The following is a 144,179-nucleotide window of genomic DNA, read 5'->3' on the forward strand; positions in this document are numbered from 1 at the left end:
GAAACTGTGAACTGGAGTTACACCTGCTTTGTAAAGCACTAATCCAACAAATGCATCTTCATTCGGAAATGGTATAATGTGGCGCGCTACTTTAATTAACTTTTCAAGAACGTCGCGGCTGATTATATATCCTGTGCCACTAGCATAAGGAGGGTAAGTATCATTGGGAAAGGTTTTCTTTGACACAAACCAACTGCTTCTAGGTTCGCGGATGACTTCTGAATCTCGGCGAATATTTCCTACGTAGAGTCCTTCAAGTATCTTGTTTTTAAAGGCGAGAAATGGAAGCATCACGACGAGATTGACAAAGCAATCGTCATCAGTCTTTAACAGGAAAGATGGCTGGCAAAATCGATTAGCCCAAAGAAATCCGTGTAAAACTTTAATTGTGAGGTTTCGATAAGTGTCGATGTAGTCACCAATTAAAATATCACCAGCAGAAAAATATTCATTTTCAATCAACACATCGAGAGCTCGATTAAGAGATTTGCCAACTAGAAAAATAATTTTGGTCGAAAATTGTTCATTAGATTGACGAGACGCAGTCTTTCCCAGAGTTCTTCTTATGGCTGATCTTCTGGCAAAATTTTCAGGAGACGAAATTATGAGTACTAACAAGAAGGGACGAAATGCACACTCAACATGAGCAGGAAATATCTCATTTGTTGCAAGTAACCTCCATTGGGGGGAATTCAGCGCCTTGTTTGATGGCATCATGCGTTGCATATTGACGAGCACACTTTTCTCTTCCAGAAAAGCATATGAGAAGGTAGGAAGTACCACTGATGCTGCATCATTAACTTCTAGTTTCTGATTATGTGTCGAAATGGGTAAGGATTTTTTCTTGTTGTTACGAAGCTGACCAATTTCTAGAACAATTAGTGATGTCATCAAAAATGCGGATACAAAAACACTCCATAAAATAATCCTTTTTGGCAATGCGCAAAATATAGGAGGCATATTAAAAAACAACTATGCAGAGAAAGATGAAACGTTGAAGAAAAATTTGTTGCTTTGTTTAGTCCTAAACAATTTAGTTCAGTCCATAAAATTTACAGTTTTCCACATATCATCTAATCAGAATTGTTATTTTCCTTAATCGTTCATATAGAAGCAATACGAATAGAGTGCATAAGATAAGGCACGAATATAAAACTTTTGCTGATTCTTAGTCCTTTCGTATGATATTTTAAGAAGACCTATCTAAAATTATTTCCATTTTCACTGATAAGTGATATTCATCTAATTTACATTCAGTCAAATATTGTCCAAACAAAAGTAGGTTAAACATAAATCATTCCCAGGTATCCACAAGTAATTCCAGCGAGTCTTGCATGAAATTAATGGTGTAAACATTCAAATATTCTTTCTATTTGTTTCTATCAACTTCCCTGATTTTTCTTCCTTCTATTAGCGACATATACTTAAAACTTGATAACCTAAACCTATTTTAAGAAGCTAACAAAATAAATATTTTAATCTTACGCATAGCAGGTTCTAAAGAAACAAACACTGGAAAGTTTGGCAGCAGGTATATCTAACAGTATCGTCCTTGTGTCACGGCTACTGAAAAGAAACCTTTCAAAGCCTGGTCTCCACTATCACCTAAGTATTGACTATCGTGGGGGCTCTCTCCTTAATGCTTTCCTTTGATTAAGCCTCCTTTACTGTTGCCACAGCGACGTCTCAGATAAAGATGTCAGACATGACGAAATAGTCATTGAAACGAAATACCATTAAGTAACCAAGGAAACAAAACTCTATTTGGTTCGGAACCACATTTCTTACCTGGATACTTTCTGTAAAACGAAAGAAAAAAAGAGGGGGTAGCCTACTGCAAAGGTCGTGGTTAATCCTTCCTTTTTTTTTATTACTTTTCATCACACTGAAAAGTAATAAAAAAAAAGATGAAAAGTTCTTCTTCATCTTTTAAAAAGTTGAAGAAGAACATTCTTTTTAAAGGGTCCTAATCTAAAATATAAAAGGACCCGTTCTAGACAAAGTTTGATGTTTTATATTAACGGTATTTAAATTGCTTTGGTTTATTTCCAAATATATTTCCATGATACCAAATAAATATTTCCATGATATTGGTATCATGGAAATATATGGTATATGGTATACAGGATAAAATCACTATTGTACGGTTTTCCTTTACTTCTATGATTAATCTGCTTTTAAGGACGGTATTCACAGTTCATTAGGTCTCTATACATAATGGCAGCGTAGCGAATCTCGTGACCCTGGGGAAGGATTAGTCAGACCTCCTCTGGGAGTTGCGTTGCAGGTATCCTCCTAAGAAAAACGAGACAGCTATCGGTTTTACTGGTAACTCCAGTTTCGCTTATCTGCAACTTCAGTTATTTCAATAGGCTTGTTGGATGGTTTCCATAAAAATACCGAATACACAAGGAAAGTTTAACATAATAAAATTATAATTGGAAGGGGATAGATAGAAAGAAAGCATAATCTAAAACATAATGGAATTAAACTGAAACATTTTACAACCATTAGGCAGAACTGCATTATTTAAATCTTTATTATTCTCACGTAACCAGAATAATAAACATTGGAGTGATTCAATAAAATTTCAGTTTATATGGACAGATAAACGTAACAATTTGTGCTCAGCTGTTTTATTTTTTTTTAAAGAAAATATCTTTCACATCCAAACAATTGAGAGGTATATATACAAAGAAGTCACTTCGCGAAACGTCAGTGCACAGATTGTTACATTCATCTGTCCATCGAAACTGATTTTAGTTTTTCAGATGTGTCGTCACTCACTAATGCAACAACTCATATTCAGAATATCTCATGTTGTGAATACCTTCACAACGAGTTGTCTTGGTATTGCGCTACCTGGGCGGTGATATCCGCTGAGAATAAGTAATATTAGTCTTCTCCATAGGTGAAGCGTTACTTATTAGAGGTAGTGCAATACCATGCAACTCGTTGTGAGGGTATTCACAATATGAGATATAATTAAAACGATGCATTAAAACTACCTTGGTAGTAGAAATGATGTGTGTGCATTACCCATGCATAATTAATTTCCTTCATACTCTTAGGCATTTAACCAAGAAATATCTTTTAGGATTTAAACTGTAGATATGCAATGGTCTTAATTCTCACAAAGGACCAAACTTGCCATTGCAACAAATTTCTCTGGCATTCGATCTGGTATTGATCCGGCATTCTACTACTGTACTTTCAACAGATGGCATTATCAAAACGTTACTTGGCCATTTGTTTAAAAGATGAATCTGCCAGCATAGCCTATTTCAGGATTGACAGTTGATTATTGATAAAAGGGTGAAGATAGGAACTAAGATATTTATAAAGTACACTGGTGTGCAAAATTTAAGGACCAGGCAAGTTCTCATAGGAGTGGCCTGGATATGGAAAAAGCATAACAAAGGAACCTCGTGAAGTATAGAAATGATGAAGGAAACAACACCGACACAACAACGGAAACAAAACGGTACAGAGGGACTTAATTCAAAAATGGCAACAAAGCACTGGCTGCCATGATACTGATACATCACCGCCAAAGATGGAACAAAGGGAAGAGGTGGTCCTCAGTAGGAGATATGGCCACCCCTAATGTCGATGCAGGCTTTGCACCGCCTGTCCATACTTAGACAACGTTGTTGATAAATTCTTGCGGGTAACATTGTCCATTCCTTTGTCAGCGCCATCTTTAGCTGGTGAACGTTTTCTGGTGGGTGTGAACGTGCAGCTAGGCGTCTTCCCAGAACATCCCATATGTGTTCGATAGGATTTAGATCGGAAGGAACGGGCAGGCCAGTTCATACGAACAATGTCCTCACTTTCCAAAAACATATAAACAGCTGCAGTGCGATGGGGTGTGGCGTTATCATCCATAACCAAGAACTCGGGTCCAATGTCACCTCGGAACAGACGCACCTGTTACAGTACCGTCCACTTCCACCGGTTACAGTACCGTTTTTCCAGTATCTGGAGTTGTGTACGTCCATCCAAGATAACGCCTCCCCGGACGAGACCACCTCGACCGCCATATCGATTTCTTCCAGTGATGTTTGCGAGGTGATACCGTGTGCCAACCTCTCTCCAGATTAGCTGATGTCCAGAATCGCTGCTGAGACTGAATCTACTATCATCAGCAATACCAAGAGGACAGTTGATAGAGATATTTGAATTAGCATAGGAATTCTAGAAGTTCTCGATAGTCGTTTGAGATAGGACCACAATGGTCTCGAATTGAAATTCCCAGTAAGATCGGCTTCAAATGAGTGAAGATAATGAGAATATTGAGATTTAGTGATTCTCTTAACATGGCGTCTAAGGGAAGAAAAGGAAAAGTAGCTAAGTTAGTTTTGAGTTTTAAATACCTTTTGTGGAGGTAATTTTTGCGACGAATTAAATGCACAAGCTTGTTCGATATCCAGTGACGGAAATTACTAGGATTAGCGGAAGAGAATTTGATGGGAACAAACTCAGAAATTACAGAATGGAGGATTAAGTACAGATAATCAACGTAATGATCGATCGATTCAAAATTATGGATTGGAATCCAGTCAAGATTGCCCAGAAATTGATTTAACGAAGTCCAGTCTGTGTGCCTAAAGCTAAAAAAGTATCTATCAAAGGAAGGTTCAGAAATAAAAGAAGGGAAATCTACGACAATAGGGAAGTGATCTGATCGGATGAAATTATCACCCTTAGAAATTGAGAAGAGAATTGATTCATGAGTAAAAACTAAATCAAGGTTAGAGGAGTTCCAGGTGGGAAAGTTACAGATTTGAGTTAGGGCATTACTAAGCCAAATGCTGTAAAATTGCTTAGCCAGTGAATTTGGTGAACGATTGGGGTCAAAAGCAGTTCTAATAATAATAATAATAATAATAATAATAATAATAATAAAATTCCGTTTATTGGCTTTCGGTCACTCGTTTCTACAATGCATGGAGGCAACAACAGCTCCAGACAAGCCAGTGGTTGCAGGTTTGTCGAAGAGGCATCCTGGACAAAGTGCCAGACCAGCGTGGCCATGTGGAGATGTGCCATCAATACAGTATAATAAACATGCTGATAATGTTGAGCTTGCCTGGGACAACTAATGCAACAACTATAGGGGCTTACAGTAAAGCATAAAGACATACAATTAAAATCACCCAGAATAAGTGGTATTGCTTTCGGAGGTTTCAAAAAGATCGCTGCATCTATAATATCCTCTAATTGTTGAATGTTAGCTAAAGAAACTGGGGGAGCAAGATAAAAAAAGCATAAGCAGGAGAAGCTTTGTTGCATGATTAACTAATAAAGAGATACCTTCAATGGAAGAATGTTTAGTGAACTGCAGCGCTTTGACCAAGTGATGGGTAAAGATAGCAACGCCACCACCCTTCGAGTCTCGATCCAAACGATAGACAGAATAGGAGAGAGAGATGAAATTTCACTGTCAAGTACATGTGGGTGTAACACGGTTTCAGTAAAGGTAAGTAAGGACTATGGCAAAAGTTTGTCGCAAAAGGAAGAGTTGAAAGCAGTGATATTTTTTTCAACACTTCTACAATTTACATAAAATAGTAACGATAATGATGACAACCTTGATAAACATCAGGAAGATAACTGCTAGTTAGTATGACTAGGTCTGACAAGATGGGCAGCATGCCAGAAGACGATCTGTACGGCTTAATAACAGCATCGACTGACCAAATATCAGCATCTGATATACGTGCTTGCTCAGATGGATTACTCAAGATTAGAAACGACGTATAGTCTGGATAACGGGTGGAAAGCTGCCTCACAGAGGTGTGAATACCTAATTCAATGTTGAGAAAATCCTCAATATCTGAAGGATCTGTAGAAGGAGCACGCCGACTGACGAAAGACCGAGCCTGGCGAGGAACAGCTTGAAATCTTGAGCTCTTTAGGTCTGAAGGCAAATAGGGGCCCTCTACTTCCGTTAGATGATACGTCAGCCGACACTGTGGACTATTTATTAGATAGACGCTGATTATAATTGTGGCGGGGCGAAGACTGTTCGCAAGTTCTGAGGACAAGAACTGACCTGTCAAAGTGACGGGATGAGGTGCTTTTATAGGGCCATTCACATTATTCGGCATGAGTACTCCAGAAGAGCAAGTAAAATCGAGAAATATATTTGAAGGCGTAATGGAGAACTTGATATTGTCAGACATAGGACTAGGTAACTGTCAGCATCCAAAGACAGGTTAGCAACTTGATTGGAAGTAGCTTTACCATCCAAATGTAATGGTAATGACGTGACAGGACTTGTAGATTCAACTGATTGATGAGAATCACTGAAGGAAACCCGCTTTTTTTTAATGAAAATCCCAAACATGAGAGGTATTAGAACCTATAGTACTAAGCACCATTTGGAGGTTGAGAAGACGAAAGAAGATATTTGTTGACATTAGACTGCAATTTTCAGGAAATACGTATGAAGGAAGGTTGTTCCAGAAAACGGCAATTGAATGAATAAACGAGGAAGATGAAAAGTTGGTTCTGTGAGTTTGAAGTTGGACAGTAAATGGATGTTGGCTGGTGGCGGCATGTGTTCGGACTGCTCTAAAGAGAGAGAGAGAGAGAGCAGGAATTATAGAAGCCAATTCAGAAGAACAGTGCCCATGGATATATCTGTAGAAAAGGCATCCAGCAGAAACAGTATATCTATGAGACAACGAGTGGAGAGTCTCTGTCAGACAGGAGTCGTTAATTAACCTAACTGCCCTCTTCTGAATGGAATTTAGAAGACTGAGAGAGGTTTTTTGGGGGGGGGGGCACCGCCCCAGTTGTGGGAACAATATTCAATGATAGGGCGGATTTGCGATTTGTACAGAGTGAACAGCTGTTTGGAAGAAAAGTAAACCTGGAATAACCCACGGAGGGACTACACCCTATGCCTAAGATTGGATAACTACAGCCTCGAAGGAAGAGGACCTTAGAAATTCCTCCAATCATCAATGAAAATCGAAGGCACACCTCTCCAAACGAGTGGTAGTTGGCGACATGCTGATTAGGTTGCCACGAAGGACTATTTACAAATAAAATTTGTCATATTAGGATTACCCCAGAGCGAACTCATTCATCTATGTGTGCTCTGGCTGGCTTGTCTGTTTTACTGGATGAAAAATCAGAGTGTCTGGGAGAAAGAAACCTTGTACCGTATCCTTGTTTGCCTGAGCTTGATTAACTTAGCCACGAAGTAAATTCCTCGCGTTATTCACGGGATTCGAACCTAGGCTTTTTCCACCCGCTTAATTGATATGCAAAACAGCAAATGCAGTTCTTGCAAGATGTAGTTCTTCATTATCATCGTTTCTTTTCAAAAATTTCAGAAGGTAAGACTAAATCATCCATCTATAGGAGGTAGTGGAAAACCTATTGACCCCTGAATCGAATAGAATTCTTGTAAACCTTCAATACCTAAAAGTATATTACATTCCTTTTATGCAGCTGTCCAAGATAATACACCAAAACAATACACCAAATCCAATTGGCAATATTTCCAAGCAATTAATTTTGAGAAGCTTAATGGCATTTCCTCAGATCAACATATGAAACTAACTGATGACACGGATTTTAAATTCACAATTTATTTTCAAGGTGGAAAGGATTTCCCTTTTGTTAGTTTTATATTAAATTCATGTAAAACTAACAAAAATTTGAATATGAATTAACAGAAGTAGACCCTAGTGGGTCCGGGTGGAAAAGACCTGATTGTATTATTATTTATTATTATTAGCCATATAGTGCAAGGAAGACTGAGGCTTATGCTGCACCAACCAAAAAAAAATTTCCGGGTTACCCTGAGAGAGAGAGAGGAATCACCAAGAAAGAGAAGAATGATGATATCCAGCTCAGAACCCTGGGTGTGCCATGCCCATACTCACCAGATGTTAGTCCCTGTGGTTAAATTTCGAATCCCTTCGAATGTGCCTGAGTTAGATGGTCTCAGGCAAGGGTAGCATGGTTTTCTCGTCCAGCAAACAAAAAATCCACCACAGAACACACACAAATGAATTCAAATGATTATATTAGGGACACCCGTAATTTCTTACATATCCCCTTTTATATATTATGTCTGTAAATTGAGTGTGTTCTCTGGTCGATTTGCCTGTTTTTCTGGACGAAAAAACCCCTTGCTGTCTACCAGGGCCGTTTTTACCACTAGGCAAACATAGGCAGCTGTTTTGGGCTCCATCTTTTTTGAGGCCCGGCACTCCCCGGAATGAAATAATTTTTATGAAAAAAACGTATTTTGTTTTATATATCTGTTTGATAGTAAAAACGAATTGTATCTGTTACATATTTTTATATTATTTTCTAACAATAATTTCCATTTTATCCAATTTATTACAATTTATTACGTTAAGAATATATTTAACTTTGCCTTTAAGTTAAGCATCTGGCGAAAGATCTTTTTAAGTTTTTAAACGCGTTAAAAATTATCTGCGTAATTCAATTAGGCAAGAAAAAATGTCTGAATTAGCAATGTTACAGATAGAAGCAGAAGTTATGGAATCGATTGATTATGGCGAAATAATTGATAAATTTGCTCCTGTAAAAGCTAGAAAAAGGGAAATTTAAGTTGAAATACTAAGTTGATTTATGGCAATTTGCAGTACAATACTGTGTAACAATTTATAACTTATAATTACATTGCAATACACTGGTACGGAAAACTTAAGGACCAAAACTATTTCTAAAGGTTACAACCACAAAATCTTTACTTAAGGTATTCTTTACTGATGAGATTTGATTCAGTCCCAGCAGCGATTCTGGACTTCAGCTAATCTGGAGAGAGGTTGGTACACGGTATACCCCGCAAACATCACTGAAAGGGATCGATATGGCGGTCGAGGTGATCTCGTCTGGGGAGGCGTTATCTTGGATGGACGTACACAATTCCAAATACTGGAAGGCGGTACTGTGCACGCTACTGTACTTAGATAATCCTTCCCCATGTGCGTCTGTTCCGAGGTGCCATTGGTCCCGAGGTCGTATTTATGGATAATAAAGACACACCCCATCGCACTGCAGCTGTTGATATGTTTTTGGAAAGTGAGGACATTGTTCGTATGGATTGGCCTGCCCATTTCCATCGATCTAAATCCCATCGAACACTTATGGGAGGCTCTGGAGAGATGCCTAGCGGTACGTCCACACACCCACCATAAAATGTTCACCAGCTGAAGATGGCGCTGACAGAGGAATCGACGATGTTACCACAAGAAATTATCAACAACATTGTTCTAAGTATGGACTGGCGATGCAAATCTGCATCGACATTAGGGGTGGCCATATCTACTACTGAGGACCACCTTTTCCCTTTGTTCCATCTTTGGCAGTGATGCATCTGTATCATGGCAGCCAGTGCTATGTTGCCATTTTTGAATAGAGCCCCCTCTGTACCGTTTTGTTTCCGTTGTTGTGTCGGTGTTGTTTCCTTAATTTCTGTATCTCACGAGGTTCCTTTGGTATGCTTTTCCCATATCCAAGCCACTCCTATGAGAAGCTACAGGTGAAAACGTGACTGGTCCTTAAATTTTTCACACCAGTGTAGTTTATTTTATTTCTATACTTGTACTACATTTTTGTACTGTAATTTTAAATTGTGACTGAAAACAGTTATTTATTTAGAATTATTTTTATTAATTTATTATATAACATTATTACTAATACTACTTAATATTTGTTATTGGAAACATTTCTTTTAATTACAATTTTTTGTTTAGTTCGTATACTAGATTATTAAAACTGATTTTAATTTGAGATTTACGTTTATTAGTTGAATAAATTTATTTTGTATTGAAAAGTTTTTCCATTACCTTGCTCGTTGTTCTAATAAAAAAAAAATCGATTCTAGATTATCCGTGTAACCTTTAATTAAATATCAACTTTTAAGAATAGGGCTTGAGTTCACCAATTTGCCCAGGGGCCGTGTATAAAATCGGCACTGCTGTCAACACCTGAGATCGACTAACTCAGCCACAGAGTGAAAAAAAAAAAATTTAAAGTTCTTCGCCTCATCGACCGGATTCGAAGCCAGAGCTTTTCCACTCCGTTTGAGGAGGACGGTGATGTCATTGATGCGCCTAAAACACTGACGCCTCATTCACTGATGCACCTAAAACTTGACAGCAATAACAATTTATTTAATACGCCTATTTGGACTAAATTGATTAAGTTTTAAAATGCTATGTACTGAAATATCTGTGTCAACAGATAATTAGTTTTCTAAAATGTAGTAAATAAAATATAAAGAAAATTCTGATAAATACATAATTTTTGATAAATACAAATTTTAACTAATTCGTGTAAATTTATATTTTATAAGCCACCATTCTCTATTGCAAACTTACCCTCAGGCATATTACTGGAATAGCTGTCCAGCTCTTTCTAAAAGGAATCATGTCAAACTAGTTCTTCTATTTTCTTGGAATTTGGGAAAATCCATCTATTTTTCCTTCTAGAGAATTAAAAGCAGTTTTATAGGACTTAATAGAACTAACTTTTAGTTTTAACAAGAACATTTGTGTAATCGAATTTTATTGAATTCACTTTTCTGAATATATTGTAACATTTATATAATTTTTGTACTATTTGTTTTCAATAGCTTAAAATATTGATTTAAATGTAGTTCTAGAAATGTCTTACTAGGGTAGGGCAAGTCTTAAAAGTAACTCATCATTGCGCTATTGAATATATTTTGATATTTTTATGATTTTTAACTACGAAAGGTAAATACACTCAGGGGAGAAATATTATGACACCCCTGTCTCCACCAGTGAATGCGTCCAACAGCACCTAAGACGTCACCAACAGACGCAGCATATATAGTGACGGCATGGGTAGTGCCTGCCATTTTTTTCAGTTTGTTATTGGTTTTAGGAGAAAAGGCGACTAAAGCCATATTGCTCTGTATTTGGCTGCAAATTGCGTGTGTTCTGAGGTGGATTTTCTGTTTGCTGAACAAAAAACCCGAGTTGCCTAAGGAAAAAAACATGCTACCCTTTCCTGTATATATATATATATATATACGTCCTTAATCCGTTCCAGATCCTTGGACTTATACCAAACAGGACGTATACCAAACGAATTTTTCCCATAAGAAATAAAGGGAAAATGATTAATCCGTTCCCATGAAAAAAAAATCCTATTGTTATTGGCATATTATACATTGATGGGGTTGTATAAAATAATTTAAACACTACTTAATACTAAAATACGTAAATACAAAAGCAAATACTCGGAAAATCACCCTGCGTCTTATAGGGTCAATGTCAGATTAGGCCTAAAGACTACCGGCAATGCATTTTCGATGACGCAGTGCCGGTAAACTGAGTTCTGAAAACTTTTCTTTGAACTTCACACCAATTTTACTTAAGATTTATCTGTTGAAATATATTTTTAACAATTATCAGTGGTTACAATCTATGGGAACAATACATACCAGTAATCTTTTTTTTTCGTGGAAAATTTGTTGAAATCTGAGTGATATGAATCTCACAATCAGACGTAAGAAAAAACTTGTTTCATTTTCCCATGTGTATGCTTTCTCTATAATCTGATCTCGGCTTTTATGGTATGGCCGGCTAATTAGACTGGATCGGGATTTTTCAATTCCAACCGTCTTTTACAAAGAGAAAGTGACGTCCGTATTTGTTTTAGGGTGAGTAAGAATTTCTGTTACGTTACTTCTGTCAGCTTTTCTCAGAAACAAACATTTCATTATTGGTTGAACATTTACCCAAGCGTATACCATTATTTTGAGAAAAATATATTACCGTATTTAATTTTATTATTATTATTTTCTCCAAAATATTATTTTTATTATTTTTTCCCCCCCAAAATATGTGGCCAAAACTAGGATGCGTCTTGCATGCCAGTGCGTCTTATAAGCCGGAAAATACGGTAGATGAAATAAATGAAAATTTAACAAACTTTAATTTTCTCTTTTCTGTCTCTTTTCCCTACTTGGACCTGGTTGAGGATCACAAGGTTTGACGTTTACTAAAAATCTCTCCAAAGAACTTTGCTTCTGCCTTCTCCTCACTATGTTTCGGAAATGTGACATTGTCTGATCATTCCAGACAATGCTATTACGGCTTGTTTTGGCTTTGTTGGGGTGGTACTTCTCTGCAAAGTTTTTGACATCCATCCATTTGGCAAAGATTTCCTTGATTAATGAAGTAGTGGCTTCCTCTATCTCCTTCTCCTCCGAGCCTGAAGAGAGTGTATCCATCTTAGTCTTGTGTTCCTCATTCTCAAGTTCCTGCAGCTCCTCAGTGGTCAGTTCTTCCCTGTGCCCCTCCACTAACTCCTCCGCATCACCATCACTCACATCCAGACCCATGGACCTGCCCAGAGAGACAATATCCTCCACTATAGGCACAGCCTCAAAGTCCCTTTCAGTCACTACTTCTGGCCACAGATTCCTCCAAGCAGAGTTCATTGTTCTATAGGAAACTTCCTGCCAGGCTTTGTCAATGAGAGATATGCAATGGACGATAGTAAAGTGATCTTTCCAAAACTCTCTTAGAGTTAATTCTGTGTCAGAGGTCACTTCAAAGCATCTCTGGAATAGTGCTTTAGTGTAGAGTTTCTTGAAATTACTGAAGACCTGCTGGTCCATGGGCTGAATGAGAGGAGTCGTGTTAGGGGGGGAGGAACTTTACAGTAATGAAGTCAAACTCCGGCAGCACATAGTCCTGCAAGCTTGGAGGGCTGGCGAGCTGGAGCATTGTCCATCATGAGGAGGGTCTTCAGAGGCAGGTTTTTCTCCTCTAAATAACTTTTTACACTTGGCCCAAACATAACATTAAACCAATCGCTGAAATATTCTCTGGTTACTCAAGCCTTGCTGTTTGACCTCCACATCACAGGTAACTGAGTTTTCTGCACGTTATATTTCTTAAAGGCCCTCGGGTTTTCAGAGTGGTAGATCAGTAGAGGCTTCAGTTTGCAATCCCCACTTGCATTGCCACAGAACAAGAGAGTTAGCCTGTGACGAAACGGGCCTGTTTTCTTCCAAAACAGGCCTGTTTCGTCACAATTAAAAACTTGTTGGGGAACAAAACCCTCAGCCTCCACAAATTCCCCAAACTCTGTAACAAAATCATTGGCGGCATCTTTATCAGCACTGGCTCCCTCTCCATGCCTCACAACACGGTGAATGCCAGTCCTCTTCTTAAAATTATCAAACCAGCCATGGCTGGCTTTAAACACTTCACTTTCTTGGTTCGTTCCTGCCTTGTTTTTCAAAAGATCGGCATGCATCAGTTTTGCCTTTTCGCAAATAATTGTCTCCGATACGCTATCGCCAGCACACTGTTTTTCTGTTATCCAGATCAACAGCAATTTCTCAATATGCTCTAATGTCCCTGATCTTTGTTTGGTAATTGATTTCACTCCCTTAGCAGATTTAACAACGTCTTTGTTTTTCACAATCGTAGATACCGTCGTTCTCGGCAGCATCCAAGTCCCGGATACGCATGCCACCTTCATACTTTTCAACAATCTCTTTTTTCACCTCCATGGTGATCCTAACCATTTTCTTCGTTGCTTGGCTCTTCCCATTAACTTTCTTAGAACTGATGGTTAATGAATCTACAAAAAATCTACACGAAAAAACACAAAATCACATGAAAATTCACAGAGAGTTATAGCGCGGGTTGTTCACTGAATGGTAGAAACTGTCGTACTGACGCTCGTGGGTAGTCATGGCAGAGATGCCAGATCTTACCCCCTCTCCAAAAACCGAATTCAGTCGATCGAGGACGTAAGCGCGCACCGTACACCATACGTCCTCGGTCGATTTTATTCGGAAAGCCGAGTGAGGACTGGCGCGCGTACTTTGCAAGCGTCTGTCCTTGGTCGGCTTTTATTCGGTTTTTGGAGAGGGGGTAAGATCTGGCATCTCTGAGTCGTGGCTTTGTCTCGAGAGAGGTAAACAAGGGTAGCGCGCGGTGTCGTGACTCATTTTGACGCACGCAAGTCGTATTCCAAACAAAATTTTTCGTGTCCAAACAGGACGTATATCAAGTTGGACTTATTCCAAAGCTGACGTATACCGAGGTACCACTGTATATAGCAAGTTCATATTTTGAATCAGAGTTTAAAATGTATGTATGAAAATCCAAAAGAGCATCCTCGCACGATTTATCCGATGTAAAACCATACTGATTAGGTGTAACCTTGTCATGGCGTTCTAACAATTCTTGTAAACGTATTGCCATTAACCTCTCTAACACTTTCCCCAGATTAGCCAACAAAGCAATTGGACGGTACGACTTAGGCTCAATTAAAGGTTTCCCAGGCTTCCTGATTAGCCTCAATAAAGCAATCTTCCATTTCAATGGAAACAGTTCTTCCTCTAAGCACTTATCATATAACAAAAGTAACATGTTAGGTAACAACTTAAAAAACCTCACTATAAATGCATTCTCAATCAAATCTATTCCTGGACATTTTGCAAAATTAAGTTTGTTTAACACCCCTGCCAGTTCATCTATTGTAAACGCCATGGTATTGCCTCTAGCTACATAAAACTGATTTTTTCTTCGTAGTTAGGATTGGCACTGTGTATCTAAGATGGGATCGTCAACCCGGAACAGCCTGGTTAATATTGCATCTACTGAATCCTCACAGCCAATAGTCTCAGTAGAATCCTCTTGAGTTGTATTGAATACCTCCAAACTTCTCAGTTTATCTCTTGACAATTTATATAGCAAACCCCAGGGATCATTTCTCCCCGATTCTTTTACAAACAATCGCCAGGTTTCTGGCGATTGTTTGGCGATCTTTCTGGCGATCTCTCTTCCGAGTTGACATGGTTCTCTTGTAATTATTTTTAAGAGATACGTAATTGTCATGCAAGAAATCCCAGGAAATTAAGCGGCAGGACCTGCCAGAGTGAATCTACAGCTACTGGGTGCCTGGTCTGCCTCCACGGGGCGTAAGTGGGACAACGTTGGGCCTCAATAGGGGTCCAACGGCTAAATGACCAGATGAACAACGGTACAGAACACAACACATGAAAAATTCCCACACACTTTTAAATCTCTGGCATTTCCCAGTGAACTGGTTCACCACAATGAAAGCAACGCGGAGATGGGGGAAACCCCTGGTGCCGTAAGACAACAACACACACTTACACTTACCTCAGAATAACCCCAATTCCGATACCGCTGGTACTGTCTCCTAGCTTGATATACAGCCCGTCGTAAGACAATCAGTTCTCTAATCTTGCTGGACAACTTGAAGAGGATCGTGACACATCAAAGTTTCAGGGTCCCATTGGTATAGAGCAGGGGTGGCCAACGAGTTGATCGCGGATTTAATTTCGGTCGATCACGACAAATTTTAAATATACGGTCATCCCTCGATTTGTGCTCCTAGTGCAATGAAATTTTTGAGATGGTAGATCGCCGCACATTTTGAAGGAAAAAATTAAATCGCATCACAAATTAAGTTGGCCACTCCTAGTATAGAGTGACTCTGCTGCATTCTATGGCCTTCTTGATTGTTTGTAAGAGAAAATCAGTTACCGCGAGTAAAACGTACAAAGCCCTCAAATCATTGAGATAGACTAACTGGGCTGCAATGATAAAGGGCCTATATCATGGCCAAAAAATTAGAAACTTTTAATCAATATCTAACATGGCCACTTTTTTTTTTCACGATCTGCAGCCCATAACCTAATGACATGGATTCGACTGAGGGAATCAAATTCCAGATTTGACCATTTTCCATCAGGATATTTGTCAGCTGCTGCATTGTGGTCGATAGAAAACTGCCAAGCCAAACTACTTTTCTCAACATGTTCCAAACGTTCTCATTGTATTCAGATCTGAAGAATTATGCAGCCAGGGTAGCTGTTGGAAATAACGGAAATGTAGATGTTGGGAATGTTCTTCAAACCATTTCGGTACAATTTTGTCTCTGGTGGATAGTTGCATTGTTGTCGTCTTGAAAGAATCCATCGCTATCGGTGTTAAAATGAAGCAATTCAGGATGAGGTTTCTGATACAACAGAAAGATGTCAATGACGTACTGTTGTTGGTGTTGGGTTTTAGGAGCATCGGAAACTAAGGCCATGTTTCTCCGTATATACTGTCGTAAATTGCGTGTGTTCTAAGGTTGATTTTCTGTTTGCTGGACAAAAACTCGAGTTTTCGGGAGCAAAAAACCATACTACACTCGCCTAAGATCAACTAACTCAGCCACGTTGTGATAAAGACTCATAAAAATTCCCCCATCATCGACGGGATTCGAACTCAGGTCTTTTTCATCCGATGTGAGGAGGATGGCGATCTTACCAACTGTGCTACCCATCAGGGCAGTTGTTGTAGTAGTAAAGTTTTAGGGGCATCGGAGACTAAGGCTCAATTGCTCCGTGTATATTGTCTATAAATTGCGTGTATTGTTCTGTTGTCATTTTCTGTTTGCTGGATGAAAAATCCGAGTTCGTAGGAGGAAAAACCATGCTACCTTCGCCTAAGACCGACTAATTCAGCCACGTAGTGAAAAAGTCCCATAAAAATCCCCCCCGTCATCGACAGGATTTGAACTCAGGTCTTTTTCACCTGGTTTGAGGAGGACGGGTATTCTACTAACTGTGCTACCCACGAGGGCCACTGTACGTGACACGATCTTCTAAGAGTATGACCGGACCCAATCTGTTGTTGTAAGATTTTAGGTGCATCAACCACTTAGGCCGTATTGCGCGGTGTATATATTATAATGTAAATTGCGTGTGTTCTGTTGTCGATTTTCCTGTTTGCTGGATGAAAAACTGGTTTCCGGGGGGAGGACCATACTACCCTCGCTTGAGACAAATTAACTCAGCTATGCTGTGAAAAATGTCCACAAAAAGACCTCACTTTATGAACCGATTAAAACTTCGGTCTTTTCTTGAACTCTGGCCTTTTCCAACTGGTGTGAGGAGGACTGCGATTCTACCAACTGTGCTACCGCGAGGTCGACTCAGTCCATCCCTATCATCAGAACATATCTCATGCCAGGATACCACTTCGAGCCATTTGAGTGGTAGACACAAAACGGGTCAGCATGGCTTGACGAGTCTCTAGCCACACTTTCAACTAGCTATTGGTGCAAACACGTGTAAAGCGAGTCTAGTCAGACCGCATGATCTTTTTCAACTGTTCAAATTACAGTTTTTTTATATTTCAGTTTTTTACAGAAAGAATTGTTATCCTCTCCACACCAGGCGGAAAAAGACTTGAGTTCGAATTCCGTCGATGACGTGAGGAAATTTTATAGAATTTTTCACAATGTGGCTGAGTTAGTCGGTCTCAGGGGAAAAACAGTACGGTTTTTTCTCCCGGAAACTCGGATATTTCGTCCGGAAAATAGAAAATCGACCACAGAGCACACGCAATTTATAGACAGTATAAATGGCATATGGCCTTAGTCGTTGATGCTCCTAAAACTTTACTACTGCTATTAAAAATTGCATTGCATTGCATAGTTTGGTTAGAAATTGGTCTTTCTTTGCTTTTATTGAAATTTTCAGTTATTTGGTGTGTACTGGACCTTCTGCTTTGTCGCAACATTCCCTTTGAATTCCTGAGGTCTCCTTCCTGGATAACCGATTTCTGCTGCATTTCTTACTTTTAGAGTTGCATTCTCCTTTTGTCTTCCACTCATTATACAGGGTGTCCAAAAATATTGGTACAAACGTTTAGGGGAGGCAGGTAACATAGGCAGATAGGGGAGGCAGGTTGTGCCGAATGTGTGCCCCCATTTGGCACAACAACGCTTCGCAATAAATGTGTGGGTAGGTATTGTCGGTGACTGCTTAGTCAGCCCATATCTGTTACCATCCCACATGAACTCCGCTAAATATCGAATCTTTCTTGAACAAGTTCTACCAGGATTACTTGAGGATGTTCCAGCAAATGTGAGACGCAAAATTTGGTTTTAACATGACGGGGTGCCTGCCCATTATTGAAAGTGTGTTCGTGACCATTTGAACAGGCGTTTTGGGCGTCGATGGATTGGCCGTGGTGAACCCGTTGCCTGGCCCCTGGCCCCCACGCTCAACTGATTTATCGAGGCTTGATTTCTTTCTGTGGGGGCCCTCAATGAATCGCCTGTGGAGATGGAAATGGATTTCGTGGCGAGACTCGTCTGCGCTGCTGCTACTGTCAAAGAAACTCCAGGTGTGTTCGACCGTGTCCGCCAATCCATGCTGCGTCGGTGTCACGCATGCATCACGTCTCATGGTGGAACCTTCGAGCAATTGTTGTAACATCATGAAATTCATCCGTCTCGTACTCCATTGTTAATATTATGTCAAATAAATGTTTGCCACTAATTACTGTCTTGTGTCATTTCTGCTTCTTGTACCTCTACTACTACTTTCCCGTGACGTTTCCGGTTATGGGTTCCTATGCCATTCACATTCCTTTAGATGTTACCTACCTCCCCTAAACGTTTGTACCAATATTTTTGAGACACCCTGTATAGTTGAATGAGATTTTGTTTTCGATACATACCTCACCTTTCAATTGTGTTTTCGTTTGTGTTTTGATTGCCCGCTAAACGTGCTCTGCCGCAACAATAACAGTTTTTTGAAAATCGGAAAGATTACCTGTCTTCTCCATGACCGGATAGATTAAGAAGACCCAAGTAAATATACAGTATTTATCTTACACCCAGAAACTTGTGATCATAACATGTGAGAACTTATATTTATATACCACACGTTTAAATATTGATGCCAATTGCAAAAAGTTTTCTAATTTTTTTTGTCAGTGAGTTTAGTTCTTCAGCCAGCCAACAAGAGTATTTCAGAAATACTTCGGAGATTGGTGAAATCGAACTGAAGCTTCATCCGCATGATATATTATTATTATTAGTAGTAGTGGCACGTGATACAAGAAAGCAAGTGTATGAGCTTATGCAGCATCAGCCAAAAAAAAAAAAAAAAATCACACCATTCCCTCCAAATGCCTGTCCAGTTCCTCCTTAAATTTATTCAATCCATCAACTTCCACAACGACAGATGGAAGTTTGTTCCAGCAATTAACCACCCGCTGGCTAAAGGCAAATTTCCGCACATCTATTCAACATCTGTCCTTTCTTAATTTGAATTTATTCCCCTTAGGTTCGTAATCTGAACAAGTGGAAGGATCCCATTAGAATTCAGCGTGCTCAACCCATTCAAGGCCTTATACACCTCAATCAGATCACCGCGCAGGTGCCTAGTCTCCAGCCACTGCAATTTGCATAACTTTAGCCTCTCTTGGTAAGAGGATCCCTTCATTCCCCTCACCAATCTTGTTGCCCTTCTCTGTACACGCTCAAGTAAATCTACATCCTTCCTAAAATGAGGCCTCCAGACCTGTACGCAGTACTCAAGGCATGGTTTGACCATTGCTTTATACAGAGGGACAATCACCTCCTTCTCCCTGCTAACAAAATTCGTATATAACATTGACAAAACCCCATGACCTACCCTGGCAGCCTGACTGCATTGCTCAGAAAACTTCATATCTGACTACACAATTACTCCCAGGGCTTTTTCATTTTCTACCAACTTAAGTGTAGTACCACACAATTAGTACGTTTCTCTGGGGTTACTTCTACCTATATGCAGTACTTTGCATTTGTCAAGGTTAAACTTCAGTAGCCACTACTTAGCCCATCTGTCCAAATTATCTCGATCCTGTTGCAGTAGCACACTGACATTACTGTCATTAACAACCCTGCCAACCTTTGTATCATCTGCAAACTTCGACATTAAGCCTGATATACCTTCATCAATATCGTTGATAAATATATAAAACAACAGTGGACCCAACACCGAACCCTGTGGGACTCCACTAATAACATTAGTCCACGAAGAGCAGCACCCATTGATTTCCACCCTCTGTCATCTCCCACTTAACCATCCTTTTATCCATTTAGCAACTTACCCTTAATACCATTCTGCTCCAATTTGTACAATAGTCTATGTACAATAGTCGACTATGATGGTCTGAGACAGTATTTAAATTCTGTACAGTGGGACCAACTGATGATGTTACCAACAGCAAACTCAAAATGGGAAGCATTCAAGGAACTAATCTTGGAGGCTACCAGGCTTTACATACCAACTAAGAAATATTGTTCAAGGTTTAGGCCTAAATGGTTGTCAGATGAACTAATGAGACATGTGGCAGAGAAGAAAAATGCATGGGATACATATAAATTAATGGGTGACATGGAAGCCTATGATAGATATAAGTTGGTCTGTAACCAAGTCACAAAGGAGATTAGGCAGGCAAAGGCAGACTACGAAAAATCCTTGGCAAAGGATGCAAAGAAAAACAGAAAAGAGTTCTTTACATACTTGAACTCGAGAAGGAAAGGGATGAATCAGATTGGTCCACTGGATATTGATGGTTCAACAGTTGAGGATCCTGCTCAGGTGGCTAACAATCTAAACGAGTATTTTGCATCTACATTCACGCATGAGGAGTTATTCAGGAAGGAGAATGATGTAGGTAAAGTAAACATTGGCAGTGAGCTGGATGATTTTGTAATAACTGAGAGGAAAGTGGAGGAGAGATTGTTGAGGATAAACATAAAAAAGGCACCTGGGGTGGATGGGATCTATCCAGTTATATTAAAGGAGGCAGCAAAGGAAGTATGCAAACCCCTAGCCATAATTATGAGAGCTTCTTTGGACTCAGGGGAGGTACCCATAGACTGGAGATGTGCAAATGTAACCCCAATTCACAAAGATGGATCAAAGGCTGACACAAGTAATTATAGACCTGTTAGTTTAACTTCTGTTCCAGGTAAATTAATGGAGGCACTGGTTAAAGAAGCACTGCAGGATCATCTAGACAAGAATTCAGTTATAGCTCAGACGCAGCATGGTTTTGTTAAGGGCAGGTCTTGCCTGACCAATTTGATTGGATACTATGATGTAGTCACAAAAGAACTGGATGCAGGGAATAACTTTGATATTATATATTTGGATCTTAGAAAGGCTTTTGATACTGTTGCACATGGAAGACTGCTGCACAAATTGGAGCAGTGTGGCATTGGAGGCAAATTGCTACTATGGATAAGGGGATGGTTGAGTGGCAGAAGACAGAGAGTGGTAATCAATGGACACTGCTCAACGTGGACTAATGTTATTAGTGGAGTTCCTCAAGGTTCCGTGTTGGGTCCGTTGTTGTTTTCGGTGTTTATGAATGATATTGATGATGGGATATCAAGTTTAATGTCCAAGTTTGCAGATGATACAAAGGTTGGCAGGGTCGTTAAGGACACTACTGACGCTATGCTGCTGCAACAGGATCTGGAAAGGTTGAACAGATGGGCTGAGAGGTGGCAAATGAAGTTTAACATTGACAAATGTAAAGTACTACATATGGGAAACAGTAACCCCAGAGCAACGTATCAACTCTGCGGTACTGCACTGACAGTGGTGGAGAATGAAAAGGACCTGGGGGTAATTGTGCAGGGAGATATGAAGTTCTCTGAGCAGTGCAGACGAGCTGCAAGAGTAGCTCATGGTGTCTTGTCAATGATATACAGGAATTTTTCTAGCAGGGATAAGGAGGTGATTATTCCCTTGTATAAGGCAATGGTTAGGCCACATCTTGAGTACTGTATACAGGTCTGGAGGCCTCATTTCAAGAAGGATGTAGAGCTGCTGGAACGGGTACAGAGAAGGGCAACAAGATTAGTAAATGGAACAAAGGGTTGCTCTTACGAAGAAAGGCTTAAGTTTTGCAAATTACAGAGTCTGGAGACTAGGCACCGGCGAGGTGATCTGATAGAGGTGTATAAGGCCTTGAATGGTTTGAGCATGCTCAATGCCAATGGGATTCTTCATCTTTCTCAGAATAATCACCTCAGAGGGCATAAATTCAAATTGAGGAAGGACGGATGTCGGATAGATGTGCGGAAATTTGCCTTTGGCCAGCGGGTGGTTGGTTGGTGGAACCGACTTCCATCACTTGTTGTTGAAGTTGATAGCCTAAACAAATTTAAAGCTCAACTGGACAGGTATTTCGAACGAACGGAGGGGTGAAATGGGAGTGGGTTTTTTTTTTTTTTTTGGCTGATGCTGAATAAGCTTGCTTTCTTGCATCGTATGCCTCTACTAATGCTAATGCTAATGCTAGTCCTCCATGCTCAACAGTGTCAAAAGCTTTCCTGAAATCCAAATATATGATATCAAAAGTATTTTTTGCATCCAGTTCCTTTGTAACCACATCATAATAACCAATCAAATTTGTCAGACAAGACTTTTCCTTAACAAACCCATGCTGTGTCTGAATTATTGCTGCAGTCTTGTCTAGATGATGCTGCAATGCATCTTTAACCAGTGACTCCATTATTTTACCCGGAACAGAAGTTAAACTAACTGGTCTGTAATTACTCGTGTCACCCTTTGATCCCCCTTTGTGAATTGGGGATACATTTGTACATCTCCAGTCCGTGGGAACCTCCCCTGAGTCAAAGCATGCTCTCATAATTATGGCTAAGGGTTTGCTTAGTTGCTTTGCCGTCTCCTTTAATATAACTGGATAGATCCCATCCACCCCAGGTGCTTTTCTTATGTTTAACTTCAACAATTTCTCCTCCACTTTGCTCTCAGTTATTACAAAATCATTAAGTATCCTGCTACAATATGAAAACCTTCTGCCATTTTCAAACGTTAATAATTCCTCATGTGTGAATGTAGATGCAAATACTCATTCAGTTTGTTTGCTATCTGAGCAGGATCATCAACAGTCGAACCATCGATGTCAAGTGGACAAATCAGATTCATCCTCTTCCTTTTAGAGTTTATATAGGTAAAGAAATCCTTGCTGTTTTTCTTAGCATCTTTTGCAAAGGATTTCTCGTAATCTGCCTTCGCCTGCCTAACCTCTTTTGTGACCTGATTACAAACTAGCTAATGTCTGCCCTAGGCCTCTGAGTCGCTTGATAATTTATATGCATCCCATGCATTTTTCTTCTCTGTTACGAGTCTCATCAGTTCATTAGATAACCATTTTGGCCTAAACCTTGAACAATATTTCTTAATAGGTATGAAACTTTTAGTAGCTTCCACGATTAATTCCTCGAATGCTTCCCACTTAGAATTTACTGTTGGTGACATCGTCAGTTGATCCCACTGTACAGAATTTAAAAACTGTCTGAGACCACTGTACTCACCCTTACGGAAGCAAAAATTCTTTCCTTTACCCCTGATGGTAATTAAATCTTTAAGTAAATCCCACGTCAGTATACTGTGATCACTGCCACCTAGTGGTTCCTTTATCTGCAAATTCTTAATACACGAATGATCACTGCTGATAACCAGATCAAGAGTATTACTTTCTCTGGTTGCCTCTCGAACAAGCTGTTGCAGAAAACAATCATCCAATAAATCCACAAACTTCTGACTAGTGTGTGAGTGACCAACCCACAAGTTCCAGTCAATATCTGGGAAGTTAAAATCCCCCATTATAAGACATTCCGATTTACTAGCCCACTCTATTTCTCTGTACAATTGTTCATTGTATTCATTCAAGTCATTAGGCCTATAACACACTCCTACTCTTATTTTTGCTTTTGCATTGCTTATGTCACACCAAACTGACTCAACAGTGCACTGTTCATCTATATCAACTGGATGCACTTCTTTTGATTTTATGTTTTTCTTAATTAACAGTATACCACCTCCTCCCTTTCTATCCTGTCCATCCTTTCTGTACACATTGTACTCCCCAAATTCCAGTTCAGCATTCCTTATATCTGGGTGACACCACGTCTCAGCTGTCCCAACAATATCCGCCTTTGATGTCTTGACCAACACTTCAAATTCATCAGAATTATTTACTATACTTCTATAATTGGTATACATGCATGCATACATGCTCCTATTTCTATTCCTATTTACCCTAACACATCCCATATGCCCAACTATTATATGAGAGAGTAGCAACGCTATCCATGAGCTATCTGCAAGGATAGTGTAATTGTCGCAAGAACTCTATCGGAAAGCAGTTGCTTTGTTCATTGTCCCTCCATTTCTTATGAAAATACTTGGGTTTGAACTCATCAAGGCGGCCAGGAGTTAATATGGACTATTTCGTACTGTGAGCAAATTAGTCAGTCTTTTTAAATCACCGATACCAGAATTTTCATCCAACAAAATAGCCAAATTCACCAGAGACACAATTTACTGACACTTGACCGTGTGTCAGTAAATTGTATTATTATTATTTTTTTTTTAACGAAAAGGCTTTTTATTTTTTTTTTTCATGGACTATTTCCTTTATTTAGTGACATCCCAATAACTGGAAAAAAGTTTGTAAGAGATAAATTTTAATTCTTATTTCTTTAAAACATATTTCCCTTCCTTTCTATAATATACTCTTGTTGTTCTTGCTTGGAATTCATAAAAATGATAACACATGTGATTGGTAGTAGCTGACCGTTTTTTTTTTTTTTTTTGAAATGTATGGATTATCACCGCCAGGTGCTGGCTTAGTCATTGAAGGGTGGAGAATGTCAGTAACGCCTTCCACTGGTTGATTGGTGAGTGCTCATCCGTCGAAAAGCGATTATGTAGAAGTAAGGTACAAAGGCTGAAAATTTTAAAAATGATTTCGTGTTAGGTAGTAATAAATTGGCATATTGTTAAATAATTAAGCACTTTATACTTAAAATTTGTAGTTTGTATTGCTATTTATAGCCGACATTTAAAATTGGATTTCGAAGGCTTGCGAGGGTTTTTGGAAACTTAATGGTTACTCATCTGTAAGTATAGAAACTGTTGTAATGTTGAATTAAGAGTAAATATTTTTTAGTGACACGTGTTATTGTTTACGTAACTAGAAAGAGTATCTGTACTGTTACTGCTTGTTATATCCTTTCCTGCTTTGTACACGTTAAACTACATGAATTAGATTATTATCTCTCTTTGGTAAGTTGGAATTGTTCGTTTTCGTTTTTGCTACACTGAGCGGTTTTGTGTTTTATTGTGTTATGAAATACAAAAAAGCGAAATTAGCAGTTTTTAGAACTATTAATATTGATTTGGAATTGCCTATGATTTTTTTTCTAATTGTTTAACGGATTTTTATTCAAAAACCAGAGCAGATAAAGAGGGAGAAAATAATTTGGTACTAGAAGTGTTTTTCCACTTGCAAGAAGCATCATCGTTTATGTGACATCGGTCTTAAAAAAAATAATAATAATAATAATGACCATTTCTATAATATATATGTTCTTTAGTTTATTTAATTATCTGGTAGAAAAGTATGTTTAATATTGTTTTATTGATGTATTCAAAAGTAGACAATATTATACATTTCCAAAAAAAAGAAAAAAAGAGTTTTTCAGTTATAGGTCTATGATAGTATCATCATTTTAAATAATACTAGTTTATCTTTGCTGTAAATTGCATTGATATTTCTCTACAGTGATTGAAATAAACACTGCAAATGAATTTTATACTCTGTTTTCTGATAAAATATTTATCCGTAAGAAAAAAGAAAGTATTGAATATTATTGTAGTTAACCCAATGTGTAATTTAGCAGTTATCCTTTTTGTTACCTCCTATGTGTGATCTGAAATGCACTAAAAGAAGATAGCTTTTTCGAAGGGCCACCTGGATGTCTTCACTGTACTTTCTCTACCCACTGCTAGAAATAAAAACCTCATTGTGTGCACCTAGTTTATCTTTCGACATAAGACATGGGAATTTCAAGCAACATTTTTCTAAAAATAAAGTGCATGTTATTGTGTGTAAAATATGATAATTTTGACTTATCCCTAATCTGCAAATTTTGAATGGAAGACCAGAAGATTGAAGGAAGGTGTTGGAAGGGAATGGATTAAACATCGGTAGGGCTAAAACAAAATACCTGGAATGCAATTTTGGAGATGGAAATAGAGAGGAAGATAGTAGTAAGGATAGGGAAGCAGGAAGTAAAGATGGGGAATTTGTTCAAATATATGGGTTCAGTAATGCAACAGATGGGTATATTAATGAGGATGTGACCCACAGAATTTGCGGTGGAAGATTATATGGAGACAGGCAAATGAGCTGTCTGACTGACAAGTTACAATCAGGCTGAAAAGTAGGTTTTACAAATCATCGAGACCAGCTAATTATATGGCTCAGAGTGCTGGACATTAAAAAAGAGACAAGAACAAAGGTTGCATGTGGCAGAAAAAGTGAATGTTAAGATGGATGAGTGGAGTTACCAGAAGTGATAAGATGAGAAATGAATATGTTAGAGGAATCCTAAGAGTTGTGCCAACTGGGGATAAAATAAAGAGAGGAGACAAATGGTTTGGACATGTAAAGAGGGAAAAAAAGTAAATTTGGATGAAAAAGTAAATAGGACCCTGGATTTGTGGGTCCAGGATAACCTAAGAGGATATGGATTGAAGTTTTGGAAAGGGACATGGAGGAGTGCAGTTAGAAGGAACTTGATACAAAGGAATGGAATAGAAGGGCCAAAAAAGCTGACCAAAATAAATAGGATTAAGCAATTAAAGAAAAAGCCCAATTTAAAAACTGATAAGGATAGATATGAAGTTTTGCATTTCTGCAGGACAAGCATAAAATAACTTTCCATGATTAATTAAAATTTTGTTTGATATAGTTAATCGTTATACAAAAATTCACAAAATGCAAATTTTTTATTGTTTATAAATAAAGAAATCTAAGTAATAGAATAGATGAACATTGAAAATTTATAATAAGAAATGTCCTTGTCATTTCTTATTATAAAAATTGGACAGACAACTTGAGTAGTCGAGACCCGCTAATTTTTGTAAAGTTGGACAAATGCTAATAACTTATTGTAATTTTTCCCTGTAATGGATCTGTGATCTCATTATGGATTTAAGATAAACTGTGTGGATTTTTTCCAAAAAAAAGATAGTATAAGCTATTTTTGGAATATTAAATTTTTGAAATATTATATATTTTAAGGCAGAAGAATTCTCTTACCTGGGGTTTTCTTCAGGAACAGCTGCATCTGGGTGAGGTGGATGGGGGGATGAAGGAAAAAGTAAGCTTTTGTCCTAAATCCTTGCATGAGGAGTAATTATAGGTATAAAGGGAGATGACGTCCTGAAGCCAGATGGGGGCTTTTTGTTAATACCACCTTCAAAAGGAGGGTGAATACGTGTCACAGGCCATCTTGTCCAGGGCACATTCCATTGCTGTATTTCAAAAGCGTAGTGGGAGGGGTGTTGAGTAGTTGAAAGGAGAAGTAGAGCAGAAGGAAAATTTTCTCGCCCCACCTTATTACACTTAGTTTGGGAATTCGGAAATTGTAGATTTAGAACAGACCTGCACTAATGGGGACAGGTAGTCATGCACCTGCATTTCCGAGTGAAACCTTTCTTTATCATTCCTTCCCCCCCCCCCCCTTTTTTTTTTCAAAAGAACCTGTAACCTGTTCTAAATCTACAATTTCCAAATTCCCAAACTATAAGTGTAATACGGTGGAGCGGGAAAATTTTCCTTCTACCCTACTTCTCCTCCTTTCGACTACTCAACACCCCCCACCACGCTTTTGAAATACGGCAACGGAATGTGCCCATGCTATAAAAGACAGCCTATGACACGTATTTACCCTCCTTTGAAGATGGTATTAACGAAAAGCCCCATCAGGCTTCAGGACATCATCTACCTTTATACCTATAATTACTCCTCATACAAGGATTTAGGACAATAGCTTGCTTTTTTTTTCTTCCCCCTTCCAAATATATGCTATTTCAACACCTTTCGAATTACGCCTCACCCGGATGCAGCTGTTCCTGAAGAAAATCCCAAGTAAGCGAATTCTTCTGCCTCAAATATATAATATTTCAAAATTTTAATATTCCAAAAATAGCCTATACTATCCCTTTGGGAAAAAATCCACAAAGTTTATCTTAAATCCATAATAAGATTGCAGATCCACTACAAGGAAAAATTACAATAAATTATTAGCATTTGTCCAACTTTACGAAAATTAGCAGGTCTCGACTACTCAAGTTGTCTGTCCAGTTGTCTAATAAAGTTTCAAGACTTTAGGACCTCCATATTTTTTTACACTATGTTCTTATTATAAAAGTGATTGCTCTCCTCTGCCCTGGAATGCCTTAAAAACTATAGACAACAAAGAGCTAAAAAGAGTTCTGGTGTATTCTCGACCAGTGCACTTATTACAGTAATCTCTTCTTGGAAAGATGTTAACTAGGAAAGATTATTTTTAATGTGTCACTTTTCTTTAGAAGTTGCAAATTTTTTTTTATCTCACATCATCAGCCATTTTCAATCCACTGCAGGATTAAGGCCTCTCCAGCAACTTTCCAGTTTCTTCTGTTTTGAGCACTGGCCATCCATTTACTACCCACAAACCCATGAATTTCATCAATCCATCTCCACCTTTGTCTTCCAGGATTTCTTCTAGCTCCTTTTGGGTACCATTCTGTTATTTTTTTAGTCCATCTGTCATCATGTCTTCGAGCTATGTGTCCTGCCCAAGACCATTTTAGTTCTTTAGTTTTGATAAGAATGTCCTTTACTTGAGTTTGCTGCCTAATCCATGTGTTTCTCTTCTTATCTAACAGTCTAAAAAAAAAAGTAAAGTGCAGCCATTATCAACCCACTGCAGGATGGAAGCATCCTCAACAATTCATGCTGAGGGAAATGGACCATAATCTGCCACGCTGGTCCAGTGCGGGTTGGCAGATCGACCGTATTCAGCAGTCAGGGGCTTGAACCCCGGTCTACTCAAAGAGCGTGTGCTACTGCACTCCCACTCCTGCCCACTCGGCTAAGGAGGCTATCTTATCTCACATATGAGATAAGATCTTATTCTCTTATCTCTTCTTATCTTACTCACAAACGAGACTAAAGAAGCGATGGCAGACTAATGGAACATGTTCGTCTTGTGTCTTTACTTTTTTATAATATACTTTTCATTATAAAAAAGTAATTTTTTTATATACTTTTTTATTTGAAGACATTTGTTTTGTAGCCTATCAGCTATATCTAGTGGTGAAACCTACAAAGTTTAATTATGTAGCAACAGAGTTCTCATTAGAAACTTTCAAGTATTGATACTTAACTAATTTTAGTAAAAAAAAATTTTCCCTATGGCATGTGAATATTGTTATATTTTTGCTTTGTATTATTTTGGCATGCAAGCAAGAAAAGGTTTTCTCCTTAATGGGTCGGAGTATTCCAAGAAAATAATATATATTTAAAGATCAACAGAATTACAGGCCCTCACTCAGGAGTGTAATTCAAAATGTAGGCATTGGGAAAGAGCAAACCTTACTTAGTACACTCTGTGCAAACTTTATTTTAGTGTTCACTGAAAATGAACTTACAACATTTAATTTTGCTTGGGACAGCACATTATCCCAAGTAGGCTTTAAGAATTAAATTGATTTTTTTAAAAAATTTTTTTTATGTGAATCCCAAACACGAGAGGTATTAGAACCTATAGTACTTAGTACCGTGCTTGGGTTGGAGGTTGAGAAGACGAAAGAAGATATTTGTTGACATTGGACTTGAACTTCTGTAGATTGTAATTTTCAGGAAATACGTATGAAGGAAGGTTGTTCCAGAAAACGGCAGTTGAATGAATAAATGAGGAAGATGAAAAGTTGGTTCTGTGGGTTTGAAGTTGAACAGTAAATGGATGTTGGCTGGTGTCGGCACGTGTTCGGACTGTTTTGAAAGAGAGAGCGGGAATTATAGAAGCCAATTCAAAAGAACAGTGCCCATGGAAGTATCTGTAGAAGAGGCATGCAGCAGAAACAGTACGTCTATGAGAAAGCGAGTGGAGAGACTCTGTTAGAGATGAATCATTAATTAACCTAACTGCCCTCTTCTGAATGGAATCAAGAAGCCTGAGAGAGGTTTTGGGGGCACCATCCCAGATGTGGGAACAATATTCCATGGCAGGGCAGATTTTTGATTTATACAGAGTGAGCAGCTGTTTGGAAGAAAAGTAATGCCAAGAACAAAAGAGAAAACCAAGTTTTTAGATGCAGAGGAAACAATATTTGTAATGTGCTTGTGGCAAGACAGATTAGAAGCCAGGGTAATCCCCAAAAGAGATATATCGTTTTGCCTAGAAATCGGAGTGTCACCAAAGATAAGCATAGGAGCAGAAGAATCTTTTTGCAAGATATAAGACAAGACTGAGTTTTAGAAGGATTGAAATCAACTAAGTTGTCTTTGCCCTACTGGAGAATTACCTGAAGATTGGCATTTAAGGAATTGGTAGCAGATTTTCGAGAAGTTGAAGCTGATTGAGCAGGACAAGGTTTCTCAAAATGGAAAGTGGAATGCAATGTGCTATCATCGGCAAAACTATGGTTAGAATTTCCAGTCAATGGAAGAAGGTCTTTAATATACAAGAGGAAAAGAGTGGAGGAAAGAATTGAACCTTGTGGCACACCGGCATTAGTGGAGAAGTTAGAAGACAGAGCCATCTACCATCACCCTCAGTGAGCGATCAGAGAGAGAGAAAACTGGTTAACCATTTACTAAAAACAGTTGGCAAACCATAAGATGGAAGCTTGTTTAGAAGACCTTTATGCCAAACACGATCAAAAGCCTTTGAGATGTCAAGAGCAACTACTTGTGTTTCACCGAACCTTTCCATTGAATTAATCCATAAGTGGGTAACATAAGCCAGAATATCACCAGTGGATCGACACTGACGGAATCCATACTGGCGATCGTTGATCAGACGGAAGGTTTCTATGTAGTTTAAGAGTTGGCTGTTAATTGATTTCTCCATTACTTTAGAAAGAGTAGAAGTAATTGCAATCGGACGATAATTGGATGGGAGGGATTTGTCACCCTTTTTAGGAACTGGCTGGATATGAGCAAATTTCCAAGCAGAAGGAAAAACACCTTTGGAATAAGAAAGTGAAAAAAGGCGGCAAAGAATAGGAGTCAGTTCAGGAGCACAGGTTTTGAAAACAAGTGGAGAAATACCATCAGGACCTGAAGCTTTCTTAGCATCAAGATTCAACAAAATCCTTCTGATATCCTTTTGACGGAAGACCACAGGAGGCATTGAATGGAGCGTGTTGGGAATGGTGGGAGGTGCTTTACCAAGATCATTAATACATGAGTTGGAAGAAAAATGGGATGCTAGCAGGTCAGCTTTATCCTTGGCTGAAGTGACAACAGAACCATCTGTTTTGGATAGAAGTGGGAGCTGAGATGGGCAAAAGTTGCGGCCAATAGCTTTGGCAAATGCTCGGCTACCATTAGGGCAAGAAGCAAGTTTTCTACTCTTAGCTTGTTCAAACTCTAGTTTGGACTGATTAATAACTGCTTTACAATTGTTGCGAGCTTTGGTGTAGGCAGAAAATGAAACTGAAGAATTAGAAACAAGCAAATTACGATATGCAACATTCTTCTCTTGAACAGCCTTAGCACATTTATTGGAAAACCAAGGTTTAGATAAAGGACGAGATTTTAAAGTGGAGTGTGGGATAAAGGATTCCATTCCTGCAAGAATAATTTCACTGAAACGATCTGAGCAAACGTTGACATCAGAAGTTTTGAAACAGTAATCCGACCAAGGAAAAGTAGTCTCGCAGGTCATCCCATTTTGCATTCTTGTAATGCCAAACAACACAAGGTTGGGAATAGCCATGATGATTATTTTCAACTTATGTTAATTACTGGCAAAATAATTATTTTATGGCAATAGCCTTAAGTGTAATGAATACTAATTATAAAAAAAAAAATTACCAAATGCTTATGAACTCTAAAACTCGACTCTTAATCCTTGTGGTTTAATGTCGGTGGAAAAAGCAAAAATTAAACCATGATGAAACTAAGATTTGAATTAAAAGCCGTTAATTAATGGTCAATGACAAAAGTGTTTATAGTTTTGCTAGGCAGGCCAGGCTACATTGAGGGCAATTGTTTACCACTGAATATTGTTAGCATTCCATCTTGCATTCAGGTATAACTTGGTTTCAGAGAGAACTTTACAAGTTATATATTAGAATTAAATATCCTGTTATTTTTTTATTATTATTTTTTTTTTTATGAAAACCCCAAACACAACAGGTATCAAAACCTATAGTACTTAGTACCATGCATGGGTTGAAGGAGAAGTATGGGGGGAGAGGGATACCGGAAACTTTGCTCTAGAGACTAAACATGGGTTTCACCACTTCAAGCCTCCAATAAGCAAAGTGGTGGTATTTCACCGGTTGATGAAAGTCATCTACCACCTCCAATGTTTCATCCTCATCTAAAGATAAAGTTGACTTATTAGCACCCTACTGTTTTTCTTGTGTATCAGTGAGCTTTGTAAATCACTGCCTACCATACTAAACACACTCCACTCATTGCCTTCTGTTGTCTTCAAGCAGAAAGATTTTAGAAGAATTCTGAACAATCTTTATACCAAGAAAGCTCCAGGTGCTGATGGCATTTCTCCACTTTGCTTGTGTTTTGTGCCACCTCTTTAAACCTTATTCCGCTGGAGTTTTTTGTTCTGCATGGAAATCTGCTTGCATCTAGCTGGTCCCTAAAAAGGGTAAAAGACCCCTCCATTACAATTGTTTCACTTACCATTACTCCTTCCAAAATAATGTAGAAATCCATCAACTGTGCTAACTCTTGCACCATTTCAAAACCTTCTATTGATCATCAGTATGGAATATGTTAGTGTTGACTTACTGGTGATGTATTGAATTGTGTTACTTGTCTTTGGACAAATTGATGGAAAAGTTTGGTAAAACTCGCAGTTTTCTCAACATTTCTAAAATTTTTGATCATGTTTGACTTAAAGGTCTTTTTTGCTTTGTGTTTTTTACTATGATAGCCAATTTTCTTTGATTGCTCACTGCAGGCAATGGTAGATGGCTGTCTTCTAACTTCTCAATTAATGCTGGTGTTTTCCAAGCTTCAATACTTTCTTCTACTGTTTTTCCTTTGTATATTAATGATCTTCCACTTACTAGAAATTATATCCATTGTTTATTGATGATAGCACTCTACATTTCTCCTAGTTTGAGAAATCATGCCTAGCAGAAACAGCTTCAACTTCTCAAATATCCACCACCAGTTCCTTAAATGCTGATTTCTAAGTTATTCTCCTGCAGTGAAGAAAACTTAACTTCAATCCTAAAACTTGATCTTGTCTTATTTCTTGCAAAAAAGAGTGTACTGTCCCCATGCTTATCTTTGATGACACAAAACTTCTAGACAAGATCACTTAATCTCTGTTAGGATTATGTTGACTTCTAATCTCTTTTGGCATAAGCAATCACATATAAGGTGTGATCAGAAAGTTTGGGGATGGGAGTAACATTTTGGAAATTATGACACTTAATAGGTGTTTAGGTAAATCTTCGAAGTAGTCTCCTTGATACTGTATAATACAGATTTCAATGCTTCTGGAAGCATTTAGGTAAATCTTCCAAATGTTCCTGTGTAAAATTCTGAAATTTCCTCAGTTGTTGAAAATCTGTGACTTTTCAAGGGGACTTTAAGCTTAGGGGAAAATAATCTCAGAGTGCTAATTTAGTGAGTATAGCAGATGGGAGACCACAATGATGGAGTTGCAAGAAATTATCGTAGAACTGTTTTGTAGTATTCCTGGTTCACTGCTCGACCATGCAGGACAAACTCTAATGAATCCTGTGAGTCAAAAACATAAGCGTGATCTTCACAATTTGATCAAAATTATCTTGGTTTTTTTTTGGGGCATATTTTCAAGGCATATTTTTCCATTGAAAGGACCGGGCCTTTGTTTCTAGGTCATGGCCTGAAACGTGAGAACTTGCCACTCTGTAATCATCAGTTAGAAATGTGAGGCACAAACTTTACTGAAATGCATATCATTGCTAAATTTTGTTTGACAAGTCCCATAAAGAAATACTAATTTCATCATCATCTTGGCAGTTGAATGGCTGTCATTCATGAATGATTGGATCATTGCTTTTTGAAAACCGCTGCAATAGTGGAATAGTAAAAAAAAAAAAAAAAAGGAATATGGAAGACTAAAAACAGGCATTGTTAGTGAAATTGCACAGAGAGGAAAAGAGGTAGTTGATGGCTTTGAAAAAATGTGCAATTTTTATTTGCTGCAGATATTAATCAAAATGATTCCAAGTGATATTCCATTATGGTGACCTTTCCTAATAAATGAAAATAACTATCAAATTGTAAACAATTTTCTCAGTACTACTGTTGAAAAGTGATTCTGTAGGTCTTCTTTTTTGAATAACCTGAAAACTTGTGTGATTCCTTTAGAAAACTGTGGCATAGTGTTGATAAAGTTCCTGTTATTGTAGGTCTAAAAAACTGGAGTAGCAAGAGTATTTAAAATAAGCGATTGAGCACTTTTGGTAATAGGCTGTCCATGTAATCTGATTAATTTGTGTTTTGACAAGGGCATGCTGTGAAAGGGAATAAATATTTGGGAGACATTTATTGTATATAAAATGAAGTGCTAAAAGGAAAAACAGATTTAAACAGTTTTAGTTAATGTGTGCCACTTAATACCTATAGGATTTAGAGCTAAAAAAGGGCCAAATAGCCTTGAAATTACCATCTGGGTGGGGGGATGCATTACTTATTCAAGGTATAATGAGATGAACAGCTCATTGTGAAGGAATTCACAATATGAGATGTTACTGTCTATAGGAATGATGCTATTGCACTAATTTTTATGACAGTATGTGTGCCACTTAAGTAAAAATAGATTTGTGTGTGTACACATTGGCTGTTTTTGTATAAATGTTCAGCTAGATTGGTAGAACAGCAGCAAGTCTATTTAAATAAAAGGTAAGAAGTGGTGAGGAAAGACATAAGCACCCTTCAAAGTTATAAAATTGATAGTATAAATAGTCCTTAGGGAGTACCATTGACTTGTGTCCAAATCCAGTCCATAATATAAATGAAGTTTTGAAATAAGACAAATTAATGAATACCTCAAGGAAAAGAATTTGTATTTTAACAATTTCTCATAGCAGTATTGCTTAGCGGAAGAGGTACCAGGTAAGGGGGGAAAAAAAAAAAAAAAAACCTTCAGACCGACCATCTCTTCTGGTTTAGCTGTGGAAATGCTTTTGATAGCCAAATCTACAACAGGGCCATTGTTATAAATAATTTTGACTCTGCATTTGTAGTTCATTGATGCTTTTTGACTCGGCATTCATTCCTTGAATCAGTCATAATCAGTTGGTGTCTAACTGACAATCCACACAGATCCACAAACAAAAAAAGTAATAGGTAAGCTAATGTTTGAAAGCATACTAAACTTGGTGCTACTACTATTTTATCTAAATATAAAATGCATATGTGGTCAGTGATATTTAATTTTAAGTCCAAAGTATGTATTTTAAAAAATCTCTTGCTTTTCTTCTCCTTACAACTACCAGAGCTTTTCAAAAGTCAGAATGTTGAAATTCTGCAGTATTATTTTTTAATGCTTTCTTACTAGAAATCAAAATTATTATTATTATTATTTTTTTTTTTTTGTAAAAACAAATCTAAATATAGTGTGTATAAATTTATGGGTATATTTTTTAAGGGTTTAAGGGTTTTTTTTTTTTTTTTGCCAAAATAAAACATGCATAATTATGTTAATCTAAGAATTATTTGTTCTTAGATTAGCATAATTAACCTATTTCCCCTGAGAAACTGAAGAAATTCATGGATATTGTAGATTTAATCAATATGTTTATATCATAACTTTGAGAATCATTCATAGATAAAGAAGTAAAAAAGTTTGTATTTGTAATATAATGCTATAATTTACATAATTGAAATAAATTTTATATATATAATTGTTTATTTTAAACAAGCAGTTCTAAAAAGATTTCTGAGCTTGATGTTTATTAATTGATATACTAGTTTACAAATATTGGGTTCTATAATAGCTGGTATTGGTGTGACAAACCAACCATCCTCATAGATATCTAAAACATCCCTAGTAAATGGTAGCAGCCCCATGAGAACTGCCGATGTGCAGATTTGGAATCCCATATCAAGAAAGATGTGGATTTGCTATAAAAGGTATAGCAAAGAGTGACAGAGTTATTTATTGATGTAACAGAGCATTCCTATAGAAAGTGAATTCAATTGGGTTGTGAAGACCCAAGACCTGAGTTTTGTGTGTGTGCAGATGATTGTGATATTAAGACTTTGAAAGGCTTGAATAAATTAAATAATGGGGATATTTTTTTCTTTTGATGGTTATACAAACTATAAGACACACTTAAATTAAGGAATGATAATTGTAGACTGTATATAGGAAAATTCTTCAACAAAAGAGTATTAATTGTTGGAATAAGCAGAACTAGATGCCTTAAGTAAATTTTAGGATTAAAGTAGGATAAGTCAAAATACCTGGTAGAGCCAGGTAACTTTTTTTTATTTTAAACTGATGCTGAATAAGTTTAGCTTCCTTACATCAAGTTGCATTTATTATTAGTAACATTGCCAGTAACATTAATTATAAATCTGTTTGTACATACCTTATTCTTTTGGGACCTCTGTACAATGTCTAGACTCTGTCTGTGTATTGTAACTTTATTGGGTAATAAACTGTCTGAAATAAACTTAATTTTTTTTTTTTTTTGTTTTACCAACAATGCATATTTCATGGATGATTTATTTGCACATACATTGTAATTATGTTGCCTTGCCATGTATGTTAATAATAAAACTATTGCTGGAGACTAGTAGTACTTGTAGTAACTATTAAAATTAAGAAAGTAAACTGACATTTCTGTATTTATTCCTCTTATATATAAGAAAGTTCCACAGTGTTTGTTTGGCCAAGTTTGGTATTCTGTGACTGCCTACAATTAGCAACTGCTTAGTTGTTGAGAATAAATTTATAGAATTTTGTTAGGTAATTATGATGCTGTTTTCTGTAATGAGAATGTATCTTGTATGAGAAGATAAAAAAAAAAAAAAAAAAAAAAGCAAGAAGAATTGAAGCACAAATTTTTTTTTTTTTTTTTTTTTTTTTTTAAATAAAAGAGCTTAAAAAAAAGTTATTTATTCAGGAAAATAGTGTTGATTTATTCTGATGGCAAAAATAAGCAATTTTACAAAAGTTACTCAACTGTCTAGAGAATTTAGATGTAAACAGAGGCAAGTAATATACAGGAAAGTGCAAATACAAATTGACACAGTTTTTTTTGTCAGTTTTGGGTCACTGCCTTTCTAGCTTAAACTTATTTACTGACTTCCTTAAATTGTTTGGTATCTTAGAAGAAATGTATTTTATGACTGTCTGTATATGTCTATATTACTTACTGTTTTACTACTTTAAATAACCACGTATTTACATTTTTCTTGGATTTTGAAGACAAGTGATATAATTCTCATTTACGTATATTGTTTTAAGGAGAACTTTGACTATTAAGGATAGGTTTACCCAATTTACTTTTAAGAAAGTTAAATATGATGAAGCATTTTTATGTAAATTCTTAAATTGAAACATATCTTCATTTCTAGGAAAAAATCTCAGTTAATAATGTTTTGGAAACAAGAATGCAGGAACTTCATTTTAAAACTTCACCCTTGATATATGGCAAGTGAAGCAGAAATTTCAAGTGCAAGACCATGTGACTAGCAGAAACTGTGTAGTGATGGCAACCCCTCCAATTCCACCCCGTAACTCTGGCAAGCATTGGATGTCTGGATACAGGGTTAGTGACCCTAATAGTGCACCTAGCTATCAAGCCCATTCACAGCAACTGCAACAGGCCAACCATGCATATCCAATTGTTAGAAGTCCTTCACTAATGACCAGTTCTATAGAGAATGGTGAGTAGTGAAATGTCCAGTTTAATTGTTCACATTAATGGGTTTTGTTTTAGGTAATACAAAAGTTCCTGGATATGTATTCTGTAAATTTTAATATCATAGAAACACTAGGTGCTTTATTAAAGTACAGATTTAAGATTGAATTAATTGTTATAAATGAAGGACTTAAATATTTAAGTTTTAATCACAAAATGATTTAAATATTTTAGATAGTAGTTTCATACTCATTTATATTTCTTGGTGTGTGAGAGAGGGAAAGCTGAACCTTGATTTTAGGTAATTTAGAATTTTATGATTTTGTAAAACTTTATAATTGATATGACAAGTGAAGCAAAACTTTCAAGTGAAAGACCATGTGACTAATAGAAACAGTGTGGTAATAGCATCCTCTCCAGTTACACCATGTACACTACAAAACTCACCTCTACTCCATTTGATTTAAAGCAATAAATATGAGAAATTAAAAACTAAGAACCAAAAACTGCATCCCCCCAATGAAGGTGTACCCTTTCATGATTGATTGTCATTCTCCTAAAAATCATAGAAACATTAAAATAAAAATGCCTTACTGAAGAACTTTTGGATTCCTGTTCCATTCTTTTAGCCATAGTCAGCAGGACTGTGGCTAAAAGAATGGTGAAATTAATTTAAATGACAAAGAATAATTTTGTCTGTATCAAGCAGTAACCACTGATTCATTAAAATCCTTAACTTTAAATCTCAATTTGCAATCAAAACTGTCTGCTCTGCTCTGTTAATTTGTGGGTTTGTGTTTGTGTTTTGTATTTTTGCAGTGAATGAGTTCACAGCTTGTTCAGCAATGTGTTTTTTTTATGGTAACAAGCTCACATACTCGAGGTGGTTTCTGTTTCAAACCTTATATATTTTTTCTCCCTTTTAACTGGAAAATGACAATTTTAATTATTAACTGCATTGCAGTTTTATCGAAAAGATATTCTATAAATAGTATCACTCATATTTGATATCTAAATCTTATATGCAGGCATTATTTTGTAAAATATAGACTGCATATAAGATTTAGATATCAAATATATGAGTGATACTATTTGGTGATAAAATATTCTTCCCCAGAAAATTTTTAGAAAATCATGGTATCAAATACACCAAATTTTTGAATTTGAAGGGCTTTTAAAAAGTTTTAAACAGTTTTTGAATTTTTTCTCTCTCTGAGATCTCAAGAAAAAAATTATTTTATCATTTTGGCCACTTTTAGTTTTGCTGCTCACCCTGCACTCTCACTTCTCTGTTTTAGTGTGTTTAATAAAGTCACCTTTTTCCTTTAATCAATACTTCAATAATATTGCACTTACATAATAAACAGTGCATATTTTAATTTCCCAGTGATGATTTTAAATAAGGGCATCATAAGTGCTAATTTGACATTTCAAATTACAAAACTATATTAAATTAGACAAAACTAATAGGTATTATTTATTATTTCAAAACATTTTTATGAAGATTTCAACAGTAAAAGCATTTTATCATATTTCTTATTGTGATTTATTTTTGTGCTGTTTATGTCTATGGTTGCATGATAGCCCTGAATAAGCCATGGTTTTATTAAGCTGTTTAATTATTAATTTTTTTTTTTATGAAAACCCCAAACACGAAAGGTATCAAAACCTATAGTACTTAGTACCGTGCATGGGTTGAAGGAGAAATATGGGGGGAGGGGGATACCGGAAACTTTGCTCTAGAGACTAAACATGGGTTTCACCACTTCAAGCCTCCAATAAGCAAAGTGGTGGTATTTCACCGGTCGATGAAAGTCATCTACCACCTATGTATTTAAGCATTATGATTGGCAAAAGCTTCAATAGATGAGTCACAAAGTCAAGTCGTGCATATAACTTAACTCCCTTCTGAAGTTGTACACTAGTAATGAGTTGGTTGGTTGACCAACCAACTCATGATTCTGCATGCTTCCATTGTTTTGATTTTTTGTTTACTTTCGGGATCGTAGTGATGGGTCCAAGTTTCATCCATGGTGACTAGTCGTGAAAAAAACTTCTCTTGCTTTTCCTCGCACATTGACATTTTGTGTGCACATTGTTCCCTTTACATCATCTGGTAAGGGCTCAGAAGTCTGGGAGCCCATTTGCAGACACTTTACTCATGTGCAACCATCGATGGATGATGTTTTCCACAGATCCTATGCTAATATTGAGCTCTGCAGCTAGTTATTTGATGCTAATACAGCAATCTTCCAGGACTAATGCCTCAATTTTTGTGACACTCTTCTGTTACAGCAGTTGCTGGGTATCCTGAGATTTCATAATGCACTGAGGTTCTTCCACATTTGAATTGTTTATACCAACGTGCAACAACACTTAACCTGGGCAGTTTTCTCCATAGACAGTGACCATTTCTTTGTGGATTGTTTTGGTTGTTTTCCCTTGCAGAAAGAGGAATTGGATCACTGATCCATATTCCACTTTATCCATTGTGACACTTCACTTCGTTCAGCACTTCAGAAAAAAAAAAAGAATTGCCAGGTCGAAACCAAAATTTGTGTAGTTGCTATAGAGATTTCAAGGTATCAAACAAAAAAATTTTCATCTTTCTATCACAACTACTCTGGGTGAATACAAATCATTTATCATTTTTGAACCCCCCCCCCCCACACACACAACCTTGTATGCCTCTGTGGTAGCAAGTATGTGCTCTAATAGTTTATCTCTTGTGGTATCAAAAGCATTAAGTCTTTTGTATTTTGATACTTTTAAATTTGCTGTTTGTTTAATTTTTTAAGATGGGTAACTTAAATGAAATAACACTACTTGTATACTGATTGTCTCATTCAGTTGTTGTTGCTTAATTTATTTATAATCTTTATGGGTTTCTACAATACATTCTTTTACAGGGAACTTTGTATCTCTAACTGCATAATTGAGCATATAGGCTAATGCAGAAAGTGTTTCACAAAAAAGTTTCAAAATTGTTAAATTTGGAAAATTTTTTCCAATATCAACTAATTTGTGGGTTGGTCTCTTTTTCAGTGTTAATTTCTGGAAACAGTTGCTCTAATAACAACATAGTGGAGCAGTGGTTTCAGTGTGCTACAAAAGTATTTTATGGTATACTGATGTTCCTTAGGGGTAATGAAGTGTTCTGTGGGAATACATATTTTTGTTTTATTTTATAATGAACAGGGTGTTTCAATATTACACTGACAAAATTATTGCAGTACTGTATTGAAACAAGTAAAAAAGTTTGTACAAACGTGTTCAATCTTGTTGGAGGCGTGGAAGATGAAAAAAAAAAAACAAAACCCAATAAACATAAAAATAAACAATTATTGTTTGTTGTTTGTTAAACAAAATAAACAAATATTTTGACCATTGAAAATCCATGGCTATTTTTTAAAATTCAAAACAGTCATAGCTCTGTAACTGTCGAAAATCATACACATATTTACATTAATTTTTTTTTTTTTTTTTTTTTGCCTGCATGTAGAGTTGTTGTTTTGGTTTTTAGGAGCATTAGCAACTAAGGCCATATTGCTTCAGGGATATGCAGTGGTCATATCCCCGGAGCAATGCCTTGACCTTTCCGCATCCTCCGTATTTGGCGGTCATGGGCTGAACCCCAGTCTAATCAAGAAGCATGTGCTATGCACTGCTACTCCTGCCCACTTGGCTAAGGAGGAGCCCTGTATGTAGAACTACCCCTATAATTCTGTTGGTGTAATTTAGAAACAGCACACACACACACACACACACACACACACACACACACACACACACACACACACACACACACACACACACACACACACACACGCACACACTGTATTTTCTGGATTATGAGATGCACCAGACCATACCCAGGTTTTAGAAGGCAAATTTTGGTAAAAATAAAATATTTTTGTTTGTTTATTTATTTCGTATATGCAATAAAATATTTTTTTATTAAATAAAAAACATTTTATTGCATATATGAAAAACACAAAATATCAGTGTAATGAATTTACTCATCATAGATTCACAAAAATTTGCTAATGTCACACAAAAATCAAAAACAAAATTCCAAGTACAGCAATACCCAGCTTAGCACGGGTTTCATTATAACACGGTTTTCAAGTAAGTTTAAGTCAAATTTACTGTATATTAAAACTCATTCAATAGCCTAGACAGGTACTTTACATATATGCTGCATTGTCGTACCCTAGGTACAGTACGTATATGCACATATGACAATAGCTCCTTTCGGGCAGTCAGCTGCAACAGTGTTCAGTATTCTTAATTCCATCCTGAACTGGAGAAAGTTTTTTGGGTGGTTGACATGGCCTACGAGGCGATTACGAATGGAGATCCGAATGTTGAATGTAGCATCAAGATACGGCAAATTTTACAAGATGGGATTCAATGCCACAAAGGCTTGTATGCCGAGAAAAAGAGATGGCTTCACCAGACTTCATTATTGAAATACCTAAATAAACAACTGCTTTTTTTCTCATGATGTTACCTTTTCATTAATAAAATTTTTACAAATTTTTTTTTAAATTTCAAATCCTTTTAATTAGCTATCAAGTGCAAATTGTTTATAGATTTATTATAATTTGTTTATAGACTTTTTCTCTGGTACGCATCCAATTAAAACCCATTATAATTATACCTCAATCATCACGGTTTCACATAACATGGAATAGTTTCGGTACCAGTTATCAGTGCTATGCGAGGTATTGCTGTACCTTGGTATGGTCTGAACTTTTACTTTTTTTTAAAGAAGGCATCACCTTTGGTACCATCAAGAGCATTGCTAATTCTACATTTCTCAAAACACTTCAGGTTTTTAGAAGGAAGTAGGGTTTTATTGATCTTTTCTTGGGAATATACGATAAAGTTTCTGTGAGGCATGCATAAATTCTCAATTGTATTTGTTGGAGCTGGAAAAAAAAAATATTTCAATGCATACACCTAATATGCCATAAGACATGGAATTTTAGGCAACATTTTCGAGAAAGAAAAAGCACACCTTTTTGTATGTGTATAATCCTCTCAAAGATTTAATATTTCCTTAATAAATAAAATTGTAGTCTCTAGACACTAGTAAATCATCCTTCAAAATCAGTGTGATATTGCACCATTATTCATCATCATGTAATAGCAGAATGGTATATTGTATTATCTTGTTTATGAAAGCATTCATCTGCTGCTATCTGTCTTCACTTCCTTTTCAACAGTGGTATGGCATGTACTCTGTTTCCTTCAAGGAAGAAAAGTAATTATTGCTCTTGATAGGGAGGGCTATTCTAGTCAACATATAGTTGCAAAAGTTGGCTGTAACCAGTCTATTATATCAAGGTTACTTAAACAGAAATGTGAGACTGGAAATGTCAAAAGAAAATCTGGATCTGGACTGAAATGGAAAAGTACTGCAGCACAGGATAGAATTTTGAAGTGTCTATGCTTCCATGATCATCATGCAAGTTCCACAGGCATAAAATCCATGTGGAAGGAATGTACTGAGGTATATTCAAACAATAGAATTGTACAACAAAGACTTGTGATGAGTGGTCTGAAAGCATGTCAACCTCATAAGAAGTGCTTATTGACAAAATCCATGAGTCAATAATAACTAACTTGGACTTAAAGAACATGCTAATTGGACAATTGAGCAATGGAATCAGTAATATTCTCCAATGAATCAAAATTTAGTCTCCATGGATTGGATGGTAAATGCTACTTTCAACGTAAATTTAACAAAGTCTCTTATCACTCTGCTTGTATTCAGTCAACAGTAAAGTTTCCTTGGGCTATGTGGTTTGGAGATGCACAACAAGCAAAGGAGTGAGTAGAGTACCATTTTGTAAATGATGACTACTACATAAAAATTTTAAAAGAAACTTTTGTCCATTATCCAGAGACCTTGTTTAAGGAACAGACAATTGTGTTTTCCAGCATGACTCTGCACCTTGCCACACTGCATGTAAGGTTACTAAAACATTATATAATTTAATAAGGAGATTCTAGTATGTTAATTTTGTTTGAAACACTGACTATTTTATCAATTTTTTTTATCTTTAAGTGAAGAACTTCATGAAAGACTGCAATATCTAATCCTTATCTTGGCCAGGAAATAGAATCTGGTTCAAATCAGGTCCTGATTTGAAACTGCTGGAGTGCTATGGGACAGAAAAAAGCCACCAAGAAAGATAACTTTGCAAAAAAACATTATTCACATCTGGTACCACAAACCAAACAGTGATTATATCAAGTATCTTATACACTCCATACCAGACAGGTGCAAGGCAGTAAGTAAAGCTTTTGGTGGGCCAACAAAATACTGATATCTGTTATTGAAGACCTAATGATGTCACAGCTATATTTCTTAATTTAAAACATTTTTCCTAATGAAAAGGCATTTATATGGCCTGCAGTGTGTTTCTGTGATTGTTTATGAATAAATATGTGTAAATAGTCTTTTCTTTAATTTATTTTCTTATCAATAAAATGCATAATCATTTTACATCAGTGTATAACAAATTTGAGGCTATAGGAGAAATTGTTTCAATTGTAACGCTTGTTTTTGGAGAAAATTTACAGGTATGCAATTTGTGACCACCACTGTACATATGTATATGTGTGTGTTTTCACACTGTATTTTATTTTAAGCTTTTGATTCTAAATTGTTCTCTGTTATTTCCTGTTCTTTTGATTTTCTAAATTTAATTAATTTTCATGGTGTCTATAACGAAATTGATCGTTCCCTTGAAAAAATTCGTTATACAGAAATTTTGTTATAAAGAAATTTGACATTTTCAACAATGAAAATGCTGTAAATTCAGAAATATAGTAAAAGATGGAAAAGAAGTGGGAATGAATAAATTTCTAACATTTTAAAACAATTTATTAATGCATACATATTAAGAAATGACTACTTACATGAAGCCCACAATTTATTAGTACACTTTTAAGAATTATGTTGTAAAATATTTGGTTATTTTTTTTGTTGTACACTGTATTTTACTGTACACCTTTCATAAAAATGTTTGCATTTGTTTAAACTTTAAACACTCAGATATATTTTCTGTTACATTTTCTTCCCACTGAAGGCCTTGATGCAAAGTTTCAAATACTGCCAACATTTGTTTGGAAGGTTTAATATCATCATTTTTCTCTTTCTTGGCGATTCCTCTCTCTCTCTCTCTCTCTCTCTCTCTCTCTCTCTCTCTCTCTCTCTCTCTCTCTCTCTCTCTCTCAGGGTAGCTTGAGAATTTTTTTTGGCTGGTGCAGCATAAGCCTCAGGCTTCCTTGTGCTATATAATAATATTGCCCTCATTTTCATCCAACTCCTTATCGATATTGTCATTAATTCCTTAAATATGCTCCAAAATGTTGGAGTCACTCGGATATTCAGCTACTATGACATCATTATCAATTCCTAAAAATTCTTCAACAATTTCTCCACTGATCAAACCTTGCTTGAAACTCTTCCCAAGATTGCTCAATGTCTTCTAGTAGTTCATCCCTCTCATCTCTGTTAATTATCATTTTAGCAAAACCTGTTTTTGCGAAACAATTCTTAATCGTTATTTCTGCCACGTCTTGACTCCACACTTTTGCCAACTGTGATATGCACATCCACAAATCTATAACAGAATCGATATAGGCTGGTTGGTTTCTATTCTCAGTATAATTTTTTTCAGTATGTGCCTTCTGTAGTGCATTTTCAAATTCTTGATAATGTCTTGGTCCATTGGCTGCAGTTAAGACGAATTATTCAGAAGGAAGAAAACAAGCTTCACACTTGAAAGTTTCGAAATTACCAAGTGAAGGTGGGCAGGGCAGTTGTCAACAATCATCGTGATTTTTGTTTTCTTTCATCATCTTTCTATCAAAGTTTAAAATCCACTGCTCAAAAATTTCACTTGTCATTCAAGGTTTTTTGTTGTAGTCCAACTCTAACGACTTTACTCCTTTGAAACATCGGGGTTATTTACTTTTGCCTAATACCAAAAGTTTCAGTTTTTCATTACCAGCCATATTTGCACCAACCAAGAGTTTAATTCTCTCCTTACTATTTTTACCACCTAAACATTTATCACCTTTAATAGTCAGTGTCTTGTTCGGCAAACATTTAAAAAATAGACATTTCATCAACATTAAATATATCTTTAGACTTGTAGTCCTCCAGGATGTCTTTGTGTGCCAGGTGCAGGGAGTGTCTAGAAATTAGGTGTCAGCTCAGCATTCTGATGCATGTCTATGAGAGCTTGAGATGTAGGGTAGATGACCTTGAAGAAATTTATGAGGGGCCCATCAAGCTCTCAATGCTCATTATTGTGCATCAGGCAACACAGCGGCAATCTCCAAGCCAGAATGCGCTGGTCCCACAGGAGTTAGTTATTGTTGGTGACTCAATTGTCAGGGAGACGGGTAATATATTGTAAAAAGGATAGTGGAATAGGACCAGGGTATGTCTACCAGGGGCAAAAGTTCATGTTGTGAAGCAGATATCATCTTTTAAGGGCACAAAGAGTGATATTGTTGTACATATTGGCACAAATGACATTAAGAGTAGGAGATCTGCAGATTTGCTTAACAAGTACAGGTCAATGTTGAAAAAAAAGTTGCGAGTTAAGGTTAAATTCGAAAGTGTCTGCGATTCTGCCCAGACACGATAGGAGGGACTACATGATGTGAGAGCCTTGTCAGTCAATTTTGTCCTGGAGGGATTGTGCAAGGCTCGTGGGGTAGAATTTTTTTCATCCTGGTCTGTGCTTGTTAACAGAATAGACTGCTTCTACAGGGATGGGATACCCTTAAATAGAAAGGGTGCAAGAATATTTGCTGATGCTATAATGCAGTGTTAGGTGAGTCAGAAAACTGCAAGCTTGGGGGATTTGCAGACTAAAAGGTCAAAAGTAGCTGCAGGCAGAGGTGAAGGTGATTCTTACACTACTTCTATTAGAATAAGCAGTGGCCTGGAGCAAGGGGTACTGGGGGTTTCAGGGACTGATGGCAGTCATCAGATAGGATAGGAGGATATTAGGAATGCGGAATTGGAATTTTGGGAGTACAGAGGGGATAGATAGGATAGGAAGGCAAGAGGGGTTATGCTGTTAATTAAGAAAAACATAAAATCAAAGGAAGTGCATCCAGTTGACATGGATGGACAGTGCAATGTTGAGTCAGTGTGTTGTGACATAAGCACTGGCAAAGCAAAAATAAGAGTAGGATTGGGTTATAGGCCCTAATGACTCGAATGAGTACAACAAACAATTGTACAGAGAAATAGTGGGCTGGTAAATCAGAATGTCTTATAATGGGAGATTTTAACTTCCCAGATATTGACTGGAACTTGTGAGTTGGCCACTCACACACTAGCAAGACTTTTGTGGATTTATTGGATGATTGTTTTCTGCAGCATGTTCAAGAGGCAACCAAAGAGGGTAATACTCTTGATCTGGTTATCAGCAGTGATCATTTGTGTATTAAGAATTTGCAGATAAAGGAACCACTAGGTGGCAGTGATCACAGTGTACTAATGTGGGATTTACTTAATCAGGGGTAAAGGAAAGGGTTTTTGCTTCCATAAAGGTGACTACATTTGGTCTCAGACAGTTTTTAAATTCTGTACAGTGGGACCAACTGATGTTACCAACAGCAAATTCAAAGTGGGAAGCATTCAAGGAATTAATCGTGGAAGCCACTAGATGTTTCATACCTATTCAGAAATATTGTTCAAGGTTTAAGCCTAAATGGTTGTCAAATGAACTAATGAGACTTGTGGTAGAGAAGAAAAATATATGGGATGCATATAAATTATCAGGCGATACAGAAGCCTATGGTAGATATAAGTTGTCTAATCAAGTCACAAATGAGGTTAGGCAGGTGAAGGCAGATTACGAGAAATCTTTGGCAAACAATGCTAAGAAAAACAGCGAGGATTTCTTTACTTATATAAACTCTAAAAGAAAGGGGATGAATCAGATTGGTCCACTTGATATTGATGGTTCAACTATTGATGATCCTGCTCGGATAGCAAACAAACTGAATGCTGGCAGAATTCCTGTGCATGATTTGACAAAAACCCCATGAGCTGTTCTAGCAACCCAACTGCACTGCTCAGAGAACTTGTTTGACCATATAATTACATCCAGGTCTTTTTCATTCTCTACTACCATGAGTGTGGTAATACAGAGTTGGTATGTTATTCTGTGGTTACTGCTACCGATATGCAGTACCTAACATTTGCAAATATTAAAATGCACTCTCCACTTCTCAGCCCATCTGCCTAATTTTCCAGATTTTCTTGCAGTAACATACTCTGATTACTGTCATTAACCATCTTGTCAACCTTGTATCATCTACAAACTTAAGACATTAAATTGTGATATTCCTTCATCAGTATCATTGACATATTCACTGCCTTAACACACACACATATGTGTAAAACAGCACTAGGAGTGATGTGCTGTAATGCACAACTGCATTCAAAATGCAGTTGTGCATTACAGCAGTGTGACATATTGCATATGAGCGGTCAGCCAACAAGTGCCGTAAGATATAAAGGCATATGAAATTAGCATACTGATTGAATGTTTTTGTTTTTTTGCTTGTGTTGATGTTAGTTTATGTACACAAACTTTTTATAAAATTTTAAGATTTGCTCTCATTTAGCTCAACACAGAAGTAAATATTCACTTAGCAATGAATCCCAAACTTTTAATTTTCAACCATTACTATGAATTTTCAGAATGTTGATTTTTTTCCAACATTCCAAAAATTAGGCACATTGAAGTGTTCTTTCACATTTAGGTGGCAGCACACATGTTAATAAATATTTAAAATAACACTGCATAGCACTGAGCCCTGGAAAACTAATAATATTAATAACCACTCTTTGCTTATATCCAAATCAACCATCCCTTTATACACAACAGTAACTTGTTACTAATGCCACACTGTTTCAATCTGAACAGTAGTCTTTTATGTGCAACAGTATCAAAAGCTTTTCCAAAATCTTATGTATATAATGTCAAAATTCTTTTTTACATTACTGTGTCATAATTTCCAGTCAAATTGGTCAGACAAGATTACTCCATAACAAATCCATGTTGTGACTGCATTCCTATCTAGATGGTTCTGCATTACTTCTTTAACCATAGACTCCATTATTTTCCCCAGAACAGAAGTCAAACTAACAAGGTCTGTAATTACTCATGTCTCCCTTTGTGAATTTCACACATGCAGTCCATAGGGACTATTCTCCACTTTCCTCTCAGTATCACAATATCATTTATCCCCCTGTTAGAATTTGTTACACTTCTGGCATCCCCATCCCTAATATTCCTTATGTGAATATAAATGCAAAATACCAATGAGTTTGTCAGCAACATGAGCAGGATTATAAGTAGTTAAGTTATTCATATCTGGTAGAACAATCCACCAGATACTATTCAATGTTTTTTATATTAATGGAAAACTGGGAAATGACTTACACAGAAATTAACCATCCAGTAACTTAAGAGAGTCATGTTCTGACAGAGTACAGATTCCTTTTAATAAATACTGTTTTGTTTATATTTATTGAACCATTGTTCTTCTGATACTAATGTTCATATAAGTGGAAAATATTTAGTTTACTTTTTTGACAGCATGTACTACATAACTTTTGCATAATTCTCCCTTTTAATACTAATAATAACCATGTAATATTTCAGTCAGTATTCACATATTTTATTTGTTATTTTTTATTTATTTTTAACTCATTAATTGTCTCTTCTTTGATATAAAAAGCTGGAAATGTTGCTACAACTGAGTTTTTATTCTGAATTTCCTGTATACTTTTACCTATGATTATCACATCTTATTAATAAAAGCTAGTTTATCTTATCTGTTTGGTACTTTGAACCATCTAAGTATTGTTCAATATGCCTTCTCTAAGATTATGGAATAGGGTTTATCTCTAGTTAATAACTAGATATTTTGTGTTTCATGTGTATGTTGCTGTTGTTTTCACTTAAGAGTTTTAAAATACAGTTATAAAAATGTACATGGATACAGTATTGGCATTTAAAATGTTAAGGTAAGAGATTACTCTGCATTTATTGAGCATATTTGCTCAGTTTAATAAAATCTGTAAGACTGCTGCATATAGAAACACTTATTTTCCATAATATTTTTACAGCATCTACTGATTTAGAAAACATCACATCTTATATGTATATATACATATATAAATGATATGATATTATAGATACGTTTAAGGTTTATTAAGTTAGCTTGGAAGTCTAATGCTCATATAATTTAGAAATGTTCGTGGGGCACTGACAAGAATTACATTTTTGGATTAGAGATGTGAAAAATATAAAACATTAGAACTATTCATCATAAACTTTTGTGAAGTTATTTCGAACAAGTGTGTAAAATGATAGTGACATTATTTTAATTGAGAATTTCACATTAAGATCCCAGGATATTACTACTGAAAAGTTTCATTTTAATTAAAAATCACAAGATTGCAACTATTAAGATTCCGCATGAAGTACGTAATAGTAGCATGTAAGTTTGTTAAATGGGATGGTACACAGTGCAAAGGATTATAATGGGATGAGGGTGCTACGTTTCTGAATAATCAGTGAAATTATTTGCCGACAAGTAAGGCTTTTATCTAAATATATATAATATATATATTGGGAAAGAATTAACAGGTTAGCTGGTTATTGATCCAAAGGAGTATACAGTTATAAGCTGGCATGAAAAGAATGGTGCTGCTCTATGCAAGTGTTTCTCAACTTGTGGGCTATGAGAAATTTCTGGGAGTATTTCAGGTTTATTTTAGAATTTCCTTTAGATTTCAGCTGTTAGTGGTGTATTGCTTTGGTCTTTACTTAATTATGGTGGATATATCTTCCTCCTCACACTTTGCAATATACAATAAGGTGAAAGACTAATTATGTTCCAAATTTAATTTTATAATAAAATAAAATATAATTACATCAAATTAATTTAATTTAAAAATTAGATTGTAACAGCAAGAATCAAATCATATTTAAAAATAAAATATTATTTGGAGATTTATTTGTTGGTTGCTTGGCTCTCAAGTCATTTATGGAAAATTATCTGTTTGCACTAGACGACATAGTTCCTTGTAGAAAATGTATATTATTACACATTTAAAAAAAAAAAACATTTTCTGTTAACACTTTTAATTGACTAATAAGGTGCATTTTGCTAACATCTCCAAAATTCATTGAAATTTGTACTTTTTCGTCGAAATGACCCAGCAGCAGTGCAAGATCGAAAGAAACTTTAGTGTAGCCGGATTAGCAGTGCAATAAATTCGCACCGATTTAAGTAGCAACAGTATTGACTATTTTATTTCTGCACAACAATTACAATAAAAGGAGTGTGAAGAAAAGGTGGCTGATAGAGGTAGATATCATATTTGTTTTAGAATTATATTAAATATGGCAAATTGAAAATTTATTACATTTTCTTTTTTAATAATTAATACTGATAATTATTTTGGATAATTATTGTTATATAATGATTAATATTGAATCTTTTTTATTATTATTATGAAACTTCAGAAACTAATGCTAGCGATTTTATTTATTGGGATAAAAATCGGTTCGGGTGGGTCAGATCGGGCTGGGCCAGGTAAAAATAAAAAAAATGTAGGCCGATGCAGACCTCTAGTGTATAGTGTGTATTTTTTATTTATTTTTTATTTTTTTCTGTTTAATTCAGATTTACATTTAGTTCTCAAATTTTAAAAATTTTATTGAATAAGAATTTATAATGAATAAAACAGTTCAAATAAAGATACATACATATATATATATATATATATATATATACACACACACACGCACATGCTTATATGCAGTGTTTTTTTTTTTTTTTTTTTTTTTTTTTGTAAAAAAATAGGTGCCGGTACTCATTCTTTGCTATCAGGAAAATTTGAAAATTAAAAGGATATGAAAAGTACTCTAAAAAAATTTTTTTTTTTTTTTTTTTTCCTGATATTGTTACTTCAGTAGTCAAGTTTTTGGAATAAGAACAACAAATTTAGTATATTAACACAGTTTATTAAGCATAAATTTATTATTCAAGTATATAAAAAAAAATAAGTAAAATGGGAGTAAAATAAGTAAATAAATCGGTCAACTGAGTGCTGGGCACTCAGGATTAAGAGGCCGTAGTCACGAATGGTCGTTAGTGTAGTATCTCAAATAGAGAGCTTTATGGTAACTGAAAAAAGTTTCTGGTACCCGGCTTGGCCTAAAACTGAGGAACTAATGAAAGCGTTGTCCATTTGAGTCTTTCCAGTTGTTGTGAATGACAAGGGTGGGAGAAGCGACTCAACTTCTTCCTGGAGAAGCGATTAAAGTCTTGAGGGAGAAGCAACTGGCAGGTGAGGGCTGTGCAAGACTGTGCAGGTGCCTCCCCACCAACGCTGCCTCAACACTGCCTCACTGACTACCTCCTTGCCGGGACAACTCCAGAATTGAAAATTGTTAAATATTTCTTGTCGCAAAATTTATAAATGACATTTATAGAATTATTAACTATTTAGCAGCCTTTTTGTCACCAAAAGGAGAGAGTTACTTAGTACAAAGGAGGGTGCTATCGAAGGGCAATAAAAAATTGTTTTTTTAATTTTAACACAAAAAGTAAATGATAGATTTCAATCAGAATAGTTTTCCCTTGATAAGCATCGAATAATGCATAGCTGATGTCATTTTTAAATTTTTAGCTCCATTAGTGGTGGAAATAGATGGGGGGGACACCAAAATTACATTTTCCTGTCTGGTGCCGTCATCTTTAATTTTCAAAATATCTTAAAATTATATTTTAAACCTACTTGTTGAGCTCTTTCCAACAGTGTATAATAAGCTATTGGTTGTCGACAACATTTTTTGCCCCACATTACCCCCCCCCCCTCCCTCCCAATTTCGCAGACAAATTTTTGTCAACAAAAGTCAATATGGTGTTAGGTTGGCCCACATGATGTACAAACCCATGCAAAATTTCAAGTCAGTAGGTTGAGTGGTTCCAGAGAGTGGTTCCAGAGATACAATGCTGTGACGGACGGACAGACAGACACAACTGAGTGACATAAGGGTCCTTTATTAGACTACAGACACTAAAAATAAGTAAAAATAAATAACATAATTAAAAATAATTTCATAATAAAGTTTTTGTAGAATATTCCAAATTTTTATTAAGTTCTCATCTGACAGCCTGTGCTAACTTCTTTTCTTCCTCTGTGTGTCTCTTGCTGAATGACATTTCCGAAGTGGGTCAGCGGTGGGCCTACAATTTTAAGAAACAGTAGAGAAGTTACTTTTTGTCATCAATGAAGCTCTGGTTGGGCTGGTGATCAGGTTCATTTGTAAAAGTCCTCGTTCACATTCACTCGATGAAATTGGTATCGTACTCAGAGGGTCCATCAAATGCTTCAATTCTTCCGAAACCATCTTTTCAATTAGGTATTCCCGAAATGCACGAATTGTATCTCATTTAACTGCAACTTAATTGACAATTTTCTAACTTCATTTTCACCAAATGCCAACAATTCATTGTTGGACCTTTGTTGTCCTCTTTTTCCTTCTCTCGTCATCGGTATTGTCACTAGTTCTTAAATTTGAATTTTTTCTTTTTTTTTTTTGAAACTGCCCAAAATGTCGGTGTCATTCAAGATATTCAGGTACTGTGACCATGTAAACAGAGATAGGGAAAATTTACGGAAAAATGTGGATAACGCACTTCCGCAAAACAACAGATGATTATTTGTAAGGGTAAAAGAAAATCACTCTCTCCTAATTCTCAAACGGGGAGCTTACAGTTGATTCACAGTGGTGTCCAACCTACAGCCTGCCCAGAAAGTGAACTAAAACATCATTTTAAATTTTGTTAATTATCAAAAAATTTTTATCATTAAATGTTTTGTTTAGCAAATGTAATTGTATATTGTACTTAATAACATTTTCAAATATTTTCAATTTTACTTTTACATGCAACAAGATATGGAAAATGTAACACACTAAAGAAATCTAACTTGGAATATTTTTTGAACATGGCCCCTGTACGGGAAAAGTTTGGACACCACTGCAGTAGAAGGTGGACTAGAGTTCATTAGGAACACCCCTTGATCTGTTCACTGTTGACCAGCGCAACTTCTCCTTACGTGGGACAGGTGGTTGGATAGGTTTTACCAGGTACCACTAAGTTGTAGAATGATAATCCCTTTAGCTCTCTTAATTCACGCAGCAGCAGCACTAACTGCATAAATTGCCTGAAGGCCAGAAATGTGAACAGTGCATACAGAGTTAATTCTCTCCTAATCCGTTCACTATATGAAAATTTTCTTTGCTCAACGGAAAGTATTTTAAATGTTACTTCCAAAGGGAATTCAAAATAATTCGCTATAAAAGGACTTCGTTAAACAGAGGTCTGACTGAGTAATTTAGAATTATAAAAATGGTTATACAGTTTTATATAGAAAATATCTTAACAATAGACAGTGAAAAATGCAAATTTAGTTAAATAATTTTAAGCTTATTTGAATAGTAGGCAAATGTGAAAAAAAATTTATGGAATATTACAAATTTCGAAGTGCACTGCATCCAAATGCCACACGTCACTGTTAATGAAGGTGCCGGTATACTGTACCGTCCCAAAAAAAGCACTACAAATATGTATATAGGATTTTTTTTAAATTTCCAGTCTTAAAAAGATAATGTATCATAAAACCAATATAAGTGTGTGTGTGTGTGTGTGTGTGTGTGTGTGTGTGTGTAAATTTCAAAAGATATACAAACATTTTTTCCTAAATAACAATTACAATTTTGTTTATTTTGAATCTTTTTTTTTTTTTTGGTAGTTGTTGGCGCATCGGCTTCTGTGGCCATAATGCACCTCCCAAGGTTTTTGCAGTGTACTTTGATCCAAGCCCGAGGTGGGATTCGAACCCGCGACCTTTGGGTTGCCAGGCAAGCACTTTACCCACCCGGCTAGCCCAGTCGGCTTATTTTGAATCATGTAGAAAAAAGTGCAGTATATAAAACTTTCTCTTATAGTAGAAAAATTAAGTTTTATCTCTCTGACCAGTGGAATATTCTGTAATTATTAACAAGAACCACAAAGGTAAAAAAAGCAGTTTAGATATTTTTTCATTTCTTTTGTAGACTTCTCTACTACGCCACCACCCTTGCCTCCTCGGCGTTGGATGGGACCATCTTGGCAACAAGTTGTATCTTCCAGATCTGACATTAATGAACTCCTATTAGTTCCTCCTCCCCCACGTGCTCAGGTATTTCGAAAAAATCAAGAAATGGAAGATCTCATTAATTTTTCCAGTCCTCCTGAAAAGAACAGGGAAGTTAGTGATGGTAATCTCTTAGCTGATTTCTTGTTTAGTTTTGCTGAAGGCCCTAGTTCTACTTTACATAAACAAAATGCTCAAAGTGCTAGTTCAGATTCATTTAAACCTTGGTCATCACAGATTTCTTCCTTGTATAGTTTAACACAAACTTCTAGCTCTGAATCTAATTTGTCCGTGCCTTATTTATCTGAAAATCATGTTACTTGCTATAATAAATCTACATCAAATTTAAAAGTAGTGTCATCGTGCAACACTCCAGAATATCTCAAAACCTTGTGTTCTGAATATCACGAAATCTCCTTAGTGCAGCATATTGCCACAGATGCCTCAGAAAGTAGTGCAGTTGAAACCAAAGAAGATATCAGGCATGAAAGTTTAGAAAATGTATTGAAATTTATGAAAAAGAAAAGAGATAGCAATCTAATTGATCTTATTTGTGGAGGTGATACTCAGTTGAATAGGCAGCTGCCACCTGTGAAATCTAATTCTGATGACATATTAAAGATGTTTGATCCATTATCTGAATTTGATGGTACAGAGAGTCTTTTACTAAAAAAAGAAGTTAATCACAATATTAGTCCCTCAGTCTCATTTTGTAATAGTACAGAAGAATCATTTCAACATTGTAGTTCAGAAATGAATAACTCTGATCCTACAAAAGATGTAATGGAGTCTAAAGTAAGCTTGGAATCACATGCAGACAGTTTAGATTCACAGCCAAAGTTAGAAAATATCACAAAGAATTATAGTTTTGAAAGCATGGAAGTAATACAACGTGATATTGCTTGCAGTGAGGAATTGTATGATTTTTGTGTCAAGTTAAAAGAGTTAAGGGCACAGCATCCTTATGATGATTATCTTACAAATTTAGGTTATGTAATTAGCCCAGTGCTTGACAACTGCCAAGAGGGTATCATCAGTATAAAACTTGTAATTTCTTCTCAGTATTCAGAAAGACCAGTATCCTTTACCTGCGATATAAATGCTAGTATTGAACACATAATTAGTAATGCTGTTTGTATGATATTTGACACTCCAGATATGTCTATGGATAATTTTATTCTTAAAGTGCGAGGACTTGCAGAGTATTTTTCTGTCGACTCTGTGTTAGCAGATTATGAATACATTCATTACTGTCAGAAGTTTGATAAAGCTGTATATCTTGTGTTGATCGATAAAGGGAACTTGAAATGCTCATTGGCAAGGACTGCAGTTGATGATATATCAGATACTGATTTTAGAGTTGATGACGTCTTGCCAAAAGGAAATTCTCAGATCATCACTTGTGAATCTGTTACTATTTTATTAGAAACACTAAAGAAAGAGGTAGAAAAAGTTAAGAACTGTGCCCTTGTTTCTGAAAGTAATGTCATATCTTCACAAGGAGTTGTTCAAGCTGTAAAGGCAGTATGTGTACTTTTGTCTTGTATTGAAACAATGGAAATTACAGATACTGTTGCAAATTTTATTGAAGTATGCCAAACGTTTGGAAAATCCTCTTCAGTTCTTGAATGGGATTTAGTGCAAGAAATTGACACACCAGATAACAGTAGTATTTTAAAAGATATGATAGATAGGGACCAATATGGGAATTTACTTCAGCTTCTAGAATTATCATTGCAACATTTATTTGATGCTGTTTATCAGCTCCTTGTCTCGTATTGTTTGATATTTAATGTTGATTTCACTGTGCCATCGTTAAAACCACGTGATACTAAACATGTTACTTATTTTTTAGATACGCTCCTTTTTCAAGTTTGCCTAATTCATCGACTGCAACCAGAATGGATTACCCAGTATGAACATTTCAGTATAACATGTGAACTTTGCTTTGGAGAAATCTGTCTAGCTACATTATCCACTTCCAAAGCGGGTGTAATTTCAAAAAGCTTCTTTCACCGCATTGTATTTGAAGAATGGCTTCAGTTTGAATCAGTTCCCATGTGTACATTACCTCGAGAAGCCAAGATTTATTTTATACTGTATGCAGGCAAAGAAGTAAACCTTAACTCACAAAACCAGAAAATACCACTTGGTTGGTGTGGTATATCTTTATTTAATTATAAGCATAAATTGTCACAGGGTACATTCTTTTTAGGGTTATGGCCTGATGATATCATTAGACAATCTGGACCACTTCTTTCAAATCCTGATGATCGATGTCCTTTTTTGCAAATAAAAATGCCTGAATTTGAGTGTGAAGTTGAATTTCCGTCAGTGACCACAACTGAATTTGCTTCATTCCAAAAAAAAGACTTTGATGCTTTAGACCTAACACTCCAGTCACAGTTGCATGAGATGATTTCTCGTGACATTGTTGTTCCATTAACCTCTGAAGAAAAAGAACTTCTCTGGGAAAAAAGATATTTTCTCTGTAATATTCCACATGCTTTACCAAAAGTATTGTCAGTAGCACATGGTTGGGACTGGGCATGCCTTCCAGATATTTATGCTATGTTACATAGTTGGCATCCTCTCTCTCCTGTTGGAGCCCTCTTACTCCTGCGTCCTTCCTTTCCAGATGTTGAAGTACGTAGAACAGCAATTTCATGGATGGAAAGCATTTCAAATGACGAGTTATGTGATTACTTGCCACAGATGGTACAAATTCTGCGACATGAGAGCTGGGAGGATTCTGCAATTACATGGTTTTTATTGAAGAGATCATTAACTTGCATTAGGATTGCTCATCAACTATATTGGCTTTTAAAACAAAATCTAGATGATAAAATTGCTGGAAAACGAATGCAGATTATGTTAAACTCGCTTCTGATCATAGTAGGGAATGCTATGCGAACTAGAATAGAGAGTCAAGAAGTATTACTTGAAAACCTTTCAAGAGTAGCTAATGAAATAAAAACCACTAAAGAAAATACTAGATTACGTGTGCTGCTACAGGAACTTGAAGGTACTCATCATATTTTAAAAAATAAGCCAACCTGCCTTCCCCTCAGCCCTAGTCTGGAAGTAAATGGCCTAGATGTGAAATCTTGTTCTTATTTTACATCAAATACTTTACCATTAAAACTTGCTTTTCATAGCCCAGAAAGGGGTGCTAATAATATAGAAGCAGTTTATAAGGTTGGGGATGATTTGCGACAAGATATGTTGACTTTGCAAATGATTCGTATTATGGAAAAGCTGTGGTTGAAAGAAGGATTAGACCTTAAGATAGTGACTTTTATCTGTGTTCCAACTAACTATAGAAAAGGCATGGTGGAAATGGTTTTAGAAGCCGAAACTTTACGGAAAATTCAGTCAGAACATGGCCTTAGGGGTGCTTTTCAAGATCGCCCTATAGCCGAGTGGCTACAGAAACATAATACTTCTGAACTAGAATACCAGCAAGCTGTTGAAAACTTCACCTTTTCATGTGCTGGGTACTGTGTTGCTACATATATTTTGGGAATTTGTGATAGACATAATGATAATATAATGTTAAAAACATCTGGCCACATATTTCATATAGACTTTGGTAAATTTCTGGGTGATGCACAGATGTTTGGTAATATTAAACGGGATCGCACTCCCTTTGTTTTGACATCAGATATGGCTTATGTCATTAATGGAGGAGATAAGCCATCAAAGAAATTTCATAATTTTGTTGATTTGTGTTGTCAGGCATTGAACATTATTCGTAAAAACAGCAGCATATTCCTGAATTTATTTACTTTGATGGTCTTTTCTGGAATCCCTGGATTGACTGTAGATGCTGTGAGTTATGTCCATAAAGCTTTGCTTCCTGGGCTGTCAGAAGCTGAAGCATCAGCACAGTTTACTCAAATGATACAGGAAAGTTTAAAGTCGTGGTTTACTCAGTTTAATTTCTTTATTCACTCTCTTGCCCAGCTTCGTTTCACTGGTGACCATAACGATGGACTTTTGCTATCATTTATACCAAAGACATTTACCAAAGAGATAGATGGAAAAATAATCTCACTAGAAGTAATTGACTGCCAGAAAAAATATGATCCAGAAAAGTATTACATCTATACAGTTAAGGTGGAAAGGGAGAACCTTCCTGATCCAATGAATGTATTTCGTTCTTACCGTGAATTTCTGGAATTTCATCAGAAACTGTGTATGATATTTCCTCTAGCAAAGTTCCATTCTCTTCCTCGAAATCCTCTGATGGGACGGTCTAATGTGCGCGAGGTTGCAGAAAAGCGAAAAGTAGAGATTGGCCTTTTTTTGAAATCTCTGTTGAACATGGCCTATGAAATTGCTCACTGTACTCTTGTGTATACATTCTTTCATCCTATTTTGAGGGACCAAGAGGGAATGTTTGAAGAAACAGTAGATGAAGAAGTGTACAGGAGAAGAGAAAGCTCAGTGAGTTCAATTCAAGGTCAAGTAAAAGTTTCCATTGTATATGCTAATAAAAGTCTGTTTGTAATGATAATGCATGCTAAAAACTTAACCTCATTGAAAGGGACTGCACCTGATTCATACGTTAAAACATATCTCCTCCCAGACACAAATAAAAGGACAAAGCGAAAAACAAAAATTGTGTGGAAGAACTGCCACCCAACATTCATGGAGATGTTGGTATATCAGCTACCCTTAGAGGTGGTTCAGAAACAATGCCTACATGTTTCTGTGTGGAATTATGATAGAGTACAAGGAAATGAGTTCCTAGGTGCAGTAGAGATTCCTTTAAGCAGTATAGACTTAACAAAAGAACATGTTAATTGGTATTCTCTAGGTAGTCTTTACTAATTTATAATTCTTGATTGTTATACATTTTGCAGAAATTGTTACTGTATGAAAGTTTTGTATTAGTGCCTTTTAGGACAATCATGCTTTTAACATATCATGCAGATATCCAAACATTTCAATTTTACATGAAAGTATTTATAGCTGTGATAAAAAAATAAGTTTTCCTGTGTTTATAAACATTTTATACTTATTCATTTAATATGGTTAGGAAATCATTAATCATAGTTTTCTCGAATAAAACAGTTCAAATAAAGATATATATTTATATATAAGGTTTTTTTTTTTTATTTCCAGTCTTAAAAAGACTATTATAACTTATGCTGTATCATAAAACCGGTGTAAATTTTGTGTAAATATATATATTTTTCTTCCTGTAAATTTCAAAAGATATACAAAATTTTTTCTTAAATAACAATTATAATTATTCTGATATGAATATTAAGACTATATAGTGTAAATATTTTGTATGCCAAAATAAAAAAATATAAATTGAATTTGAGTTGACCAAAAATATTGAGATTATATACTTTTGTCTTTTTTGTATTGCAATCTTGCCATAAAAAAGAAAAAAAGAAAAAAGTTGGTTTATTCTTGCTTTGTTTGTACTAAAAATACACTTATTCAAATCACGCTTAGATCTTACAAGTTTAGTATTTCTTATTCCAACTATATCAGGGATAATAGTCATTCAGATGTACTTCAGGGTGGATTAAATACCAAAAATGAAATGTCTAGAAATGTATTTAGTTTCAAATAACTACAGTTGTTTGTTTTTAATATTTACTTATGTCTTAATTTTTTTTTTTTTTTTTTTGTGGGTTTTGATGTGTATTATCTTAACTTCTATTAAAACAAATTTTTTTAAACAAGTAAAATTAATAAATTTAATTTTTTTTCTCTTCTTTTGCCATAATCCAGAAATCCTAGAAATAGTAATAATTTCAACTTCAAAAAATTAAAATTTAGGAGAACAAAGAGGAATTCTGTTCGCCATGAAATTGCTAAAAATTGCAAAAATTCCTTTAGTATTTCTCTTTCTAAGTACAGTCAGTCCTCGTATAACACATGTTTATACTACACGAATTCGATCATACACGATTTATAAATAGGGGAACAATATCTTATATAACACGAACCGAATTCGCTTATGCACGATTTGCCTTTGTGTTTACAAGAAATGGCAGTCGAACGCAACACGATAGGAATGAAGAGAAGATTCTGAAAATGTATTTGTTTCTTATATCAGTGAAGGGGAAATACTTTTCACCATAATAACGTAAAAACCCACACAATTCCAGCTATCGGTATTTCGCAAATGCAATTAGATCGAGTTTACTACCAGTTTATAACAGATTCCAATCGCAGAAACGCAACTGGAAATTGTTTTTATTGTTTTATGGTAGTAACCCCTAGAAATGTGCTTTAGTAAAATGTGAGGTGTTAATAGTGTATCTCTGCCTTTATGGTGTTGTTTATTCAGTTGCTACACGCGCGTAGCTTTGTTTATGTGTATCAAGCGTGCCTCCTGATTTTGTAATTTTGCTTTATTCCCTAAAAATGAGTAAAATACTTAAAAGGTGTAAAAAGGAAGCATCCTGGTGAACACTACAGATTCACAGAGAAAAAGAAAAGCAATATCTATAAACAGGCAGACTGAGTCAAAAATTCTTACCCAGGAAAATTTATGGTGGCCTCATACTATGGTTTATGGCCAAAATCATACCAGCCTCCGGCCCACCGGGGTTTCCCCGGTAAGGCTTATGGCCAGTCCGCCTCTGTCGATAGAGAAAAAATATGAAACTGTGAAACGCTTTGAGCGAAATGAAAGACCATGTGATATTGCACGTGCTACAACCTAAATGAGGCAACGCCGAGAATTACAAAGAACGCGGAGAAAATAAAAACAACTTTCATAGCAGGAACAACTCAGTGTAATTAAAATCCATTAGATTTTAATTACACTTTGACACAAGAATTGGAAGAGATGGAACGGCTGTCATCTGTTTGGATAGAAAATCAAACGAAAAACAAGTTTGCTTACGATGGAAGCAAAAGCATTAGCAATATTTTGTTACGTAATAGAATACTTACGTAAAATATGTAAGTATTTTATTACGATTATTTATTGTGTTTGGTAATGTTTTAGTTACAAATGTGTGCTCAGTCTTGGGTGGTCGGCACCTAACCCTATTTTTCCCATAGGGCCTGTTGTTCATATTGCACGATTTTGCATTGCACGATTGTTTCTAGGAACACAACTATCGTGCTATACGAGGACTGACTGTATGTTGTATAATAAAATAAATCAGTTAGAGGAATATGGCATAGTATAAACTTAGAAGCACATCAAACCTTCACAGAATATATTTAAACAAATACATGTTTAAAAATTATGACAAGGAGAAATTGTAAAGTTTTGTATTCAGAGAAAATCACTCAGAATAATACCAGATTTTTAACTAGCTCAGAAGTTTTTCAGAAATCCTCTCTAATCAAATGAATAGATATAATGTTTATTCTAAAATCTAATTATACTTCGCAACTGGGTTGTCATCATTGCCACACAAGGGTACCTGCCCACCCAGTGATGAAGAGCCAATAAGCTCCAAAACGGTGCTGTATGGGTGATGGTATCCACTGAGAATAAGTAACAGTAGTCTTCTCCTATGGTGAAGCATTACTTATTCGAGGTAGTGCAATATCATGGCAACTCGTGAAGGTATTCACAATGAGATATATACTTAATGATGCCAATTTTAACTACTTAAGTAGTTGGCTATGTACTGAAATGATGCAACTTCACTAACTTGTACATTAGTTAAACTCTTTACATAACCCGAGGCTTTAGCCCTAAACTATACTGTAATATAAGTTGATAAATATTCACATTTCAGAATTGTTTTGTTTTTTTGTGAGATGTGTTTCACATCATGAATTGTCATCATTTGCCCTTATGAGTAGTACAGTTAATTTTTTTTTTCTTTTCCTTCCCACACTGGATGGAAAAGACCAGAATTTGAATCCCACCAATAATGCAAGGAAATTTTATGGGTCATTTTCACAACATGGCTGAGATAGTCAATCTGAGGCGGCGAGGGTAGCATGGTTTTTTTCTCCTGAAAACTTTCTCCTTGGATGTTTCATCCAGCAAACAGCAAATCGACTGCAGAACATAATTGTGTAGTAACTGTAAATGCTAAGACAATTAGAATGCTTCATTGCAGTTAATGTGTTAAATTTTTTATATGAAATTTGATATCCAGGTAACATTTAGGTATGGAACATGCAGACCAGATGAGGTATTAAAAAGTATGCATTGCAACATCACTGCATTTATAATTTAAAATGGAGCAGAAATAATTGGATTTGGGTTTCTCTTTCTGTAGAGTGCATTATAGACATTTGTAAGATTATTAGCAGAATAATGGCATGGCAGTTGCTAGCTCAGGTGGCTAGAGCATTATACATGTCACGAATGGTACAGGGTGGTGTGAAAAGAAATGCCTCTAATTGCATAACTTTTGAAGGAATAGAGATAAATTTTAAAAAAAAAAATATATATACACACACACACACACACACACACACACACGTTAAAAACGTTTTCCTCTTGGTGGTATTTATTCGGGCTAATGAGAGAATAGGGCTGGGCAATTACATCGCAGCAAATGCTCGGGTAAACTGACATTAATATACAAAAAACATTACAATGGAACACCAAATGATGCCAGACATGGTCATGTATTAGACAGTGAAGCACATGCACGAGGTTGGTGAACACAAATGGGTTGCTAGGCAGAATCAGACACTTGCTGTTGACAATGTAGAGCATGTATGTGGGATGCATTGCAAGACAACTGCCTCCATAACGTTCACCAACCTTGTGCATGTGCTTCACTGTCTAATACATGACCATGCCTGGCATCATTTGACGTTCCATTGTAACTTTTATTGTATATTAATGTCAGCTGATGAAGGGACCCATCGTCCCAATATAGTTTGTATATTTATAAATATTTTTGTCCTGCTCTTTCGGATGCAACAATATTCCTCTTGCATTATGGAACCCAAAGTAAAAGGCCTTTTCCTAAGTGACCTATGTAAAAAGTAAAGTGCAGTCATTATCAACCCACTGCAGGATGGAAGCCTCCTCAACAATTCATGCTGAGGGAAATGGACCATAATCTGCCACGGTGGTCCAGTGCGAGTTGGCAAATCGACCATATTCAGCAGTCAGGGGCTCGAACCCCGGTCTACTCAAAGTGTGTGCTACTGCACTCCCGCTCCTGCCCGTTCGGCTGCGGAGGCATTGTAAATGCAAGTAAATAATTAGTGATATTTACTGCACCTTGAGAATGCCTTGTGGTGAGGTAGCCAATGGGAAAAGAGGGATGCTGGTATGTACAAGTGGGTGGCACAATTATGTCACTACAAATGCACAGGTAAATAATTAAATAGGTAATTTTCTGATTAGATATCGATCAGTGCATTACAACAGGTGTGTCTGTAGAAAAGATTTGACTTACTCCGTCTTACCTGTACATTTTACGTAGAAAAGCGTGCTTGGGGGTTGAAGAGCAGGGGAGGAGTATTAAAAACGTCTAATTTTGTCCATCAATTTTCTATGGATGCCCACCTAACTTGATACATTTTAAATCCAGTGCTTAAGTTTTTATATCCTGTTCAAATAAAATAATTTTGGCTGAGAGGCCAATATCTCTTCACATCTGCTTTAACTTCTCTGTCAGAGTCATATCTGTTGCCATGTCCTTTAAGAATTAGGAACAAAAGAATAAAATAACTAAATCTTGGATTGGATAGTTCTTGCCTACAGCTTCAAATCCTATCAATCAAATTCTTGCTAATGTTGTAATGGCTAAAAGTAATGTTGCTATATTACCATACTTTTTTTTTTTTTTTTTAAGCTTTCCAGTGAGAAACTGGACATGCTGAAACCAGATCGTTCTGATTATTGTACCGTTGTACCGGGCTGAACTGACTGGTACTTTTTTCTAAACATTTGGTACAACATTTAAAAATGTATCTTTTATTTTGCATTCAAGATGAAACTAGTTATTCACACACTTCCTCAAATTATTTTTAAGTATGTGTTCAAAGATGCTTCCATTTTCAAGATATAACTTAAATGAATGACCATGTAGAAACATTACTGCACACATACCTAACTAGAAACGATTAGTTATGTGCTGAATGAAGACCAGTTTTGAGGCCAGCCAACAGTTACAATATCACAGGAATCCTGCCGTCTGGTTTCAGTGACCCATCCGAAACCTCAGTTTCCACAGGAATGACAGTTCTGGAAATGGATATTGAATCTGGTGCTGATGGGTCCAAATAATACTGTAGAATGTATGGGCATACCTCCAAGTTCTTCTTTTTAAAAACATATCAACTTGTTGGCAATGGACTTGTAGGTTTTAATTTTTGGGAAAATAATATACAGAAGATTACATTTCAATTAGGGAGTGTATTTTGACAAGTAAATACCGTAAAAGTCTGAGTATATTGCCAGAAAGGGATCACAACATGAGAAGCTTTGTTTAAAGTTAGTAATTAATTTTTCACTACATTACATTTCTAAATTTCCTGCCTTATTTTAACATTTTCTTTCTCTCAGAATTATAGCAGATTTTCGTTTTCTTGTTGCCTGGGGTTTTGCTATTGGTGTAGTACTTTGTATATCAGCAGTAAACCTTGGTAAATCCAGTCATTTGCCATTCAGAAATGTGTTAAATATTTAAAACACATATAATAAAGAATACAGTAGGAACAAATAGAGGGAATAGATAGAAAAAAAAAAATGTTTAACTTAAGAGCTGAACTGTGAATTGAAATAGTTTGACATTTGTTTGATGTGGGAAAAAAAGTAATAAAAATTAATCCTTTGTTTATATTCTTGGATGACCAGATCAAGATCAGTGGAGTTCACAAGAGAGAATACAAGAACATTAAACTATATTTAATAGTCGTGTGGCTTGAACCACGTTCACTCAAAGCACATGAACTTTTGTACCCTCGTGCTTGACCGCTTGGCATTGGAGGCCTGCCAAATCAGAACTTGAAAGATATGACCAAAAGGCATATAGTTGAAATGACAAGGTAAGGTTCAGCATGAGTTTGTAAGATGGCTCATTGACCCATTTGGGTTAGTGATCCCTCATACTCATGCAGGTACAGATTTTCATACATATTCAGAGTTTAAACTGCTGTCCATTAATTTTTTTTAAACTTGATAGTTGTAATATTCCCCCTCACGAGAGACTCGCCTTGACATGGCGAGGGGGCTTGTGTGCTTCAATGATACAGAGAGCTATATTGGTGGTAATATAATTACCGGCAAGGCCTCCCAAGCCGGACAGGTCTGAGTTGAGGAGCCAGACAAAGAGTCTCTCCTGATGATGCTGCCCATCATCAGTAACAATTGTCAAGGATCAGTTAAGATGTTTGGCATTATTGTGTGAATATAAGCATGGTCACTCTACTGACTATTATTGCAGTGTGAAAAGGAATGGGAAGCTATCACATTATTTCCCCCGGGACATCATCTAGCAATGAAGGACAAAAACAGTTTTGGCCCTCAGTTCCAGCAACCCTTGAAAGAGGGTGCTAAGAATCTCCAGGTGTTTGTCGCTTAGAATTGGGACCTGGAAGAAGCCCATATGAAGCAGGGAAACTTGATAATTTAACTCAAGAAATGAACAGACTGAAAATAGATATTCTTGGTGTTAGTGAGGTTAGATGGCCAGGCAAAATAGTAAATATGCTACAGACAATGGTATATTTTATTATGCAGGCATGGATGATCAAAATCATAGAGTAGTTGAATTTTCGGTTAATACCAAAGTTTGTAAGGCAGTAAAAAATGTATTACCTTAGACAGAGTGACGATTCAAATGAAACTAAACCTTACAACTTAAATATAATCAGATATATGCACCAACAGCTGTAAAGAGATTGATGCAATTTTATGAACAAATTGAGTGGATGCTACAACTAGTCAAGGCTTGCCCACAATTTCTCTAGACTAGAGAAATTGTGGGCAAGTTTGGACTAGGCAGGAGGAATGACCGTGGAGACAGGCTGGTACAGTTTGCAGAAAGATGTGAATAAGCAATAATGAATACCTTATTCGAGCTGCCCCCACACAGACTATATACTTTGAAATCTCCAGGTGATGGAGAAAACAATATTGTAAGAAATCAAATTGATTGTTTTGATCAACCATTGCTTCAAAAATTGCGTGAAGTTCTGACCATAATCCATTAATTGGTGAACTGAAAGTGAAGCTGAAACTTAGAAGATAAAAAAAGAAAGGGTAAGAAACGAATTGACCTCCAAAATTATTAAAAAGAAGATTGAAGACACTTTGGAGAATGAACTGAATTATAACCTCCCGGAAGATATAAATGATGGAGATCAATTAAAGAAGCTGTACTTAAAGTGGTAGATAATCATCTGAAAAGTGAACCTCTAAAAGAAAACAGAAGTGGATGATGAGTGATATACTGGAGCTAATGGAAAAGAGAAGATAGAATAGCAGAATGCAAAACAAGAACGGAAACCAGGAAGAAAAAACAAAAAGGAAACTAGACGAGGTCCAAGTGTAAAGAAATTGAGAAACTGGAATCCCTACATGCCCAATTCAACAAGTATAAAGTTTTGAAAAATGCGTTTGGACTACACTACAGAGCTGGTATGGCACTCTAAAAAAGAAAGGATTAATTGCAGTTTCAGTTGGCAAGAATATATCAGATTTGTTTGATGACAAATGAAAAGTTTGACAGTGAAAAGGACCGAGTTTCATGGAAGAAGAAGAAGTGATCTTAGCGATTAAATATGCTAAAACCAAAAAGACAACTCCTGACGAAATTCCGACAGAACTTCTAACGATAATTAAGGTGGATGTATTGGTTGATCTATTCAAAAAGGTTTGACACTGGAGAAATTCCCAGAGAATGGTTGAGATCGACACTTATACCCATTCCAAAATGTGCAATTGCAAATAGATGTTCTCAATTTAGAACAATTAGTTTGATGAACCATGCATTGAAGATTCTTCTAAGGATTATAGACAATCGAATTTTTAAAAGATGTGACGATATGCTTAGTGATTCTTAATTTGGCTTCAGGCAAGGACTGGGTACTAGGGAAGCTTTGTTTGCAGTACAAAAACTTTGCAGTACTAACCAAGAGGCATACATCTGCTTCTTGGATTATGAGAAAGCCTTCGATCGTGTAAGACATGACAGATTGTTCAAAATTCTATAGAAGATTGGAATCGATGGCAAGGACAAGAGAATACTCGTGAATTTGTATTGGGGACATTCAGCAAAAGTATACATTTAAGGAGAAAAGTCGGAAGGTATAGAAATTAAAAGAGTTCTTCAAGATTGTATTCTATCACCAATATTGTTCAACGTGTATGCTGAAGAAATTTTTAAAGCTACAGAGGGATGTACAGAAGGGATAAAGATTAATGACAATACTGTAAATATGATGAGATATGCAGATGACACTATTTTGCTAGCCAGTTTGGAGCTTGATTTACAATCATTAGTGGATACAGTAAATAGAATAAGTGAAGATTTTGATCTGAAGTTAAACATCAAGAAAACAAAGTTCGTGTTATCAGTAAAAAAAAGTACGAACAAAAATTGCAATCAATGAAGAAATTGAAAGGGTTAAAAGTTATCGTTACCTGGGATGTATGGACTGAGACCATTCTATTGAGGTTCGCTCGAGAATTGAACAAGCATGTACTGCCTTCCTTAAAATGAAGAATCTTCTATATCGCATGATCTTACACTTCCTTTAAGAACAAGAATACTGAGATGTCTTTCCTGTGTGCCTTTATGGAGCTGAGGCCTGGTCACTGACAAAGAAGATTCAGAATAAGTAAAAAAATGCTTTTGAGATGTGGTACTGCAGACCAATATAAGAATGTCATGGATTGATAAGATAAAGAATGATGTTTTTATTTATTTATTTATTTTTTTTGTTAGTTGTTGGCGCATCGGCTTCTGTGGCCATAATGCACCTCCCAAAGTTTTTGCATTTTACTCTGATCCAAGCCCGAGGCGGGATTCGAACCCACGAGCTGTTCCCTGGTGGTCCCCAGAATTACAACAACTCAGACGTGTGGCAAACACCTGCCGAAAAAATTTTCAACGTGCCAGGCGTAGCTGGCCTGCAATAGAGGTGGAAGCACTACGACAACAGTACCGAACGGCCAGGAATCAATATACAGCAAAGATCCGTGAACGAAAACAACGCTCCTGGGAAAACCTAGTATCCACAGTTGGAAACGACAACCCCTGGGGAGTGGTCTACAGAGTGACCACAAATAAACTCCCCAGAGGCGAAGTCATCCCCACAACCAAGAAGCCACAAGGGGAGTACACCAAAACGTGGCAGGAATCCATCAATAATATCCTAGATGCCATGTTCCAGAAACACCTGGATCCAACCACCCCAGAACAAACATCGCTCTGCCTAAGAAATAGTACCTACACAACAATCGAAGAGGAGGAGCCCTTTACTAGGATCGAACTGGACATTGCAGCCGCCAAACTAAGAAACAGGAAATCACCAGGTGCAGACTTATTAGAGCCAGAAATCGTAAAAAAGGCAGTTGAAACTATCCCAGAAAAAATACTAAATTTATTTAACCAATGCCTAAAAGAAGGCTATTTCCCACACACCTGGAAAACGGCAACGCTTCGGCTCATCCTCAAAAATCCAACAAAGCAGCAGGATCTCCCAGGGTCCTACAGACCCATAGCCTTACTGTCTGTACTGAGCAAACTGATGGAACACCTTCTACGAAATCGGATAGAAACTCACTACTCAAACGCAGGCCTTCAATCCCGAAATCAGTTCGGGTTCAGAAAAGGATACTCCACCGTAGATGCATTGGAAAATATTGTTAACGCCACAACCACAACCAACCGAAAGTACTTCCTCGTCATCGCAATAGATTTTGCTGGGGCGTTTGACACTCTCTGGTGGCCAAGTGTCCTCGGCAGGCTCCGGGAGGCTAACCTGCCAGCAAATCTATACAAATGCATCAGTACATACCTCTCAGACAGATCAGTCACAGTCACTACTCCGTATTGCTCCGTATCACGGTTGATACACAGAGGATGCCCACAGGGTTCCGTTCTGGGCCCTCTTCTTTGGAATGTCGTCCTAGACGGCTTCCTAAATCTCAACCTTGGAAACGTCACATCCCAGGCTTATGCAGACGATCTTATTCTGATGCTTGCTGAGGACTCCAGAGCACAATTAGAGAACTCCGCAAATAGAGCAGTCACTATCCTGCAAGACTGGGCTGACAACAACAAACTCACAATTTCTCCAACCAAGACATGTTCAGTCCTACTCAGGGGGAACCTAGATATTAGGAGGCCTCCCCAAATCAAAGTCCAGGGGAAAACCGTCAAACTCGCAACGGAATTAAAACATTTGGGAGTCATGCTCGATAGGAATCTATCCTTCACACCACATCTGACATACATCAGGAATAAAATCAGAAACTATTCTGCACTCTTTGCAAGAGTCACCCGTAAGGACTGGGGCTTGAGGAAAAGGACCCTCGCCCTCTTCTATACGACAGTATTCCTGCCAGCCATTTCATATGCCTCCGGAGTCTGGTACCACAAAGCGACTACCGCGGTCAACAGGAGAAAACTCGAGACGATATAAAGATATACCCTGCTAACGATCTCCAGAGCCTGCAGGACGGTGAGTACTCACGCGCTGCAGGTCCTTATGGGTGCCCTCCCCCTGGACCTGGAGATCGTTCGTCGTGGAATCCTACACCACCTCAGCAAAGGAAAAACGTCCACCTGCCTGAACTACACGATTGACTTAGCCGATGACCCTAAAATGGAAAAGAAGCGACTCACACTGCATCTCCAACAGACTTGGCAAACACGCTGGGAAAATTCAATCAAAGGTGAAATCACTCGGAAATTCGTGCCGACAATTCAGACGGTATATCCAAAATATCCCCACTGGCTGTCTCCAGGACTCCTCGTCACATACCTACTCACCGGACACGGTGCATTCAGACACAAGTTATCAGGCTTCCGACTCAGTGACACTCCTCTCTGCCACTGTGGCCAAACAGAAACATGGGAACACCTCATGTATCACTGTCACCTGTATCAAGATCTACGCTGCCGGCTCATCACTGAAATTCGATTCACACTGCAAAACCAGGAACACCTCATCCTAGAAGAAGAAGGCAGCTACAAAGCGCTAACAAAATTCGCCCAGGGCCTCTTCAGCAGAAGACGGACCTTCCCCCAGCCGCAACCACTGCAATGAAGAGAATGCAAGTACCCATCAAAGCTGCCCATAATCAGAAAAACAATTCGACACCACTAAGGACCACCAGAACAAATCAAACCCCCAGGGATCCGACTTCATAACAGAAGAAACAAAATGAAATCGCAAATGCACATCCAATCTGACTGGACTAAATAACCTCGGATGGGATCTTAACCAATGAATGGCTACAAAATAAACTGGACTTTGTAAACCTCGGATGGGACAATGTCCCAAAAATGACATTCCACCGACTGAAGAAACTGCAGAGCCTCTCTGCACACTAGCCTTATTGGCGATCTGACCTGGCGCCCTTGCCTGGTCCACTTTTCTCCCCTTTCCCTGGCCGGGGGGGAGGTGATGGTCCCTCTATCTCCTTCCCTCCTTGCCACCCACACTTTCCCTTCTGGTGGGGCATGGGCATGCCCCACCAAATTTTGGAGTCACCCTCCCTATCGACTCCATTCTTCTGTCTGTCGCCCCCCCCAGCCTTCAGTCTCCCTCCCACTCTACCTGCACGCAAGCGAAAGCCCCACACATCCAAACTTAATTACAGCCAAATTTGATTCGCCCACAATTTTCGGCCTCACAATTCTAGCACAACCACCACGCGATAACCTCTCAATTTTTTTTTTTTTTTTTTATTTATTTATTTTATTTATTTTATTTTATTATTTTTTTTTATTTATTATTATTATTATTATTTTTTTTTTTTTTTTTTTTTTTTTTTAGGTCCTAGCCACTGAAATCTCAGGAAACTAGGTGGCAGGACCTGCCAGAGTACTTATTTAAAATATTGGTATACCTGGTCTGCCTCCACGGGGCAAAGTGTGGGCAACGTCTGGCCTCAGCAGAGGCCTGGCGGCTAAATGGCCAGAAGAACAACGGTACACAACACTACTCATCTACAATATCCATACACTTTTAAATCTCTGGCCTTTACAGTGTACTGTATCACACGACAATGTAAACTACGCGGAGATGGGGGAAACCCCTGGTGCCGTTTGACCCCAAACACACTTTACACTTTACCTTTGGGTTGCCAGGCAGGCACTTTACCTTTGGGTTGCCAGGCAGGCACTTTACCCCCCTGGCTAGCTCAGTCGGCTAAAGAATGATGAGATCATGAGACGAATAAAGAAAAAGACAGAAATAACTGACCATTATGGAGATAAACCAAAACTTGCCTTGTCTGTACATCAAAGAAAGTGTCATATTAAGGCCATGTGAGAACCAACCCATCTGTCCATGTGTTCCCAGGGAATTTGCCTATTCTGCAGGATACAAACCCAAGTTTCTAATGGGTGAAATCTTTCTCTTTACGCCTGAGATTTACTAACTCAGCCACGGAATGAAAAAAAAAGCCAATAAGAGTTCCTCATGTCATTGATAGGATTGGAAATCTTGTCCACCACTGAGCTCTCTGGGAAAACTATAGTGCATCTTCAAAAAATGTCACACTAGGGTCACCAGTATCATTAATTCGACTACCCAGGTGTATTAGGTTGGTGAATCACATGTGTTCTCTGATCGATTTACCTGTTTTGCTGGACAAAAAAACCTGAGTTTCCGGGGAGAGAAGAACCTTGCTACACACGCCTGAGAGGGACTAATATTAAGAGTTTTCATCATAATATCAAGAGTTTTAATGTTAATAGTCTTAACCAAGTCAATTGAAAATTATGTCTTGGTATCTGATTGTTGCAGCTGTGACATGTTAATTTTCTTGGTACTGCTCCCAGGTAGACAGTTATTCTACAATATTAATCTAAATTGTTCTATAAGATTAATCTAAAAGATTAATTTTCTTAGTTTAAAAATTAATTGTCTTTTCCACTAATAACTTTATTCTTTTCTTCCTACTTTGCTTCTTTTCTGGGGATGCCTATTTCTCTTGTCCCCTTGCTTTATGTCCAATTTCCTTTCCCTCCATTTTCCACACTACTCCTTCTATATCCGTTTTCCTTTCTTTGAATACTTTGGGGCTCCCAGGCTTGCCAGATAGCCCCAGTAAGAGTCTCAGCTAGAGAGTAGAACCTGGTGCACCTCCATGGCCAAGGTTGGAAATCAGGAGGCAGGGGACCATGTATCCCCTGCCCCATGGCTGCGAAGTCGCTAAGTGCCGGCACTAAACACTCAACATAAGACGCATACTTACGCACCTACATACAGTGTGTTTCAAAAGTGATAGTCAATAATTTAGTGGTGAACTCTACAGACTACAATATGCAAAAAAAGTCTAGTAAACATGGGTCCTTAAGCGAATCGTTTTCGAGATATTGCACATTTCTAGTTGGGATCCACCACTGACAAGATAAACTGTACAGAGTTGAGATCCACCACCGACTTGTTTGTTTAGGTTAGGTTATGTTATGCTCACTCTCTCTCCCTTTCTCAATGCTCTGAGGTGCAGCAGGCATGCCAGTACTTGCCAAAGGATAGTCAACGTGGAAAGAGGTTACAGCAACGAAGAGTATGCAGACGTGCATTTCATGTATGGTAAAGCCAACGGCAGTGCACTCGAAGCTGCACGTTTGTACCAAGAAGCATATCCCCACCGAAGGCAGCCCAACAGGCGCACAATCATCAGGGTACATCAGTGCCTTAGAGTACATGGGCGCTTCGCACATGGAGTACGAGCTTGTAAGCCCAGAAGCATAACACCTGATGTTGAGGAAAGGGTGTTAGAAATAATATGTATGTATGTATTTAACTGTCGAAGGGTGGCACCCGGACATACATCCATCTCCACCAATTTATCATGTAATACCATGTTCTCATAATGGCCTGTTAGTGTAAGTGTATGTAATGTGTTATAAGTGAAACAGGCTACTCTGCCACCAGGTGATAGTCCAACGGGCAATTACCACCTGGTGCACATCCCTGGCACCAGGAGTTAAGCCTGAGTCTACTAACTCTGGCGGTGCATAATGCACTAAATCCTGCACCCACCAGTAAGGGTACAAGACTGGTGGGTGCCACCAGTCCCGTTCCTGGGGTGCCCACACCCAAGAGCCTTGTTCTTGTTCTCCTTGAACAAGTTTTGTTCTATCTTTCTAACATTTGGTTAGAAAGAATAAAAAAAACCCAGGAATTTCGACAAGGAGGGTTGCTCTGCAAGAGCGTGTATTGAATCATAGCAGTGTGTGACGAATTTTACATCGCCAATTACTGTACCACTACCAAACCCGTGTACAAGGTCTCAGCAATACAGATTACCCTCCCAGAGTGCTCCCATAGCCTGTGGCGGATCTTAACAGAAAATGTGCATAATCTCGAAAACTGTTCATTTGTAGCCTGGTGTTCTCTCGGACTTTTTTGCTTATTTTAGTTTGTACTTTTCACCTTTAAATTATTGACTATCATTTTTGAAATACCCTGTAAATACACTTGCCGGCCTGGCCTTTGCCTTTTCAGATGCTACAGCAGCATATAGGGGAAACCCTGAAGACCGCAATTAAAACAAACACGCCTTGACATCTTTACCTTGAGTGCAAGGATGTGTTAGCGCAGTAGCACAGTGGTATCATCACCGTCCTCCCCACACCTGGTGGAAAAGACCCAGGTTCGAATCCCGTCGATGACGCGAGGAACTTTAATGGGCTTTTTTCATTCCGTGACTGAGTTAGTCAGTCTCAGGCGTAGATAGCAACGTTTTCCCCCATTTTTCGTCCAGCAAAGCAGACAAATCGACCATAGAACACACGCAACTAACAGACATAAGACACACAGCACGGCAGATGAATTTAATTATTCGAGTGGCCTAAAAGTAATAGTTTGTTAGTGGAAGGTTGCCACAAGCTTTTTTGTTGAACCAGCCAAAAAAAAAAAAAAAAAAAAACATATATGATAATACAAATTATGCACTTCTCTCATGTAGGTAACTCTTCTGTCAACCTTTGAATTTCTTCAGTCAGCCTCAACTACCTGCTGTAGAGGGTACTTGTTCCAGCCATCAACGACCTGCTGACTAAAAGAAAATTCTACACCCTAATCGAAACCTCCTTCTTGGTTGTTCGAATTTATTGCCCCTACTTCCGAAACTCTTTATAACAAAATAAAAAAAACTAAATTTTATTAGGAAATTTAATTTCAACTAACCATGTGTATTGTGTCTGCAAATTGCATGTATTCTCTGGTCGATTTTCCTGCTTTGCTGGACGAAAATCCCCGGCATTTTTGGGAAAAAAATCTTACTATCTACGCCTGAGACCGACTAACTCAGCCATAGAGTGAAAAACACTCATGAAAGTTCCTCGGGTCATCGACGCGATTCGAACTCGGACCTTTTTTATCCGGTGTGTGGAGGTCGGCGACGATATCACTGTGCTACACGCTCAGACGAATTCTTTATAACAGTGAAAATTCCGCCTTCATTCATTTTACTGACCCCACTCAGAGCCTTGTAAACCTCAATCGGGTTCCTTATGAGGTGCCTGTCTGCCAAACTCTTTAATCCACAAAATCGGAGTCATTCTTCATACTCGAAATCTACGTAATCGGACTCATTCCTCCATGCCATGCAAATTATTATTATTATTATTATTATTAGCTACATGGTGCAAGGAAGCCTGAGGCTAATGCTGCACCAGCCAAAAAAGAAATATTCCCAAGTTACCCTAAGAGACAGAGAGAGAGAGAGAGAGTGTCAAAAGTAGAAGGGAATCACCAAGAAAGAAGGCGCCTCCACAGCCAGGTGGGCAGGAGCAGCAGTGCGAAGCACACGCTTCTTGATTAGACCGGGGTTCGAGCCCGTGCCCACCAAATACGGAGGATGCGAAAAGGTCAGGAAATGACCACCACATATCCCCGGAGCAATATGGCCTTAGTTGCTAATGCTCCTAAATAACAAACAAACAAACCAAGAAAGAAGAATGGTGATATCGAGCTCAGGACCCTGGGTGTGCCAAGCCCATACTCACCAGATGTGAGCACCTGGGGTTAAAAATATTGCCAGCCTTTCAAGAATCTCAATGTCTTTTTTTCAGATGAGGTCTCCATACTTGGATACAGTGTTCCAAATGTAGCCTTACAATTGCTTTGTACAGTGGGATTATGACCTCCCTATCTGTACAGGATATTGTTCGATGAATCATAGAAAGGATACCATTGGCTTTGCTGGCTGCTTATATACACTGCTCAGAAAACTTCATATCTGCCCGTATAGTAACTTAAAGACCACAACCCTCCATTGTACTGTTTTTAATTCAACCCCACCAAGTAATTATTACTTGGTGGGGTTGAATTAAAATAATTTATTTTGAGGTTACTATGATTAGTTATAATTTATTTTGGATTACTGTTCCTCAAGTTTAAGACCTTGCATTTGCTGCATTAAAGCATTAAAAAAAACCCAAATTATTATACAGGATTATTCAAAATGAAGTCCGGGCTTTCAAACAATTCCTGTGCACACATGAGCAGACATAGGAAGAAAGAAATATTTCCAGAATGCTAGTATAGTAATGAAGTTTTTTTACATACCTCATAAATGTTCAATATGAGAGCCTTTAGTGAAATCGCACTGAAATGGCCCAAAATCACATTCTGCTTATTCACTTTCCCCGACAAATGGAAGGTCGATTCTTCAGAAAAAATCACTCTGTCAGCAAAGTGGCGTTGCACAACGGTAACAGATTTACTTACATGAAACTCCAACACAGTAAAAGCTTTCTCATTACATTTCGAAGCCATGGCGCAACAGAGCAGAACTGGCGTCACAGGCAAACGAACGACGGCACGGTGGTATGCGTCCAACGCCATCTGCTGGTTAGCCGTGCAGCATACCGAACATCGCGAGCGTGGGAACGAAACTTGAGATATTATGCGTTCTTTCGAGATGGCTACAAATGATTATGACACATGCGCTTTCCCAAAAAAAAATTCTGAAACCCCGAACTTCATTTTGAATAACCCTATATTAGGGTCACCCGCAATTGATTATATATACCCATATATGTATTTTGTCTGTAAATTGCGTGTGTTCTCTGATCGATTTGCTTGTTTTGATAGCCGAAAAAATCCCAAGTTGCTCGGGGAAAAACCTTGCTATCTATACCTGAGACCAATAACTTAGCCACGGAGTAAAAAAAGCCCATTAAAATTCCTCGCGTCATCAACGGGAGTCGAACCGGAGCCTTTCCACCCGAACTTCAAACTAATCGTATCAGAGTCTATCTGGTAACCCTATTTGATATTAGGGTTCCAGAGAAAACAGACTCATCTACCCATGTGTATTGTGACTGTAAACTGCATGTGTTCTATAGTCGGTTTGCCTGAAATATTTGGAGATTCAGGGATAAAAACTGGATATCCTTGCCTGACTTCACTGAGACCGACTTCACTGTCACTGTATGAAAAATGCCCATAAAAGTTCTTCGCGTCTTTGACAGGATTTGGACTAAGACCTTTCAACATGGTGTGGGGAGGAACAGTAATTATAACCACGGTTCTATCTGCCAGAATAGGGTGGAGGGCAAACAGAAGTGATAATATTAGAGTGTATTAATTTTTTTATTTTTTTAAGACTAGATTACAAAGGGAATATTTTGCAATCTTTTACCTGTCAAAATGCACTGCCCTACAATTAATATCCAGACATCCCCCCCCCCCATAGATGGGGAAACATGTCACAAAACCTGTTATAAATATGCAGACTAGGCTTTGAACAGACCATTGCAAAAGTGGGCATGCAAGATGACACATTCAACAGAATTAACAGACTTCCAATGTGGAATAATAGTAGAATGCCACATAAGCAAGCATTCTGTATGAGACATCGCAGTCACTCTGAGGATCCCTAGGTCAATGGTTAGTGGCGTCATATGCAAATGGTATAGTAATGGTAACTGAATCTGCCAAAAATCGGCCTGGTAATTCCCGAAAACTAACAGAACAGGACAAGAGAATTCTGCAAAGAACTGTGGTGCAAATCGTAATTTGCCATTTTCTCAAGTCACACAGACCCACTTTGAGAGTACTGGGACTAATGCCAGAACTAGTACAATACGAAGAACACTCCATGATATAGTTTACAATGGTCATGCAGCTGTTCACAAGCCATTAATCACCTCAACGAATGCTAGACGCCGATTAATATGGTGTAAGGAGCGTGAATCCAGGACTGTAGAGCAGTGGAAAACAGTCCCATGGACAGACCAGTAGAGGTTCGCACTCTACCAATCTGATGGCCGTTCCTGGGTTTAGCGAATGCCAGGGGAATAGTTCCTTCCTGATTGTATCCTCCCGACAATGGAGGTGGAGACAGTGTTATGGTATGGGGCTGCTTTCATGGTATGACTTGGGCCCATTAATCGTTTTCGACAAGACCATGAAAGCCGTGCAATACCAGGACAACCTGGACAATTATCCACTTCCAACATTATGGCAATACTTCGGGGGAGGTCCATACCTGTATCAGCAAGACAACGCACCATGTCATACTGCTCGGGTCGTAACAGGGTGGAATGAGGACATGGATGTTGAAAAGTTGGATTGGCCAGCCCAGAGTACCGATCTAAACCCTATTGAGCATCTTTGGGGTGTATTGGATCGTCAGGTACGTGCACGTCGAGATCGACCAAAGAACAAGGCCCAACCGGTGACTGCGTTAAAGGCCGAGTGGAGGAACATATCACCTTACATTTCTAAAAAGTTGGTTGAGAACATATCGCGAAGATTGAAGGCCATCATAAAAGCAAAAGGTTTCAGCACAAAATATTTAATGACACAATAAAAGCTCCTTTTTTGTCTAAAGGTAGGTGTCCGAATATTAATGGTAGGGTATGCAGACATGTAGACATGAAAAGTATCTTCTGTATAGCGGCTCCAGGAACATTTCATTACCCCCCCTCCCTGTTACTCTGTGATGATACAAAACTCTGTAGAGCGGCCAGAAACGTGTAGTGTTATGTTTGTGTACATTATGTGTAGTTGTGTTGTTTCTGGCTCTTCGCCACTGGACAGGCGATCTCCTGGAAAGCGTGCCCGATGCTCGTCTACACCACGAGGAGGTGGGCCACAACTAGATATGTCCTTAGCTAAGTGAAGATAGACCATTACAATCTTTGTCTGCCCTGAAGAGGGCAAAGTCCCGCATCCACTGGAGATAGTGCTATACCAGTGGGTGCCATCAAATTCCGTACCGGCAGCTACCCAAACTTAAGACACCAGCATAGAGGAAAAAATTAATAAATAAAATCATAATTAAAAAAAAAAGTTAGTTAAAAAACAAAAACGTAAAATAAAATAAACTAAGATAAAAATTTATAGAGAAGAGTAGGAAAAAATAAATAAAAATATAAAAAAATTAAATTAAAAAAATTAAAATAAAATAAAACAGTATTAAAAAAAGTAAAATAAAATAAAACAGTATTAAAAAAGAGTAAAATAAAATAAAGAAATATATATATAGATACAAAGTAAAAAAAAACAGGAAATTGCTAATAAAATGAACAATAATTAAATAAAAAAACCAGTTGCCCTGACTTTCTTCTATTTTCTCTAGCCTGTACAACTAAAGAAAATAGAAGAAAAGAAAAAAAAATTACCAAAAGTAAAAATAATAAAATATATTAAAAAATAAATAAATAAAATAAAAAAAAAGAAGAGAGAAAGATTTAAAAGAATTTAAAATAGATAAAAAAATTAAAGTGAATAGTCTAAGATTGGACAAAATCCCGCACCCACTGGAGGCAGTGCAATACCAGTGGGTGCCAGCTTCCTCGGGTTGCCCAGGCATGAGGAGGTGAAAGTAAAAAAAAATAAATAAAATAAAAAAAAAAATGATAATAATAATAAAAAACTGGTTCTATGTGATCTTCTAAGAGCTATTCAAGGTGATGATATTTTATCTTTGCAAGACACCGCTCACTATTGAGGCTGACATTATTGAAGGTGCTGGAGGCACTGTAGGAGGTGAAGCTGAAGCAGGATTGGCCAACAGAAGTTTTCTTCTATCAAATAAATCAGAAGCAAATTGTTGTAGGATTCTAAGGTGTGAGGCAGATTCTACTTGATGTTTTTCGTTGCCAGGTGAGAAGGTGTTTATACAGTCTTGTAGGGATTTCCGTAGGTCAGTTTAAAGAGGGCAGTGATAAAGCAGGTGGTTCCAGTCTTCCAGTTGGAGACAAAGGAAAGAATCGGAATTGCTTATTCTGAACTGAAAGAGATTGGAGTTGAAAGAGCCATGTCCAGTTATGATAAATGATGTGTAGAGGTTTGGAGAGAACCATAGGGAATTTCTCTTGTTGGCAGTAAAGGAGACATCTGGGGTTGTATTCTCAAAGATCTTGCCAAATTTTTGTTAAAGCAGACCAAATCCGGGTTTTTTTCAGCTTTGGTATCTACAAGGAGGTCATTCTGTATTCCAAAGAATTCCATGGAGGTCTGATATTTTTGAAAGTAGCAGAAGGCACGATGTAAAATGTGCAAGTCCAGAGGTAATACTCCAGCTATGACCTGCAGGGTATCACTTGAGACAGTTCTGCAGGCACGGAGCATTGTAAGAATCACGGATCTTTGCAAGGAGAATAGATTTGATTTCATAGCAAAATCGAACTGTCTGGTTACCCACGTATTTAGTGTAATGTTCCAGAAGAACGGCCACAGAACAGAGCCCTGAGGACATCCTCTATTGACAGCTCGTTTTATGCTGCAGGTTTTTGAAGTATAGATCTGTGATCAAAGTAGGCTCGGATAGCTTGGTACAACTGAGAGGAGCATGGGATGTTCCAAAGGCTTGCGAGGGCACTCTACCACCAGAGGGAGTCAAAAGCTCCTTCAAAGTCTATGAAGATGGCCATTTCATATTTTGATGTAAAATTCTGGATGTAATTTTTTAACGCAAGAAGTGCACCTTCACAAGACTTCTCCTTAACGAATCCATACTGGTGAGGTGAAAAGATATCTTGAGCTTGGAAAAGATCATAGATTCTTGGGGCGAGTATTCGTTCGTAGAGTTTTCCCAAATTTGGTAGGAGAGAAATGGGATGGAAGGCTCTGAGGTCTGATGGGGGCTTGTTGGGTTTTCTTAGTAGTTTGACTAGTGCATTCTTCCAGAGACAGGGAAAAGTGCCACAGAGAAGTCATTTGTTGAAGAGCTTTAACAGGATGTTAGGATAAGTTTCTCCGAACTTCTTAATGATAGTATTCTCGAGCAAGTCAGGTCCAGGGCATTTTTGGACATTGATTTTATTTAAAGCTGGTTGAAGCTCTTGTTGAGTAAATAGGTCAGTATGCACAGTGGAGGCGTATTGAAGATTGAGGGTTCTTGTTATGGATTTAGTGGGAGAGTCTGCTGATGATCATCCTGGGGGAAACGTTTATCCAGAATCATTGTGACAGTATCCTGGAAAGTCGTGGTTTCAGAGTCATTGGTCACTATGGAGTTGTAAATATCATTGGTTGGCACTTTGTCTCTGCTAAGTTTATAGAGTAGTCCCCATGAGTTCGAGTCGCCAACAGTGGAGACGAAAGACTGCCAGGTAGCCATTTTTTGCTTTGAGATTTCGAGATTATACTGATATTTTATGGTTCTGAATTCATTTCTGAGTCTTTGTACTTCATTGGGAGGCCAAGAGCGTCGTCTTTGATACAGTTTCCTTGCCCTGTGAACACGTCTTCTTAAAACCGTTAGATTCCACCAGGGAACAGATGATTTTTTTTGGAGCTATTCTCTTAGTCGAACATTCAGTTGCTCGTAGTAAGGCAGTTTGGATATAGAAGGCTTGTTCTTTCGCATTTAGCGGACTAAATACTAAATGAATCTAAAATTTCATCACGGAAGTCATGTTTAACTGATTGTAGGGCAAAAAAAAAAAAAATCAAATTATTATTTTAGGGTTGTCCGTAATTAAATACATTAACCCGTATTTGTGTCTGTAAATTGCATATGTTCCATGGTCGATTTGCCTGTTTTGCTGGACGAAAAAACCCCAGTTACTGGGGAGAAAAACCTTGCTATCTACGCCTGAGACCGACTAACTCAGCCACGGAGTGAAAAAAGCCCATTAAAGTTCCTCGCGTCATCGACGGGATTCGAACCCAGGCCTTTTCCACCCTGTGTGGGGAGGACGGTGACGATACCCTGTGCTACCCACGCAGACATAATGGTAGGGCAAAAAAAAATATATATTATTTTAGGGTTGCCCGTAATTAAATACATTAACCCGTATTTGTGTCTGTAAATTGCGTATGTTCTATGGTCGATTTGCCTGTTTTGCTGGACGAAAAAACCCCAGTTACTGGGGAGAAAAACCTTGCTATCTACACCTGAGACCGACTAACTCAGCCACGGAGTGAAAAAAGCCCATTAAAGTTCCTCGCGTCATCGACGGGATTCGAACCCAGGCCTTTTCCACCCGGTGTGGGGAGGACGGTGACAATACCACTGTGCTACCCGCGCAGAATAATGGTAGGGCAAAAAGTGTAAAGTGTAAAGTGTTCATTGTCTAACGGCCCAAGGGGTTTCCCCCATCTCCGTGTTGTGTACTCTGTTTGTGAAACACAGAACACTGTGAAGGCCAGAGATTTTAAAAAGTGTAAGGTACATGTTTATGTTGTGTAGTGTCATGTTGTGTTGTTCCTCTGACCTTTTAGCCGTTGGGCCCCTAGTGGGACCCCCCGTTGCCCACACTTAACCCCGAGGAGGCAGGTCAGGCATAGAGGGATCGCATTAGAAGTAATTACTCTGGCAGGCCCTGCCACCTAATTTCCTAAGATTTCAGTGGCAAGGGCCTAAAAAAAAAAAATAAAAAATAAATAAATAAAAAAAAAAAAAATAAATAAAAATAATAATAATAAAAATAAAAATAATAAATAAATAAAAAATAAATAAATAATAATAAAAAAAATAAATAATAATAAAAAAAATAAATAAAAAATAAAAAAATAAAAATAAAAAAATAAAAATAAAAAAAAATAATAACAATAAAAAATAATAAATAAAAAAATAATAATAATAAATAAATAAATAAAAAAAATAATAAATAAAAAAAATAATAAAAAATAAAAAAAAATAATAAAAAATAAAAAAAAATAATAAAAAAATAATAATAATAATTAAAAAAAATTATAATAAAATAAAAATAAAATAGAATAAAATGCATATTTAGTTAGAGTAGGGGTGAAGACTGAGGAAGGGGGGGACAGATAGAAATATGGGGATGATAGGGAAGGCAACCCCAGAAAGGTCAGTGGAGACTGGCCCCACCAGGAGAAAAAAAAGGGTGTAGCAGGGAGGGGGAGGAGACAGAAACCCGTCCCCTCCCTCTCCCTACCAGGGGAGGGGGTATTAAAGTGAACCAAGTTAGGGTACATGGTTCGGAATGCTAGTTGGCCAAGAAAAGAAGTTGACATCTAATGGCATGCCGGTGGCGTTGTCAGTCTTTATCTAGGAGATTGTCTTATTGGTCACATCCATGAGAGACAAGTCCAGAAGAATAAGAACCTTTTGTCTTTCTTAGATTGTCTTAATTTGTGGGTTGTCTCTATTCAAAGGTAGTTATTTGGTAGTTATCTTTGGTGGGTGACATTTTGGAGAATGTATAGTAGTTCACACCAATGATGGTAATGCTGGTTAAGTTTAGCTGCCTGGTTCCAGTACCATCAGGGTCCCTGAGTTCATTTAGTAGAGGGTTATCATGTTGCTGCAATTAGTTGTCTTCTCCTCAAGAAAAGCTGCTGTGCATAGTTGGTGAGAGCTTGATACTCTTCCTTAGTATCCAGTAAGTGGTTTTCTTTGCCTTTTGGTATATAAGTCAACTTTGTGATAAGCTGGCAGCGGAGGTCATCGTAGAGGGGGCACTCATGCATGAGGTGATCCCAGTCCTCAATTCCTCCACAGGCGCATGTTGAGTCCTCTTCTAGGCCAAAGGTTGTTAGTTTTGCCTTTATTGAACCATGGCCAGTAAGCAAATACGTGGCATACAGGCCTGGAGAAAACCATAATGGGGATTTTGGATAGATTCTGCTAACATCTGGGATGAATCTCCTGGTGATTTCCCCCTTGGTTGAATTTGTCCAGCGGTCCTGCCACACCCACTGCATGTGTGCTTGAAGTCTCCTCTTCTCAAATTTTTGGTTGTTGGTAAGATTCAGCTCGAATCCTAAGCAGGTCTGAGACACGCCCTTAGACAGATGATACAACATTCCATTTCTCACCACCTCCAGGTCGAGGGGGAGGGCCCCCACCAGGACCTGGAGGGCGTGAGTACTCACAGTGCAGCAGGCACGAGAGATGGAGAGCAGGACCGTGCGTTGAGTGGAATCCAGGATTCGTCTGTTTACTGCAGTCGTAGCCTTGCCAAACCAAATTCCGGCTGCATACGTAATCACAGGGATGAAGATAGCCTTGTAATACAACGAGAGGGTTCGCTTGCTGAGACCCCAGTCCCGACGGGATATCCTAGCAACCATGGCAGTATAGTTTCTCACTTTGGTTCTGATGTATTTGAGATGAGCTTGGAAGGAGAGTTTTCTATCTAGTACTATGCCAAGATATTTCAGTTGCTCTGACAACTTTATGGTCTTGTTTCCAATTTTAATCTGTGGTGGTCTTGTAATACAGAGAGTTCCTTTAAGAAGCAGAGAGTTTGTTTTTGATGGTGATATGGTCAAGCAGTGTGTTTTTGCCCAGTCCTGGAGGATTTGGAGTGCATGGTTTGCCAATGTCTCAAGCTGGGCCCTGGAATTTGCAGTCACCATCAGGACGAGATCATCAGCAAAGGCTTGTGAACGAACCTCCCCGAGGTCAAGGCATAGAAATTCGTCCATCACCATGTTCCATAAGGTCGGCCCCAGGACCGAGCCCTGGGGGCAGCCACGGTGTATCCGTCTTGTGAGTTTCTGATAAGGTGCATTTACTGTGATTACCCTATTTGAGAGGTAGCTTTTCATGATATTGAACAAATTGTCCGGTACATTTGCTTGCCTGAGTCTGCGGAGGACGCTCGGCCACCAAAGGGTGTCGAACGCTCCCGCGAAATCAATTGTAATCATCAGGAAGTATTTTCTGTCTACTTGGTGGGCCTCAGTGAGCAGTGCCTGTAGAGCATCAACCGTGGAACGCCCTGGTCTGAAACCATATTGGTTTGGAGATATTAGGTTTGCTTTCTCATAGTGGCTTTGGATCCGTACATGGAGGAGACGCTCTAGGAGCTTGCTGCATACGGACAATAGGGCTATGGGCCTGTACGAACTTGGTAGATGTGGTGGTTTTGTCGGATTTTTAAGGATACGTTTCATATTTGCAACTTTCCAGTCATCAGGGAAGGTGCTAGTGTGTAGGCAGAGATTGAATAGGTGCAGCAATAGCTCCGGGGAAAGCTCCACAACCTTCTTCACAATCTCAGGCTCGAACAAGTCAGGCCCTGGACATTTTTTTCCTTTGATAAGAGCTGCTGCGGCTAGGAGTTCTTCCTGTGTGAACTGCGGTTCAACTTGTCCAGTCCAATAGGTTTCATTTTCTCTGCAGATCTCATGCTGCTCAGTTGTTGTTGGATTAATGTTTGGAGGAAAAACGTTGTTTAAGATGTTTGAGACTGAGTCCCTCCAGGTGGTGGTTAGGTTTCCCTGCGGGGTTTCTGTAGCGGTGTTCAATTCCCCCCTGGGGAGTTTGTTTGTGGTGATTTTGTACACCACCTCCCAGGGGTCAGAATTTCCCGTGTAAGAGACAAGTTGCTCCCAGGATTGCTGCTTTGATTTAATGGTAGGGCAGTGTACATATCAATGTATGCCGACCGGGCTAGCCGGGTGGGTAAAGTGTCTGCCTGGTAATCCAAAGGTCGCGGGCTCGAATCCCGCCTAGGACTTGGATCGAAGTAAAATGCAAAAACTTGGGAGGTGCATTATGGCCACAGAAGCCAATGCGCCGACAACTAACAAAAACAAAACAAACAATAAAAAAAAAAAAACATATGTCTTTTACCTGTTAAGTCAAAATAATTCCGATGAGATGCGAAATGGATAGAATCAATGTTTAAGAAATTGAAAAAGTTTAGCTCAGGCGTGGCTGAAAGCGCATATTAATTCGATTATGGGGGGTGGGGGGGAAGGTACAAGCAAAAAAAAAGTTGAGTTGAGAAATTAGTTTAGGTGTGGATTGACATGATCTCAGATTGATTTTTCACTTAATTACTTCCCAAAGAGCAGCAGTTAGCTTTCCAGTTATAGAGTTTATTGAGGAGAGACAAATTTCTCTTTGGAATGTCGAATTCAAAATGAAAGTGGACGTTTTTATAATTTTTTTTTTTAATTTTGAGAATGATTTTTTTTTTCTTTGTTACAATGGCGCTGAATTTTTTTTTTTTTTTTTTTCTTGATTTGTACTATGAAAAATTTTTTTGTATGCTTTCAGATTTTTAATACTATGGTACAGCTCGCTCATTATCATTTTTCCTTTTAAATTAAACTAGATTCAATTGTTTCTTTATTTCCTTTCATGTAAATCTATTTGTAGGTCATTTAACACTTTCTTATGTATCTAATTTTGGTAGACATTATCCAAAATCTTAATGATGCGATAGAGGACGCATCATTCCTTCACACTAAGGTGAAAGTTGAGGCATTAACTGACAGTGTTTATTGGTGTTTAATTAGTTATAGCAATAATTACGCTTTTATATTTTTTGTTTGCGCTTTATATTTTTTGTTGAAGGATCAAATTTAAAGATGATTTTAAGTATTGAAGCATTTGTTTCAAGGAAAAGTATACTTTTTGTTCCAGTTGTATGTGATTGTTTATTTGTTTATATTTTAAACTAACTTATATGTGACTTGTGGTTGTTCAAAAAGAAGGTAGAGGTAAGTAGTGAAATGGGTAATTTCTATAAAATCTTCACTTAATCTTATATTTTGCATTTCAAAATAGCACGAGAAGGCAGTTATTTATTTATTAGGTTAAAGATTTTCTTTATCCTAAGAAATGGTTGTGGAATGATATGTGTTGTATTCTAGTGTACTATTCTTAGAATTTTGGTGAACTGCATCTTGATACTGCCAAAAAAAAAAAAAAAAAAAAAAAAAATGCTTGTAGAAAATAAGAGTGTGTCAGTCGGTTTTTTGTAGGTATACCGATACTCGGGTTTACGCATAAACAGCTGCCTACGGCGCCAAATATTGAGAGCATCAAATAAGTTTCGCGTGTTCCGTGAGCTTGCCTAGATAACCAAGATACTGTAGGCGTGCAGCACATGTCGGAATGAGAATGTGCATCATTCATAATTATGGCAATATAACTGCACATATTGACCACTGGATTTGGTTCTATATTTTTCGTACTCTGTGTATTTCAGGCAGGTTATTCTTTATCTATGTCAGAAAATTTTACGACTAGTTCTTAGTCATGCAGTTTTATGTGAAAGGGGAAACACTACATTAAACTGAGGCATAAAGTACTTGTTTATTAATTTTTGGTGGCATACATTGCACTATCCCATGTTTGACATAGCCACCTTAATTTGCATTGTTTGCCACCAAAGACTCCATTATTATATATATATATTTTTTTTTTTTTTTTTGGATCCCATTTTTTTTAAAGATGGGACAAAGAAAAGTTTAATGGGAAGATTCTATCTTCCCATCAAACTTTTATTAATCTATAAACTGGTTTTCACATTTTTCACTGACAAATAAAACACACAAAGTAAAATAAATCAAACCAGAAATTGGAGGAACATGAGACAGAAATGAGAGCATAGCGAGTTTATAGATTCACCCCAGGGACTTTCATCTGGTGAGTATAGGCTTGGCACACCCAAGGTCCTGAGCTGGATATCATCATTCTTCTCTTTCTTGGTGATTCCTTTCTACTTTTGACTCTCTCTCTCTCTCTCTCAGGGTAACTCAGGAATTTTTTTTTGGCTGATAAGTATTGCTTCCTCTGCATCTAAAAAACTTGGTTTTCTCTTTCGCTCTCGGCGTTACTTTTCTTCCAAACAGCTGCTCACTCTGTATAAATCGCAAATCCGCCCTGCCATGGAATATTGTTCCCACATCTGGGGTGGTGCCCCCAAAACCTCTCTCAGGCTTCTTGATTCCATTCAGAAGAGGGCAGTTAGGTTAATTAATGATTCATCTCTAACAGAGTCTCTCCACTCGCTTTCTCATAGACGTACTGTTTCTGCTGCATGCCTCTTCTACAGATACTTCCATGGGCACTGTTCTTTTGAATTGGCTTCTATAATTCCCGCTCTCTCTTTCAAAACAGTCCAAACACGTGCCGACACCAGCCAACATCCATTTACTGTCCAACTTCAAACCCACAGAACCAACTTTTCATCTTCCTCATTTATTCATTCAACTGCCGTTTTCTGGAACAACCTTCCTTCATACGTATTTCCTGAAAATTACAATCTACAGAAGTTCAAGTCCAATGTCAACAAATATCTTCTTTCGTCTTCTCAACCTCCAACCCAAGCACGGTACTAAGTACTATAGGTTCTAATACCTCTCGTGTTTGGGGTTCACATTAAAAAAAAAAAAAAAAAAGTATTAATGATGGAGCATAAGCCTTTTGCACCATATGGCTAATAATAATAAAAATAATAATGTATTGTTTTGTACATCTTCAATAAAGTATTAAAAATTAAATGAAAAAGATATTTAAAAACTATGCACAGATGATAGGGAATTAACTGAAAATTGATCACAGACCCCAGGGATCTGGAACATAGAGGGACAAGTGTATCAGTTGTTGATTAATTATATATATATTTTTTTAATTTGGTGTGCATTTCGATACAGCAAAACGTTTCCTTAGAGAGTATCTCAATAACTGAAATTCTCTGATCACCTAGAAGTTCAAACTTTTTCTACCCACAGATAGGTTCTGATGACTCAATGTGAAAATCATAACTATACATTGAGAGTATATTTTGAATAAATAGGAAGTGCTTTATTTTTATTTTTTAACAGACTGATTCTTAGCAAATAAATCAAAGGACAGGGAAAGGAAGGAAAAACATGTAGCATAAGTAACTTTAAAAATCAGCATGCATCCTTGAATTAGAGCTAGCTGTGTTCAATATAACAAAGAAAATAAATTTTTGAAAATTGAAAACTTTATAAGCTCACTGTATGAATATTAAATGAAAATAATACAAAAATAAAAATATGTGTGCATTAAAAACAATGAAGAAAGAATGGTAAAACTTTGAAACCCAACAACAATTAAAAACTGCCATAGCTTTCAACAGCCCATACAGTTTCTCCCAATAGCAATAAATAACATGCCTTCCAACACGTACTTAAACGAAGCCAGATTTTAAAGTTCTCTCTGTCACATCCCATAGTTTGTATAAACCATATGTATATCCTTCCTCGCCCCTTTTTCTAACCATAAGTGGCAGTGTCTCAATACTATACATATATATATTTTTTTTTTCTGAAAAGAAATCAGATGCGCTTTTTACGCTCATTCTCATTCATAGCAAATTCAGTTTTTCTTAATTACTAAGCTCCTGTCAACACTGCAATTTATGTTTCCTACTTGAATGTCAATCTCAGCAGGTTAAACTTGATACAATTTTTTCAGACTATGCATATGAGGGAGTGTAAATTCAAATTGAGGAACGATGGTTGCATAATACTAATACTAATATTAAGTTTGTACAGTGAGTTTTATAAAGATTTTGGTTTTCAAAGTTTTCTTTATATTTTTAAGTGCTTATTATTTTGAAATAACTTTAGCCAGCTCTACTTGAAAGTTAAATGTGGCTTATCAACCTGGCTTTGCAGGTCTGTTTAATTACATGAAAAAAGTCATATATATCTGTTTATCCACAAAAATTGTAATCTCTGTTGTGTTTGTAGTGCACTAAGTGCCATGAGCAATTTCTTGTAGTCTCCAAAATATGTCTATTATGATGTGAAATCTCTTTAACAGTTAACATTTGCCTGATTTGTTATTGATTGAGAAGCTTTAATAATGCACAATTTTTGCCAAAATTGTGCATTATTAAAGTCACTTAATAATAGAATGATTGTAATATTGATAGCCAGGACTAGCTTTACACAAAGGACTGGGGACCAGAGACAAAACTATGTTTGCCCCCCCCCCCCCCACCATGTGATTTTTAACAACCATACCAAATGCCAAAATGGTATTTAGTGGGAATAACTATAGGTTTTTTTTTTTTTTTTTTTTCCCAATAGGGGACCCCATTGCATACTGGGGCCAGTGGGGAACACAAGGCAATTTTTTCTGGTGTTGCTCTCTATCTAAAATTTTATTATTGTATATTATATAGTTGTCAAATCGATAAATCCCCCAAAATGTTCTTCCATGACTTGGGCAGCAGCAAACAAAGTTATAATAATGTCTTAAAAAATAGTTATTTTATGACATTAATTTGAAGTGAGTGAACCATAACACACACACACACACACACACACATACACACACTCTTATAAAGAATTCAACAAGTGTATTCAAAATCTAGTTGTCACTACTAAAAGGTAATTGCCAGGCAGTGAGGGAGGATGGCATACTAAAGGTGTTCTGGACTCAAATCACATGATGAGGTGAAATACCAGTGTTTACCTTGCTTATTAGCATTAAATTCATATAATGCCAGCTTCTCAAAACTGTCCATGTCAAACAACCTCATGCTATGAACACTTAAGGGTCTATTTATAATTAAACAGAATTCTGAATTGGCATCTGTAATTTACTCACTCTCTTCCAAACCAGCCCAGATGTTCTGTAAGCAGTCAGCATCCATCTGCTGCCCAACTTCATACTCTCAGAATTAACTTTTCCTCTTCTCTGTTTTTCTTTTCTACTTCTGGGTTCTGGAATAGCATTCTTTCATTATAGAAAGAATTATAGCCTACAGAAATTCGAGTCTAACCTCATGTATAGTTAGGGAAAGACATTACGTGGTTGTTTTCCATTAAAATTATTACTATATTTTATACCACCCTTAAACCACGTGAAATTAATAATATAGTTTATTAAGCTATACATTAAGGTAACGTTTCAGGTATCCAACAGATACCCATCATCAGAGCATGCACATCAGGTTCCTGGGAGCATCAGCAAGAGTAGTCTGTCAGCAGCACAGTCTGATAATAGGCATGGTTAAGATACCTGAAACATTATCTTAATGTATAGTAGTTTAAGTGAATAGCTTATTAAACTATATTATTAATTTCATGTGGTATAAGAGTGGTATTGAATATAGTAATAATCATAATGGTCAACAAGTATCTTCTTTCTTTTCAGCCTTTAACCCATGCATGGTATTGAGTACTATAGGTTCTATTACCTTTCTTATTTGGGGTTTTTCATTAAAAAAAACTGAAAATTAAAAGCTTTTAAATTTCTTTATTTAGTTAACTTTTACCTGTATGTTAAATTAATTATAAATGATATATTAGCTATTATCAGCATACCAATGGAATACAACTCAAATAAAGCAACAAAATGATAAATTACTGGCTCACTGCTCAACTTATGAACATCATATGTATGAACAAAGATCCATAAGATAAACATGGATGAATGATTTTCAAATATTTATTTTTTCCATGATCAAGTAAAAAGGATTAAGCTTATAAAGTTTGCTGTATTGTTGTTGAATAGAGCTTATACAGCATCAGCCAAAAACCTTCCCATTTTGCCCATCCGGTCACTTCAAATGGTTGTCTAGTTCAGCCTTAAATTTATTTAAGCTATCAAGAATAAGAAACTAATCATGAAATGCTCTCTGAGTAACTTTAATTTTTATTATCCAAAAAAAAAGCTGGACGTAATTCGTCGAGACATATTATTCATGTTATTATTCACCATGCTCCTTTAATCACTAAGATGAGAACCATAAAATAATAATGCTGTTGGCAGCTTAGTCTGTACTCCAAGTCCATTATATGTCATGGCAGTCCTTGAAAGATACAAATTATGACAATTGAAAAACAAAGAATTTTGGCAGTTCAACCTGAAATCCACTAGAGTGATTTGTAAAATACTAGTTGCCAAGCAGAATTTTTTAGTTTCCACAGTGGCTGTGTTTGTTAACACTGAATATTTATTAATATTGGCAACATGATGCAAGGAAGCAAGGTGCCTCTGTAGCCAGGTGGGCAGGAGCAGCAGTGTGTAGCACATGCTTCTTGATTAGACCAGGGTTCGAGCCCGTGACCACCAAATATGGAGGATGCAGAAAGGTCAGGAAATGACCACGCATATCCCCGGAGCAATATGGCCTTAGTTGGTAATGCTCTTAAAAAAAAAAAACCAAATAACAATAATAGCAAGGAAGCAAAGCTTTATATTGCACCAGCCAAAAAGAAAAAAAAAAAAGAAGACATGTGGACACTTCATTTGTCTGCTCCAGCCAGTAATTTGTCCAAACCTTTAAATTTATACTTGATAGATTTAAACCTTTAAACAATACTTTAGTAGATTTATATAAATCTACTAAAGTATTGAAAGTTAGAATATCACAGTCCTCATGGTTGAAAATAATGCACCCATATGGTAGAAATGATACATATCTTTGGGAACTTTGTAGAATTCTAATCCTGCAAATAGTATTATAATGCTATTATGTGCTTATATACAATTAGATAAAGATCTTAAAATACATAAAATTAAGCAGTAAAGCTGATATATTTTAATAACCAATTAGTTCATAAATTCATTCATCCTACGTCTTTCTATAGTTTTGTTAAGGGCAAGCGTGGATCGATATTCAGTCATAATGAATGATTTGCGTGTGTGTTTTTTTTTTTTTTTTTATGAAATTCCAAACACTAAAGGTATTGGAACCTGTAGTATTTAGTACCATGTATAGGACGGTGTGTTTATCTATCTATCTAAATGAATTTTGAAAGCTTTATATAACTGTAGGCCAAATCATAAAAACTGCAGAAAAGACCCTGTTTATTATTATTATTATTAGCTACATGGTGCAAGGAAGCCTGAGGCTTATGCTGCACCAGCCAAAAAAAAAATTCCCCGAGTTACCCTGAGAGAGAGAGAGAGAGAGAGAGAGAGAGAGAGGTAGAAGGGAATCACCAAGAAAGAGAAGAATGATGATATCCAGCTCAGGACCCTGGGTGTGCCAAGCCCATACTCACCAGATGTGAGCCCCTGGGGTTATCACATCCTTTAAATAGTTGTGAGCTCCGTGGATGATAGGAAAATCTTTTTTACTCAATTTTATCCATTTTCCATCTCACTCTTTGTAAATATAGTTGGTAACAAAGAGATTCTCCATTTTTTACACAAAAATATAGTAAAACAATGTTAAAAATTAAAATAAAAAAAATTGTGAATTTTTGCTTATTTTCATTAATGGATTGCTTGTCAACATTGCAAAAAAAAAAAAAAGTAATAGCATTCGCCATACAGTGTAAGGAAGCCACAGGCTTTTGCGGCCACGAAAAAAAAAAAAACAAAAAAAACCACCAAAAGTAGATAAGAAAATACAAATTATATGCTTCCCTTCTCACACAGGCAACTATCCAGTTGACCTTTGAATTTATTCAAACTTTCAACTTCAACTACTTGTGATGGCAAATTGTTCCAGCATTGTTTTTCTGTAATATGTGATCATTTCATTATACTTGAGTGGTACAAAGCGAATATCTTTAAGTAAGATTCCAAAGAAATACAATGTAAAATTTCAGAAGGCCTATACCTAAGATTTTCCAAGTATTGTAAAATCTGAAAAGGGTAACATTTGTCTCATATACTGTGTAAAGATGTGATCTTTCAATTTCAAGTGGCAGGAAATGTGATGTAACGAATATTTATTTGCATCTTTTGTTGTAGGACATAATCTTCCTCTGAGTGTGTTTGCTGATCATGCAAGTGTATTGTTCAGAAATGTTCCCTCAACAGAAATAGCAAAGAAAAAAATATGGCTGTGAATGAACAAAAACAGTGGACGCTTAGTGAAATTGCATGGATAGAGACAGAAGGGATAGTAGACATAGTAACTTTCATATTAATATTGCCAAAAATTGACTAGGGTATTGGGAATTGAGAACCAAGAGCAAAACACTATATCCAGTTGTATGCTAGTTGTCTTGATAATCCCATTAGTACAAGTAGGTGCTTCCGTAGCCAGGTGGACAGGAGCAGCAGTCCGTAGCACACGCTTCTTGATTAGACCGGAGTTCGAGCCCATGACCACCAAATACAGAGGATGCAGAAAGGTCATGGAATGACCACCGCATATCCCCAGAGAAATATGGCCTTAGTTGCTAATGCTCCTAAAAAACAACAACAACAACATAGTACAAGTATATTAATTGTGAAGGCGGAATTGATTTATCTGTTTTGAATGATGAATTAAAGCTTTATATTTTATTATGATGTATGCTAATTAGAGAAATGCTAAAGAAGAAACCTCTTATTGATGCCTTACATTAGTAAATTCTTCCTTTTCAATTTAGTTTTAGTATTGGCTACATGATGCAAGGAAGCTAGACCTCTGTTGCACAAAGCAAAAAAACTCTACTGCTGCATCCCCCCAACCTTCCATAAGTACTAACCACCTGACTAGAGGAAAATTTCCTAATTTGTTAATTTCAATTTATGCTCCCTGGTTCTAGCATCATTTAATACAGTGAAAATTTCATCTTCATTCATTTTACTCTCTTTTCAGAACCTTAAAAGTTTCAGTGAGATACCTGGTATGGTACCTAGTTACCAAAATCTGTAACCCATATATTTTAATTTGATATTAAATGTAATTTTTTGGAATATATTTTGAATTGTTGTGCATTAGATTTTAAAACATTTCTTCATTTTATTTTACAGGATAATGCCAAAGCAGCTTTAGAAAAAGTTTTTCTGATATATTTTTCTAAAATGCAGACAGCAGCTATTTACATTGTGACATCTATTTTAACTATTGGTTACACCCTGTCAGGTATGAATTTTTGTACATGTTTATTAGTTTTTTAACGTTATAAAGTAAAAGCATATTCATATTCTTTACTACTGATTTTGAGATCATTTATATTATAAAACCACCATCATGCATTTGTATACTGTGTGCTGTTATTTTTTTAAAGTTGATTAATTTGAAGAAATTTATCTTAAATATTCTCTTTATATTTCCAGTAAACTGTACAATAAATCTATGATAAATAGTAAAACTGAGAACAGTAAAAATATACCTTTTGTAGTTGGGTAAACTCTGTGGTCAGGAAAGCTGTGGCAACAAATACTGGTTATGATACAGAGAATATTATCTAAATCTGTGGGATCTGTGGGGGAGTTTAGCAAATGTTATAAAATACAGGTATAAAATAAAAATATTGGGCATAAATTATAAGAACAGGCGTGGTACTAAAAGTATGTCCATAAAATATGGGATTTTAGATGAAGAAAGGTTGCATGTCACTGAGCTGAAAATTTTTCATCATTGTTCATTTTCAATGCAACAGAAAACAAATTAAATTTTTAGTGAAAGATGGAATGCATATCAGAACAAAATGTTCTGGTAATGTTGATGATATATCAGACATGATTACTAGTACATTTTGATGGTAATATTTAAAACAATATTTAATTTTTGTAATATAAATATCTACTTAATAATAAATAAAGAAAATAAAAGTATATGTACTATAAAAGTAAATATATTTGTCCAAGGATTTTGAATGCAGATTTTATTTTTAAAAAATACAGTAGCATATAAAATTTTAATAAACTACATAAAGTAAAACCTCCCAAATCCACTATCTAGCCTCACCCATTTTTTAGTGATGTTTAGGAAAATGGGCAAATTTGACAAGCTACCTGAGAAACAGCAAATTTAGCTCTTGTTGCAATCAAGAAATATGGTAGGTCATGGGACTGTCTGATTGCTTTTCATGAACAAGATTAGTGATTCATTGATAATAGTGATGGATTTCTCAGTTTTCTGTATTTCATGATTTAAGTAGGACTGAGATAACTATGAGGACTGAGGTAATGAGTTACTGAACACATTTACTCTTTAGTGAATATTTTTAGAACTTTTAGGTTGTTATTTATAAATAAACATCAACACACTAACTTTCATCCATTAAGTTACCCAGAGGATTGTAGTATTTAAAATGCATACACAGTTCATTATATGTTTTGGATAAGGTACTGTCAATTACAATTTGCAGATGACATTGTGGTCATAAGCCATGATCCCAAAGAATTAGAGGAAAATCTTAATCAGTTATGCACAGTTAGTAAGGATTTTGGACTAAAGATGAATATGGCTAAAACAAAAGTAATGATGGACAAGTATGCCACAGAAAGGGACATAATGATTGAAGTAGCAGTAATTAAAAAGGTGAAGTCATATACTTATCTGGGACAAGTTATTAGCTGTAATAATGATAAATGGCTGGAAGTCAAGAAAAGAATAAATTTTGGATGGATAGCATTCAGGAAATATAGTCACATACTTGAGGAGCAATATCCCAGTTTGTCTGAAACGTACAATAATGAACCAATGTATACTCCCCGCCATGACTTATGGAAGTGAAACTTGGGCACTCATCAAAAGAATGGAAGAAAAGCTGAGAACTACACAGCAAAGAATGGAATGAATTATATTGTGAATCAGACTGTTAGATAAGAAGAGAACATATGGATTAGGCAGCAAACTCAAGTAAAGGACATTCTTATCAAAACTAAAGAACTAAAATGGTCTTGGGCAGGACAGATAGCTCGAAGACATGATGACAGATGGACTAAAAAAATAACAGAATGGTACCCAAGAGGAGCTAGAAGAAAACCTGTAAGACAATGGTGGAGATGGATAGATGAAATTCATGAGTTTTTGGGTAGTAAATGGATCGCCATTGCACAAAACAGAAGGAACTGGAAAATTGCTGGAGAGGCCTTCATCCTGCAGTGGATTGAAAATGGCTGATGAAGATGATGACTGTCAAAAATGCACAATACACAAGACTTCTGTGAAGTGATTATGTGAAATGTTTTGCTTTTTCTCTTCCAAACTATACAGCCAATGTGTACTGTATATCTATGTATACAGTATTATTCAATATTTATGTACTTTTCCATATATCATATCGATAGTTTAGTGTCAGACAACATTAACTACAAAATCATTTTGTAGTAAACATTTTTGTAATTAACCAAGAAAAAGTCATTTGACATTTTCTTGGTTTACTGGGAGTGTGCTTATAGTTCAAGCTAATGTTTAAACTACTAGAGAAATAGATTTCTATGACATTGATATGCATTGTTATTTGTATAAAGTTAAACTAAAGTTGCCTCAAAACAAAAATGCAATTTTGTAGTTAACGTTGTCTGACACTAAACTTTCAATATGTTATATATCTCTCAAAAAACACTATTTTTATAAATAATCAAAGTAGATTGCAATAGAGAAATGCAGTGTTACACTAATATATTTTTTTTTTTACCCAAAATCCAGAAAATTCAGAGATACAATAAGGATTAATTCCTAAGGGTGCCAGTTTTGGGAAGTTCAGCTGTATTCTGTTTTATACTCTGCTTAAAACTGAAAATGTTTTAAATTCTTCTGGCTGCATAGGTCAGAAGAGTTCAAAACATTATGTAATATAGTCAACATAAAAATTTATGATTCTCTTAATGCAGATTCAGTTAGTATTCTGCAGTTTCAAACTAAACTTAAACCATGATAGGTTTATAATGCTGGAACCAACTGAAATCATAACAGATTTATAATGCTGAGAAGAATTGGTTATTCTGGAAATCTACATGAATAAGTACACTAAGCCAAAAAAAAAAAAGTAAGGAACACTTATCTGCACTGTTATGTGCAATCTTTGATGGCATTTACAAACTCACAGATATTGAGAGTAAGCACATCAAAAATTAACCTGCTGTTTATTTTTAAAATAAAAATTCCTTGGCTTACAGGAGAGTTTCATTCAAAAAAGATAAATGCAAATGAAAACATTAAACTCTTGCTATTGTTAAATTGCATATTCGTCTGCTGATATTTCATCAAGTGACTTTTCTTACCTTCTAATATCATGGCCCTCTTGTGGCCATTGAATCAGGGAGTCATACTTGGGCGCCTCCGTAGCCAGGTGGGAAGGAGCAGCAGTGCGTAGCACACGCTTCTTGATTAGACCGGGGTTCGAGCCCGTCACCACCAAATACGGAGGATGTGGAAAGGTCAGAGAATGATCACCACATATCCCGGAGCAATATGGCCTTAGTTGCTAATGCTCCTAAAATCCAAATAACAAACAAACGGAGTCATACAAGAGGTGCAAGTTTATTTATTATTATTATTATTTATATATTTTTTTGATGATTCTGGCAGTGAGCAGGACACAAAAAAAGATACTGGCCAGCATTAAAAATTATATCATATAATGGGCTATTTACATCTGGGCTGTAAGTTGGAATGAAGTAAAGCAAAGTGAGTGCATGTAAAAAGCTATTAAAAGATGAAGATTGTTAAAATTTGTTGCACAGTGTGGAAAAGGATATTAATTTGGTGGATGTAAGAACACGGCCAAAAAGAAATGAAGATGAAGCTAGATATTTGTATATGGCAATGGAAAAAGAAGGAATAGCCACAACATTTCAAGAGAACAAATCTGCAGGTGAAGTGGATAGTGAAAGAAAGTAAAAAAAAAAAGATAAATTACACAAAGTCATAAACTTACTTGATGTTCTATTAAATTTCCTAATTATTAGGAAAGAGAGGAAGAGGAAATGTAGCAAGTGCTGCAAGTAAAACAGCTCATGACAAAAAAAAAAGAAAGAGATAACTGAAGCCTTCATTTTGTTTGAGAAAGGAATGACCATTCTCAGTGAACATGATCCAAACATAGAGCAGATTGGCAAGTTCGGTTGAGCATCGAGTGATCATTTGCATTGCTATAATGAATTCTATCAAGAGAAGAAGAAACAAAATTTTGTTCAATCTTCTAACCTTTCTTCTTAAAACAAATAATTTGGTAATTCTAATACAATATGTAAATAATAAATATTTATATCTACAGTATGATACATATTTGTATTTTTATCACTTTCCTGTTTTAATATTGATTGTTTTAATTTTTGTTTTTAATGAGTGAGTTAAATAAAGTTTCCCGAATTTAAAAATTTGACCTCAGGAACACTTCTATTAATGACATGTGAATGTACAGGTGGGAGAAAGATATCTGATTTACCTTGTTTATATTCTGAAACTATGAGCAGGGATGTGTTCCATTCGTAGGAATCCTGATGTAAATTGGAAATACCTGTGTTAACATTTAGCACATTAATTATATTTTATTGTTTAATCTTTGAATTCTGTTTGATTATAATTTTTGTGCTCTATTTGATTTGAACTTGGAATTCTTTTTTGGTTTGAATATAAACTTTTTTTTTAAGTTTTCCTTTTCTTTTGTTCCATGTTTCACATGTGATGGTTTTTATGAACTGCAATTTGAAAATGCTTAAATATAATTATGGTCTGTAATTTGGACCTTTGCCTCCTAGTCCAAATTAGATTTTACTGTATAACAGTTTTAAGTCTATTTTAACTTATGGACGTAGGTAAGAAATAAAGGAATGATCAAACAATAAATCTTAAGATATCTGACTTTAAAAAAATAAATGGAATTAACAATGAATTAATGAAGAAGTAGTAAGAAAAAGTGACATCCAATCAAATTTAAATGAAGTGAACTTAAGGTGGTATGGATGTGTAGAAAGGATGTGGAGATTATAATGTATTCACTGATTGGAATAGTTTAATACAGGATGAAGATAATTTTCAAACTGAAAATTTACAAATAAACTGTATGTAATGAACAGCCTTTAGAAATGTAAGCTAATGAAATGTTATGTTTTAAATGCTTTTTGTCAGGTAATTTTTTGGGATGTCCTTTTGGAGTATAAGTAAAAGTCTCTAATTATAAATTCACTGAGCAATCCTACAAAGAAGAGTCAGAATGTGTGGTAACTTTTTAAATCTGAATTTAAATATATATATTTTTTAATTCAGTGTAATAAACCATTTTTAACCAATGCAGCAAAATATTTCCTGTGCAAGTCAGAACACGTATTAACCAAACATACGTGAAGCAAAAATGAGTAGCAGTACATCTGGAGGCAGACCAGAGAATTACAGATTGGTGGTGTTAAGCAAATGTTAAAAAAAAAAAAAAAACTCACCCTATCTAGGGCTAAAGGCTTAGCAGGAAATAGGATATCAAATATACTATTTAGAACTCAACTTTCAACATGCCGAGTGAGTTCTCAATAGTGAATGGAAGGCTGCTGATCCAGGACTGAATTGTACTGTCATATTGTGATTTTTATATAGCCACTAGGTGTAACAGATTTGAATAATGAACATTCATACAAAAGTGAATATTACTTCCTGCAAAATCTTTCATGCCAAAGTGGATATGGGGTAATGTAACTGAGTAGTCAACTGCAAGGGTACAACTCAACATGTTGAGTTGTACCCTTGCAGTTGACTGGTGGTTCTAGTCCAGAGGATTTTTGACTGCTGAATATGGTGCTCATTTGTAAACTCCTCTGACTTTATAAGTATAAACAGAAAATTTATTTATTTGTTTGCATAGTGAATTATGCAAGGTAAAAATATGAGGATAACAGTATAATTTTCATATTTGTTAATTTAATATTTAGTTTGTCATTCGTGTTTTACAGAAAGTGATTTGGTTGTATCAATATTTCCTCATGGAAAAGTGATTATTCGACGTGTGAATGAAGATTTGAATTTAACATGCCGAGTGAGCTCTCAAACAACTCATCAGAGCAGGTTGGAAAAGCATTTATTATATATGTATTTTAAGTGGTTTTATCATCCCAATTTTAAAAAATATATTATGAAAAACTAACAAGGGTAGAACAAAAAGCAATGTATACCAATAAAGGAAAAATATGTTTTTAATTTTTATATTATTATTTATTTATTTTTTATTATTATTTTTTTTTACCTGTTCAAATTCAATAAGTACTCCCTCTGTTGCTCTACAGAGCATCAAAGCGCTGCTCTCTTTCCTACCATACATTCTTGGTAAAAGGTTAACAACTGTTATCAAGTTGTTAACCTTTGTGAAACAAAATTTTATTTATAACTTGCTTCAGAGGAAACAGTTGATAGATGGTAGATTGGAAGAATAAACCATCCAAGGATGGGTTGCCTGTACCTTATCCAACAGTCAGGCATTTACCCATTCAGTAACCTCACTGTAAAATTGTAGTTGTTCATCCTTGTAATAAAGCATTGGCTTTTTTCTCTAGCAATTTGGCATTAGTGACAGTTCTAATATATCCATTGATTAATGGTCTGACAAGCTTTCTTGATTAGACAGAGGTTCGAGCCCGTCACCACCAAATACGGGAAAGGTCAGGGAATGACCACCGCATATCCCGAAGCAATATGACCTTAGTTGCTAATGCTCCTAAAAACCAAATAACAAACAAGCTTTCTCATTGGTAACAGCATAATACAGTACATGTTTTTAGACCTATTCACAATGTATTCATTATAGCTATATGAATTTTCACCTCCCCATATATAAATGTCTGATAATACCTACTGTTCAGCAACAGAATTAGTGGGTTGAAGTTGAATGATTTGCTCATCAAATGAAGTATACAGTTTGAATTTAGTCTCCAGTTTGCCTTTGAAAATTTCCATATCACAATAAATTCGATTCGATAGTCAAGGTCAGTGGCTGAGATTGAATCTGCAGAGCGATGCACAAAAGTATGGGAAAAGCATTTAATAAAGACTATAAGTGTCAATCAATGATTCAATTAATTGTCCTTGTTTATTCGTATGACAGAATCTCCATAAAGGATTATACCCATTGAAGCTTTCCAGTAAGCCGAATGGATTAGGTAGAGGTATGATTCAGCAGAACTTACAGGGCCATGAAAGTTAATGTAATACAAATTACTATTCTTACATAAATTTTGAAAAGTCTGTAGAGAAATGCATTAAGAGGTTGTACAAGGGGTGTTCAATAAATTATCTATCTAAGGTACTTTCCATAGTTATATTTCATTGATTCATGATTTATCATGTTTCTACATATCTCAACTTGAATCATGCTAATTTTGATCCTACTATGTTTTTAGGTTGTGCTGCTGTAAAGAAAAAAGGAAGACACCAGTATCAAATTATGGATTTGCTGAAATTGGAGCATCGTTCAGTCATCAAGTTTCTCACCAAAGAAGGAAATGGGCCAAAGGCCATTCATGAAAGGATGGTGGCTGTGTATAGCAACAGTTCACTTTCAGAGTATCAGGTGAAATTCTGGTCAAAACAATTCAAGTGCAGTGGAGAGTCCATCGAAGATGATACACATCCAGAAAGCCTGTAACAGTGACGACTCCAGAAATGTGCCAAGCTGTGGAAACCCTTGTGCCGAATGACAGACGTTTAAAGGTGTCCCAAATCTCTAAGGAATATAACATATCTGAGGGAACAGTTATAACCATCCTCCACGAACATTTGGGGAAGACTAGGGTCAATGCAACGTGGTCCTCAGATTTCTGACTCCTGTGCAGAAGCAATTCAGAGTACGGTGTTGTGAGGAGAATTTAGAGCTTTATGGAAAGATCCTGAAACTGTCATCTCAAGAATTGTTATAGGTGGTGAAACATGGGTTCATCACTGGAGTCCTGAGACCAAGCAAGAATCAATGCAATGGAAGCACAAGAGTTCTCCCCGACCCAAAAAAATTTGGACACAACCTTCAACTGGCAAGTTATGGCCACTATTTTTTTGGGATTTTGAGGAAATTTTGTTCATTAACTACTTGGAACACAAGCAGACAGCGATGGAGGGCTTAGAGGGGAACAGGTATCCTGTGTGTTATCAGACACTCAGCCTAAAATACTGATGGATCCAATATCTCTCTATTACAGAAGATTTAGGAGAAGTCCGGTTGGCCTGCCTCACTAAAATCCACTCATGCACACCTTCTCGATGGTAAGCCCTGTTACGTCACTTAGGTGGCAACGAACGTGTAGAGTGGTTCTCTTCAAGACGCCTGGTCAGCGTGAAGAGGAAAAGACCAAACCCTCCAGCATATGACAGCACAACAATACAAATGGCCCTCAGTCCCCAGCAGCTTTCACTCTCCCTCTTACAGCAGCGAGAGGATCAGAGTGGAAGCAGCGGGTGCTAAGAATCTCTGGGTATGACCAGGCTGCCATGCACGGAAACTGAACTTGGCCTGTTATAACGTAAGATCACTCATCGGTGAAGACAGGATATTAGAGCTGGAAAAGGAATTAGAAAATGTGAATTGGAATATCATCGGTTTGGCTGAAACAAGAAGAAGAAATGAATCACTTATAAGTTTATCAAGTGGAAATCTGCTGTACACCAATGGAAACAGTGAAAGGAGTGAAGGTGGAGTTGGGTTTCTGGTCCATAAAGATTTTAAAAACAACATTTTTGAATTCAAAAGTACATCACCAAGGGTGTCAAGACTAATACTCAAGATTTCTAAGAGGTACAACTAAAGATTATAATGATTTATGCACCAACATCGAGTCATGATGATGAAGAGGTTGAAGAAATGTACACCGAAATTGAGTCTTCTAGATGAGCAGAAAACCCACTACACTATTATTATGGGGGACTTCAATGCTAAGGTTGGAAAAAGGCAAAACAGCGCAGAAAGAAGAACTATAGGAAATTTTGGAATTGGTGAAAGAAATAAAAGAGGTGAAAGACTTGTGGAATTTGCAGAATCTCAAGGACTGTCAGTAATGAACACTTTTTTCAAGAAAAAGGTGAACAGAAAGTGGACATGGAAGAGTCCAAATGGATTAACAACTAATGAAATCGACTTCATCCTCACTAACAGAAGATATATTGTGAATGATGTTACCGTCCTGAATAAGGTAAATGTTGGAAGTGATCACAGAATGGTAAGATGTACACTTGATATAGATGTAGGAAAGGAAAGGAAAAAACTGACTCGAGTAAATAATACAAAGGTCTTTGAGATAACAGAGGAGGAGAAAAAGCAGTATGTACTGGAACTTAAGAATAAATTTGAGCTTCTGCAGACTGCTCAGGACCAAGATATCGACGAGGAATATTACAACTTTCTGAAAGTGATAAAGCCCAAGAAACCTATAGGGAAAAAGAAATCCAAAGAAGAAAAAATTAGTCAAGAAACACTTGTCATGATGAACCGAAGACGACAAATGAAGAGCAAGAAAAACACTGATAGGGAGAAAATTGAGTGTACTGAGTTATGCAAAGCCATTAGAAAGAGACTCAGAGAGGACATAAGAAGATTTAACACAAGAAAAATAGAACAAGCATTAAGGGAAAACAAAGGATTTAAATCAGCAGCCATGAACAGTAATACAGAAAGACAAATGATACTGAAACTGAAGAATAGCGATGGCGTACTTATAAACAGCAGAGAAGGCATGATTCAAATAGCAGAAGACTGCTATAGAGAATTATACAAGGAGCGAGGGAATGATACCAGCAGTGGGGAAGATGGATTGCAAAGTAGCAACACATACGACATACCCGATATTCTTCCTGATGAGGTAGAACATGCATTGAAGAAAATGAAGAATCGGAAAGCCCCGGGGGGAAGATGAAGTTACTGTAGAGTTGTTAAAATTGGGAGGAAGAGACATAACACAAAAACTGGCAGGGCTCTTCACAAAGTGCATTAGAAAAGGTGTGATGCCTAAGCAGTGGAATAATGCAATCATAGTTTTGCTGCATAAGAAAGGAGATAAATCAGAAATTGGAAATTATAGACCAATTAGCTTGTTATCTCATATCTACAAGTTGTTCACAAGGGTCATTACTAACAGATTAGAATACTTGATGAGAATCAACCGAAAGAGCAAGCTGGCTTTAGGACAGGATTCTCAACTATGGATCACCTTCACGTAATATCACAGCTAATGGAGAAAGCAAATGAATATAAAACACCATTATGCCTGGCATTTGTGGATTATGAAAAGGCATTTGACTCCATACAGCATAAGGCAATGTTTTCAGGCACTGGAAAGACAAGCCATAGATACCCCATATATTATGATTTTGAAGAAAATATATGAGAGTGCTACCTCATTTATTAGACTAGACAAAGACAGTAGGAAATTTAAAATCGAGAAAGGAGTTCGACAAGGAGACACAATATCTCCGAAGCTGTTTACTGCTGCCCTTGAGAAAGCTTTCAGAAGATTAGACTGGTCGCAGAAAGGAGTCAATATGAATGGAGAGTACCTAAACCATTTACGATTTGCAGATGACATTGTGGTCATAAGCCACGATCCCAAAGAATTAGAGGAAAATCTTAATCAGTTATGCACAATTAGTAAGGATTTTGGACTAAAGATGAATATGGCTAAAACAAAAGTAATGATGAACAAGTATGCCACGGAAAGGGAAATAATGATTGAAGGAGCAGTAATTGAAAATGTGGAGTCATGTACTTATCTGGGACAAGTTATTAGCTGTAATAATGATAAATGGCTGGAAGTCAAGAGAAGAATAAATTTTGGATGGATAGCATTCAGGAAATATAGTCACATACTGAAGAGCAATATCCCAGTTTGTCTGAAACGTAAAATAATGAATCAATGTATACTCCCCACCATGACTTATGGAAGTGAAACTTGGGCACTCAACAAAAGAATGGAAGAGAAGCTGAGAACTACACAGTGAAGAATGGAACGAATTATACTGGGAATCAGACTGTTAGATAAGAAGAGAAACACATGGATTAGGCAGCAAACTCAAGTAAAGGACATTCTTATCAAAACTAAAGAACTAAAATGGTCTTGGGCAGGACAGATAGCTCGAAGACATGATGACAGATGGACTAAGAAAATAACAGAATGGTACCCAAGAGGAGCTAGAAGAAAACCTGGAAGACAAAGGCGGAGATGGATAGATGAAATTCATGAGTTTTTGGGTAGTAAATGGATGGCCAGTGCTCAAAACAGAAGGAACTGGAAAGTTGCTGGAGAGGCCTTCATCCTGCAGTGGATTGAAAATGGCTGATGATGATGATGATGCATCCCTACTGTACAACCTAAGGGATGTCATAAAGGAAAAATGGCATGAAAACTTTCCAGAGGTGTGCTACTTTTTCAGGACAATGCACCAGTGCACAGGTCATATGCTGTTGCTGCTGCTTTGAGAGACTGTGACTTTACAGAACTTATCCATCCTCCTTACAATTGATCTGGACCCCCAGTGACTATTTCGTGTTTCGACACCTCAAGAAAAATGTATGTGGAATTTGCTAATAATGAACTCAAGTCTAATGTTTTTGTGTTTTTTGATGGACAGGACAAGAATTTTATTTGTCTGGTATTTCTTCATTGCCAACAAAATGGAACAAGTGTATTGAAGTTGAGGGAAGTTACATTAAAAAATAAAAAAAAGATTTTTGCCTCTATCTCATTTCCTTCACAAGTAAGTAAATAATTTATTGAATGCCCCTTGTATCTTAGGTTAGAACTATAGCCATCTTCTCAGGCAGTGGTTTCTAGGCACTCCATCTCCCCCCCGTCACATATATTTATGCTGTTTTCTTAAAACTAATTTCATTCAATAACAAGTAGATCTCTGAAATTTATGAATTTCTTGAAAATTCAAGAATATAGACTTCTTTATTCTAATAAATTTAAAGAGGGGATTTACTTGATTGTGTTCATCATTGTGATATAATTAATTAATTGAGACCACATTATTGTATCACATGGTAGATTTAAGTAATTTATTATTGAAATGCTACAATTTGAACAGTTGAAACACCTCAGTGCCAAACATTTAAACAATTCAGGCTATGTTTTGGAACCAATGTTTCCTGTCTTCAGGCCTGTAGGGTTAGAACATTGGTTTGAGGTATGAGTTTGGCAAAATTCTTTAATAATCTAATTATGTTAAATAGTTAAAGTTGTGGAAGTTACCGATAGGGTTACAGTTGCTTGGTTTCAACTTTGGGTTATAGAATAATTTTTTATAGGTAACTTGATAATATTCAACATTCTTATGAGTTAATTATTGGGGGACAAAATTTTTAAATCAACTAGATGATTGCTATTTGTATCAGCATGTCAGGGAAGGTACTAGCGAAAACAATACTCTAGACTTCATCATCACCCATGAACCATAATAGGGCTGATAGTACAGGAACCAGCAGGAAGTGATCACGGAGTTCTATAGTGGATGATGAAGAGAGAGGTAGCAGTAGTTAAAGGCAAAGGAATGGGTTATAACTTCAGGAAAGGAAATTACGATGGCTTAAGGTGCTACATGGCCTCTATTAACTGGGTAGATATCTCACAGAGACCAAGTACAATTGAACTATAGTATACCTTTAAAACATTAATCACAGAAGCCTTCAATGCGTATATACAATTAAAAAAATACTCCACAAGGAGGATTCCAAGTTGGATGAATAATGAAGTTGCCAGATTACTTGAGCAGAAAAAGACAGCATGGAAAAGTTACAGAGCAATAAAAAGTACTGAAGCCCATAACAGCTACAAATTGATCTGTAATAGTGCCACAGAAAAGGCTGGCAAAGGCAGATTATGAGAAATCGCTGGCAAAAAGAGCAAAGAGGGGGATAAGGAATTCTTCACATATATAAATGCAAAGAAGAGAAGAACAAACCAGATTGGACCCTTATGTAATGGACAAGGGATAGTATTAGATACCCCAGCTGAAGTTGCGGATGAACTCAACAATTACTTTGCATCGATATTTACAGAAGAAAACCATTCACATCAATAAGAAATTCTGGGAGTGAAGTTTAAAAAAATGTAATTAATGATGTTGAAATTTCACACGTTTATTTAATGAAAAAACTTTTGAGTCTACAGGCCAGTAAGGCTACTGGGGTTGATAGCATTTACCCTATAATCTTGAGGGAGGTGGCAAGTGAGTGCATTGAACCATTGAGGCTAATTATGCAAGCATCACTGGACTCAGGAGTGATTCCGTTGGATTGGAAAAGTGCCAATGTGTCTCCAATACATAAGGGTAGTTCTAAGAGTGAAGTAGGAAATTAACAGCCGGTTAGTGTAACTGCAGTAGTAGGGAAAATCATGGAGACAATGAACAAAGTTGGAATTCAGGTTCATTTAGATAGAAATGGAATTCTGAAGGATACTCAGCATGGTTTTGTAAAGGGAAAATCATGTTTAACTAGTCTGGTTAACTATTTTGACAGGGTCACTCAATAGCTGGACTTTGGGAATAATTTCGACATTGTTTATTTCGATTTCAGCAAAGCATTTGACTCACTCCCACATGAGCGATTACTTTATAAGTTGGAACAGGTTAGAATCATAGGGAAAATCCTTAGATGGATAGCTGAATGGCTTCAGGGCAGGAGGCAGAGGGTTGTGATAAATGGTTATTCCTCAGATTGGGTTGATGTGGGAAGTGGGGTTCCCCAAGGATCAGTATTAGGACCACTGTTGTTTTTGATTTTCATAAATGACATTGATGAAGGGATAGAGGGCGTGATGTCTAAATTTGCAGATAATGTAAAGATTGGTGGAGTAGTTAATGATCGCTGCCAAGCAGAGCTTCTCCAGAATGACCTAGATAGACGTCAGGGATGGTCAGAAAAATGGCAGCTATGCTTTAATCCACAAAGTGTAAGGTATTGCACCTGGGGAACAGCAACCCCAAAATAACTTATACACTTGGTGGAGTTCAACTAAAGCCAGTAGTGGAGGAAAGGGACTTGGGTGTTACGATATGGTAAGACTTTAGGTTCTCTGAGCATTGTAGACAGGTTGCAAGGAAGGCCCATGGTGTCGTATTGATGATGTATCAAACAATTGCTAGTAGAGATTAAGGACATCATAATCCCATTATATAAGACTTGGCTGACCGGGTGGGCAAAGTGCCTGCCTGGCAACCCAAAGGTCGCGGGTTTGATTCCCGCCTCGGGCTTGGATCAAAGTACTGCAAAAACCTTGGGAGGTGCATTATGGCCACAGAAGCCTATGCACCAACAACTACAAAAAAAAAAATATATATATATATAAGACTATTGTTAGACCACACTTGGAATACTGTGTTCAGGTATGGAAACTGCACCTAAAGAAAGACATAGTGCTTCTTGAAAGGGTCCAGAGATGGGTAACTCGCCTGGTGAGATCGGCAAAAGGGCGTCCATATGAGGAGATTTCGAATATATGGGTTGCAGAGCTTGGAGACTAGGTACCTTAGAAGAAACTTGATTGAGGTGTTTAAGGCTCTGAGAGGCATAAGCAAAATGAATGAGGACGAAATTTTCATGGTTATAAATGATTCTAGAACAAGGGGCCATAATTTCAAGTTACGGGTAGAGATGTTTAGACTGGATTGCAGGAAGTTTTATTTTAGCCAGCGAGTTATATAAATTACTGGAATAAGTTGCCTACATGGGTGGTAGAGGCTGACGGTTTTGGGAAATTCAAAGGTCAGCTGGATAATTACCTAATGGAGAAGGGAAACTCTTAGGTTGTCCATTTCCTTTCTCTTATTTATTAATTATTATAATTTTTTTTATTTTCTTCTTATTATTTTATTCTTATTATTTATTGTGTTATTTTATTCTTATCATTTTATTTTATTATTATTATTATTGTTATTTATTATTATTTTAATTATTATTATTACCAAGTTGCGTAGTGAGTCAGTCGAAGAGGAGCCAATCAGCTCCGAAACGGTACTGTCTGGGTGGTGGTATCTGCTGAGAATAAGTAACAATAGTCTTCTCCTATGGTGAAGAGTTACTTATTCGAGGTAGTGCAATATCATTGCAACTCGTTGTGAAGGTATTCACAATATGAGATATACATAATGATGCCAATTTTATAACTATTTAGTAGTTAACTGAGAACAGATCTGATGCATTTGCACTAATTTGTAACTTATTCTCATAGTGAGTTAATATGTTAGTGCAAATGCACTAACATGTTAACTCACTACACAACTTGAGGCTTTTGCCCTAAATGCAACATAATTCAAATTACTACACACCATCAGGCATCTCTCATATTGTGGAATTATACTTTGCAACTGCTTTGCCATCATTGCAACACTAGGATGCCTGCCCACCCACCGAAGAGGAGCCAATCAGCTCCGAAACAGTGCCGTCTGGGTGGTGGCATCCACTGAGAATAAGTAACAATGGTCTTCTCCTACAGTGAAGAATTACTTATTCAAGGTAATGCAATACCATGACAACTCGTAAAGGTATTCACAATATGAGATATACATAATGATGCCAATTTTATAATTATTTAGTAGTTAGCTACGAACAGATCTGATGCATTTGCACTAACTTGTAAGCTACATACGCAGTGTAAAGGCATCATTTAATTTTATCTCATATTGTGGCTGCCTTCGCAATGAGATACCAAGTATTGCACTACTTTGAATAAATAACCCTCCTCTTATTCAAAGTAGTTCAATACCTGGTATCTCGTTGTAAAGGCAGCCACAATATGAGATAAAATTAAACGATGCCTTTACATATGTAGTTAAATTTATGGGTAAACTATGGTCTATCTACACTGATATTATATAATTATTTATATAATGTATAAATACAGTTCAGATTTATTTTTTTCACTGCAGGTTTCCACTTATCTACTGGTTGCTTGTTCATATTATTGGTTTTTCTAGGTCTCCTCGTTCTAACTTAGAAACCTGTTTCTGTCAAGTATAGTTATAAAATCATTGCATCTTTATTTTTTTAATAAAAAAAAATATTGATTTTAACTATTCTGATAATCAAGATTCAAGATAAAATACTCTCCTGATAATCTTGATTATTAACTTCACTAATATTCAAGGATGCACTATGTATTTTTCAGCTATGATCTGAGTTGGAGTCTTCCTAGGAAACCCAGCCCTAATTCAGACAGAGTGAGCATTTTTAAAAGCCATAATGAATTAACTGTTGCAATCCATCAGCTGCAAGAGGGAGATTCTGGTCCTTATACATGTGAAGTCAACAACGTAGGAGCACCACTTAAAAGAAAAGTTAAAGTTCTGGTACAGTCAGGTAAATATACTTTTATTGTAGTGAAGCAGAATAAATAAGTAAAACAGTTGTGGGTTATCAAGAAACAGTAAGGAATAAGTACCTTGGTACTAAATTTCTTTCCATTTAGTTAATGAAATTTTTTTAATTCTGTAGCACATATACCAACTTTTAAATTGTTTTCCTCTTCATGATTAATGCAAATTTATTGATTCGTAGCTGAGTTGTCTTGTGCGAGGGCAAATAAGTACATGTACTTTTAGTGGTTGAGTTCAAGCCCATGACTGTTAATACGGTGCTGTTTCTTGTATTCTTTTGATCTTGTGAACTCCTATAACCATGTGGTTTTCCCGGAGCATAAACAGAAAATTTATTTATTTTATATTTTTTTACCTAATTAAATTTTATTGTAATTAGTATTAGCATTAGTAGAGGCATTTGATGCAAGAAAGCAAGCTTATGCAGCATCAGCCAAAAAAAACAAAACAAAAAAAAACCCACTTCCACTTCACCCCTCTGTTCGTTCAAAATACCTGTCCAGCTGAGCCTTAAACTTATTTAGGCTATCAACCTCCACCACAAGGGATGGAAGTCTGTTCCACCAACCAACCACCCGCTGGCTAAAGGCAAATTTCCGCACGTCTATCCTACATCTGTCTTTCCTCAATTTGAATTTATGTCCTCTCAGGTGATTTTTCTGAGCTAGAGGAAGAATCCCATCAGCATTGAGCATGCTTAAACCATTCAAGGCTTTATACACCTCTATCAGATCACCTCGCTGGTGCCTAGTCTCCAGACACTGTAATTTGCAAAACCTAAGCCTTTCTTCGTAAGAGCACCCCTTTGTTCCATTCACTAATCTTGTTGCCCTTCTCTGTACTCGTTCCAGCAGCTCTACATCCTTCTTGAAATGAGGCCTCCAGACCTGTATACAGTACTCTAGGTGTGGCCTGACCATCGCCTTATACAATGGAATAATCACCTCCTTATCCCTGCTGGAAAAATTCCTGTATATCATTGACAATACTCCATGAGCTACTCTTGCAGCCCGTCTGCACTGCTCAGAGAACTTCATATCTGCCTGCCCAACCACCCCCAAGTCCCTTTCATTCTCTACCACTGTCAGTGTAGTACCACAGAGTTGATACCTTGCTCTGGGGTTGCTGTTTCCCATGTGTAGTACTTTACATTTGTCAATGTTAAACTTCATTTGCCACCTCTCAGCCCATCTGCTCAACCTTTCCAGATCCTGTTGCAGCAGCATAGTGTCAGTAGTGTCCTTGACAACCCTGCCAACCTTTGTATCGTCTGCAAACTTGGACATTAAGCCCGATATACCATCATCAATATCATTTATAAATACAGAAAACAATAATGGACCCAACACTGAGCCCTGAGGGACTCCACTAATAACATCAGTCCACGATGAGCAGTGTCCATTGATTACCACTCTCTGTCTTCTCCCCCTCAACCACCCCTTTATCCATAGCAGCAATTTGCCTCCAATGTCACACTGCTCCAATTTGTGTAGCAGTATATATAAATGCAGTATATATCATGTTTCAATAAAGTGTGTGCATTTAAGAAGACATCTGCAAGATTTTCCTTGTATATTATAAAATATGAAAAAGGTAACACATTTGCTTGTGTACTCTAGGTAGATGGGATTTGGGATTTTTTTTTTCTATTTCAAGTGGTGAGAAACACAATGTAACCAGACATTTGCAAATAAATAAGCATAAGAACAGTGTTCAAAACTAGCTTAGAAAAAAAAAATTAAAAGTAGATGATGAAAAAGAAAGATTATAGATGATGATCATCTTCACTTTAAGATGCTATTTCCTCTCCAATTCCTCTCCATTTATCTTATAATTTAAGCCAATATGCACTATACTTCTAAATGTTCCCACTGAGCTGTTAAAACTGGAAATTAAGTTGGGTAGTGCTGAAAAAATTTATGCCACTCAGATAAAAATAAATTTTCTATTTATACTCTGGGATGACCACATGGTCAGAGGAGTTCACAAGGTAGAGAGAATATAAGAAACAGCTCCGTAACTACTGAGTGACAGTGATCACAACGTACTGATGTGAGAATTACTTAAAGATGTAACTACCATCTAGGCTAAAGGGAAGGGCTTTTGCTTTCGTAAAGGTGACTACAGGGGTCTCAGACAGTTTCTAAATTCTGTACAGTGGGATAAACTGATGATGTTGCCAATGTTCAATTTTAAATGGGAAGCCTTCAGGGACTTCTCTCCCACGAGAGTGGCAGAGAAGAAAAATATATGGGATGCATATAAAGTATCAGGTGACACAGAAGCCTATGGCAGATATAAGCTAGTCTGTAATCAAGTCACTAAGGAGGTTAGGCAGGTTAAGGCAGATTACGAGAAATCTTTGTCAAAGGATGCAAAGAAAAACAGCAAAGTGTCCTTTACTTATGTAAACTGTTTGTTTGTTATTTGATTTTTAGGAGCATTAGCAACTAAGGCCATATTGATCTGGGGATATGCGGTGGTCATTACCTGACTTTTCCGCATCCTCCATATTTGGTAGCCACGGGCTTGAACCACAGTCTAATCAAGAAGCGTTTGCTGCGCACTGCTACTCCTGCCCACCTGGCTATGGAGGTGCCACTTATGTAAATTCTAGAAGGAAAGGGACAAATCAGATTGGACCACTTAACATAGATGGGTTGACTGTTGATGATCATGCTCAGGTAGCTGATAAACTGAATGAGTATTTTGCATCTACATTCACACATGAGGAGTTATTCAATGAGGGGAGTGCCAGCAATTTATCAAACTCTAACAGGGAGCTAAGTGATTTTGTAATAACTGAGAGCAAAGTAGAGGAGAAATTGTTGAAGTTAAACATAAGGAAGGCACTTGGGGTGGAAGGGATCTATCTAGTTATATTAAAGGAGGCAGCAAAGGAAGTAAGCAAATCCTTAGCCGTAATTATAAGAGATTCCTTGGACTTGGGAGGTCCCCGTGGACTCGAGGTGTGCAAATGTATCACCTATTCACAAAGGGGGGGTTCAAAAGGTGATACAGGTAACTATAGACCTGTTAGTTTAACTTGTGTTCTGGGGAAAATAATGGAATCACTGGTTAAAGAAGCATTGCAGGATCATCTAGACAAGACTGCAGTAATAGTTAAGAAACAGCATGAGTTTGTTAAAGGGAGGTCTTGTATCCATCATTGTATCCAATTTGATTGGATACAATGATGTGGTCACAAAGGAACTGAATGGCAAAAATAATTTTGATATCATATACTTGGATTTCCGGAAAGCTTTTGATACTGTTGCAGATGGAAGACTGCTGTACAAATTGGAGAAGTATAGCATTAAGGTTAAGTTGCTACAATGGATAAAGGGGTGGTTGAGTGGGAGACAACAGAGAGTGGTAATCAATGGACACTGCTCTTCGTGGACAAACCTTATTAGTGGAGTTCTCCGGCATTCGGCCCATTGTTGTTTTGTATATTTATCAATGATATTGATGAAGTTACATCAGGCTTAATATCCAAGTTTGCAGATGATACAAAGTTTGGCAGGGTTGTTAATGACATTAAAGACAGTATGCTACTCCAACTGGATCTAGATAAGTTGGGCAAATGGGCTGAGAAGTGGCAACTGAAGTTTAACATTGACAAATGCAAAGTACTGCATATGGGTAATTGTGCAATCAAATATGAAGTTTGCTGAGCAGTGCAGATGGGCTGCCAGAGTAGGTAATAGTGTCTTGTCAGTGATATACAGGAATTTTGTGAGCAGCAGGGATGAGGAGATGATTATCCCCTTGTATACGGCAATGGTCAGGCCACACCTAGAGAACTGTGTACAGGTCTGGAGGCCTCATTTTAGGAAGGATGTAGAATTGCTAGAACAAGTACAAAGAAGGGCAACAAGATTGTTAAGGGGAACAAAGGGGTGCTCTTACCAAGAAAGGCTTAAGTTCTGCAAATTGCAGCACCTGCAAGGTGATCTGATTGAGGTGTATAAGCCTTGAATGGGATGAGCAAGCTGAATGCTGATGGGATTCTTATTCTTGCTCAGATTAAGAACCTGAGGGGGAATAGATTCAAACTGAGGAAAGACAGTTGTAGAATAGATGTGTGGAAATTTGCCTTTAGCCAGCAGGTAGTTGATTGGTGGAACAGACTTCCATCTTTTGTTGTGGAAGTTGGTAGCCTAAATAGATTTAAGGCTGAACTGAACAGACATTTGGAAAAATGGAGGGGTGAAATGGGAGGGTTTTTTTTTTTTTTGGCTGATGCTGCATAAGCTTGCTTTCTTGCATCGTATGCCTCTGCTGATGCTATTTAGCAGTAACAGGATTGAACCCTGATCACTCAAAGTACAAGTATTTATGCAGCCTCACATAGACCACTGCATTAGCCATTAAGAAATCTGTAGAGAAAATGATTTCTCTCCCCTTTAGTGCTTATTATTCAGTAATTTTCATAACTTCTTGTGAATTCTCTTATCAGTTACAAGAATATGTGACTGCACTTGTCCTTACTTGATATGGGAAATTTCAATCTTTTCCTTATTAATTGGAACAATATAGAGAAAAAAAATCATTTCGGTAAAAATTTTAAAATCAACTAGATTTTTTTTTTTTTTTTATGTTGGATGCTCAGAAGACAAAAGAAGATATTTGTTGACATCAGACTTGAACTTCTGTAGACTGTAATTTTCAGGAAATACGTATGAAGGAAGGCTGTACCAGAAAAAGGCAGCTGAATGAATAAACAAGGAAGATGAAAAGTTGGTTCTGTGAGTTTAAAGTTGGACAATAAATGGACATTGACTGGTGGCAGCACGTGTTCCGACTTTTTTGAAAGTGAGAATGGGAATTATAGAAGCCAATTCAGAAGAACAGTGGCCATGGAGGTATCTGTAGAAAAGTCATGCAGCAGAAACAGTACGTCTATGGTACAGAGAGGGAAAAGACTCTGTTAGAGATGAGTCATTAATTAACCTAGTTGCCTTCTTCTGAATGGAATCTAGAAGCTCGAGAGAGGTATCTGCTGCTCCGCCCCAGATGGTGGCGCCTCCTTAGCCAGGTGGGCAGGAGCAGCAGTGCGTAGCACACGCTTCTTGATTAGACCAGGGTTCGAGCCCGTGACCACCAAATACGGAGGATGCGGAAAGGTCAGGGAATGACCACTGCATATCCCCGGAGCAATATGGCCTTAGTTGCTAATGCTCTTAAAAACCAAATAACATAACAAACCGCCCCAGATGTGGGAACAATATTCCACGGTAGGGTGGATTTGTGATTTGTACAGAGTGAACAGCTGTTTGGAAGAAAAGTAATGCCGATAGCGAAAGAGAAAACCACGTTGTTTAGATTGAGGAAGAAATATTTGTAATGTGCTTGTGCCAAGAGAGATTAGAAGTCAGGATAGTCCCTGAAAAAGATATATCATTTTACCTTAAAATCGAAGTGTCACCAAAGATAAGCATAGGAGCAGACGAATCCTTTTTGCAAGATATAAGACAGGACTGAGTTTTAGAAGGATTGAAATCAACTAAGTTGTCTTTGTCCCACTGGAGAATTACTTGGAGATTACCATTTAAGGAATTGGTAGTGGATATTCAAAAAGTTTAAGCTGATTGAGCAAGGTGAGGTTTCTCAAACTGGAAAGTGGAATGCAATGTGCTATCATCAGCAGAACTATGGATAGGATTTCTGGTCAGTGGAAGAAGGTCATTAATATACAAGAGGGAAAGAGTGGTGGGAAAGAACTGAACCTTGGGGGACACCGGCATTGGTGGAGAAGTTAGAAGACAGAGAGCCATCTACCATATCACCCTTAGTGAGCGGTCAGAGAGAAAACTGGATAACCATTTACAAAAAACAGTTGGCAAACCATAATGAAAGCTTGGTTAAAAGACCGTTATGCCAAACACGATCTAAAACCTTTGAGATGCAAGAGCGCAACTGCTTGAGTTTCACCAAACGTTTCCACTAAATTTGTCCATAGATGGGTAACATAAGCCTGAATATCACCAGTGGATCAACACTGATGGAATCCATACTGGCAATCATTGATCAGATGGAAAGTTTCCAGATAGTTTAAGAGTTGGCAGTTAATTGACTTCTCCATTACTTTAAATAAGAGTAGAAGTAAGTGCAATGAGATATATTGGATGGGAGGGATTTGTCACCCTTTTAAGGAACTGGCTGGATTATATATGAGCAAATTTCCAAGCAGAAGGGGAAAAACACCTTTGGAATAAGAAAGTGAAAAAAGCGGCAAAGAACAGGAGTAAGTTGAGGAGCACAGGTTTTGAGAACAAGTGGAGAAATACCATCAGAACCTGGAGCTTTCTTAGCATCAAGATTCGTCAAAATCCTTCTGACATCCTTTTGATGGAAGACCACAGGAGGCATTGAATGGAGCGTGTTGGGAATGGTGGGAGGTGTTTTCCCAAGATCATTAATACATGATTTGGAAGAAAAATGGAATGCTAGCAGGTCAGCTTTATCCTTGGCTGAAGTGACAATAGAACCATCTGGTTTTGACAGACGTGGGAGCAGAGATGGGCAAAAGTTGCTGCCAATAGCTTTGGCAGGTGATCAGAATGCTCGGCTACCATTAGGTCAAGAAGCAAGTTTTCTACTCTTAGCCTGTTCAGAATCTAGTTTGGACTGATTAATGAATGCTTTACAATTGTTGCGAGCTTTGGTGTTGGCAGAAAACGAAACTGAAAGAATTGGAAACAAACAAGCCAATTACGATATGCAAAATACTTCTCCTGAACAGCCTTAGCACATTTATTGGAAAATTAAGGTTTAGATAAAGGACCAGATTTTAAAGTGGAGTGTGGAATAAAGGCTTCCATTCCTACAACAATAATTTCACTGACACGTTCTGAGCGAAATTTGACATCAGGAGTTTTGAAACAGTAATCGGACCAAGGAAAAGAAGAAATCTCCCAGGTCATCCCATTTTGCATTCTTGTAATGCCAAACAAGACGAGGTTGGGAATAGCCATGAGATACAGGCTCCATTGGAGAAGAGACATTCACCAGGTTGTGATCTGAGGTGCCTAAAGGACCATTCACTTCGACCGTGTACTTAGAAGGGTTGTTTGTGAGAAAAAGATCAAGCGTTTTGGCTGTATGGTTAGGATTGTCCAGTATTCTGGTAGGTAAATGAACAATCTGTGTGAGGTCATTAGTAATTGCAAAAACCTCAGCATCCCGACCAGCTGGGTCTGTGTGACTAGAAAATGGAAGCCAGCAGGAGTTGTGAACATTGAAATCACCAAGGAAAATTACCTCACTGTTAGGAAAGTTGGACTGGAGTCCAACATTGTACTCCTTGACTTCCTCTTGCAACTTGCAAGAGGAAGTCAAGGAGTTCCAAGTGGGAGAACGGTAGAGACAACAGATGAATTTGACAGAACGTGGTAGAGAGATTTTAAGCCAGAGAAGATCGAAAAGAGAAGATTCCAAATTACCAAGTCTCTGACAGGGAATATCTGAACAGACATATGCACAAGTACCACCTTCGAGGCGAAAGGAATCATACAGCGAATAATTTGGGCAATTGAGATGAGCAGTGGTTGAATCAACAGATAACGAAGATTCTGTCAGAAAAAGTACATGGGTTTTGGTAGACTGTAAGTTGAAATGGACATCATTGAGATTAGAACCGAGACCACGACCACCTATATTTGTGAAATGAACGAGGAAGTGTTTGGGAGGTTTAGATCTCTTCACAGATAAGTTTGCTCTATTAGTTTGACAATTCATAGTGTATTCAATAGTAAGAAAAGGTCGAGGGGGACATGCTGTATGCACTAATGAAATTTTTGAATATGGCGTACACATGGCAAGAATATATCCAGCTCCCTGACATAACAATGAACTTGTTATGTCAGGGAGTAGAGGTAGCAAGATTATACACTAGCTGATCCAGAAGCCTCCTAGAGATTTACCAATAGGTTTGGTCCATTGTACTAACTAGTGGCCAGCCTGCAAACACCATTTTAGAGCTGTACCCTCGAAATGTAAGGAAGTTTGGATCTTGCCATGGTGTTCATCATAACCTCAAAAGACATCAATCATACTGCATGATGGAAGAGATGGAGAAGGGTTGACCGGAACTTAGCTCTAAAGACTAAACATGGGTTTCACCACTTCAAGTCTCCAATAAGCAAAATGGAGGTATTGCATCGGTTGATGAGAGTCATCTACTACCTAGTATTGCCTGGCAACACAGAGGGGCAGCACTCCTTCATGTGGTGTGGGCACTGCACCTGGACCCCTGCTTACATTGGCTCACACCTGGGTGGTTACACACAGTGTGCTTGCACATGGGGGGTGACACCTGGTGATGATGAATCACCTGCAATTTGTACCCAGGATTACTAACAGTCTCACCGGAGTGAAGGTGCAAGGAGAGGATTTGGCTGTCACAGACCATCCAGACTTCTCTGAAATTGGGTCCACTTGACTTGAGCGTCACCCGAGTACCAGTTCCATCAGCATTTTAGACTCCCAGGTAGCAAGTACAGCTTGTCTGGCATATCTGAGAGAATGTCTGTGACAACCTCGAGGACCATTGCTCTCTATACCAGTATGTTAGGAAAAGAATATTGTGGACATCATCGGCACATGTGATTATGATAGTATCGTAAGGTTGACAGTACAATAATCCTTAACGGAGAATGATCATATTGTTTGCTAAGGTGGTTGATCTTGAATCTTATTAACTGTATATATTTGCTATTTTATTTAAACATAAGGAATGATGCACAAAACATGTCTTCAAATTTTTGACTATTTATAATTTTCACAAGATTTTATAGGAAAGACTGTGTTACATCTGTATATTCCAAGGTCTTCTTGGAATGACAATTTGTTTATTTTTTTTAGAAAAGAAGAAATGCCATGAATCTTTTATTCCTTGTGGGAAAATTTTGTGCATTCCACGTCGGTATCAATGTGATGGGTTTCCAGACTGCCCTGGGAATGATGATGAATCACCTGCAATTTGTGGTTAGTTAATATTGTGTCATTTACTGTTGAAAACTTGAAGTTGCAGTTAACCTTGTGAGTTAATATTATGATGTGTCTGTATGTTCTGTACTCTCAAAAGTACCTGAACACCAAATATTTTTCAGTAAAATTGTCTGTTTATTCAGAAAGTTAACACATGGACATGCATTTTGCTCTAGTGACAGCTGTGATCCTCCTAGGAATACTTTTGACCAATTTACATTATTAGTTAATTAATATTTTCTCCACTCCTTGAAAACATGAGAAGTTCTGCATAAGTCAATAGGAATGTTTTAGCTTTGAACTGAAATGTCAGATTAATCTGACTTCCAGCCCATTTTAGTGGTATCCATGGGATTCAGTTAAGAACTGGGTAATAGCTAATCCTGTAGTGTCATTCTCTTTAAACCTTGGCTTTTCGTGGACCTGGAATGAAAAAATTCTCATTAGCAAGTACTATGAAATAAGATAAGTGTAAATCCAGTAAATATCTTTAATTATGAATACTTTGGAGCTTTCGAGACAATCGTGTCTCTTCTTCAACAGAGTTTAAACTTAACAGATACAGTGAGGCGTGTGAAGGCACGTTATTCAGTCATTAAACTGGCGTTCATTGTCGCCGCATATTTTTTCCATTTAGAGAAGTGCTGCTTATTTGTGGTGTAGCACCGTATATCTCAGTTCTATGTGCTGTGCTAAAGGGCACAAAAGCACAGTGAATATCTGTGAAAAGGTGTTAATTGTAGAGTATTTTTTACACTCATGGAAATATGTCGGTGGGCTAAGCATTAAAGCAGTTAAGCTGGCATACGAAAATAAGTTTTGAAACTACATTCAAAAAAACATACAGTACAGCTGATAGTGACAAATTTCTATCAAACTAGTAGTGTGCTGATATAAGATTCCTTTCCTACTTTATAAATTTAATGTGCTTAAGGATCTCACTTATAGTTGATTTTGTTTACTCTTTTATTCCCCTTTAAGAACCAGGTGGTACAACAGTAGTAGTTTGAATGAAGAGGGAGAAGCCAATATACTGTCCTCTTCAGAATAACAGTGATCTTTAAAATCCTAAAAATTGCATGTATACACCTATCTTTGTTTTCTGTAACTAATAATTATGTATTCTAAAGCCACTTGTTATTATCTATGAGCGTTGCTATTCAAAAGACACAGTAACTTATTACACAACTCGGCTAAACTGAAAAAGTCTTAACCTTGAATTTTCTCCTGAACAAACTGTCTATGTATTTAAAACACTGTGGCAGCCATTACTGGTCTAGCCATAAGAAAATTTATTACCAATAAAAAATACTTATACCTTAAAGACCAAAGAATCCTCTGCTGCCAAAACATAACATAAAACTCACCATTTGATCACCTATCCCTCCTGTAACTTCTTATGCAGTTAATTAAACTAAAACCACTTTATTTTAAAGATTTTGAGGAGCACAAAATTTCATGACCAGCACATTTAACGTCCGTCAGTAGACCACAGTATATATAGGATAATAAGAGGTGCTTAATACCATTCTAAATGTGTTATTAGTTACATGCATATTTACCAAGAATCCAAGTTCAGAAAAATAAAATTTAAGCCATCTTGCTTTGGTGTTGTTATGTGTGTAAAGAAAGACCTTCAGTAACATTATTAAGAAAATATGTCTGTGTAAATCAGACTACAAGATATGGCTGTTAAATAATGAGATTGTTGAAAATAAATATAATGAAATATTTCATACTTAATAAGTTACCTCCTTCAAAATCAAAATGATTGTCGTGGGCTTGCACGCGCACACACACGGATTTGTTTCTGGCCAGAAACTGGCAATAAGAGAGTATGTTGTGTGCTATTAGCCATTGTCTTGATGGAGCATCCAACCATCCTTCCACAATTCGAGTCTCTTCCTTCAAATTTTTCATGCAGCCTTGTCAGAACTTCAATGTAGTATGCTTGATTGACAGTTTGATTTGGTGGAATATATTCAACCTAATAATTCCTTTAATACCAAAGAAAACAAGAAGCATGGTTTTCATTTTTAATTTTGGCATTCTCGCTTTTTTTGGTCTGGGGGATTGTTTTGTCTTCCGTTGCACTGACTGTCCTTTAGTTTCTGGGTTGTGCTGGAAAAGCCAACTTTCGTTGCATGTAATTACAGTACTCAAAGTCTGGGTCTTCAGATTTTTCGAGTTTTCTCATTCTTTGAACTTCATTCAAAATGTTTGGCACCATCCTGGTACACACTTTTCTCGTGCCTAAATTTTCTGAGGGAAAGGTTGAAGGTCAACTGATGTGTCTTTGTTTCACAGGTAGCACTTGGTGTGTAATGGTTGCACATGCAGTCTCTTTATTTAACAGCCACACCTTGTATTTTAGGCATCATTATCTAATGTGGTTTTTAAGATTTTTTTTATACGTTTGCTTGTTTATTCACCGCAGCTTATGAACTGTGATGAATAATAATTCTAGTGCTCTTATTGCATTGGTTTCATAAATTGGCTTGATAATATACAATTCCCTACCATTAATATCTGGACACCTACCTTTAGACAAAAAAGGAGCTTTTATTGTGTCATTTAATATTTTGTGTTGAAATCTTTTGCTTTTATGACAGCCTTCAATCTTCGCAGCATGCTTTCAACCAGCTTTATATAAATGTCAGGTAATATGTTCCTCCACTCTGCCTTTAACACAGCCACCAGTTTGGCCTTGTTCTTTGGGCGACCTCAACGTGCACATACCTGATGATCAGATACATCCCAAAGATGCTCGATAGGGTTCAGATCAGAACTCTGGGCTGGCCAATCCAACTTTTCCACACCCATGTCCTCAAACAACTCTGTTACTACCGAAGCGCATGGCATGGCACGTTTTCTTGCTGATACAGGTATGGGCCTTCCCCGAAGTATAGCCATAATGTTGGAAGTGCATAATTGTCCAGGTTGTCCTGGTATTGCACAGCATTCATGGTTTTGTCAATAATGATTAATGGTCCCAAGCCAAACCATGAAAGCCCCATACCATGACACTGCCTCCACCAATCTTCATTGTTGGGAGGATACAATCAGGAAGGAACTGTTCCACTGGCATTCGCTACACTTAGGAATGGCCATCATATTGGTAGAGTGCAAATGTCGATTTATCTGTCCATAGGACTGTTTTCCACTGCTGTACAGTACAGTACAGGATTCACGCTCCTTACACCATAGGCACCTCCGTAGCCAGGTGGGAAGGAGCAGCAGTGCGTAGCACACGCTTCTTGATTAGACCGGGGTTTGAGCCCGTCACCACCAAATACAGAGGATGTGGAAAGGTCAGGGAATGACCACCGCATATCCCGGAGCAACATGGCCTTAGTTGCTAATGCTCCTAAAAACCAAATAACTAACTAACTAACCTTACACCATGTTAATCGGCGTCTAGCATTTGTTGAGGTGATCAGTGGCTTATGAATAGCTGCACAACCATTGTAATCGATATCATGGAGTGTCCTTTGTATTGTACTAGTGCTGACATTAGTCCCAATACTCTCACAGAGGGTTTGTGTGACTTGAGACAATGGCAAATTATGATTTGCATGCACAGTTCTTTGCAGAATTCTCTTCTCCCGTTATGTTAGTTTTCAGGGTTTACCAGGCTGTTTTTTTTTTTGGCAGATTCAGTCCCATTCCTTTTCCATTTGCATATGACGTCACTAACCGTTGACCTAGGGATCCCCAGAATGACTGTGATGTCTCATACAGAATGCTTCCTTATGTGGCATCCTACTATCATTCCACGTTGGAAGTCTTAATTCTGTTGAATGTGTCATCTTGCATGCCCACTTTTGAAATTGTCTGTTGGAAGCCCAGTGTGCATATTTATAGCAGGTTCTGTGATGTGTTGCATGCATAGGATCTGTTTCCCCATCCATGGAGGGGTGTCCAGATATTAATGGTAGGGCAGTGTAGATTAATTCTGTTTTGATATAAACTAAAGGAAGATTGAAAAATTGAACAATGAACATATGAATTAATCTATTAATCAAAGTTGCAATTCATTATCATAATAGCAGAATTAAAAGGTTATGCAAAATATACTGATTTATTCTCTCTCTCTCTCTCTCTCTTACACTCACACTGACACACATAAGCAATATCCTTTATTTTATAAAATATTTTATTTTCTAAAAAAATTATCTGTATATGTTATTTATTTGAAATTATTCTTTATATTTTTGCCTTTTTAATATTCATCTAGGGGAAAAGCCTTGTGAAGGAAAGATAATTTGTGATGATGGTCGCTGTATCCCTAGGCATATGTGCTGTGACCGTAAAATTGATAAAGATTGTCCTGTAATGCATTTGGTATCATGCTGCACAAAATATTTGCTAAAAGGTGAATTTCTCTTTAAATTTTTAAACACATTAAGTATTGTCTTTATTTGCATATATTGTATGCTTATACATATTAACATTGAACTACTGTTTTTTCACATAGATTTTTATCCTCCCCCTTCCTAAATCCCTATATTGCAGTCTTTCTTGGGTATTTTTGGTTTCATCTTATTAACTTTAAAAAGCATTTTGTCAGTGCAGTTTTTTTTTTTTGTTTGTTATTTTCAAATAACAGTTCTGAGAATCATTTTGTTCATCTGTTGGTATTCTTTCAGCATTTTTATTTTCTCTTCTTTTAACTCCTTTCTTTGTGAGAAACCCAAATTTTATTTCATATATTCTGATGATTTTAATTGTACAGCTTTCTTTAAATTAGGAATTGGATTTTCTGATTTGTAACACATCTGTGCAGAACTGTGTTTCTGATTTATTGATTTATCTTTGTTGTTTTGGGCTTCAGATCAATCTGATTCTCAGGTTGTCAACTACTCTGGTTCCATTCATGTTCTGAATTTCTGAGGGAGCAGCCATTTCCTGTGTTGTCCATGGTTAAATTTTTGGGTATCATTTTCGACTCGAAATGTATTTTTAAGAATAATTTTGCTAACACGAGAGTAAAACTTTTGAAGACATGCTGAAGTTTTGAAATCAATGTATATCAGAATATAAAACTAGTCTTGAAATATTTTCTTGTATATGTTTGATCTCTCCTGGCTTTTGGATCTACTATTTGGTCAATAGTAAAAGATCACATTACAGAAGTCGATACAGGATGCTTGGAAACATGGTCACTTGACTCAATACGGTGTATGATCCCCCTCCAACGGCTAAACAGGCCAGACACAATATAACCTTAGAGCCATTCTTCGGCTCGAATTTTGGATATTGAAGTAGCTCCCTGGAAATTTGGAATTGCTGGTTGTGGTTTCCAAGACAACCCTTTTAAAGAACCAAAGAACCCTCCTGGTCTTCTTTTGGTTAAAACAGTCCAAGATTTCCAGATAGTAAAATATATTGACAGGAGTTAAGAATATCATTAACCCCTGGGATTTCATACAATAGAAAATACCCAGGTAATCCTTGTTCAGCAAGCTTGTTCTTCACCTTTCACTGTCAGGAAACAAGAAAAGTAGCACCTATTAGCTTAAAATGAATTTCTTTAACTGGCTTTCAAGACTTCCTACTTTTGGTATTTTGTTTTCTATTTCCATGTCTAATCTTTTATCTTCATTATACACTGTTCCATATATACAAAATTATTAACTTGTTCCAAATTTTAGGATACTTAGTCCACAGTCTAATTTTCTCTCCCAGCTTTTATGGCTTCTGTTTTTGTATAATTAATTTTCCTATCAAATTGTCTACAAGCTTTAACTAATTTATTCACTGTTTATTTGAAGAGCTTGCAAGATATTGCTTTAACAAGCATAATAACATCAGCATACAGTAACGATCCAATTTTTATATATCCCACACTAAACTTTGTAAGTAAATTTTATTCTTGATTAAATGGTACATGAAAATAATAAAAAAAATGGCGATAAGCTTCAGCCTTCAAACTCATTTTCTACTGCTTCCTTCAGTCATCACTATTGATTTGCCATTTTTGTACAAAAATTTTACTCTCCTTAAAAGATTGTCTTGGTTCCATTTTTCTTTTTCTTTTTTTTTCTTTTTTGGAAGAACAGATTTCTAGTATCATTTTTTTTTTTTCATGATCAGAATATCATGAATACAGGTTCTTATGTTCCCATAATTTTTCTGAAATTTGTAAATTCGGTGCAGCTATTTTTTTCCTAGCATCCCTTATTTACCCAAAAACTTGACTGTTCTTCCATCTTTATTAAACATTTCTTTAACCGAAAACCTGACTTCTTCTTGAGGAAGAACATTTGGGTTGTTTTCATAATCAACAACACTTCTAACACTCTTCTCTAAGATATTCGCATATATTTTACCTAGTGCATTAAGAAGTGAAATTCCTAAACTAATTATTAAAGAAATAATCCTCTTTAGTGCCATTTAATTGTGGTAAAACAAATTTCCAGTATATATGATAATTATTTTTGTTTTCTTTTTATCAGCAAAAATTTCAACATGATATATAATACCAAGAATTACAATGTGATATGTTTTTAACATTTTTTTTAGCAAGGATTGTGTTTTATTTCATGAGATATTAAATTTTACATTAACAGTTCTTTTTTGATTTACCTATGCTTAGTGATCACTGAATTGTGACCACTCTATCCATAATGAACTATGCTGCATGCTTGCAGTATAAAAAGCTGAACAGCTCTGTACTCTAGAGAAATGATAAAGTAGCAGTTATGGGACATAATAAAGATATCATGGAGTTTCAAAAGGACATGATTGTGGGAGCTTGTGCATTGGGTGCCTCCATATTGGAAGCACCCAATGAACATTCAGCCCATAGAATGAGCTGATCTTGTACAGGATGATCAGCAGGTCACTGTGTAACAGTTGACATTGCAGTATGATATGGAGAATGCAAGAACAGTATCCCAAATGATAGTGCACCACACAGTCATACGTATGGGGTTTTACAGCATATGACCCAAAAGAGATCCTCTCCTCACTACAGCTCATCATCAGGGGCAAATGCTTGGTGTCAACAACATGCTGGTTGGACATTGGAAGACTAGAAACAAGTGTACTGGTTGGATGAGTCCAAATACCTGATGCAACATGCCAACAGATGCCTTTATATATGGCAGAAGCAACATGAGTCCAGGACCCATTGTGCATGGTGCCCACTATGTTGCATTTTTCCCAGACAGAAACGGGATCTTCCAAGATGATAATGTGCCGTGTCATTGGGCCTGCATTGTGCGTGAGTGGTTCCAGGAACACATTGAAGATATCACCCATCTTGATTGGCCCCCCAAATTCACCTAACCTCAATCTAATTGAACACCTGTGGAATGTTTTGGAATGGGAAGTGAGCCATATGGACATGCAACTGTCATCTATTCCTGCACTGAGTAAAACCTTGCAGGCAGCATGGTTACAGATCCCTATGGACATCTTTGGACTTTATTTATTATTATTATTGTTCTTATATTATTTCTCCGATTGGGGGTTCCACCTCGTGCCTGGTGTTTCTGTTGGTTGAGTCTGACTATCCTACAGGTGTTCAGGATTGCAGCTTTCTGGAGTTCCTTGTAGGTGTTCTCTGGGAGACCTATTGCTGCTAGGCTGCTATGTAGAGTCTTTGGCACTGTACCGGTGGTTGACATAATGATAGGGATGGTCAATACTTCTTGCATATACCACATCTCCTTGACCTCATATCTCAGGTTCATGTACTTCCTAATTTTTTCCTCATGGGTTTTCTGGACATATTGCTAGTGTTGGGCACCGCTATGTCAATCAGGTAGGTAGCCTTTTCCATCTTGTCCACAAGGGTTATGTCTGGTCTGTTGTGCGGGGGCAGTCTTATCAGTTATTATTATGGTGCGGTCCCAGTACAGCTTGTGGGTTGGGGTCTCTAGTACTGCCTGGGGTTCATACTTGTAGTACGGTACACTTCCTTTGATCAACTGGTATTTCCTTGCTAGCTTCTGATGTATTATCCTGGCTACCTGGTCATGTCTATGAGTGTACTCAGTCTGGGTAATCACCTTGCACCCCGCGGTGATGTGTTGGATCTTTTCTGAGGCCAAGTGGCATCGTCGACATGTGTCATCTGACATTCCAGGCTCCTTTGCAATGTATTTCTATAGTTTCTGGTGTTGATTACCTGGTCTTGGATGGCCAGCATGAATCCTTCAGTCTCAGGGAAGAGTGTTCCACTTGTGAACCATACATTGGAAGCAATGTTATCGATGTGATCTTGATGGAAGTCATTGTAGTGTCTGCCATGGAGTATCTTCTTTGCCCATCTTTCTAACCTTGTTTCTTGTGTCGTCTGGGTGGGAGGGGAGTTCTTCGCTTAGGTCGAGTCGGGTATGCCACTTATCTATCTTCCTTATGGCCTGGTGGAGTGGTGCCGTGTTGTTCTCAAAGTAATCCTTCAGGTTAACTATTGCTGTTTTCTGTTGCTCTATCAGGCCCCTTCCTCACTCTTTCCAAGCTATTGTTAGTCTCTCCACTGCTGACTTCAGGTAGTGTTGGCGGCTCTTGGTCATCATTGCCCTTGTCTTTCGCATGATATCTTCTAGCTCGGTGTTAGTCCAATTTATGACCCCAAAGGTGTATACTGGAGCTGCATAGGTGTTTATGGCTTTAACTGTGTTCCCTCTGTTCAATTTTGCTTTCAGCGGGCTTCTGAGTCTCTGATGATATTTTTCGGTCAGGCACTTATTGATTTCCTTGTGCTCTAACTTTGTCAGTCTCTCCTTCTGTCATAGCTTCAATCTCTTTACCAGTCAGCAGCTAGTAGTTTCAGCCAACTAATTTTCCCTGGTGCAGTGTGTGGGTCTTGTATTTGTCTAGATCAAATAACATCCTAATGTCCTTGCTGAATTCTTCAGTGATCCGGAGTAGTTGCTGGAGTTGCTTCTCGGTTGCCACGTAGAGCTTGATGTGATCTGTGTACGTTGTCACGTGGGTGAGGGTGTACAGGTTCTTTCTTCCTTCTTTGAAGTTATATCCATACTTGCTGCCGTTAAGCATGGTGGATAGCGGGTTGAGTGCTAGACAGAACCGCAGTGGGCTCAGAGCATCTCCCTGAAAGACTCCTCTTCTAATGGGGATTGGTCTGGTTGTGATGTTCTCAACCTTAATGACAGTACTCCATTTTGCCATTGTTGCTCCTAGGAAGTTTGTCACTATTGGATTGACCTTGTAGATCTTCAGGGTCTCTATTAGCCAGCTATGAGGTACGGAGTCGAAGGCCTTGCGGTAATTGATGTAGGCAGTGTATAGGTTGCGGTGCTTCTTGTAGGCTTGCTCCATAACTGCAGCATCTATGGTTAATTGCTCCTTGCATCCTTTGCTCCTCCACTTGCATCCTTTCTGCTAGGTCAGGGAATGACCACTGCATATCCCCAGAGCAATATGGCCTTAGTTGCTAATGCTCCTAAAAACCAAATAACAACAACAACAACATCCTTTCTGCTGTTCGGCCATTGTATTCTGACTCTCTAAGTGGTTTGATATCTTCTTGATTATGCAGCTGGTCAGGATCTTGTACATTGTTGGGATGCAGGTGATGGGCCTGTATTTCGCCAGGTTCCTTGTATCTTCATCTTTAGGCTTCAGATATGTGATTCCTTCAGTGAGAAACTTCAGGATTGTCTCCGGTGCCTTATCATTCAAGTGAACTGCTCTGCTAGGTGTGTGTGTGTGTAGGTGAGCTTCTTGTACCGGTAGTTGTGGATGTTATCAGTTCCTGGGGTTCGCTAGTTGTGGGTGTTCCTGATCAACTGTTTTACTTCTTCTCGAATCTCCCACTCTCTCATTTCTTGTATATCCTTGGTTTTCTTCCATTCTACTTGTATTCAGGGTGCTCTGCTGTTATGTCTTACTTCACTGCTCCAGATAATTCCCCAGAACTCATTATTATTATTATTATTAGCCATATGGTGCAAGGAAGCCTGAGACTTATGCTGCACCAGCCAAAAAAATTTTTCTGAGTTACCCTGAGAGAGAGAGAGAGAGAAGTAGAAGGAAATCACCACCAAGAAAGTGAAGAATGATGATATTCAGCTCAGGACCCTGGGTGTGCCAAGCCCATGCTCACAAGATGTTGAGCCTCTGGGGCTAAATCTAAAGGAATTAATGCTCAGGTGAATAATGGCTGTTATCCGTGCAAATGGTGGCCGTATTTGGTAGGTGGTCACAATTCAGCATTCACTGAGTGCATATTCAGTACTATTTATTCCCGACCGGGCTAGCCGGGTGGGTAAAGTTCCTGCCTGGCAACCCAAAGGTCGCGGGTTCGAATCCCGCCTTGGGCTTGGATCGAAGTACTGCAAAAACCTTGGGAGGTGCATTATGGCCACAGAAGCCGATGCACCAACAACTACCAAAAAAAAAAAAAAAAAAAAAGTACTATTTACTGACATGTATAAAAGAAGTGACTACCATATATTTCTGTCAAGTACTTTTATAAGCCTGATAAAGCCCGAGCTTCTTGAAAGGGTGCAAAGACAGGTAACTCGCCTGGTGAGATCGTCAAAGGACTTCCTTATGAAGAAAGACTTCAAAATGTGGGTTGCAGAGTTTGGAAACTAGACACCTTAGAGGAGATTTGATGAGGTATCAGCAAAATGAATGAGGTTGAAATTTTCAAGTTTATAAATGATGCTAGAACTAGGGGACATAAATTCAAGTTACGGGGGCAAATGTTTAGATTGGACTGTAAGAAGTTTTATTTTAGCCAGCGAGTTATAAATTACTGGAATAAGTTGCCTACATGGGTGGTAGAGGCTGACAGTTTGGGGAAATTCAAAGGACATCTGGATAATACCTTTGGGTGAGGGAAACGCATAGGATGATAGGTTTAATTTCCTTTTCTTTTATTAATAATTAGTTGGTTTTTTTATCATTGTTTTATTCAGGTTTTTATTTTTTTGGCTGGTGCAGCATAAGCCATGGGCTTTCTTGCACCATGCAGCCATTACTAACATTAATACTAATACTAAACATTTTATGTTATTACTGAATATTTATATATTTAATATGAAGCTAATTAATTTTTTTATCCATCACTGAACATGGATTTTGTTCTCATCCTGTCTTGTCCTTTCGGAATTGTAGTTTTATTTCTTGTATATAGTGAATGGTATAAAAAGCTAAAAGTTTTTATTTATTTTTTTCTTACATTCTATTTATTGTAAAATAAGACTTTTAGTTTACCCAAAGAATAATTTTATTTTATCTTTAATTTTATTAGAGGGATCAGAATCTTCAGTGTCTCCTTTACAACGGCATCATTACAGTGACATAAACTTTCTTCAGTCAACTATATACACAATAGTTAGTTGTGCTATTGCATTCATATTTATTACCACTATAATGGTAGTTGCTATATGTCGCATACATCTTCGTCGCTCAGTTATGTCTCTTCATGCTACCAGACATCCAAGATCAACAGACAGAAGGTGGTTGTGGCCATGGCCCTGGTATCAGTCTCATATGGAAAATAGACGACAAAGAACAGTAAGTAACAGCTAAAACCTTTTTTTTTTTTGTTTATGCAATGAAAAAATGAGCAATCTGATTTTTTTTTTTTTTTTTTCTTTAATTTTTAAGAATGACAAGATTGTTCTAGAGTGAATGAATAAAAAAGAAGAAGAATAGTTATTTCAATAAGTTGGGAGTTGTATTGTGACTAGATGCTAGATGAATACTCTGATTTAGAGAAAAGTGGTGGAATTAGCAATTGTAATTCATACATGGAAGTAACTGTAGAAAATGATATACATTACAAACAGATTGTTTTGGTAGGAAGTGAAATATATGAAAGCAGAGTCCACTGATTTATCCAATTACCCTCTTTTGAACAGAGATGAAGGTGGGAGCTTTGGAAGAATCTCCACATGTGGGAACAGTAGTTTCTCAATTAAAATGGCTGCCAAGGAAAAACAACACTGTAAGAAAAAGAAAATAACTTGGTTTATTAGATATAAACAAATTTATTGTCTAATTCACTTTGTAGCCAAAAGCTATCAAAGTATTCAGTAGTAAGAAAAGGTGGGGGGACATGCTGTATGAAGTAATGAAATTTTTGGATATGGCTTACAGTGCTGATGGGATTCTTCCTCTTGCTCAGAATAATCACCTGAGAGGGCACGAATTCAAATTAAGGAAAGACAGATGTAGGATAGATGTGCAGAAATTTGCCTTTAGCCAGTAGGTGGTTGGTTGGTGGAACAGACTTCCATCCCTTATCGTAGAAGTTGATAGCCTAAATAAATTTAAGGCTCAGCTGGACAGGTATTTCGAACGAACGGAGGGGTGAAGTGGAAGTGGGTTTTTTTTTTGGCTGATGCTGCATAAGCTTGCTTTCTTGCATCATATGCCTCTACTAATGCTAATGCTAATTACTCTCTTTGTTCGACTTTTTTAATTTTTAAAGTTGCTCAAATAGAGAATTAATTGCATGTTAGCTACACTACTATAATGTAGGTAATTACCAGTAATTACCAGAAAGGGTAATTACCATACTGGTAATTACCCTTTCAAATGCCCCTCATATATTATAAATATTTTATGAGGGGCATTTGAAAAGTTTCTGGCTTATGATATACTTCCTTCATCATGCCTTTACTTGATAAAAAATAAAATCTTTATTATACTATGCAGTAATTGTACAGTTAATAAATTGCATGAAATAGTTTTATAAATTTTTGATGCTCTTTTTGTGTCTTTTTTATGTCTTGTGCTGGATCTTATTATAGGATTAAATGATTATTTATTTTAATCTTGTTATTCCTTCAGAATACACCTTCATGGACTGATGATTCTGAAATTACACACTTGAGAAATGAAGACAGACTTATTGATGCTTACCAGAGACTACCACTTGCATCATATCCTTCAGCTTTCTCTTCACATGGTGGTTTCATTGTGACATACAGTAATAGTGATGGTGTTCGGAGAGTGGAATGCCTTCCCAAACCACCTCCTTATTCAGAAAACACTCCTTCAACCACAAATGGACCGCCCCCACCGTACAGAAGTGTTGATGACTTGCCAGCAGCTAATCAAGGTTCAACTCCATCTTTGCAGAATGAATCAGAAGAAAATTCTACATCTGTACAAACCTCATATCCTGTGTTTCCACAAGGAGAAAACTCATCTTCGGATGGAAAGGTTTGTTTTTTTTTTGTTTTTTTTCTTTAAACTAAACTATACAAATAATGTTTAAATTGTGCAGTCAGCATCATGTTAGATTAGCATTAGTACTTGTCTCTTTTAACAAAAATTATAAAAATATACACTGAGTGGCCACTTTATTTGATACACCTACCTAAGAGTAGGTCCATCTTTAGCCCCAGAATAATCTGGATTTATCATGCCATGGACTCAGTGAGGTGTGAAAAGCACACCACAGGGATGTTTGTCTATGTTGACTGAATTGCTTCCCACAACTGGGTACAAATTGGATGGTTGTGGATCTCTACTTGAAGAGTTAATTCCACCTCAACTCATAGGTCTCAATAGTATTGAGATCTGGTGACTGGGAAGGCCACTGCAGTAGGCTGAATTAACTCTCATGTTCCTGGAACCAGTTCTGTTCAGTTCTGGTCTTGTGACATGGGGCATTACCTTGTTGGAAAAACCCATCCACAGATGGATGCACTGCATCTACAAATGGATGAAACTAGTCAGAAACAATTTCCAGATTACCTTTGGCATCTAAATGTTGGATGCTGGAAATCAGGTAATCAAGGGATGAGAAATCAAGGTATGAAGTTATGAGGAATGTTTTTGTTGTGCCCACATGCACTACAAAAAACATTCCTCATAGCTTTGCACTAGCCTATGTTGTTGGCACCAGGATGCCCCATGGACTCGTGCTGTTTTTGCCACATTCTGGTCCTTACATCAGCATGAAACAGTAAAAGGGAATGAGATTTGTCAGACCAGGCAACATTGTTTTCAGTCCTCCGATGTTCAGTGTTGGTGTTCCTGATGAGCACATTGTAACTGTACTTTGCTTTTTTGTTGATAGGAGTAGAACCTGTTTCAGTTGTTGGCTGCAATCCCCCTATACTTTGACAAGGTACAATGAGTTGTGCATTCTGAAATGCCTCTTTGGTTACCACCTTTGTACTGTGTTGCTATTTGACGTGAACGTAGCCTTTTTGTTACTCTGCACAAGTCTTGTCAGCCTCTGTTGACCTCTTGCATTAATGAGCTGTTTCTGGCTACAGGATTGGTGTTGGTAAGATGTTATTTGGTTATGGACCAATCTCAGTACACCTGAGACAGTCAAGTGTGAACCCTCCCCCCACAGGATTGTTTCCCAAATACTTATACTGGTGCATTCATTTGAACACTAAATTAAGCACATCACATCCCTATGTAGTATCTGCTCACCTGCTTTATATTGCATTGCATAAACATGATGCTTTTACTGAAGGAGTGCTCTCTTTCTTAAAAAGGATGGATGTACCTAAGAAAGTGGCCACTCAGTGTGAAATACAATATTTTTATTCCTAATTTAGGGACATTTATCTGTCCTTTAATATCAATTTATTTTCAAAAATAAAAGGAGTGAATGGGTAGAAAAGTAAAACATCTGAAACTACCTATTTATTACATAAGAAAACAGAGCAGTAAGTAGTTTTTTCCTTTGGTTTTTTTGTCCAGCAAACAGACAAATTGGTCATATAATACACTCAGTTTATAGACACAATATACTGATATCTCTCATAGCCTTAGTTGCTTTAGCAATTCATGGTGCAGTAAGTTTTATATCAAGTGACAGATGGCTTGGATGTTACAAAAAATGTCATGGTATTCATATATTAAGTATTAGTGGGGAGAGATTATCTGCTGATCAGCCCACTGGTCAAAAATTTTTATAGATTTAAAGTTATTTATCAACAGAGAAAAATTAACTGCAGAACAACTCTACAATAGACAAACTATAAGGTCTGAATTATAAGATGATACCTACAAAAACAATGCCAGAAAAATAATAAATAAAAGCAGAGCATTGTAGTACCAGGATACAAAAAATCCAAATAGAGAATTGTGATCACTGTCCTGCAGCAGTGCAACTGGAACTCACAAATTGCTCTTTTTTTTTGTTCTTATTAGTATTAGTAATGGCCATATGGTGCAAGGAAGCCTAAGGCTCATGCTGCAACAGTGGTACACCATGCTGCACCACTTTTTGGTAAATGAACTAATTCTAGAGCTTTTAAAAATATAAATTGTTCATCTTTACCAATGTACTATTACTCACAAAAATCATCATGGATGTTGATTTTTTCATGAATACCTTCTGTGAAGAAATTAAAGAAAATAAACTTACCTGAGATTGCTCGTCTCTTTCAGGATAACCTTCCTTTACATTCCAGTTTTGAGGAACTTAAAAGAAGTGGTCATAAAGGCCATGTTTTAATAACCACTGAATGTAATGCCTTTGATCCAGCCAGTGGATCAAGAGATTCTAGAAATGTCTAAAGAGATTATATAGGTGAATGTTTTTTATTCTTCAGTTTTATAAAAAATATAGAAGACATGAGTATAGATCTTATAAAATTGTTAAAAGTTATCAACATGAAAGACATGTTTACAATATAACACTAGCATGGGAACAAAATTCCAAGATTAAAATTTACTAAATCTTGTAGAAAACTTTGTCCTGAGGTTGATAATACTAATGAAAATCCTGAATTACAAGAAGATAATGACAAGAAGAAGATAGTTAATAACTGATTTCAAGCAAATTGAGGATTTAAATATTAAGAAGAGATTTAACCAAATCCATAGTCAAAAGCTATCTGCAGTCAGAAACAGCGTCTCCATAGCCAGGTGGGCAGGAGCAGCAGTTCGTAGCACACACGCTTCTTGATTAGACCAGGGTTTGAGCCCATGACCACCAAATATGGAGGATGCGGAAAGGGCAGGGAATGACCACCGCATACCCTCGGAGCAATGTGGCCTTAGTTGCTAATGCTCCTAAAAACCAAAAAACAATGAACAAGCAGTCAGAAACATCCTGGATGCATTATGTTGAACAACAGTCAATGATGTTTGTTTGTTTGTTATTTGGTTTTTAGGAGCATTAGCAACTAAGGCCATATTGCTCCGGGATATGCGGTGGTCATTCCCTGACCTTTCCACATCCTCCGTATTTGGTGGTGACGGGCTCGAACCCCGGTCTAATCAAGAAGCGTGTGCTACACACTGCTGCTCCTTCCCACCTGGCTACGGAGGCGCCAGTCAATGATGTGATGTTTATAAAAAAAAAAATGGAGGGACTGTGCTGGAAAATGTCACGTTTCATCGTCTAAACAGATAAAAATGACTGATTTTATGTAAATGAACATAAATACGTATATACTTATTCCTGACCTCAGAACACACTCTGATCACATTATATACTTTTTTTGTTTCCCTACTTTAACATTTTTTTTTTTTTTTTTTTAATTAACTGGCCAACTACCAATTCTGAATCACATCAGCTATGAGGGCTTCTACTGTATTACCTACTGTCCAGAGGATTTGCAATTGCTGCTGTCCTCTTCAACAAACATCCAAATCCAAAAATGTTTCAATGATTCATTTGAAATGAATCATTTGATTCGTTTCAAATGAATATGATTTTCAATTTGATTCATTTCAAAATGAATCAAATGATTCAATTACACAAATAAGCAGGAGAAAAATAACAATGGACTATGATGCTAACTTTACTTTATATGCATTTATTTTGATTGAATATTTTTCGTTTTAATTAGTTGTTCTGTTTATAATTACCTTTACTATTATTGGAATTTTTATTTATATGTTTTCATTTTTTTACAGGCAGCCAAATGATTTAAAGAAAAGTATGAAATGCTTTCTTTGATTTTGTAAATATCTATTTAATTTTGGACTTCTGGTGGTAAACAATGAAAAAAAAAAAACACTAATGTGTGCAGATATAAAATCATTCTTTCTTGTTATACCAGGAGTCTTCAAACCTCTGATGGAAGGGACTAAAAGGTTGTTTTTGCCTCCGAGGACTGGCGCAATCACTTGAAAAATCAAGACTTTGTTGTGACTCACATGCCTGTTTATTCCTATGTTGTTCTCATGTCTGGTTAAGGTTATGAATTGTGAATGCAAAGAACTGAAATAAAAAAATAAAAAAAGTGTATACAGTATTCTGCATTGTGGAAAAGGCCAGTATGAAGTTTCTAGCAGGTATTTCTGATTTAAGTTTTAAGGCCAGTATGAAGTTTCTGGCAGGTATTTCTGTTTTAAGTTACCCGCCTAGAACCATTTTTCTTTTTTTTTCTTTTTTTTTTCTATGTGTAGTTAATTTGATTTTATAAGATAGACATAGATGGTATAATCCAACCCTTGGTTTTATATCCATATTTTGTGATGAAACCTGTGTCATGTTTGAAAACCAGTGAAATGCTGTAAGGAAAGGGAATGATAACTTAAGGACAGCCAAAATATTGTTGCATTTGATAAAACTGTCTTGTGATTTGAGTACATATCCAATTTGGGGGGATGGCAGCAGAAGGTCACGGTATATTATTTTTCACTGATGCCATGGCTTATGTAAAATAGTTGGTAACCTGATGGAACTTTCCTAGAACATGCCACATTATTTCTACCTGTGCTAGTAGATTGTCACATCCTTGATTCAAAATGAAAACAAATATTACCTCAAGTGACATTTCATCTATAAAAGGGAGCATTTACATTGCTTAAATTTTGTCATTGCTCCACCTGGCTTTGTTCTTGATATTACTTCAGACAGTATGAAATGCTGTTTTCTGCATTAAAACTGGATTTTTGGGTGTGGAATGAAGCCGTATTGAGGGATTTGTGTGGAAATTATGGATTGCCTTCATTGGAATGATAAACTCTCAAGCCAAAATACTTTAAAATTAATTTCAAGCTAGATGTGGATAAGTTCTTATTAGATTTATTTAAAATAATCATTTTAGATAGTTGTAGGTTCTCATCTGAGCCCATCAGCAAGGTATATTGCTAGCTTCATTACCAATAAAATGCTTTTCTTTGTTTTAATTTTTGTGCATGATATTTACTTGAGTGACCACAAGTAACGAGGTTGCAGGTTTCATCCTGTATGCTGCCACAAAAAATCCATACACCCCCCCATTATGAACTGTGGTGCTGAAAACCTGGTTACCCTCAATAATGAACTCACTGTGTATGCAGTTACAGTGAGTGTAAACTCTCTGGGCCTCTGTATCAAGAATAAATGGAAATTTATACTTTTATTTTATATCAGTATGAAACCTCTTGCATGGTTCTGGGTGCCACTTCAAGAATTATGATTCTTCTAAAAAGAGTTGCAAATTTGTACATATCCTTCAAATTGAAATAACATGTATATTTAGAATTAGTACAGCTAAATGTGTGTAGCTATGTTAGTTTTAAGGAATTTTTTTGTTATAATTGCTGTCATCTTTTTATTTACACAGATTATGGTATTATAATAATACCATTTCTAAAAAAAAAAAAAATTCCAAGATTTAGTAGCAGCCTTTTGTCAGTGACCCTTGAGGACCAACAAGCTATAATATAGTTCAGTAAAGTGAAATAGTCATATATATATATATATATATATATATGACTATATATATATATATATATATATATGACTATATATAAGTATGTAAGAATAGGTAAGTCTGATAAAGTTTGCATCTATCATCTGTCATATCCTGCTTATTTATTTTTATTTTTATCCATTAACTGAAACTTTGATTTTATATTACATTTAATATGACTATATATAATGTTATAATACTGAAAAAAATCAAATTAAGATATTAAGATATATGCCCCAATAGATTTATTGAAAATGCAAGGGATAATAAAAGGAATAAAGGATAGTACAAAGTAGAAATAATATACAAAAGAATAAAATAGAACATATAAATAAATTAAAATATACAAAACCCATCGCTATTTACCCACAATCTAAGTGACTTCATCTAGGGTCAACCACCCAGACTGAAAGTAAAAAACGACAAGAGGATCTGTTTCTGTAATGATCAATATTGTGCTAAGTTATGTTATGCAAAATAAATTTTAAGAGTTTAAATAATAAATTTTAGAGGTTAAATAATTTGAATCTAAAACAAAATGCAGTTAATAATTTATAATCAAAAGAAAGATAGATATTATGATAATAAATAATTTGAATCTAAAACAAAAAGTAGTTAATAATTTAGAATCAAAAGAAAGATAGATATTATGATAATAATAATGCAAGCACACGTTGAATATCGTTGACCCGACAGAGAACGTAGTTTATTAATTAAAATACGAATAAATGTAAGGCATAAGGAATATTTATCGTATCCAAGACGTGACCCAAATGTAGTAACAACAATAGTAGTCAGGAAAGAAATGTATATCCCTCTAGTGAGAGTTAATGTGCATGTGGTGACTCCTAAGCAATGGAAATGGTAAAATGCCTGTAAATAGCCAATTAATTAATTAAAATTAAGTTAACACAAAAAGAAACGTGGATAGTAAGAAGAATGAAAAACTAATAGAGTAAGAATAATAGTACCTGAACTCCATAAAGGCATACCATATGTGGCTGCTCACTATGCCAAATATGATATGTAGCAATTATGACCATTTGCAATTCAGAGAGGACAAACTAAATAACACAAAATTAATAAATAAGCAGCTCACATAAATATGTAATCATTTTGTAATTACTCGGTTGACAAAGCGGCTTGTAATTATGCAATTATATGTAAGTCATATTACATAGAAATTATTAAAAATGAACTACAGTCTAGTAACACATAAATACATAGCCTCCTCCCTTAATGTAATAATCAAATAAATTGGTCAACTACTGAGTGCCGGGCACTCAGGATGAAGGGTCCGTCATGAATGGTCATTAGTGCAGTATCTCAAATAGAGATCTTTATGGTAACTGAAAAAAAGTTTCTAGTACCCAGGCTTGGCCTAAAACTGAGGAACTAACAAAAATGTTGTCTATTTGAGTCTTTCCAGTTGTCGTGAATGACAAGGGTGGGAGAAGCGACTCCAACTTCTTCCTGGAGAAGCGACTGGCAGGTGAGGGCTGTGCATGTGCCTACCCACCACCACCGGCTCTCTGAGTACCTCCTTGCCGGGACAACTCCAGCTTTGAAAATTGTTAAAAAATACTTCTCAAATTTATAAATGACCTTTATAGAATTATTAACTATTTAGCAACCTTTTTGTCACCAAAAGGAGAGTTACTTAGTACAAAGAAGCGTGCTATCGAAGTGCAATAAAAAATAATTTTTTAATTTTAACACAAAAAGTAAACTATAGATTTCAATCCGAATAGTTTTCCCTTGATAAGCATCGAATAGTGCATTGATAATGTGATTTTAAAATTTTTAGCTCCATTAGCAACGGAAATAGAGGGGGAGACACGAAAATTACTCACATTTTCCTGTCTGGCGCTGCCATTTTTAATTTTAAAAATATTTTAAAATTATATTTTAAACCTACTCATTGAGCTCTTTCCAATGGTGTATAATAAGCTATAGGTTGTCGACAACATTTTCGTCTCCCCCCACACTTACCCCCCATTTCTCAGACAAATTTTTGTCAACAACGATCAGTATGGCATTATGTTGGCCCACATGATGTACAAACCCATGCAAGATTTCAAGTCAATAGGTAGAGTGGTTCCAGAGATATAATGCTGTGACAGACAGACAACCAAACGACATTATAAGGGTCCTTCGTTAGACTACGGACCCTAAAAATTAACAGCATTGCATAAAAAATTAAAGTTAAATTACAGTAACCTAAAATATCCATTTATATACTGTATACCTAAATTTCATAAATCACCTATTGCATTTAGATTCATAACATCATGTAGTGATAGTTATGCTAAAATTCCAGGTAAAACATTAGAAAAATTACTGAAAACACTATTATCATAAATAACAACTTACCAATTATAAATGCAATAAAAAATATGAATATTAAGCAAATACAACCATTTGACTTTAACTCTTTATTTACTAGTATCAATCTCAACAATTTAAAAGTTCTTCACAAGCTATACTTGGAACATAAAAATGCCATAAACCTTGATTCAACCTACTGGGATACTTTATAATAAACATGTATTTTTAATAATTATGTATATAACGGAACTTCATTATACCTACAAGTCAATGGCACCCCCTATGGAAAGTCCAGCAAACTATAATTGCAAGCCTTTATCTATATTCAACAGAAAAAACATTTCTAGATAATCTACTAATGTTCAGATACATAGATGATCTGTGTGTGTTTAATTGTCCAAATTTCATTCAGGACTACAGCATATATCCAGATGAACTTACACTGGAAAAAACTAATAGCTCTGATACTATTGCAAATTACCTGGATCTCAATATAGAAATATTCCATAATACTATAGATATAAATGTGTATAATAAAAGAGATGCATTTAACTTCAATGTAGGCTCTCTTACAAACTGGGAATCTAATATATCTAAATCAGTGCATGCAAAGATCATTCTATTCCAATGCCTTAGGATTGCTTCCATTTGCAATAAAAGTACAGCCTGTGCAGCAAACATAAAAACATTGTATTATAAGTTAATCCATAACAATTTCCCTATCACTTACCTGAATTACCACTTCAGGAAATTTATAAATATAATTAATTTCAAAAAATTACTTCCAGACCCCATTGCACAAATATAATTACTATAAATTACGGATTTAGAGCCATGTATATTATGTATATAGGATACGCTTTACTTTCTTGGTGACTTATGACATAGAAAACTTGTTCCCACTGACTTACAAACTATAGTATATCATTTTTTTTAACTAGCACTGTATATATTATATACCACTTAAGTTCACGCAATGGAGACATGCAACAGTTCAAGGTCCTACTATAGGAACGAGTTTGTGGTCTCGGGCTTACCTGAGCTACAACTTATATTTTGCATCGTCTTTAAGCTGTACTACACTCTTCATTCTTATTTCTCTGAAATTATTAGGGTAATCCAAGGATGTAGGAGAAACTTCTTAATTTCTACTATTACTACTATATTTTCATCTTTATGGAGTTCAAGTAATATTATTCCTACTCCATTAGTTTTTTATTCTTCTTACTATTCGCATTCCTTTTTTGCATTAACTTAATTTTAATTAATTAATTAATTAATTGTTTATTTGCAGGCATTTTACCATTTCCATCAAATAGGTGTCACCACATGCACAATACATTTCTTTTCTGACTACTATTGTTGTTGTTACACTTGGGTTGCATGTTGGATATTGTAAATATTCCTTATGCTTTAAATTTGTCCATATTTTAATTAATAAACTGTTCTCTGTTGGGTCAACGATGTTCAATGTGTGCTTGCATTATTATTATCATAATATGTATCTTTCTTTTGATTCTAAATTAACTACCTTTTATGTTTTAGATTCAATTATTTAACCTCTAAAATTTATTTTGCATAACATAACTTAGCACAGGCATGTTAAACTGAGGCTCCCCCCCCGAGGGCCCATATGAGTCACATTTGTGTTGTCATGAGGGCTGCACACGACAACTAATTGAAGTCATTTAATAAAAATTATTGCAGAATATTTTTATTACTTAAACTTAGAAACATACAATGTGCATACAAATGGTTTAGCGGCTAGCCACATTCATGAATGCAAAGTAATGAAGTAGTTTAACAAAAGAAAAAAAAAAAAGAAATTTTAAACGGCAACATAGACTTGTATGCAACAGCAACAAATACATTGTACAAAACTTACAACAGTTCGAAATGAACATTTATTTACGACTATTTTTAGTGTTTTGTCCTGAGGCCTGACACCTCGTTTTAATGACAATTTTTGCTATGTCTGGCTGAAATGTCTGTGCAGTTCCTACTTTCATCAGAGATGAGAGGTGTTGATCAGTCAGTCTTGTTCTCGTAGAAGTTTTTGTTGATTTCATGAAGGAAAATAACTGTTCACACACATAGGTAGAACCGAACATTGCCATAATCCTTGTGGCAAACTTTCTGAAGTTTTTAAACTTTTCAGGAAGGTATGAAAAAGAAACAAGGTATCCCCACTTCAAGATACTTTGCTCTGAGTGTAGAATCTGACTGCATTTCTAATAGTTCTACCTGCAGTCTTTCTTCTGCCTTGGCAACATCAAAGGTAAATGGTGCTGCGAATAATGCAAAGTGGTGTTCGAAAGATGAGAAATCACGAATTCTTTCCTGAAATTCTTTTGACAACAATTCCAGGTGACTGTCATACTTAGCAAAGCTAAGTACAGACTCAGTATTGGCAGTGTTTTTCAGCTCTTTGCACTTAGAAAAATTAACTAAATTTTCATTTGACAACTGTGACTTCCATAAGCTTAGTTTTGTAATGAAGCACTTGATGTCATCATACAACTGAGTGATGAGTTTGTTTTTATCTTGTAATTTCAAATTAAGATCAGTTAATTGTACAGTAATGTACACAGCAAAAGCCAGATCCTGGAGCCAAACTTTCATCTTTTATTTCATCCATGTTTTGACCTTTCATCTCCAAAAACATAATTATTTCTTGTCTCAACAAATAAAATTTTTTCAGCACTTTGTGACATGACAACCAGCGGACTTCTGTGTAGAATGGAACATCGGTAAACTGATTATCCATATCTTCCAACAACTGGCTGAATTGACGGTGGTTGAGAGCACAGCCTCTGATATAGTTCACTGTCTTTGTGACCAAACTAAGCACATGATCCAATTTTAAAATCTTTGAACACAAATTTTGCTGATGAATAATGCAGTGAAAATGTGCAAATGGATGAATCTGGATGCGAGTTTTCTATTTTTGTTCGTAACATGGCAGCAAC

At 36.7% G+C, this 144,179-nt stretch overlaps 4 protein-coding genes across 4 annotated transcripts in view; 2 read left to right on the forward strand and 2 right to left on the reverse strand.

Moving 5' to 3' along the window:
- The window catches only part of LOC150079930 (beta-1,3-galactosyltransferase 5-like), a 1,116-nt gene extending 156 nt beyond the window's left edge, over window positions 1–960 (reverse strand). The window contains exon 1 of the mRNA XM_090383278.1: window positions 1–960. This exon is cut by the window's left edge and continues 156 nt beyond it. Coding sequence (XP_090239404.1) covers window positions 1–960 — 960 coding nt within the window.
- A 23,747-nt stretch (window positions 961–24,707) lies between these two features.
- On the forward strand, window positions 24,708–59,906 carry Pi3K68D (phosphatidylinositol-4-phosphate 3-kinase catalytic subunit Pi3K68D). Its single transcript, XM_090383279.1, has 3 exons — window positions 24,708–24,795; window positions 37,512–37,823; window positions 54,991–59,906. Exons 2-3 carry the CDS (start codon window positions 37,646–37,648, stop codon window positions 59,904–59,906), a joined length of 5,094 nt encoding a protein of 1,697 aa, XP_090239405.1. The 5' UTR covers window positions 24,708–24,795; window positions 37,512–37,645.
- Window positions 59,907–120,132: 60,226 nt separating this feature from the next.
- LOC150079932 (uncharacterized) lies at window positions 120,133–137,202 on the forward strand. The gene is made up of 5 exons (XM_090383280.1): window positions 120,133–120,280; window positions 124,521–124,658; window positions 131,520–131,785; window positions 133,067–133,441; window positions 137,114–137,202. The coding sequence occupies exons 1-5, from the start codon at window positions 120,133–120,135 to the stop codon at window positions 137,123–137,125; spliced, it is 939 nt and encodes a 312-aa protein (XP_090239406.1). The 3' UTR covers window positions 137,126–137,202.
- Window positions 137,203–143,364: 6,162 nt separating this feature from the next.
- On the reverse strand, window positions 143,365–143,832 carry LOC150079933 (general transcription factor II-I repeat domain-containing protein 2-like). The gene has a single exon (XM_090383282.1). It carries the CDS (start codon window positions 143,830–143,832, stop codon window positions 143,365–143,367), a length of 468 nt encoding a protein of 155 aa, XP_090239408.1.
- Window positions 143,833–144,179: the final 347 nt, after the last annotated feature.

Source organism: Mastigoproctus giganteus, chromosome 10 (genome assembly GCF_048544385.1).
Source record: "Mastigoproctus giganteus isolate SK-2022 chromosome 10, ASM4854438v1, whole genome shotgun sequence".
Taxonomy (NCBI): Eukaryota; Metazoa; Arthropoda; class Arachnida; order Uropygi; family Thelyphonidae; genus Mastigoproctus; species Mastigoproctus giganteus.

Excerpts from the sequence above, each read along its gene's own strand:
- Pi3K68D (XM_090383279.1), top strand. The coding sequence starts at position 37,646 with ATGGCAACCCCTCCAATTCCACCCCGTAACTCTGGCAAGCATTGGATG. Across the intron at positions 37,824-54,990 it reads GACCAGTTCTATAGAGAATG|ACTTCTCTACTACGCCACCA; the intron begins GTGAGTAGTGAA and ends TTTCTTTTGTAG.
- LOC150079932 (XM_090383280.1), top strand. The coding sequence starts at position 120,133 with ATGACAATTTGTTTATTTTTTTTAGAAAAGAAGAAATGCCATGAATCT. Across the intron at positions 124,659-131,519 it reads CACAAAATATTTGCTAAAAG|AGGGATCAGAATCTTCAGTG; the intron begins GTGAATTTCTCT and ends TAATTTTATTAG. Across the intron at positions 131,786-133,066 it reads AAAATAGACGACAAAGAACA|AATACACCTTCATGGACTGA; the intron begins GTAAGTAACAGC and ends TTATTCCTTCAG.
- LOC150079933 (XM_090383282.1), bottom strand. The coding sequence starts at position 143,832 with ATGAAAGTTTGGCTCCAGGATCTGGCTTTTGCTGTGTACATTACTGTA.